Source organism: Pteropus medius, unplaced genomic scaffold, assembly GCF_902729225.1.
Source record: "Pteropus medius unplaced genomic scaffold, Ma_sr-lr_union100, whole genome shotgun sequence".
In the NCBI taxonomy this organism is placed as follows: domain Eukaryota; kingdom Metazoa; phylum Chordata; class Mammalia; order Chiroptera; family Pteropodidae; genus Pteropus; species Pteropus medius.
Window position 1 is genome coordinate 15,863,549 of NW_024346062.1, and position 144,179 is coordinate 16,007,727.

Genomic DNA, 144,179 nt, shown 5'->3' on the forward strand with positions numbered 1-144,179 from the left:
GCTGTGAATAGTTTCTTGAATTATTGAAAATTATGGGAAATCTGGGTTAATTAGCTGGGTAAACTTGAATGAATTCTTTTCTCCCAATGCACAGCGCTTCTCTCCTGGGGTTATATTACGTCCTTGATTTTGACTGGACAATTCAAAGGCCGAATTGTTGGCTCAGACAAGACTAATCTCACTATCAGGTACAAAATAGCAAAGAAAATACTTTTTGACTCCTTAATTACTTTTAAATCAGCTCAAAAATGAGAACAGAAAAGAAAGTTGATTATTCAAAGTTCTAAAATAAATCCATAATCTTTAAACCCCATCTAAGTCAGACGTGAATAAGGGAAGAGCCATCAGAGTGAAGAAATGTCCAATGCAAGTAAAGATGAAGGGAGACACGCTGGGAAGCATGTCCATTTGGCCTGCGGCACTTGTGAGAGTCTCAGAAGTGAGGGGAGTTTGGTGCCAAGAAAGGTCTGGGCGATTCTGGCAACTGAACATGGGGAAATTATGTATGAAGAAATAAGACTCCAGTTCTTCACTCAAAAACTTGCCCAGAGAAGCAACCTAAAGATACTGCCATTAGGGGAGACCCATAAAATATGACAACTGAACACCCTGCTGCCTGACAGCGAAGCTCACCCTCTGGGTCAATAAGACCAACTGTGCATACAAAGCTTTCAATGAGCCTCTGAGCGCAGGAGACCTAGGATCTCTAGCAAGTCAAGGGACACCACTGTAGATGAATGAGACCAAGCCCCATCTCTATCCCCATCCTAAGCTTTAGAGCGAGAGTGAAGAGCGTGCGCAAGAGCTAGCGCATGCGTGCAAATGGGGACAACGCATGAAGGATATCCTCAGACATACAGTGTGTCATATCCACAGTCAAAGAATTGGAATCTATTTTTTCAAATTGTAAGAGCAAATAAGGAGCTCTGGGAAATTAAAAATATGATAACAGAATTAAGAAATCACTTGGAGAACTGGAAAATAAGTGTAGGAAATACCTGAGAAGGTAGAATCATTTGGAGGAAGAGATTTGCCAAGCAAATAAAAACATGAAACAATTGTTTCCTGCAAGGGTGGGGGTGACGGTGAAGGTGGGAGGGGGTGGTTGCACAAGAAAAGTCATTATGTATTACTTGGTCCAGTAAGGAGAAAGATTTGAATATAGAAACAGAAACACCATATGAATTGAACTAAAACTTGTGATTGTACCATATTGGAAAAGAACAGTAGAGGAACGATGTAAGAGTGCAAAAATTGTTATCTGTTATTATAAACATTTAATTAAAAATGCTTAAAAAATGCTTAATTAAGAGAAAGCAATAAATATGTAGAAATATGGATGTAAATACCAGAGGAACAAAAGCTAAAATTTGTAAGTGGTTGCTTTTACAGAGTGGGATTTGGGTGTGAGAGGGTCATGGAAACTGTGGGGGGGTTGTTTTTTTGTTTTTTTAAGTTTCTTAGTACTTCTAGAAATTTTGAAACCAGAAGCATGATTACTCTGAAAATTTTAAAAAATGATTTAAACATTTACACAAACATCTCTGATTGCAAAAATGACTATCCTTTGATAAAGAGCTGTTGTTCAGTGAAAGCATATGGTTAGTATGGTGGCATCACAGGGATTTCCTGGGTGACAAAGTGAAATTTAAGGCAATACATGTCAAAATCTAGATCTGACTACATTTGAGGTTAGTATGGCTCTTCTGTCAACTTACATGTCTTCAGGCTGTTAAAGTTTTACTGCTCTGAAACACAGTAGAAAGCTTTTAAACTCTGAAGTAAATGCCTCAGGACAGTGATTTTTGAAGTGGTTACCTCAGACCCTGGGTGGCTGGCTCCTTGTGGTTTAGGAAGGACTCTGGGTCTCTTTGGCAATTAAAACATTTTTTAAAACTTATAACTGTTCACATATATTTCATGAATTTGAAATGTAAGATTAATAATAAATTTTGCTAAAACTTTATTAGTGTCTAATAATTTCTAAGCTTTTAGAGGTTGTACATTTAGACTATTGATCAGAAATTTGTTTAGCATTCAACTCAATCGAAATATTGTCTCTTTGCTCATGGTGTTTTCAAGTCAAGTGAGCATCATCATTTAAATTTGTTAAATTTGCATTTATTATTATTATCATCCTAATTCAAAGAAAATCTATCCATAGCTAAAAAATAGCTCATCAGAGATTTAAAGGAGTAATAAAAATAATAATGTAAATACTGTGACTCGGAATAAAAGTGGAACTATAAATAGGGAGCAGAACTCCTGTGTGAATATAGAATGTGAATCTCCAGGAGCTGGAGCAAGGAGAGCTAAACCTGTAATGACTTTGCACAAGAAGCCAATAAAAAAAAGTGTGGTTAAGTACAGTGGCGAATATAAGGTAAGTGAACTTTATTGCAAAATTGATCCATTGCCACCAGTTCCTGTGCATTATCTGTTAAAACACTTGTCTATGTTGGCATATAGCCCTAGAGGATTTCATGCATAATGACTGTTCTTGTAAAATCAATCGCTGTTTTATAAAACTATGCAAAATAATGCTATTTGCTTAAATTATTTTTGAGCAAATAAATGACCAAACTACAGACTGATATTTATTCATATTTATATACCTCCTACCCTTTATTGTTGTGAGGCCTTTAAAACCTAAAAAAGATCAGTGTCATATATTACACTGGAGAGAAAGCTGAATAATTTTGAAGAAAAACACGTTCAAATATGTCTTACCAGATATCAATGACTTATAGAATACCATAACAAAACAATGTGATACTGCCTCAGAATGAGAAAAATAAGCTAGTGAAAAGATGGCAAGAAGTTGACCAAAGCATACATAGGAACTTGATATATGATGGGAAAAGAAGTATTTAATTAAATGTGCCTGAACTGCTGCTTCTTCACATGCAAAAATAACATTGTATCCTTAATTCAGTCTACATGAAAATAAATTTCAAATGGTTTAAAGACATAAATGTCAAAACAAAAACCTCTTTATATGTTAGGAGAAAATATAGATTTATTTATGATCTTAAATTAAAAATTTCTTAAATAATATACTAAAAGCAAAAGGCAAACTACATGAAGAAAAAGGTTGATGTATCTGAACTATTTACCTTTGATATGAAATTTTAGGATAAATATTTAAAAATATTTAAAACTGAATTATTAAGGCAAGAAGGGAAATAAATTCAAAGAAGGTATCAGATTTCAATTTATATCTATATTTTCTCTCTCAAAAATATGTATAACTTCAACATATATGGCAAAATGCTGTTTTTTGACAAAGTTGACTTACTGATGTGAATTATATTGTTTTCTATAATTTCTGTTTTACCCTTAAAATAGTTTATAGTACGAAAAAAATGAAAAATGTTTAAGAGACATGGCTGATGAATGTGAGGTCCATCATCTATAAAATAGGAGTTTCGAGAAGAAATGCTAGAGAATGGATGAGTGGTATATTCAAAGAGATAATGACTGAATATTTGCTAAATTTGATGAAAGACATGAATCAAGATTTATACACAGGCACACTCTCTGGTGAATTCTCATGAATACATCCTTTCCTCAAAGAGCAATTGAGCTTGTGCTGGGATCTTTTTGGCTATAATTTGAATCAAAAGAATAAAAGTGTCTGGTCTAGGATGGAACAAATTTCTCACAAAACTTGAACATCAATAATTAAATATTCTTATCTGCCTGCCAATAAACAAATAAAAATTAAGCCACTGGTAAAATTCCTTTTCAAAGGACACTGTTAGATGTTATATAATGTAAATGGCATTATATTACAATATAGTATGTGGAAGGGTGATCATTTTTTGTGTGAGCTAACAGATAACTTATTTCATTGTTAATCACTGATGGTCAAGGTCTGGTTCAGATTTTGGCACCTGTGCAGTACATATAAGGTAGAAGGATTTGATGATTTATTGTCATTGAAAACCCAGATTACATGAGAGTAGGCTTTTCATTTTGATAATTGGCTTTCTTTTTTGAGCCATGACAGGCCAGGAGTTAACAAACCATGGCTCACAGGCCAAATCTGACCCCTCACCTGTTAGCTCACCAATTAACAACAGGTTTTTTATTTTCAGATGGTTAAAATAATGTTTTAAAGAGTGAATTTCCTGATATGGGAAAATTATATGAAATTAAAAATTCAGAGTCCATACATAAAATTTTTTTTTTAACACAGACACATTCACTTATATATTTTTTATTGCTACTTCGATGCTACAGAGTAGTTGCAATAGAGAATGCAGGGCCTGCAAAGCCTAAAATATTAACTCCAGCCATTTATAGAAGAGTTTGCTGACCCCCTGACATGTACTATAAATGTGTATCTCAAAACGTTTCGGCTGATGTGCAGAAAGGAAGAGATGTACATTGCCAATAATTTATATGTTACTGTCAATGTACATACTGCATTATTCACAGAGAAAAGTTATGTGGGAAATATGACATTCAACCATGATTCAGCACTGAATGAAACTGTGAAAATTATTAATAATAATTAAATTGTGGTGATGATTATAATTCCCTTCTTCATGATATGCAAAGAAGTAATGAGTAAGTAAATGACTCTGCTGTCACATCTCACAGTAGACTGGCTTTTGAAAAGAAAGTTGCTTGTGTGAGTTTTTGAAAGGAGAGATGAAATTAAAACACTTTACCATGACACTAAAAGTGCCACTAAAGACAGCATTTTAGCCAGGCTCTAACAGTTTAAGACCAAAATCCCACAGGTTTTTATGTTTACAATAAGGTGTAAATTTTCCTAAGACAAAATTGTGGTTTAAATTATTGCATTGCTGAGTTTGACTCTTTGCAAGCACTTGATTTTTTCTTTATTCTTCAGAGAATGAAATCAATGATACGATATTGGGCAAACTTTGGCTTCACCTAAATGCTAAAACAGAACATGAAGAAAATGTTCCAGAACTAAATGAAACCTACAGGTTTAATTGCATATGTCAAAGCAATCAACCTTTTAGATTTTTATTGTTGCTATGGTTTTTAGTGTGATAACTCACCTATACATGTTCAACAAAATGATGAAAGTCATCTTCGCAGAGCAATCTCTCTTTACCTTTGAGGTTCTTGTTCAGTACAAACATGGAACACTGATTGTGATCAAACAGTTGCTTGCATTCTTAATGATACATAAATGTGATTTTCTAATTCAGTTGACACAGAACTCAAGATAAAAAATTTATCAGATATGAAACTTTACTGTGCTACCTTCATAAAGACTGCGCGTACTGTTATTCTTCTCCATGGTTTGAAATAAAGATCATTAATGTCTTAAGGATTGTTCTCTTTTTAAAATTGTGATGAATTCTTTGTTTTTGATCTGCCTAAAAATTGTTGGCTAAACGTTGCATATCAAGTGGCATATAAAGAAGTAAATGATGAAAATGTCATGAAGAAAATAGGAACTCAAGCGGGAATTGAAGGACAAGTAAGCATTTGCTAATAGATATATTTAAGGCCCCAAAATTGTAGAGGCCAAAGCACAGAAGTATGAAAAGAGGTATGTTTGGGGCTGGTGAGTAGACCAGTTCCTGGGAGTGAAAAATTAGTAGATGGGAGACAGAAAATGACTGCGAGGGTAATTCGAAGAACAATTCTTTATTTCTTCCAGTGATGAAATCTAAATTCTATTTACTTATTTTTTGAAGCTTTGAGCTTTTTAAAAATTTCCAAAATTCTTCCAAAGGTGGAAGTATATATGATCTTAAACAATTTCCAGATCATCCTTTAATTTTAAATGCATAAATAAAGCCTCAAAACTGTAATTCTCCAGAGCATCTGAGATCTTGCTCCCCTGCATATGTCATCAGTTTGGCCCAAACTCTTATAAAAATTCTCTCTTAAAAAACAAAAGAATTTCCAGATCAGATTGTGGCAAAATGGATTAAAGGAGGAGAAAATGCCATAAATATGGACAAGGATTGGAAAGTATTACTTTTTACTAAACACATTGATTAGAAAAAAGGGAAAATGACTGCCATCTTAGAATTATAAAGCCTCCCTATTATCAATTAAGGTTTGGAAAAAAACATTTTAAGAAATTCTCTCTCAAAAACTTAATTCCTATTCATCCTTCCTCAGAATGCTGTTGTAGAATACGCTCCACCAAGATAGGGGGATAAACCAAGGAGGAACATGTAGGATGCAGGAACCAGAGGATCTAACAGAGGAGGGCGGCCACCAGAATCCCTAACTTGGGTGAAGGAAGATCCCTAGGCCACAGCCATTCAGCCGGTCAGAGGCGCATCCTCCCAAATGGGAACGAAGACTTTGGAAGATAAAATTGGTAGAGTGCTTAATGTGTCTGAACATAAAATTGAGGGAGAGTTTGGAACTGAATTGAGCATGTAGAAAACTATGTAAATGAGAAACAAGACACTCAGCAAATTCCAAGGAAAACAAAATGTTGTGGGGGCAGGACACAGTAATCACGGTGTGCTGTGTGGCTTGGCAGCCAATAGTTTTCATAGTTGTCGTTATGAGAAAAGTCAACACTGTTCCTATCAAAGTTACATCTACATAGGAAAGACTGGGGCATGGGAGCTCTGTGTGGGGTGCAGCTAGAAGTAAAATGGAAGTAAGTCCTCATCTTTCATAATGGAGAGTTAACAGTTAATGCCTAAAACTGTAAGAGTGAGGAAGTAGGGACACATTTATTATGTCAGTTACAACCAGGCAAGAGGGTTAAAAAGGAAGGTAAACAAAGCTAGGGGTGAAGAGGATAAGACACAGAACTGTTCTTTTCATAAAAGCTTTGTGGAGTTATCTGTCTTTATGTGTATTTTAAATTTTAATAAAAATTAAAATGTTTCAAACAGTTAAAATGCCAAATACAAAATCATATGTATGCTCACATGAACAATAATTACAAGGTACAGACAAATAAACACACTGATTTAGAGAAATTTCTTTCCTGAGCCTTAAAATGATGTTTACTTACAGAAAAATAAAATTTTGTGCTTGCATACTTCTCAGTTTTCATCATATTCTCAACTCAATTGATATCAATGATCCCTAAGTGCAAAAAGTCCTGTGTTTTCATTTGCTTTTAAGTTGGTCAGGACGATTTTCCAATTAGCTCATGTGAAGACTTAATAAGGGGAATCTGCACGTGATCTCCAGATCCTCATTTCATATGTAGTATTTCTTAAAATTGTTCTGCCTGAAGCCATCCCTGGGGTTGAAGATTATGCTTGTTTTCCTTCTCCACTCTCTTTATAATTGCTCTTCTCCCAATTTTCAAACGAAATGCATCTCCTTCACCCATCCCTAGTCTTAGCATGGATCAGTGTCGATTTGTAAAACCTCCGGAGCCTCAAGCCAAGAGACAATTCAAATATTACTTAAGCAAGTGAATGACTCCAATAATGGGTAACAATCATTTTACAAATCAAGCAGCTTTAAAGTTTTTCTTACCACAAAATAGGAAGATCTAATTCAGTCATCAACTAACCGTTAAAACATTTCTAATAATCAATCACTGTGTGACTTTTGGCGTAATGTAACATGGGAGGAGTTCAAATTTTTCCAAACGATAGAAGTAAAATTGATGCTGAATTCTCTCTCATTCTAAAATAAATACGTCCTTATCCACTTCATTAATATCTACATTTCAAATACAATTTTATTTTTTGGTTTAATAATTATCAATGTTTATAATATACTTATGCTATTGTGATTATGTATTAGTAATGACTAACTATTAAGGTCACTTGAGATTTTTTTAAACTATTTTTTAATTTACATACATATATGTGTTTGTTTTGTTTCAGGGAAGTATAAGAGGGTGATCCAAAAACTCTACAGGTATATATGTTGTGATGGAAGTGGAATTTATATACGAGTTAAGAAGAAAGTCAGAAAATACAAATTTTCAGTTGCAAAAGAAAGCTTTACCATATTTCTTTAGGGATTAAAAAAGTGTTTTATTAATTAAATACAAAGAGAGACCAGGCAGGGTAGGGGTAGAGGGGCACCACTCACAAAGCACAAGTCCCTTGGAGCCCTCTCTCTCTGCACCGATCATGTCATTTTTAAATGGATAGTGATGGGTATCGATTTGCCATTGTATTTAGATTTCTTTAGCTATATGGAAAAGGTGATATAAATTTCATTTTTAAATGTTAATATTTAAAACATACTAGAAATCATATCTTTTGTTTCAACATACAAAAACTATATACTTATCTTGAAAGTTTTTAAATATCAACTTAAACTGCTGAGTTTTGAAATTAGAAGTCTTAGAGCAAAAATTTTGTAGAACACCTGTCAAAAGTAAGGGAGTTCAGTTTAAATGGGTGAATTCATACTGCCCTCTGGTGGTTATAATGATTAGAACACATGAAGTACAAACCTGGAGCTAGAGAATTTTGGAAACAGGAATTCCATCTTTTGTTGCATTATAAATAGCAACTTGTTGTAGAGATGACTACATCTCACATGTTTTATGAAATGTAGATATAGTAAAAGTATTTTAAAAATTAGGATTGGCTTTTACAGTGGATGAAAAATCAGCTTGTTCACCTTTAATTATAACATGGCATTGACCAAGGAAAAAAGATTTAATAAGTGCTTACTATATGAATCTGCAATTCTTTTCCAAGGTATTTACCCAAGAAATGAAAACATGCAAAAACAACTTATAAAGGAATGCTCATAGAAGTTTTATTCATATTATCTAATAACTGGAAACCCAGTGAGCATTATATCCACAATCAAATATTACAAAGCAATAAAAAAAAGGAATGAATTATGGATGCAAGCAATAACATGAACTAATCTCAAAAACACTATGTTGAGCAAAAGAAGTCAGACAAAAAAAATGCAGAACGTATGATTTCATTTACTTATTAAACTCTAGTTAGACAAATCTAATCTATAGTAATTTAAAACAGATAATAATTGTTTTCCTAGGCCACAGTTTAAATATGGGGATTGATTGAGAAGGGGTATAACAAAAACCTCTAGGGTGATGGAAATATTCTATATCATAATTATATTAGTGTATACATTTCTCAAATCTCACCAAACTGTATACTTACAGTGAATGCAATTTATTATAAGTATATTATACCTCAATAAAGTTGACTTAAAATTAACACACCCACTAGAGTTTCCCTCTTAGGATGTAAATAACTGTAAGAGAACATTCCTTCTAGACTAATAACAATCATAGTTTTTCTTGAAACTATTAGAGAGCAGAGGTCACCAGGCAACCAAATAAACTGAATTCTACAGCACAAAACTCTCCAAGAGAAGCTGATATGCACAAACCATATATTCGACATAGTATGACAGAAAGAGAGTGGATAAAGCAGGTAAGAATGAATCAGTTAAATTTTCATCAATTCTTAAAGGCTGAGTGTGGGCTGGTGCTGTAATTTACAAATGCGGCAAAAACATAGGGGTACTGCAGAAAATTTTAAATTTTCAAGAGAAACACAGTAATAATGCCCACTGGTACAAAATAATTTAACTAACAGCCTGGGATAGTTCGGTTTCACCGTTAGATCTCACTATAGTACAAAGCTGTTTTCTGATGGTTTCTTTGATAAAAATCAAGTACTGTGATTTTTCTCAGGTTATGAGGGTGGCAGTCTCCAATCTGAGTATGATTAAAGAAGTTATACAACAGGTACACATACGCCATGAATGGGTTCTTATAATGTTATTTTAAGAATAAAAAATATATTTTTTCTTTTCTCAGAAAACTAAGGTTAACAGGGAACTTCCTTAACAAGATAAAGGTCATCTACAAAAAAACCTACAGCTAATAGCATACTCAATGGTGAAAAACTGAGTTTTCCCCCCAACTCAAGACAAGGATAAAGCCTCTGACCATTCTTACCAACATTATATTACATTAAGACAAGAAGAAAAAGCATAAAGATTGTGAGGATATAAATAAAACCTTTTCATAGAAGATATGATAATCTATGTAGAAAATCTCAAAGAATCTGGAACAAGCAATTGGAACTCAGTGAGTATAACAAGGTCACAGAATAAAGGTCAAATCTAAATATCAGTGAACACTTAAAAATTGATATCAAAAATCCATTTATAATAGAAAAATATGAACTACTAACTGGTATATCTAACAACGTATGTGCATGAGTCATATACTGAAAACCACTGATAAGAGAATTTAAAGACCTAAATAATAGATATATATTGTGTCAATAAGTCAGAAGTCTCAATATTATTACAGTGTCAATATTCTCTCGATCATAGATTCAATATAATCTCAATCAAAATCTCAGTAGGCTTTCTGATAGAAATGGACAAGTTGACCCTAAAATATATGTGGAAAATCAAAGGAATTTAGAAGGCCCAAACAATTTTCAAAAAGAACAAAATTGAGAAGTGATACTATCTGATTTCATGATTTATCATAAAATACAGTAATTAACATGGTGCAGTGTTGGCATAAGGTCAGAAATATAATTTAATAGGACAGCATAGGGAGCCCAGGAACAGACCCATACACATATGATTTACAACAAGGTGAAATAAAAACTCAGTGGAAGGGGTGGCTCCATAGTGTAGTGGTTAGCATGTCTGCTTTACACACAGAAGGTCCTGCGCCCCAGGTGGAGCCACGGATCATACCCTAGGAGTGCCAGGCCCCGGGTGCACACGGCAAGCATGTGGGAGGAGACACCCCGCCTTCAGAGAACCAGTTCTTAAGGGGAAACAGTAACATCCATAGGTCAGGGGTGGAAGTGGGACAGGGGGAGCAGGGCGGGGTAGGGGGGGAGAATTAAAGAGGGGAAAAAAACTCAGTGGGAAAGAATAGCCTTTTCAACAAAAGGTGCTGGAAAAATTGGATACACATATCCTAAAAACAAAACACACCCCACCCCCACAACTTTGATCCATACTTCACACTATATACAAAAATCATAGACTTAAATGCAATTCGTAAAGGTATAATCCTTCTAGAAGAAAACATAGAAGAAAAATCTTTGTGATCTCAAGTGAGGCAATTCCTATACACAGGAAATTAACTATAAGAGGAAAAAATGGACAAACTGTACTTTATGAAAAAAATTTAAATTCTGCATTTCAAAAGACACTGTTAAGAAAATGAAAAGACAAGCCATAGCCTCAGAGAAAATATTTGCAGTTAATCTGATGGATGATTTGTATGAACGATTCTATTTTATGAAATTGGAAAAAAATTTGAACAGATACTTTACCAAAGAGATAAAGATGACATTTTAATAATATTAAAAGATTTTTAAAATCATTAGTCATTAGGGAAATGCAAGTTAAGTTACCACTACATCCCTATCAGAATGGCTAAAAAACCTCTAATACAAAATGCTCACATGGATACAGAGTAATAAAACCCCCATCTGTATCTGGTAGGAATGTAAAATGGTATATCCACTTTGGAAAAGAGTTTGGTAGTTTTATAAAGTGAAAGATACACTTTATCATACAATCTAGAAATCTAACTCTAGATGACAGCGTGGATAATCCAATTGCAAGGCAAAGGCTGCAGGTATTTACCAAAGTATTTACCAAAGAAAAATTAAAATACGTCTACCCAGAGACTTGTACATGAATGTTTATAGCATTTTTATTCATAATAGCCAAAAGACTGGAAACTCACTTGGTAAATGGATAAACAAATTGTAGTACATCCAATACAAAAATATTAGTCATGAATAAAAAGGAATGAACTAATAATAAATGCAAAAACATAGATGAACCTCAAAAACATGCTAAGTGAAAGGCAGGTTCAAAATCTTAAATTCTGTATGATTCCATTTACATGACATTATGGAAAAGGTAAAACACTAGAGATAAATCAGTGGTTGCACGGACTAGGTTGGAAATATTTTATATCTTAAATACATTGGTGGTTGCACAATTGACTTGAAAACACTATGAACAAAGGGAAAATATTTTGGTTGAATTGAATATTAAGCAAATTTCTGATCAATAGTCTAAATGTACAACCTCTAAAAGCTTAGAAATTTTTAGAAACTAATAAAATTTTACCTAAAAAGGATGAATTCACCTTATGTAAACATGACCTAAGTTTTTTATTTTTTACTTTTATTTTTTTTAGATGAAATCAGTATTTTTATTTAAGGAATCCACCACATTGAGAGTCAGCCTGGCTCTAAATTTTTAAAATCAGAGGAAAATAGCAAGTACCTAGCAAGTAAGAGAGGGGATTTTTTTGCTATTTCACTTTGAAAACATTGGAAATGCAACATATTTCTCTTGCATTATAGTGTCTTTACAAGTCGTATTCTTTCATTTTCTTATTAAGTAAAAAAAGATAGTGTACCATGCTATCTAAAAACAAATATTCTTTCAAAAAGTAAAAAAACACAAATCAAAACATTTTATAATTTCCTATTACATACCACATTGCTGAATATCTCTTCATGTAGTATCATTATACTTCCTAAATAGCCAAATAGCCATAAATTACAGAAACCAATTTTCCATTTATATGTAAGCATAAGCCTAAGTGTATTATCTATAACAGTGGAATTAATCTCTGTACTATTCAAGTCAATAAGTTAAATATTAAAATCCCTAAAATCACATTACTTGAGGCCTTTCTCTGCCAATTTAATTCCCCAAAATGAGGCCTAGGTATTTCTATATTTCTCAAGTACCTCAGGTGATTCTTGCTGGTCAAGTTTAAAAACTAGAAGATAGTAAACACACCCTAGTACTAGAGAAACTGATAAGGCATACAAAAGTTTCCAATAATACTAAAGATGGCAAGACAAAAAATTTGGTAATGCAGGCCATTTATGAGACCTAGCATTTCTGGGAAAGACATCAAAATAATGGGGAAAAAAAAATACAGTTGGTATAAGGCAGTTTGAGGGGCTGGGGACACAGTATGAACAAAAAAAGTCCTTGCCCTAATGGAGCTTACATTCTAGCAAGGAGGGAGTCGATGACAAATGAAAACAAACTAAGACAAGTATTAGTAAGTTCCAGAAGAAAAAGCAAGATAATATAAAAATGGTAGGAGCATGAGCACTCGTAACCACTTCTGGTTTGTTGCTGACCAATTGGAATAAATTTTTGCTCAAATAAATTCTTAAAGTTTTTAATATGCCTGTTTCTTTTGACAGTCCTGGTGTCAGAAAAGGAAACCAAAGGAGACTCTCCCTCTCCACTCCCCTCTCCCCCCGCTCCCACCTCCCCACCGCCCGCCATGGCCCCAGGAACAATGAGCAACCAGGCAAGGGTACCTGCTGAGCCTCTTGAGCTTGGTGCTTTCTCACCATCTCTGCAGGTAGTTGTGGGTAAATCCCTCTTGAATCCAGAATCCTCACTTTTACGTTATAAGCCTTCAGACTTTATTTGAGCATTTCTTTTTCCAGACCGGGACCGGAAACTGGCTTGAGTCATACTGGATCCGGAGTCAGACCTTGGTCCTACTTAAGCTGAACTGGGTCCTATGTGAGAGTGAGACCTCAGGTAAATTGTTTTAAGGCTGAACAAGCAAGTTAACTTTATTAAACATAATCCTGAATTACAGTGGCCATGGTGGAGAACTTTTAACACAGAATTGTTAAATAAGACCATTAGACTGAAGTGGTTCTCATATTGTGGTCACCCTCTACCTCCCCAAACCAAAATCTGAGCCTGTAAATGCCTTAACGTTACATGTATACACTAAGGACAAGCAATCACAAACTACCAACTATGCTTTAAGCTATAGCCAATCAAGAATTTCCTTGCGTTTCTTTGGCCTTTTCTCAGTAAAAGTCTATCCCTGAGATTCTGTTGGTTGAGCATTCTTAACCACTTCTGGTTTGGCACTGCCTAATTCTAACTGATTTTTGCCCAAATATACTCTTAAAATTAGAAGAAAAATGATAGAGGAAAGACACTAATTTGGAGACCTGGGATGACATTTGAGCTGAGATTTGAATTAAGTGAGGAAACAAAATTTGTACAAATCAGGGATGAAAGCATTCTTAATACAGGGAACAATAACACACTTATTATTTTCTACTTCTAGGTCTTTAAAAAGAATCAAAAGATTTTCTGTAATAAAATAAACCTATTAGGTTCTAAAAATAAATTAGCATAAAGCATTCTACAAAATCACTAGTCATTCCAAGAGAAAATATAATTTCAATTGTTTTCTTTTAAAAACTTAAAATCACATACCTTAAGAATTTTAACCCACGAGTTTTGACATTTTGTCTCAAGACTTTTGTTGTTGCACTATTGCCTAGACTCCCCTTAAACATGTTCTACCCATCACAAATCGTGCATAAAGTGCAATAATATGCAAGTTTTGTTTGTATTTTGAAATTGAATCTTGAATTTGAGTAATGTTTGATAGAGGTATCTATATTAATATGCTTAAATGTCAATCCAGAAATATCAAAATTTTTTTTGTATTATTTGCTAAGTAATAAAGTACTTAAATTTTAACAATTAAGTCACATTTACCAGTTCACATTTAAGTTTCAGATGAAGCTGGGATAACCTAAAAAAAAAAATCCCATATTTAAAAATTAGTTGCTTTTTCATCCCTCTACCTCCCCAAAAAACTGTCATAAAGCTATGGCAATTATTATTTATGGTTCAAAAACCATTTTTCTAGTCAGCATAGAGATCAGAATTATGCCATTTACCCCTACTATATATTCTTGATAAATCCCAAGAAAATGGAATATGTGTAAATCAGTATAATATACACAACTTTCACTGCTTAACTACAAAAACATTACAAAAGAAAAATCATATATGCAATCTACTACATTGCACAAAACTGTAAAGGTTTAACTTTAAGCCACTCACTCTGAAATAAACAAATCATTCACGCTTCACTTTTCCACAGCTTTCCAGTCTGAAAATTATTTTCTAATACATCCTAAACAAAAATATTTTCTTTGTAAGCAAACAGGCCATTGCTTTTAGTAAGAATCATTTATTGTATATTATTAAAGTGGAGGATTAATTGGTACAGTACTATGCATAATCTCTCATCCTTGAAATATTAAACACAAATGGATAAAAAGGCAAAGCAGAATGAGCATGTAAAGGACAAAAATTAAGCACATTTTATAATGTTCCCTGTTATATCTATGCACTAATGTTCTTCTCCATTGTCATAATAAATTTATGGCTTGTTCCTTTTCTGTATAATTGCTGACTTCTTCCAAATAATGAAAATGTTTTCCATCAATTAAAAAGTTACATACAGTTTTAGATTTTTCATTCAGCTCAGCTAATTAGTTGACTGAAATATTCAACTAAATGTAGCATTAAGAGCCCATTCCATTGTCTCAAAAAAACGCAATACTGTTCTTTTATGAAATCTGCAGAACAGGACATAATGTAAATGTCCCAGCTACAAAGTAATTAATTAAAAACGCCAACCCTGATCTGTTTTCTGTTAATGACTTCAGTAAGTATTACAATTTTTTTTGTTAAATGCTATCTTGTGGAATAATCACTTATATTAAATGTGGAAAAAAGTGAAAAAGCTTTAAAAATGTGTACCGGCACTAAATTGTTTTATCACTTTCGTACTTAACGATAAATTAGATATTTTTAAATTGAGTTATTCCTTATATGTTATCTATTCTACCAGGAAAAACAGATCATCATTCTTCAGGGTAACTATCTAAGGAGGAGTCACTGCTTAAAACAAACAAAATGAAAACAAAACTTCATTTTGTACCCAAAGTGTAAAAAATTAGACCTAATTGGATAAAAGCAAAATATTAAAAACACATCTATAAACAAATTTCTGTACAGTGCTCCCACAGCTAATCAATTAGGGACACACTTAATATTATTGAAACATATCAATATATTTGTAAAAGTTAAGATTCAAATTTGTTACATTACAGCACACATACAAGAGTGTATGCTACAAGTCAAAAATTCCCACTGAATATAACAAAATAAAAATCTGTGAATAAATATAAGCCATTCTAAAATAATCTCTGCAGAAAACCAGAGTCCAACAAAAATTTCAATGATCTAAACTTTACTTCATAGAGTCATATAGCCTTCAAAATAGGTTTAGCTGTAGTGCTACACATTAATTATATTCAACTGCTTACCAAAATATCCTTTTGCTTTGGCAGCTAAATGTTACTATTAAAAAAAAGAGTTAAGTGCTTGAGGGAATAAGAATGCAGCAGAAAATTACAGGAGCCCACAAATCCTTTTTCTTAAATTTAATTTGTCATATATAAGGTTTTTATATACAATCAGTGTGCATTGTAACAGTTTATATTAAAAGTCAATCAAGTTTATCTAAAATGTTACCTGGCTGCATAGCACATTTGACATTATTGCCCACATGAAAAGGGAAAACAAATGGATTTACAATAACTTTTGGCCATTTTGGATTCTGAAGTGTTCATACACCTACCCTTTTAAACCAAATGCGTCTGAAAATGTTTCCAGAGCATGCAGTTTAGAGCTGACATGTTATCTTACCATTTTGTTATTACAAACACAATACTGACTAAAAAAGGAAAAAGAAAATGAAAACACATGTATCTAATAAAATAGTCAATATAAAAAGAGGACTAATGGAATTAAGTGGCCCCTTTCCCCATTTTTTACATTCTAAACAATGATTCCATCAAGACAAATCATTAAAAAGTGTTATTACACTGATTTTTTTTTTTTAAATAAGAAGGCCTGAGTTGGTAGGGAAAGGAACAGTCAAAAAAAGCCTGAGAAGGGGAAGGAAGTAAGGAAAGCTCATTTAATCCATTTACAATAATTTACATTATTTTGTGTGTGTGTATGTAAAAAGGCATAATAATAGATCACAAACAGGAAATTCCTGGCTATTTTACAGATATAAGTACAGAATTTAAATATTCAAGCTTGTGATGAAAAGCGGCAAGGTGGTCGCAGTGTACAATGTAAACAAGTAGCTTTGGAAAGTGAACAAAGTCCTTGAGTGTTTTTTCTTTATTAAGAAAAGAACTCTCTTTCATTCCTTCCTGAAACATGATCACAGGTCAGAGTAAAGTTCATATACAAACATAATTTAAATGGAGGTCAGTCTAAAATCACTGACCTAAAAACAGTTTTATCCAGCCTACATGGAAGGGCAGTGTTGAGGTCCCTGTAATAGTAAACATTTTCCATTTCTTTAAAAAAGAAAAAAAAAAAAGTACTACAATATTTGTAGTACAGTGCAGCATAATCCTTAAATATAAAAATATTTTCTCTTCTGTTGGGATAATAGACCTTGCATCCTGGAAAGAAGTAACAATACTGCTACTGATAGAAGATCTGTTTATGTCTTTCAAGTCATGTAAGGCAATTACTGTGTTGGTTTATGATATATGGCTAAAAGAAAAGTCCAGAAAGACAAAATATCAGTTTTTGTTATGTTTTCCGACTACTCCAGGTATGCTCAGGTGTACTTTTGTGTTCAGTTGAGTGTTCAAATGGAGATCTGGAGCCATAAGGAGACCTCTGCTCTAGTGGTGACCGAGGCCCACTACTGGAAGCTCTGTGGTCCATTTGCCAATCTGAGTGATACCTATAATCCCTGGAAGATTTATGATGTGTATATTCCGAACTTGACCGATGATCTGAATGAGAACGATGATCTGAATGAGAACGATGATCAGAATGAGATCTATCTTTTAAACTTCCTTCCAAATTTGACCTGTGATCTCTACTTCTATGATCATCCAGTTTTCTGTGTTTCTCTCTATCGCTGTAATATCTAATAAAAGAAAAATTAGAAATTTTAAATAATGCAAATGAAATGTTTCCAAATAAAATCTTATTAAAAAACACAAAAATACTTTAAAGCATACTTTTAATGGTATACAAGCTCAGTGTTTCATTACAAAACTACGTAAGTGAGCTTAAAAATCACTAGAAATATCCCTGTATGCCTTTGGAAAAAAATATTCGATTCATAAAACTAAAGTGATTCACACAGAAAACATCCTGATTTCAGGACTATCCCAGATTGTGTTTTCACATAAATTAGTTTTCCCCCATGAGTTTTATTTTTAATGGAACAGAATACAGAATCCCCTCCACCAAAATTCAGCCATATTCCATCAAGCTTTTATTTTACCCTATTATTACATTTGAAGAGTTTTTGAGCCAATATTCTCCAAAAACCAACAATGAATCTGTGTCTTATAATTACAGAACTTCCTACACTTTCCTCTTATTGTATTTTGATTCTAAATTTATAATTTGAAAAAAAAAAAGATTTTATAGACCAGTTCTTAATATTAAAAAAAAAGTACTATATACTGGGTTTTTCTTATTTATAAACAAACACCTTTATTTCACATAAGGCTTGATTACTTGAAGACTGAATTGGCTAATAAGGTCAAACACAGAATATAAAATAGAGAAGACATGAATAAGCAAAATTTCAAAACTGATTGTCAAAGTTACCTGCTGTCCTGCTTGTAGTGATCCCAATCACGATGATCTTTACCATTACTAAAAGAAGAATAAGGTCTTTTCCTAGAGTCACTCTTTTTGTAAGAATCTCCCTGATGTCGGTCTTTATGATGATCATGATACTGAGATAAGTGTCTCTCAGATGAATAACTGTCCCTGCTGCTATCATCGTGATTTGTATTCTCCTTTATTCTTTCTACCTCTGTTAGATAAAAGAATCCAACTTTTGTTAATCACTTAAAATAAAAATACACGTAAACACAAGTAACTTTGCTGCTAGATTATAAGTACTCCTATTTCAACTCCAATTAGATAAAATCAGGTCCCAAATACAGGCATTTAAAGCCTTTAGAAATGATCTATAAAAGCAGTATTAAGCTTACGAAAGGATCGCTTTATTGTGAAATGTGAAAAGTCACAATAGAAAAATATATGGCTCATTTCCTTCTCAGATAGATTATACTTTTATGATTTTTGTACAGAAAGAATGCATTATTGTATTCTAAATTGTTTTTATCATCATTTTAACAATTCTACAATTTCTAGAAACTGGTAAAAGGTTGATTTTTGGAAAGGTTAATAATGAGCAAAAAAGAATTATTGTTTAAGATAATAGATTCAATATAATAATGTAAGTATTACCTAAAACAAACTTAAAAAGGAAAAATGATTTTTAAATTTACTTCCTAAAACAATCAGTTAAGACTTACCTGGATTTCGAATCACTTGAGCATTCAAGTTGCTGTTCTGGTCATTATTTTGCTAGAATAAATACACATATATAAGAATCTTTGAAGTGGCTTCAAATACCCTTACAAAACAGGAGGGGGGGGGGTGTGGGGGAAAGCCTAAAAGGAAAAACTTGAGGCTGAAAGAAGTCCTTACATAAGATATTAGAATATATAAATGTATGATTTGCAGATATATTTTTTAAAGCATAAACTATTTGTCCAATGACTTTTTAAAAACATTTGACTGTGAAATAAGTTTACACTTAACAGAAAAGCTGCAAAAATAGTACCGGAAGTTCTCATATGCCTTTCACCCAGCTTCTCCTAATGTTAATAATATCTTATGTAACCATGGTATAATGATCAAAATTAAGTAATTAACATTGGTACAACACTATTAACTGAACTACAGACTTTATTCAGATTTCATATTTTTCCACTAAGGTGCTTTTTCTGCTCCAGGATCTAATCTGGAATTCCAAATTACGCTTAGTTTTCATATCTAACTTAGTTTCTTCCAATGAGGGACAGCTCCTCAGTTTTTTCTCCCATAATTTTGACACTTTTGAAGAGTACTAGACAGTTATCATGTAGAATCTTTCAGTTGGGGGTTTGTCTCATATTTTCTCATGATCAAATTGAGGTTATGCATTTTTGCCAAGAATTCCACAGAAATGATGTACCTTTCAAAGTGCATCATACCGGGGGGTTCACGATGTCAATATCTTATTACTGGTGATGTTAATCTTTATCGCTTCTTTACAGTGTTGTCAGGCAGGTTTCTAAAAGTTATTATTTCTCTTTGTAATTAGTAAACATCTTGGAGGAGATATTTTTAAACTATGCCAGTATCTTATTTTCTTGTCCATTAATTTTAGCTTCCTTCAGAGGATCTTACCTGCAACAATTTTTACTGTGGTGCTCTAATGGTAATTTTCTATTCCCTTCATTTCTTCTACATAACTTGAATTCTTAAGGAAGAATGTCTCGGTTTAATTACATAAATTAAAAGAAAAAGTTATGCATTAATTTACCTGAGATTCCTGCCGTTTTTTAATAGCATGCTTATATAATTTATGTAATTTTCTTGCATCAAACTCGGTAAACTTAGATACAAAAATCCACAGGTTTCTAGAAAAAGAAAGGGCAAATTAGTCTGGTGGAAAATATTTAGCTTTTTCATGGAATCCCTTCTCTCTAGATAGAAATATTCAGACACACATACTTAGCCCTCTATGAAATAAACTCTAAGGAGATTATTTCTAGTGTTTTTAAAAACTTCGCATATAGATAAAACTCCAAATGAAACTAAACATTAAGTTTTATTTTTCTTTCAAATCCCTTCTTTTATAATTTTTGGAGTGATAAAGTAGTAATCAATCCTAATTTGAAACCAAAGAGATATAAATTTATAAATCGGGAAGGGACTCATGATGTGATGTGGACAGGTATAAAAGGAACAAGCTATATTAGTAGTTTGAGTAAAGATAACATCAGATAATATGGATTCAGTTTGTGAAAGAAGAGTCTTAAACAATACATTAAAAGCCAAAAAGATACCAGGTACAACATGGTATCTTTAGGCCTCTCTTCCCATCTCAAGATAACTGATCATAGTACTCTTTCATGATAAATTCATATATAGCCTGTGAATACTTCTCAACACAGCTTCCTCAGCACTCATAATCAATGATGCCTGAGTTGAAGTCTATCTGCCATCACAGAAATAATAATGGTTTCACATGGCTGCAATTTTTTCTTAAATGATTAGTTTTTCAGTAGGCATGTTAAAGTATGAGTTTGAATCTTGCTTATATAAACAGGATAGAGAAATTACTCTTTAGTCAATGATGGAGTTCAGCAAACTACCCAATATCAACATCTTTAATAAGTTAAGCAATAGATTTTAAGGGATTAGAAAATAAACCTCCGTGTATGAATAATGGCTTCCCAAAAGAAAGCCATCTTCCAGTGACACTGATGGAAGGAAGAAGGTCTAAGAGCAAAAATTCTTAGTAGAAAATAACTTCATTCTATTTTATGGGAGAAATAATATTACACAGAAGCATTTAATTTCGACGTTTCTAAACAGGCTGAGACATATTTCTCTCAAATATCAAGCTTCTATTGTTTATCATTACAAAGCACACATTAAATTATAAAGCCTTGGGGGTGGCTCCATAGTGTAGTGGTTAGCTCGTCTGCTTTACATGCAGAAGGTCCTTGGTTTGGGTCCCAGGTGGAGCCACCGACCATACCCCGGGTGTGCCAGGCCCCCTGAGTGCGCTGAAGGCAGCAGGCCCCGGGTGCATGCCGTGAGTGTGTGGGAGGAGACGCCCCGCCTTCAGAGATCCAGTTCTTAAGGGGAAATGGCAACATACATAGGTCAGAGGTGGAAGTGGGGAGGGGAGAATTAATGCATGGGGGGGGAGGGGGATTATAAAGCCTTGATTGAATGTGATACTACTGATCTCAGGTACTTTATACAAGTTTTATATTTTCAAAACTCTTTTCTATTATTTAATTCCACAAATAACCAACCTTTAGGAAGGCAATAAATATAGAAGTTAATTTTCAAAATAAGCACATAAGGTACAAAGGCTAAGTGATTTGCCTAAACTCATACAGCTAAGTAAGGCTTGAAGACAGGCTCCTAATTCTCTTTCCACTAAGATCAGTAATTTATAGCCTTTTGATTTTGGACATCGACATGTGTGAATAGCTGCTGGTTCGTAAACTACTAAAACCTTGCTAAGTGTTAGTAAATTTTGGAATGCGTAAGTCTGAGTTATCCACTAACTGCAAAATTAAGAGAGCACATGTGCAATACAGAGATGGACATCTGGTGATTTTCCACAAGAATTCTTATCAGTGTTAAGTCTGTTGTGGCTTTGTTTTACTAATTATATAATACCATTAGTATTATCAATTTAGTTTGTGAAGGTTGTTTGCTTAACTGTAGCATATAATGACACCTCATCAATATTTTGGCCTACAATTTTACAAAAAACCGCAAGTGTTAAGAATGCACTGCAACTTAAAGAGCAGCCAGCCATATCCTTATATTTAATGCACGTATATATACATAATACTCTCAAAATTTGCTTCCATAGTGATACTTTATAGCCTGTAAAATTAGGCTAGTTAAATAAATTGCAACATATTAAGGTTCGAGACTGATATTACCAGGCTACTTTAAACTAATGGAACACTTTCACAATACATATACATAGATCATTTTAATTTTTTTCAACATCATGAAAATTTTCAAACATACATCAAAGATGTAGGAATTTTACAATGATCACCCACCCATATACCTACTACCTAGATCCTAATAATATTTTCTATGCTTGCCTTCTTATTTATGTTGCACATATTATTTCACACATCTATCCCTGTCAATCCATCTAAATTTTGATGCATTTCAAAGAAAAATGCAAGTATTAATATATCTCCTCCTAAATAATTAAACATTGAAATAAATTCTGAATTCATATCATTAACTAGTCAATACCTGTTTAGTTTTTTTTTTTAAATAAAATTTATATACAGTAAAATTCACAACTTTTTAAAGTTTACACTTGCTGAGTTTTGCAAACTAACATACACCGTATAACTCAAAACCATATCAAGAAAGTTTGGTTTTGCTTCTTCCCAATGTCTAAGTTATTTTACGAATGGAGAGTTTTAAAAGACAATGGGATTAGAAATAGTCCAAGAAACTGAGAAGCACTCTCTAGACTACATCACTCCATGTAATCATCAAAGGTGTGAAAGGATAAAGAAATAGCTAATGCCAAGTCATGAAAGATAATTCTTTACACAAATTCTAGAAAAGTCTGTCATCAGGTAGCAGTTGGGAAAATTAAATCATTAGCTTCAACACTAAGAATATTAAATAAAATCTTTGTAACTGATATCTAATTATCCAAATCCTGTTATTACCCAATGTTTGACATTATATCAAAACAGCAATTATAAAATTAAAATGACTGCAGTGTTCACAGAGTTCACCGGATTCTTTTAGCACACAAAATAGCTAAACATTTGTTAAAGATTTTTTTTTTAAACTACAACAAAAGGCAAAAAAGAATCAGTGGATCTTTAAATCGTTAAGAATACTATATAATTAAAAAAAGAAAAAATGAAAAATAAATAAATAAAATGAAAATTAATGAAAGTGGGAGGGAGAATAATACTATGTAAGGGTGGTGGTCACCAGAAGACATAAATATGTATAATATACATGATATTAACCTGGAAATAAAATTTAAAAGCAAACTTAGTTGAGAAAACTGATATATGATAGAAATGAAATCAACAGCTGAGAAAATTCATCTAGCCCTTAAATGAACTTAACAGACTAATTCATCTACATTCTACAGTTAACTCATAAGAGTAAAGGGTACAGAATTAATAAACTTCGCATCCTTAGTTCATAATAAATTTCTTTTTAAAATATTTTTCCTCTAGAAAAATCTAGTCAGGAATTAGATTCTGTTCCTAATTATATCACCTGCTGAACTCTGTAATCTTGGCCAAAACCAGAGTTAGGACTAGCATTAGCACTTACACAAACCTAAGAGTGAGTCCCTCTTTAAAGTTCAGCCCTGGATGCCTTCTTAGCCATACCCCACTCCCAACCCAACAAAGCCGTTCACTTGAGTCCATTTTTTCTTTTATAAAATAGAAGTAAATTGTTTGGATTTCCTAAACATGACATTGTTAAAAAGATCAGTTAGAATAAAGAATACGTAAGTGCTCTGAAAGACAAATGAAATAAAAACATACATTATATTACTAAGATTATCACTTGATTGAAAGTGATTTTTAAATAAAAACTAATATTCCATTTCCATACCAAATATTCATTTGGTCAACAGATGTATAAAAAATCTGAGTAAGAAATAAAGCAGTTTATTTTAGTTACTGTAAAAACTGCTTAACATCAATTGCTCTGTAATTATGAGTCAAGTCTCTATCTTTATAATTACAGGTAAGGTCTGTGTCTTCTTTCATTTTGTAAAATCAATAACTATAGCTGTGTTCTTAGGGTGGGGTGGGGTGAGGTGGGGTAAGATGAGTTAGCAGTTCAATGACAGCTTTTAATATATGGAACTCTTTTCCTTGCTCCCAAGATTTTTTTCACAATCTTACTCTGAGACAGCACTCAGAGTAAACGCTAATTTACTTTCTGATATATTTCTCAACTGGAGTCTTTCTGTTCTCTCTTCCCCTTTAAAGAAATCTGGTATAACCAGAGACAGTGGCAGGCAGCAGGAATAAGCACCAAGGAATATGAAGTCAAAGTAGAAGGAAACTAAATGGGGGAAAAACAAAAAGGTAATATGCCAACTGGGTAAAAAGAGGGATCAAACCTTTGGAGGTAAAGACAAACATGAAGAAAAGCCTCCTGGCTATTGGTCTCTTTTCTTTCATATATCCCCACCCCTTTTCTAATAACAAACTAAATCTGAAATAGCATTTATTTGTTTTAGGCACTATGTAATTTCAATAAGATGTTGTTTATTTCTAACCTAGAAAGCAAATAAAATAGATTCCTCCCTCTTCGCCACCTCAAAAATCTAAATTCTGTAAGGTCTTAAAAACTAGTATGTAGTACACAATGACATACTTTTGGATAGAAATCATGCTCTTTTAGTGTGGTGCCTGGTGGATACTAGACTTATGAGGAGGGAGTACTTCGTAAACTATGTAATAGTCTAAGCACTATACTATAATACCTGAAACTAATATAATACTGAATGTCAAAAAAAAAAAGAAAGAAAGAAAAAGAAAAAAAAGAAACGGAAAAGAAACCAGGTTCCTTTACACTAAAAAGTAGGGGAGAACTTTTAACATACTCCTTTAACTAAATTTAACTTTAAGAATAATTCACTGCATTGCCTTTATTTTCCTAACTTTATCACAAACAATCAAGAACACGTTTGGGAGCTACTAACAGAAAATTTAACTTTGGCTCTTGAATACAGAAAGACAGAGAACTGGCTATATTCTCATTAAACCTTAATATATATAATTGAACTTTATTGTATTCTTGTTCTATGGTTCTGTGTTTTGGGAACCGTCGTGAGTTGAAAGAGCTTGAGAAGAATAAAATAATTGTTTTATGGTATTTAAGAAAAGCATTAAAGCTCCAGTACATATATTCAAACCAAAGTAAGAGATTAAGCCAAATGGTATAAATATAGTACTTTAGGATTATTATCTCTCATTCCTCATAATATATCATTCAATAATTGGAAAACATGTAGTGCCCCACAGTTTATAACGGGCTTCAAGTACAGATGTTACCATTTCACAGATGAAAATACTGGGGGCAACTGTTCAAGGCCACAAAGTCAAAAATTAGGCAAGATGGAGACTAAGCACATCTTCTGATATCAACTCTAATGATCATTCCATGGCATTACAGGTACATGATTTCAGGCTATTATTATTGTTCCATGCATGGCTTTAATTTCTTTAACCTTGATAGCTCAGTTTCACTTGTTTTCAAAAGCCTAGTGACCATAATTAACTTTTTATCTCCTCTCTCTAGAATGGGTCCTGGTTGAGTTTAAGGAAAAAGGAGAAAAGTATAGAATTCCCCCCCCCCTTTTTACTTTAATCATTGTCAATCCTCCAGAAATACGGTATTAGTTTTTGTTTTGATGTGTAGCTGGCACTGCATATAGCAGAGAAATCAGCAGACTAATAAACTGATATCAGTGACTGGTTTGTGCTCATTTTATTTTTTTCCTAACTTGTCTAGTAGTTTGGTTTAATACTGATCTGGATTTGGTAATCATTAAGTGATCTGTATAGTAAAGCAGTGCAGATTTAGAATTTAAGATCAACTGTACTGCTGCTGCTTCTAAAATAAAGGGGAAAATAGAATTCTGCATTTTACATTGCTTGAGGATATTATTTTTTACAAGGCTTTATACTCATACCCAGAAGATGAACTGCTAAGTTTACATAACAATACATTTATTTGTCTGGCATACCAATTTCTAAAGATATTATGTAAGATTTTTAAAAATAAAATGTAATCTGAATTTTAATGAAACAGCTTTCACTATTTCTTATTTAAAGGTAGAGATTCCAACTGTGATTTATTATGATGCATAATTAAGCAATCACTTATGAATAAAAAGCTTTAAAGTTAAAGGAAAAAAAATGAAAACAATCATCCTCAGGTTACCTCTCTAAACATTATATAAGTTATCTAAACTTCAGAAGTAGAAAAATACATTGAAATATGAGACAAATAGATGGTTACATAATCACAAATTTAACACTTACTTTCTCCACTGCTTGATTTGTTCAGGATTCGTATACTCTTTCAGACATTCTGTGATATGGTCTCCAATTTTTATTAAACACTGTCTAGTATGCTCCAGTTGTTCTCTTTCTGAAAGGCCTTTCTCAGGCCTATCAAGTTGTTTCAAAGCTGCTTTGACAGGCCTCATTCTTTCTTTACACTTTAAAATGGAAAAATAAAAACATAAATACAAGTATTAAAAACACGAATTCAACAAAGATCTTCTTTCAATGATATTTACATGAGTAAAAATAACATTGTTTGATGCTAAAATAAGAATTAAATCTCACCTCACAGCTCTTAAATATCTGGAGTTTCCCCCACAGATTCTCTAGAAAGCAAAGCTTTCCATTATTATTTAAAATCAGTCTTTGTGTAAGTAAAAGCTTTGGATTTTTACAGTCTGTAAAAATGGTACTTTTTACACTGTACCACTCTATTATAAGCACTCTTAAACAGAATGTTAAAAGATAAAATATTTCAGAGTTTAATATTCTATACTCACTATAATATAGAATAAAATATAAAAAATGAGGGTTTTTACTGGTAAGTTATTAAAATCAAAATGACTGCAAGTATAAATTGTCTACTCCTCTAAACCTTTGAGACAAAACAGCTAATAATGAATTTTGCTACTATCATATTTTAGTGGTCAGGGAGTTGGTGGTTGATAGAAACCAACCTTTTTCCCTGGCCTATATTATCACTGGGATGCTAACAAAAGAATGACATACTCAAATTATATGATTCAGCTGAAGTTCAATTTTTGTAATAAAAACTAACCTATACCAAAGCCAGAATAAAGATATTACTAAAAAAAGCAAATTATAGATAAAATTTATAGATAAAAATGCAAAACAAATTTATAATTAACAATAATTATATCTACATTATCTAATTATATGAGAGGGAATTCCAGGAATGCAAGAATGGATCAACTACAGACAATATATTTAGTTGAGTCAACAACATTTATTTTAAAAAAGAAATCCTCACACATCACTACTGTGAAGGGTCATTCTTATTATAAATTAAGTGTATATATATATTTGCAGATTTGTATCTAAGTACTCTAATCAGTTTTACTCCAAAAAACTTGAAAAGTTGTCCACCTTTTGTCAGGAATACCTTAAAAAGCTTTGGAATTTTGTATTCTTTATTTAAATAAATTAGAACTCAGCCAGGCCTGATGTCTTTTTCTAAAAAGGGAAAATCTTTAATATCCTTTCTAATTTTTAGCATTATTCATAGTTGTTCTCTATATTTCCTGTTTCTTGTTCAATTTTGGTAGTTTATAATCTACTAGAAAAAATATTTATTCAAAATATGTAAATTGAGTACAAACTATTTTCTAGGTATTGTTCTAGAACCAATAAAAAGAGCAGTAAATAAACAGAGACCCTGCCTTATACCTGTACTCTAGCAGAAGAGAGCCAATAAACAAGACACAGTGTGTTAGAGGATGACAACTATTATATAGAAAAATAAAGCAAGAAGAAGTATGGAACTTTCTACTTTATATAAGATTTCAGAGAAGGATGATGTTTGAGTAGACATCTAAAGAAAATGAAGGAGTAAGCCATTTTGAGCAAAGAGAAGAGCAAGAACAAATGTCCTAAACTTGGTCAAAGGAACAGTATGAATCCAGTGTGGCTGAAACCAAGTGAGTGAGAAAACTAGCAGGAGGTGATGGGGACTAAACCAGATGCTATATCTTTTAGGCTACTGTTATCAATCTTTTATCCTATATGAGAGGGAAAGCCATTTGAGAATTTTAGGCAGAAAAGTAACATGTGGTGACTTTATTCTCCCTATAACAGTCATTATCACTCTCGTTGCTATGTGAAGAATGAACTGAGGTATAAAAGGGCATACAGGCAAGATGAGAAGGGTGGAAGCAGTGAGAACAACTATAAAGCGATTGAAATAATCCAGAAAAGAGATAGCTGGGGCTTGAACCAGTGGTAGAGCTAATATGATTTGCTCATTGACTGTAGGTGGATAAAAAGGAGAGGAATTGATGACTAAAATCTATGCTGAAGTCAAGGTCTGGAGATGGGAATTGGAAAAATGACAAATACTTGTAAAGTACTTGTAAAGTTATCAGAGGTTATGCATTACTTAGAAAATGCGCCTCATCTGATTCTGACAACAGACCTTCACAATACCACTTGATTTTATAGAGGAAATTAAAGCTTGAAATGACATCTGTCAAACCAAGTATGACCTCAAACTCTACTCTCTTAAGTGCTAAATTATACTGATATTTCGAAAAACAAATCTGTAAGACATAAGGAAAATCAAGAGGTGTCAAATAAGGCAAAGATATCACAGTAAATATTGAGAAAAGGCCCCTTAACTTAATAATCAGAGCTATTCCCAAGTAAAATTTACAGCTGACCGTTGAATGATGCAGGGGTTAGGGGCACCCACTGGCCCTCTATATGCACAGATTCCCAACCACCAATTGACCTTGAGTAACTTGGGTTTGAACTGCATGGGTCAACTGAAAAATATCCGAGTATAAGTAGACCCGCACAATTCAAACCTGTGTGTTCAAGAGTCAACTGTATATAGCAGTAAAGTCCTAACCATGTAAGCTGAGAAGTCTGGCTCCAAAGTCTATGTTTAAGACTATTCAATTCTTTCTCTCCATAATTCAAGAGATTTGAAGATTATTTATGAAAGTTAATGGAAAAAAATTCATTGGGTACATCAGGCAATTTTCCTTTTCAGCATTATATTAACAAGTCAACAGGCTAAGGAGAGGTCCCTCTCAGTGCCTTTACTCTTGTCTCTCACTGTTTCTCACTGTCCCACTCACTCTCTGCCTCTGAGAAGAGACCACACTCTGTCTATGGAGTGTTATCCCTTTTCTAATAAACTTTCCTTTTTGACTCTTTAAAAAAAAAGGCTAAGGAGGAAATGTGGGCAAAGAAAAGAGGCAAGAGGTGCAATTTCACCTAACTCAGTAATGAGGCAGGCAGAGTAGGGGAAGTAGTTCAAAAGCGTTCAATGTTTTCACCTCAGAAAAGTAAAGGCACACCACTACCACTCTCCACTCCAACCCACCCCAGTGAGGGTGTAAAAAATCAAAAGAAAACGGATAGAAGATAGATGAAGATCTAGATCAGAAATGGAAAGGTTAGCCTTAAAAAGGTGCTAAGGAATCCCAGCATGTGAACATAAAGAGAGAAAAATGAAAATCCAGAGATAAGGTATACATTCAAGTAAATAAAATGGAAGACAGGAGCAAGAACAGCTTATTGTGAATGTTCCCAATATTCTCAGGATTGGATGGATGTCAACAGCCAAAAGTGAGAAAGAAAACTGGCAGGAACTATTATATTTAAAGAGCATAAAAAATATTTAAAGCTAAATTAAGGCATGTCACAGGATTAGTAGGAAAATAAATGGTTTCATTAATCAACACTCTCTAGTCAGGATACAAAATAGAAGAAAATGGGACAAGGTGAGCTGGGATCAAGAATGGCATAGTAGAGGTCAAACACAAACATAATTTTAAAATGTGAAAATTTCTCTTTCGAGTACAGCATTTGATTATACCAGTGATAAAACCGGTTTAAGATTACACCTAAGTCTAACAAGTGATGGGGTTATGTTAATAGCTCCATACAGTATAAGATTCAGATTCTAGAAATCCCTGAAGATTCTTATATGACCATGTATATACATATATCTGTGCATACATATAAATGAGATATTTATAGACTATAAATTTTCCCTTCAATTGCTACCTGTAATTATATATTTTCTATTCAAGTCCTAATAATTTATACCTGTCTCATAATCAGTCTTTTTTTCTCTAACATTATTACTCTTTCTTGATTTTGTTCTGTATCTAGACTTTTTCAATCATCTATCAATCTACTAGCATCTCTGAATTCAATAACAACATCCAACACAACCACTAACAATTTTCTGAGCAGAGCACTGTTTTGAAAACTTTTACATGTATCAACTCATTTAATCCTCATACTTTCCTAACAGCAGCACTCTGGCTTCAGAGTCAGTATATTTAACCAGCATACACGCTGCTTTCCCAACACTGCAACCTCACTATAAAGTTTTCCTCAAAATTCATATTGGAATCAATTTCCAGTTGAGACAACTATGGGTTCCTGATTATATCCAGTAACTAAACCATATGGGAAAAGGACAAGATAGACTCTCCTTTACTTGATAAAAAGCATGAAAGCATGTAAAACCACTTTATTGTAGACCAGTGTTACTCAAAGTGTGGTGTATGAACCCTGTGATAGTCCACAAGGGGATAGGTACAGAAATTTTAGAAACTATTTTATCAATTTGACAGTGCAATTTTCTGTCTACTTAATCTAGGAATAAAACATATATTTTCTATATATTCTTTAAATTTTCACTTCTTGTTTTCATTGTATATTCTAAAAATACTAGACTGCAAAAGACTAGAAAAGAACCTAGTCCTTCACTGTAGATAAGTACTACTTTTATATAGATGATAGGTTCAGGAATTGAAAGGTTTAAAAGTCGCTCTAAGTAGTCCCTACACACCTCCTCTTAAAGTCTTTATTTTATTAAAAAGTTTTTCTAAGTTGATTCTAAATTTAAGATACCTTTCAAAATTTAAATATATCATTTTTATTAATCTGAACTGCAGTACTATCAAATTCAAATACATTTCTAAATTAAAAGCTCCAAAAGATGAAATTGCAATTTAAATGTTATAAGAATTACTACTAATAACCAGAAAGCCTACTACTTACAATGCTGAATGTCTTTTGATCCAGCTCTTCAGATTCTTCTGATATGGGAACTGGTTCACCACTTGCAGTGATATGAACTGGAGCATCTGACACTGCAGACTTCTTGGATCTTTCTTTGCTATCAGACTTGGATTCACTCAACTGAAGAAAAAGAGAAAATAAAAATGAAACCTAACAACAAAAACAAAATGATTAACACCTGCAGAAAATAATTACTCTCTTATTATATTTCATAGTTGCTATTTACATTTATTATTCTTATCTATTTTATCTTTTCCCATTTTATTTGGGGAAACTAAAAATAAAACTACTCAGTAATATTTCCTTAAGGAACTTAAAAAAAGGATTCGAACCTATTTTTCTCCTCTACTAGACACCCACATGTATTTTAAAAGAACTGTTACATTACTAAGGCTAATTTGGGCTGATAGGCAATTTATTTTCCTAAAATGTAAGTTGATTGTGTAACTATCTAAATTTTACATTATGATTTGCGTACCTTTTCTTCCTTTATGTCTTTTTCTTTCTGCATAGCTTCTTTTACTTTTTCTCTTTTTTCTTTAAAATCTTTTTCCTTTATATCTTTCTTATCCTCTTTTTCTTTTATCTCCCTTTTAAGTTCTCTTTTATTCTCCTTTTCTTTTGCTTCCCTCTTTTCTTCTGGTTCCTTCTTTATACAAACATCTGAATCAGGTTTTTCTTCACTGTCTCTTTCTGTTTTAATTTTTTTATTTGGATGTTTCACAGAAGTGATCTCATCCTGGAAAGTGCAAGTATGGCCAATGTATTACTAACCAAATCTTGACAAAGATTAATTTTTCTTTGCATGGCTATGGTTTGCATGTATGTGGATTCTGAAAGAAATAACCCAGAATCTCATTAATAATGATACATGCAATGTTTACCTTCCTATAAAAACTAAGGTAAGCCAGTTCTATTCAAAATTCATAATAAAATTAAAGGAGACAGAACCTTTCTCAAATGGCAAATGTTTGAAAAGGAAGGACCTTTGCTCTATTCCCTAGTGATATATAATATTCTACTGGATGGGTAGAATACTGGTCTGTAAATGAGACTACATACTGAACTATAAAAGAAAACTTCAGTACATAAAAATAAAATTTCAGACCTTAGTTCATATTTCAAATTTAAAGAATACCAAAACAAGCCATGTTCCCTTTCTATATAAAGAGGTTGCTTTTCTAAAACACATTCTTACCTTATCATCTTCATCAGACTTTTCTGAAGGCAGGGGAGAAGAATCACTCTTCATTTCCTCTTTCACTTTTATAGACTTCATTGCTTTATTCTTCTTAGCTCTTGCTTTTCTCCTCTTTGAACCTCCCTAAAAATAATTATATTTATTCTAACCAACTCCACAGATTCCATTTAAAAAAAAAATACTTCTTAAATACTAAATCTAAAAAGCTAAAAAAAATATTCCTAGCCAATTCTTAGCCTGTTAATAATAAGCTACATCAGTTTTAGAAAGTCAATGAAAGTCATAAAACTTAATGAATTAAATATATATTAATGTGAATAATAAATATATATTAATGTGAATAACATACATTTTTTTCATTAAAAAAAATGAGAAGTAAAGAGAAATAGAAGGAGGGTTTTTCACTATCCTAAGTTATTCAACTAAATTCAGTGCTACCAGATATAGCATTAGAAATCATTTTTAACGGTATGTAGGTAGTTATAACATTGTGATCACAAGTAAATTTTTAAAGGTCACTGTAGTTTCTAATTACCTCTTTTAGCGTCTTTTTCTTACTTTTTTAGAGACCCCAAAACAGTAAAGGAGGCTTGACCGCTCGAAAAGTACTCCATTCTAAGTACGTTGCCCCACTCCCTCTCCAAATACCAGGGGGAAAAAAAACTAACCCCACTTCTGACTCATCGGTATTAACATGAATGTTGAGATAATTTAAGGCAAAATATTACCATATTCAAATAATGTTACTAAAGTACAGAAAAATACACTTATAGGCTCATATTAACTGGATGTCTACAGTAATCAATGAAATAGATTTATCTTACTGAAAAGTAAAGTACTCTTAAGTATTTGAATTTTAACTTACTGCACCAGAGAGTCTCTGAGCTTCTTTTCTTGCAATATCTTTACTAAGTAATTTGATGAGGTAGTCTGCACGTGTCTGCAACTGTTTCGCTTGTGGTTTTTTATCAGGATCATCTGGAAGAATCTGAAAAGCAATTAATTTTTTCAGGTTGTCTTTAATAAACATGAGAAATTTATAAGCTAAAAACTGCTTATCCATTTTTAAAAATATGTATAATTAAGTTACCATTCTTTAAGTTTGTAGGAATAAACAACCTAGCATGCAAAACACATATTTTTATACCTATGCCACAGCCAAAGATTTAGCTTCCCTGGAAATGAATTCTAAATACACAAGAAAAAAAATCCCTCCATTCAAAATGAGAACATACAGTATGAGGCTGGAAATTTCTTTTGAATATACAATAGTGTATTTAGCATCCAATGTTATACACTTTTACCTCAATAACAAAAATATGATTTCAGAGATAAAGCAAAATCTCAAGAGATCATTTAAATTCAACCCCATCATGAACACCAGATGCTAAAGAAGCCAAGGTCACACAGCTAGCTAGAGTCTTGATTTTCTGACTCCTGGTTGAGTTTATTTCTAACGTAATTTAAAAGCAAAAATTAAATTCAACATTAATGATCAACAGAATCAAATATTTAAGTACCTTGTGTGTTAGACTGAGGTCAGGATCCATTTTAATCATTTCCCAGCTTCCATATCCATATTCGTAGATACCAATTAACAAATTGGAATCATCTTCTTTGCCCCAATCTATATCAAAATGAGCTGCCTTTGTATGGCATGGGATAGTATACCTAGCATTAAAGTTAATAACCAATGTCAACTTTATAATTGGCTTATTAAAAATTTTGAATAACATATAACTTAAAATACTGTATTTTATGTTTAAAAACATGAGTCAAACTCACCAATGACACAATGACATAAAAAACACTTTAACCTACATTTATATCCAAATTATTGAATAACAATGAATATTTTACAATGGAAAAAGTAAATAACTCACTGCTTTCTTTCTTCTGGATCTGAAGGAATGGATTTGTGCAATGGTATTAATTCTTCTTCATGGGAGATGACTAGCTTGGCATTCACCTGTACTCCTGATATTCGGAATGTTGGACCCTTTACTTTTCCAAGTCTACCACCTTAATTTTTTTAAAAGAATATAAAAAAGTATAAACTATATAATTCTACAACATAAAAAAGCTACATATGGTATTACTTATATGAATACATATTATTTACCTATATTAAACATTACTTATTTATATTAAGGGGAAGATTTGCTGGCAAAAATTTTATTACTATGCGCTGAGTTAATAATGTTCAAGATTTTTAAATACAAATTAGTGACTATAATATAGCAGTAAGAATTCATAAAAAGCATTTCACATATTTAAGTGTTTTACCAATTGTACAAGATATATCATATCAATCTATTAAAATATGGCCAGCTTCTAAATAAAAGTTCTAGTGTTCTCTTTTCCCCCAGTATGTCTGATTACTAAATCGCATCTAAATATTTTTTAATTAATTAATTTTTTTACAGTGACATTGGTTAACGAAATCCAGTAAGTTTCAGCTGTACACTTTAAAAGTAAGGCATATATATGTTTTACACTGTGTGTTTACCTCCAATAGTTAGATTTCTTTCTGTCACCACATATTTGACCGTCTTTATCTCTTCTAAATATTATTTAGGTAGATGAATTACAAAATAAGCAAAGTGAAGTAACTATACCCAAAACGAATATCACATTGTGTATTCTTATAATCTTTTCCCAGTCACCTATGCTAATAATATAGTACAACTAATTCCCGATGTTACCTCCCAGCCAGAATTATACCAGGCAGATAGATTCTATCGCCTTCAATAATATAATTCTGTTCCTCATTTCCTATTACCCAGGAATGACACTGATCTGTTTTGTAAAGCATCTTTTAAGACTGATGAATAGATAAGGTATAATAATATCTACCTAACTTAATAAAATCATATTTTGAAACTTCCATTTACTTCTTTAAATCACTCTCATTTTAGTATTACCTGTCCGTTCTGTTCCTGAAGAATTATCCTTTAAAGCTTTAATGCAACCATTATGTACTAATTCTCCTAGTCGTCTGAGGTCTGTCTCTGACTTATCAACCAATTCAGCATCTCGAGCAATTGCGTCTAATCTGTAATAAAATAATACAATTTTCAGGTAAATAGGCAAAATAAAGTGGTGCCATTTAAGACAGAAAAAGTTTCACTTAATCTCAAGTTCTACAAAACACATTTGCATGTCCTACAAATTCTAATTTACATAACTGGCACAGGGTACACAAAACTAGTAAGATCTGGTGGGTAAACGATCCATTTATATACTGAAGGATAATAATAAAGTTAACCAATTAAATACAGAGCAAATGGTATGCTCCAGATTTAAAGATTATATTAATAATCCTATAAAAGCTTTTCATAATTGATCAGATCTTAAGTTCAAAAGAAGTGGCTAAGCATGATGATAATTATAAATGAAAAAGATTATAAAACTTGTTTTTTATTACTATGCGCTGAGTTAATATTCATGTTCAAAATGTTTTTTCATCATATAAAACAATTATGCAAGTCTTTCATTGCACTGCATGAAAGTCACCTTAAATTAAAACAGAAAATATCTTTAAGAGGGAGTTTTGGAGAGAAAAAAAGAAAAACAGAGTTAACAAATTTGAGTCTTTACAACTCTATATCCAGAGGGTTTGCTACAAAAAAGGACAAAGAATATCCAAATCATCAATAATTAGATTAACCAATAACTTAAAATAAAACCAGTCTTTAAGCCAGAAGGCTGTTAGCAACTCAGCTTCTCTAAGAATGAATCTGCTAGTTTATAACTTAAAAAAAAAAAAAAAAACCGAGATAAAACATTTCGAAAATATCTTACACTACAAAAATGAAAAGTAATTTACAAACATGTCTTTCATAGAATCCTTAATTTGCAGATAAAATGTGAGACTAGAATGAATTAAGGATAGTACAAGAACATTTTTAAAAAATATACGTGAACTTTATTTTCTATAGATTAACTTTGTAAATGCCTGTTTTAATGCAAATTTAACAAAGTAGCTAAACTGAATATTAGTATAAACAAATAAAGCTGACAAGCACATGACTCATGCTATAATTCTATGAGAATAATAAATTTATTTACCTTTCCAGAGGGCCACCAAATTTCTTGTAACTCTTGATAAACCTAATAGAAAATAATTATTTGGTTTAAATGGTGCCTTCACAATCTATTAAAAAATACATTTATAAATACATAGAAATAAGAAAATATTTGTTAGTGGAAAAATTAATTCAAAGCACCATTACTAAAAAAAAATGAATAATTTATGCTAGAAATCAAAATGTTAAAACATTAAAATATATCAAGACAAGACATATTTTAACAACCAGGATGATGTTTATAAACCAATATAAATAAAACAATAGAAGCTAAATTTTATTTTAGAAATTACTTTATTATTTTCACAAGACAAAAAAGGTTCAAGACTACCATGGGAAGTGGCTCCAGAATTGTCAATCATATTACACCTCCCCACATTCCAAGTGTTGATAAAATTTTACTGAATATAGGTTTAATTCAGATGTATGGTATTGTACCAGCGATGGAAAAATAAAAATTTTATTTAAGAACAAAGCTACCCAAGTGGTTGATGGATGAGAGAAAATATCCAGGAAAAGTAGAAGTTGAAATGCCTCTTCAACTAAAGACAAAGTCCAGCAAATCAGGTGGTCATAAAAGTACCCTTAATAAAATCTAACAATATATTTAGTTTTCTGGTAGAAAGAATGAGGAAGAACTTTATCGGTCAGGTCTATGATGTAAAAGAAAAGAGTTACAATGGCTTGAAAGAAACAACAAACTCTCAAAATACAACAATAAACAACCTTTTTACAAATTTCACAAGCAAAAATATTACATAAACAAAATTAAACTATTATTATATTCCCCTTAAATAAATCTGTATATAGACATAAACATATTTTGAAAGAAAATTACTACAACTTATCTTGCATGGCCAACCTTACCTCAATTCCTACTTGGACATATCAGAAGTGATTGTAACATAGTTACTTTCAAAAAGCCAATCACCTCAGAGTTAAAAAGCTAGAAAACTACAGAACTAAATTCTTCCCACATAAAAATAGTAATGTCAGGAGTCATAAGTTCAGTGAGTATATTTACTAAATAAACCTAATGCATTGAAATATATGTTCATATTCAAAAGGACTACTATTCTGAACACATTAATAAAACTAAAAGAAATTTAGCAGTCTGAATAGACTAATAAATAAATAAATAATATGCAAAGATCAGATGCCAAACTTGGTTTTTCTCTTACAGTTATAATGAACACTCAAAAGCAGAAACACCCAATCTGTACAGTTATATTTGCCTCCTCTAAAACTTTCATCTTAATCTTTGAAGCCCATGGGATTTCTCTATTTTAGTTGCACCCTCTAATAAAAAGCAGGTTGAAGTAAAATGGTCTTAAGTCATCTTACCGCCGAATTTCTGCATCACTAAATCCTTTAATATTCTCTCGAGGGATAGTCCGTGGTCTTCCACGTTTCTTTGGCCTTTTCCTTTCTGAGATTGAATCACTATCAGATCCAGAGTATCTCCTACTTCTACTGCGCCTCCCTTCACTTCCATTGAAACTAATCTGGAATTTGATAACAAAAATTTACCCAAGCTTAAAACAGGTTTCCATTATAAGAGCAAAGAAAACACTATAAGATTGACAGAATTAACAAATTCAAATATTTTTCTATATATCAAAAATATTCTATAAACAAAATTAAAAAGTAAACAAAATAGAGAAAAATATAGCATGTTAATGACAATAAGTTATTAATAGCCCAAATACTTAAAGCATTGTTATGAATCAGCAGGAAAATGCCTACTGTCCTTTTGTAAAAATATGAAAAAGGTTATTAACAAGCAGTTAATCAAATAACATAAGTGTAAAATTATACAACCTCACTGATACATTTTTTAAGATGAGAATTTAACAATAAAATGCAATTCTTTTATTAATCAATCAACCTGACCAATACCAACTAAGCGATAATAGCTAATTAGTTATGGTACAGAAAAATGAATAGTAATTCACCTCTGGTGGATATTTAAGCTGAGAGAGAAGGCAATTTGATAATACTATATTTATATGATGAAAAGTTGAGAAGTCATTACAAATTGTGTTGTAGAATAATTAACATTCATTATATACTGTCAAAGGAAAGGAATTAAGTTTCAAATTAATGACTTCAATTAAATTGGGCCAATGACACATATAAAAAATACCGGAATTATGCATACCATAATATTGCTGGTGGTATCTCTGGATGGACAGATTAAGATTGTGTGTCTCTTTTTCCTGTTCTCCTAAATATCCACTTATTGATTATTGATATTCTAATTAGGCTGATCAGATATATATATAAACATAATATGTATTTCATATATAATTTTAGATATAAAAGGCCAGTTGAACCCACATAAAAGCCTACTTGTAACATCCATTAGTTGTTCAACAGATAAATCGAAACATATTTTCTGCAAGTCTTTGGAGGTCTTCCAAAGTCTCGGTACATACTGTGAATGCCTAATGTGCTGAAAGTTTATTGAAAGTCATGGATAGACATTCAGTTCTTGCTTGTTCTAACCTCCTCTCTTCCTTTCATAAGATCTAATATAATGCTGTGCTTCCCATGCACTATAAAAGGAAACCATTATGGAGTCTGAAGAAATAAACACAAATAAGAAACTACATACATGGTCACTTTCAAGCCAAACACACATTATTTGGCTCCATTTTTGCCCAGAGTTGTAGTTAAGTTAGTAGGTTGCTCCCATCATAACATCAAAATCAGAATTTACAAAATCTAATCTACAAAATCGTAACTTTTCTTAAACCATCAAAATCACAAGGTAATCTGGTAGTCTCAAATATATGGAAATATAGCAGCTTGTAAGAAGAGACAGAACCAGACACTGAATCCTTGTGAAGAGCATGAATGGCAGACATTAAGTACCATACAAATAGGTAAGAGGAAGTTAGGTAAAATTTGCTGAAGGCTGACTGTGGGCTACCGTGAGCGCTACAGAATACCCAGGAACCAAAGACACAGCGAGAACCTGCACCCACTCTCGGGTGATTCTCCATGAACCTCCATCAAGTGCTCATGAGAAAGACTAGAAGCAGGGCAGAAAATTAGAGAAAACCTTCCTTCGTGATGCAGCCCTGGAAAAAGGAAGCAGTCACTTTTGAGAAGATAGGCATGAAACCTTGCCAGACCTATCTCACCTAAGCCTTATGAGGGCACAGGAAACCTAATGTATTTCTATGAAAAGAAAAAAACAAAAACCTCTATCACTGTGTAAGAGGGGTAGCAGGACAAGGACTAGTGTAAGGCAAGTCCCTCCCTCATTTGCCTCAATCAAAATTTAAGGAGACACCAAAAAATCTCAGTAATCGAGACAACTAATCTTATAATGCAATATTGTAAAAAACAAAAGTTAATGCAAAAAACATCTAGTATTAAGGTTTTTTTTCCTTTTGTGGAAGGATCCAATATAGCCTGGCATGGCACTGTTACCATTATTTTTAAGTCTAATATTTTGTTGGTTTGGGTTGTAAAATAAAAACCAACAAATCTTTAAAAAATCAAATCACACAAGGTATGCTATCTGACCATGACAGAATCAAACTAGAAATCTGTTAGCAAAGATACTTGGACAATCTCCCAAATATTTGGAAACTAAATAACATACTTTAAAAGAAGATAAAACAAACAAACAAACAGCACCTATGGATTAAAGAGGAAGTCACAAGGGAAATAAGAAAATATTTTGAAATAAACGAAAATAAAAACACAACTTAGAGATTCAGAAAATGCAGTGCTTAGAGAAAAAGTTGTAGCATTAAATGCTAATATTAGGAAACGAAGTTCTTAATTCAGTAGTCTAAGCTTATGTCTTAAGACACTAAAAAAATTAAAGCAAAAGAAAAATAATAAAGAGCAGAAATCAATGAAATTTAAAACAGAAAATCAATGAAACCAAAAGGTGGTTCTTTGAAAAGATAAATAAAATTAACCTCTAACTAGAATGATCCAGAAAAAATTACCAATATTAGGAATAGAAGAAGGGGAATCATCAAATATCCTACAGACACTAAAAGGATACTGGGATATTATGAACAATTTTATGTAAGTTCAACAACTTAGATAAAATGGACAAATTCCTTGAAACAAACTACCAAACTCATTCAAGAGATATTCTGAATAGTTTATATTTCCAAAAGACACTGAAATTATAGTTAAATCTTCTAACAAAGAAAACTTCAGGCCTAGATGGTTTCCCTGACGAATGCCTTTCAACATTTAATAAAGAAATAATATCAATTAATAACACAACTCTTCCCTAAAATAAAAGAGGAACACTCTCAAACTCATTTTATGAGGCAAGGATTATCAAATCAGATAAAAACATTACAAGAAAACTACAGATCCATATGTCTCATAAACAAAAAAAGATCAGTCCAGATGTGAATACTCTTACATTATAAAAATATCTTTTAAATTAAAAAGTCACCTGTTTAGCACAGTTTCTCATTCTTGGGAGCATATAAATTTCTTCGAGTTCCTTTTGTCTTTCTTCCTCTTCTAATCGCCTTCTCTGATCTTCTGGAATGATTTCTTCCCAATTCTTTGAATTTCTTTCAGGTTCCAATTCAATGTCATCCTCATCCATGTTTGAAAAGTTGGCAACCTGATATATTCCAAAATTTTAACAGAATAAGCATTAAAGAAGATCTCATTCTTAAATTTTATTTTTCTTTTTTAGGGGGAGAAGAAGTGGCATACCAGAACACCACAGAAAAGTTAAATATCCTCAGGATAATGAATATATAACTATGGATTAAACCAAATATGAATGTTACACTAAGTTTGTTTAGGTCAAAGTAGATCAAACCAAATGATTTCTAAGAATTTTCTTCCAGGAATGATTCTTCGTCCTGCTATTCAACAAAATCATTCCTACAAAAGAACTAGAGAAAGTTAACAGAACAACAAAGTAATTTGCAGTAGTAACATGCTAATTCACCTTCTGCAGGAATTACACCAGTCTATTAACTACCAAGTTCTGTAGAACAATCCAAAATTCTTATTCTTATAATCATAAAAATAGTACCTAAAGAGCTACCAACAAGACACAGTTCTGAGACCCTAGATAAATTTATTAAGGTTCCTTAAGCCCTAGTTTCTTCATTTCTAAAAAAAGGGATAGTAACAGCTCATTAACTTTTGTGAAGATTAAATATTTAAGGAATTATGCAGCTTGATATACATAAAGTACTCATTAAAACTAATTTCCAATATTAGTATATAAAAACTCAGAGATAACTGGATAAAGACAAGAAAACTATGCTTATCCTACATAAGTAATGGAGCTCAAAATATAGTGTTTATTCTCTTATGTCTGCTATTTCAACATGATGATACCTGTAAAGCCAGCTATGTATCAACTCCTTGGTACAAAAATAATCAACAGACAGTAAATATATACTCTAGTTAACTTACCAGTGAATTTTTTTCAAATTTTCGATTGGTCAAATTTAAAAAGCAAGTAGCTTAACTTCATGTATAAAGTTAATTAGATCATACATATAGTCAGTACAAGTTCCAGACAGACACCTGCACCTCTCACCAAGGATTACCAAAATAGTCTTACAACTTATCTCTCTGCTTCAGTTCCTTCCCCAATATAGTATATCCTTTACATTGTAGCCAGAGTGATCCATTAAAATTACAAGTTTTTATTCACTGCTGTATCCCTGTGCATGGCACACTGCAGGTGCTCAATAAACATTCACTGAATGAACAAATGACAAATTGAACTGATCTTTAAAATCTTTGATTCATGGAAAATGGTTAGGATATAAAGAAATCTGCTTCTTTACTAAACAACTGACCCACAACTTATTTTCTGAGGTCAGTTGACTTGTGTTGCTTTAAGACTCCTTACAACCTTTTAACCCTCACCAAACCAGGGGTATTTTAAGTATTAATAAAAGCTTATTGCTTTCTTTACCTGAATGATTTACTTGAGTTTTCTTACTTGTGATAATGCTTAAATGGATCTAATGTCAAAAACTTCTCCAATAAATATCAGCTAAAAGCCTTTGCTCATGGAAATCTACGTAAGAGATCATATTCATTCATATTACCCAATATCTGAGGACACGCTCTGTGCCAAGCACTATTCTAGGTGCTAATTTAAGAAAATAACATCCCATCCCATTTACCAAATGTAATTATTCATAAATGATTTCATCCCTTTCAAATCGGGTTGCTACTGGTTGGTCGGAATAAGGAAAAAAGAATTTTATACACCACAGCAAATTTGAAGAGAAAAAAATATTAAGAAACACTTTCATTTAAAAATTATTTTGCTGATTATGCTTAAAGAAATTGAAATCAGTCCCTCTCAATTTATATAAAGAAAATCGAACAGAAAATTTACCTTGAACTGGGAAAGCAATTCGTCTCCTACAGTTAAAGGGCCTGGTTCATTTTCATGAGTTTCAGCCCTCTTTAAGATTTCATCTATATCCATCTCCTATAATTATAAAGAAATCTTTTAAAAATATACTTTAATATATTTTGAAGTAAATATAATTTACGACTTAAATGTGGTTTAAAACAACACATTTTAAGCAAGTTGTTTTGTTTTGTTTTTTTACCTGGGGCTCTTGTTCTTCTCCTTCAGGTTCCTTAAAAAGTTCTTCAGCACCAAACTTTAAAATGGCTGATAACTCCTCTTTATTGAAAGGAGTAGAACTAAAATCAGAAAAAAAAAAAAAACCAAATAAAAATACTTAATACCCACAATTAAAAATTTAACACTTATGTAGCACTTTTATTAATTATTGGCATAGTCACCAGTTACAACAGGTACATGACTACTATAACTTAGATAGGCAATGTATTAGCAATACACTTATTTTAAAACTAAAGAATGTTAAGCCTAGATAGTGAATGGCTTCCCCTGCCCAAAGGTTACAAAACTAGAGTGGTGAAACCAGGTACTAAATGTATGCCTTCGACTAGAAAAATTAGTTTAGTGCTTTAATAAATAAAAAATTATTATAATGCTAAATACAGTACTTCAATGATCTGCTCACAGTATGTAACACTTCAAAAATAATGTGTAGTAGGATCCTAAAATGACATTTTTTACAGTAAATACCTTGAGGGGGCAGAACCTGTGTGTAGTACTGTCTTCCCAGTTGTGTCCATCCTTTGAATCACAAGATGATCTAAAACCATCTTCTTTTTGGCCCTTTCAAGAATATCCTCTTCAACTGATCCCTTTGTAACTAGACGATAAATATTCACCTGTAGAGATAAACATGATGAAACATAAACTGAAATAAAAAAGATTTATTTGCTATTCTGAAGGGCCCAAATATTGGTATATAGATGGAAGCTCATCCCACATGAAGTTTTCACCAGTTAAAACCAAAATGAAAACTAAAAAAATAAATAGCGATGTGTTCAATCTTCAAATTAAAGATTATTTTGAAGGTATGTCCCTTCTTCTTACATTTTGGTTAGAGACTGTATTTGCTTTTTCTTTTTTAAAGAATGGCACTAATTTTTAAGTTATCTTTCAACTGGAAAAAAAATGGTAAAGTTATAACAGCCTTACACCAGTTTCTTCAATTCTGATTAACGTTTCATCATTCCACATAATCTAAAATTCTATGATTCACTCCCCCAAGTTATGATAAAGCCCTGCCATAAAACAAAGCTTTCCAAAATACACAAAAATTAATATATAGTAATTTTGCCCTATTTCTTAAAGTTAGTGGTTCTGTAACAAACATTACCACCATACAGAGATAATTTGAAAATGCTTAAGAACACTTTTAGTTTTCACAATGAGTGCGTGAACTTACCAGTATTTAGAGTACAGGAACCTGGGATGCTAGACATTCTGCATTAAACTGGACATTCTGACACAGTAAAAAATTATCCTGTGTCACTCAAATCTTTCAAATGATTTTTAAAAACCTTTTAAAATTATCTTAAGTCTAAATTCTCTCTATCTTAATATAAACACAAAGCATTTTTACAAAGTTACAATACACACTGATTTTCTCAGGATTGCAACTATTGCGTAAATCAGAAGATAACTAGATATTGTTTCATTTGGATCTTTATCAAAAAATTATCATTTCCAACAGCTGACATTATTGGTGTCACTAATATAACACATCTGTATTCATCACCTATACCTACTCATTTTGCAGTTGTTGCATACAAATACCTAAGGAGATCTGAGGCTCTTTTTGTCAGATTTAGAACCAAATACTAACTTAAATAGCAGGCACATGAAGCATAAGAATCTTACTATATTTCATCAACAATAATAAAGACTATCTCACTAATAATTATTAATAAAAGTGCATTCCATATTCGTAATATGTCTAAAAAATTTTTTTAGACAAAACTTTTTATGTCTAAAAAATTTTAACATAATGGTAAGAAATCTGTATTGCCATTATTTTATGATCTTATTCAGATACTGTTTCCAGAGGTCTACCATGCAACTTTCTACAGTATCTCTCTTACTTGTTCTTTTCCTAATATATCCTCTATTTTGTATCACCTATTAGAAAATGTGGTGACCAAGGTCTTTAAATTGTATAAGTGGAACTAAGTATGGTATGTGTTGAGGATTTCAATATAGGAGGGAGATCTGTTCAGTGGAATTAATCACTATTGCCCATCTCATTCATAATACAGGGATATTTTGACTCTTCACATATACATTAGGCCAAGCTCACCTGTGAGAATATCTTATTTTCTTTCTCCTCTTTTAACAGCCTATAATTTTTCTTGGTATATTGTTATCCTACTTCAAGTACCCCTCTTTACAATGTACAAATCAGTCTATTATCTAATTTTTATCCTCTTTTGTACCAATAAACCCCCGCTCTTTCCTTCCTTTATACTTCTTATGGAGAATGAATCCTGCTCTCAACTCAAAACTTACTGTTTACATCCTAGTCATATATATTGAAATATATATTATTTGAGAACAACTCTTTTTTGCCTAAATTACTGTTAGAACATTAGACTGACTTTTCAAATTACATATATCCATTTCAAGATAGAAAAGGGTACTAAAAACACTTGTTATAAAAGAGGTCACTTTGACGAAGTTGAGAACCACTATTCTAACCAAGCTTTCTTTTAAGGTTATAAAAACTTATAGAAAGAAGCATGATACATTCTTGATGAGAAAATTTTATGAAAATTATTCGACTTTTTTAGTTTTAAATTATGCATATGTTTCTTCGGTAGAGAATATGTTTTAAAAAGCGTTATAAATGTGTTAAGCCTTTTTGTGCTACTTGTTCATATCTCCTGCTTCGGAGAAGTCTGAGAAGCGCTACTCTAGACAGGTAAAGAATTAAAACTCAAGGACCAAGGCATCAAAAGGATGACAGATGGTTTTTCAAGGCCTTTTACAACTGCCAGTTGTATAAAAACTATAAAATGAGAATGGCTTTTTTGCACAGAGAGTCTTATAGGCACATGTATAAAATACAGGCTAACAAAAAGGTAGCAATGTATTAAGCAAAATCTCTTCAATAGTTAAAAAAAAGTAAATGAAGACATTATAAAGTTTATAGTCAAATGAAAAACACTACTCTACAGCTGAAAACAGAATGCATGATTCAAAGAGAGTGCATTGATCCTCTTTAGACATAGTTATCTTATTTCTGTCAGACCTTCCAGATGATTTTGGTAAATCTGAATTCCTCAGTACCCTATCTGTTAAATAGCAATATGGCTGTGTTCCAACAATCTTAAGAGGATAAACCAATATCACAGTGATCATAAAAAGATTCTAAAAGAGTAATATAGAGGAAATGAAAATACCTGTTTCTTTTGCCCAATTCGATGTGCTCTAGCCTGTGCCTGAAGATCATTTTGTGGATTCCAATCAGAATCAAATATAACAACAGTGTCAGCAGAGGCTAAATTAATTCCTAGCCCCCCAGCTCTTGTGGAAAGCAAAAAGCAGAAATCCTATAAAAAATTATTAAAAAGTATTATTTTAAAATTATTTTAAACTATGACTATAATCAATATGAGAATTATACAATTGGTTTTTTACATTTTAACCAATAAAACCAAAGGGTAGTTTTTGAAAATATTAATAAAATATATAAACCTCTAACGAAACCAAACGAGACTCCAAAATACAGCTATACACGGAAATAATAAATACCAAATTCAAAAAAAATTCTAAATAAAAGTGGGCTAATTTACTGTGAAGCAAATTAACTATTATGCTGAAATAGTATTGATAAGAAAAGGTAAAATTCTTCAAATTTAACATGGAATTCTGATTTTAAAAAACCTCAATTGCAAATCAAAGCTGGCTAGCACCAATAAGGCTCTTTTAAAAAATTACAAGAAAGACTAAAATAATGACGAACACAATTATAATTTTAAAAGCATTCTTACCTCTGATCCTTCAGCATTAAAATGATCTAGAGCTTGTTTCCTCAGCTCCCCTTTTATTGATCCATCTAATCTCTAGAATAAAACACATTAAAATAATATATATAACAGAATTAAAAATTTTTTTAAAGAATTAAAATCAATTATAAAATCAAGTAAGTATGGAAATGCACCATTGCTTTTGCTAAGGCTCTAAGAGTAGAAGATACTTATTAGGCAGTAAAACAATGCACAGGCACTGTCTCTAGAGTCTGTGCTCTTAGCCACTAGGACTGCTTTCCTGAATAGTAAATAGCACAAGTTGTCATTCTGCCTGAGACCCACTATAAGAAATATATTTTATGTGTGAATGATTACATAGCTGTACACTCAAATAAAGTTTCATGACACAATGTACTGTGATATACTCTCATATTTTAAAACCTACTTCACTTTTTTTAAATGTTATTGATTTCCAGATCCATTAATAAGGTTATAACCCACAGTTTAAAAACACTGATTAAGTCCAGTGTGGTTACTGGACCAATAGCATCAGTGTCACCTGAGAACTCACAAACAAAAATTACTGAGCTCTATCCCAGACTGACTGAAATCAGAAACTTAGAGGGAGGTCCTGGAAAAGCCCTCCAGCTAAAGTTTGAGAATCACTGATTTGGGGCACCATGGGCTATAGTGCCCCCACACCTGAGTATTCCTGGGTGCCTTGGGGAAGTGATTTGATTTTTCTCCTCGTCAGTTTCCTCTTCAGTAAATGGATATAATGGTAATACTTACTTCATAGAGTACAGAGGATTCAGTGAGAGAATGTAGTAAAACACTTACACTGAGTGCTTACTAAACGTTCGCTAAACAACAGATATCCAAAATTAAAAAAAAAAAAGTCTATGGCCATGCTACCCTGAACAAACCCAATCCCGGCTGATCTCGGAAGCTAAGCAGGGCGAGGCCTAGTTATTACTTGGATGTGAGACCACCTAAAAAGACCAGGTGCTATAGGCATAAAAAATAAAAATAAGGGATTGTAAACTGACAAGGTCCTTGCAATCTCTGAGGTCAACCAAGAGTGCCTAAAACAAAAACAAAAACAAACAAAAAAACAGTGCAAAATAAAAAAAAATTAAAATGTTATTTCTTTTTCACTAAAAATTACAACTAGAAAAAAAATACTTAAAAAAAAAAAAAAATAGTGGCATATCGTATATTGAGGCATGACCTAAACCCAAGAGTTAAAAATGATTTTCTCTGGAAAGAGATCTGGAAATAAAAAAGGATTACGGGCAGAGAACAGTTGCTTACAAGTACTTCTGTACTATTTTTTTGCTTAACCATGTACACATAACAATTTGTCTAAAAAGAAATCAACACAGGGCTGTGATGGGGATAGGGCGGGGCAGGGATGGGGGCATGACAGCTAAAGGGTAGCTTCTTTCTGAGGTGGTAAAAACATTCCAGAACTGACTATGGTGAGTTGTACATATCTGTGAATGTATTCTAAAAATCCACTGAATTGTATACTTTAAATGGATGAATTGTATGAAAATCACATTTCAATAAAGCTGTTTAAAAAAAAATGCTACTCTTTACCCTTCTCCCTTAAATGACTACATATTTCATGTTCATATCACCAAATACTTGTCCTTCGCAGGATTTTCCAGAATATAATGTTCTATTTGTTTGTAATTACCTGTTTAATGTCTATCTCCCACACCAAATTGTAAACTCCAACAGAGCAGGAATTATGTATGCTGAGGTTGATCATTATAATTCTACTTCTACTCTACTGCCTACACTAAATATACCCAGTGTTCACTATGTTACAGGCACTGTTCGTAAAATTGCTATAAGGATTAAAATTAGATATAAAGTACTGAGATAGCACCTGACTCTAACATTAAACACTCGTCTGTATTAGCTTTACTTATGTTGAATGAATTTCAAAATAAACAGATGGACTAAAGCCCATTTTGGTCTTTGATATCTTCCCTAAAGTTATCTAGTTTTATTCAGCAAACTATACATTAGAATAATTTTGAGCACATAAATTTTCAGAATCTCCAATAATCCTGGTAACGTACAAGAATTGCTCTTTTTCTTCCTCAGACTAAAGCCTAATACATAAGGCTGTTCCTTTAAACTTGAGCACAGAAGAGAAATATAGAATTAACAGAAAATAAAAATTAGAGAAAAGAAAAATTGCTTTGCTGCTAAATTTAAGGTCAAGAAGAAAAAGGGAATAATTACAAACAATTTTTTTAAACAGATTTTTAAAAAGAAAAGTAGTTTATACAAAAATCTCCATTTACGAAAGAATTTCATAGTTCTGAAGAACATGCTTAGGAATTAGATAAAATTTACATTGACAAAAATGACAAAATGAAATGCTTACCTGAAAAGGGAATTGACGATATTTCAAATATTCTGCAAGAATATCTAACATCCGCACCATTTGAGAAAAAATAAGAACTCTATTGCCTCTTTCTCTCAGGCGAATTAACAGTTTGTCAAGAAGGATCAATTTTCCGCTACTACGGATTAAGTGCTAAGGAAACAATAAATTACAACTGTTACAATATGTTAAAAGAATGAATCAAATGAAACAAATGTCCCCTTAACCCTTCAGTTTATTTTAAATTGAGATTTTAAATTTTCAGAATGTTAGAAATCAGTTTATTAGTTTTCAAAATCTTCTAGGACTGTTATCATTTTGCTCTACGATTTAGGCTAAAAATTTCCTTGCCATTTTAGCAGCTAGGTTTTTGTTGTATTTTCAAGAGGAAAAAAAATGGCATGGTTTCACTCTATTTGCTAGTTATTACATTATTTCTCCAAAAATCTAAGCTGAAAAATATACTGGAAGCAGTAGCAACAAAGCAACCAAAGGTTTTAAGAGTAAGAAAATGTGTTCTCATTTATACATACAGAACTTCATGACCCCAGCACTTCAAAGCACTACTGTGGCTAGATGGCAACTATGCTTTTTTTATACTTCTCATTTGGTCTTCTAGACATGAGAGGAAGAGGAAGATCTGAAGCCATGATGTCCTTCTTAAGACTACCATTTGCCATGTCACAAATTCAGCATAATCACTGTTAGTGAATTGTTTTCACAATTAAGAATACACTAAGAGATTTTTGCTGAATAAACTATGACAGCCCATAATCACATCCATTTTTAAAAAAATGATCAAAATAATCAACTGGATAAATTATAATATCAAAGGCATTTTACAAAGACTACAAAATAATAAACACCATTATTTAGTTATACCATTAACCAAAAAGAACTTCTAATCAAACTATGTCATTATGCCATTTTCAGTTATAACTAAAATAAACATTTCTAGAATTTATCAAAATTATAATATTTTAATATTCTTACTTGTAAGGCCTCCTGTTTATTATAGAATTCATTATTATCCGGTGGTTTAATGAGGTAGCAGTGATTACAACATTTCTTTAGCTCCATCATAATATTCAAAAAGCCTGAGGTACTGCCCTTGGAACCTTTGCTGAGGGCTTTGTAATTCCTAGTTAATATCCATCTGTTTAAAAAATAATAATAATGTTTAACAGAGAACAATTACCAGGATGAATTCTAAAACCATAAAAAGCAATCAAGCACCAAAGCCAAGCTGCACCATTATGAAGTTCACAGCTGGATATATAATGGACAAAATCTTGTTCACAAGACTGATGAACCCTGCTCAAATGACCAAGGAGAACACATAACTTGTTATCTGAACCATTAACTATAGATGGTAGAGACTTAATGTAACATAGTGAGTATAGTGTATTAACTCTTTCCCCCAAAAGTTTACTTTAAAAATGGTGAACTGTATTATCTATCATAATTTTCCTATAAATTTTACTACATTAGGCAGTTAATGCACAGACGTAAAAGAAACCTCATGAAGATACCTGGTTTAGCCACATTGCCTTCTCTAAATCAGCGTTCCTCAACCTTTTTGGCACCAGGGACTGGTGCTCCTATGAGAATCTAAAGCCTGATGATCTGAGGTGGAGCTGAGGCGATGATGCTAGCGCTGGGGAGCGGCTGCAAATATACAGGAAGCTTCGCTTGCTCGCTGCCGCTTACCTTCTGCTATGTGGCCCGGTTCCTAACAGGCCACAGACCAGTACAAGTCTATGGCCCAGGGGTTGGGAACCCCTGCTCTAAATTACAATTACACTAACTGCAAGCTTTAGAAAAATTATAGGTGGTTATTTTATTACTCCAAACTATACGTAACATTTTCTCTCACTATGACCTACTTTTCTACCTATCACCTTTTATTTTCTTCCTTTTTACAAGGTTAGTCTTCAAAGGGACTTGAAATAGTATTATCTCTGACATGCCTTAAATGATAGGGGGAAGAGGGAATGACTACAGATAAAATAGGATAGACTGTTAGTTAAAAATAACTAAGCTGAGCAATAGGAGTTCATTAACTTCTTTTTATATACATTTGAAATTTTCCATAACAAAAACTTAAAATTTATGCAATATTTTTAAAAGTATGGTACTTACAGATTTTACCATAAAATGTTTCTGAGAATTCAAATGCATGTAGAAATGCATTTTATGCAATTATATGTTTAAACAGATACTAGGAAAGGTTTTTTTTTTTTTTGACTCACTGAAGTGTTACTATATAGACATGACATGCTAATTTATATAAAATAATTAAAATTAATATCAAAAAGGCCTAAAAATTTTTTTAAAGTTTTTTCCTGGCCTCTACCTCTGTCAATTACATAATTGTCATAATTACATAATATCTTCGCATCATGGAAAGCTGAACACTTAAAAATAAACCCTCTATAAGGTAATGGTATATAGAGAAAATAAATGATGTGTTTAGAAGGTGAATTAGTTTTGTATAACCCCTGGTTTGGACATGCCATTAAATCTCTTTGCCCCAAAAGGCCATGGAATAAACCTATTCTAAAATTCAAGAGCTGTTACTGCTCTAAGATCCTATTTGGGGGAGGGAGATACCTCAATGAGACAAGTACAGGGAGGTTATTTAGAATTAAATGTTCTGAACTTGTGCTCAGTTTAAAACTCACTTGTAATATTGTTTCTGTAAAGCACTCATTTCCATTCTTAAAATCTGCTCAACCTTGGCAGGAAGAGATTTTTCCACATCTTTCTTAACTCTTCGTAACAGAAACGGTTCAAGCTCCTTGTGGAGGCTTGCATAACCATATTCTCTGCCTTTGCCGTGTTCTTCTTCAAAATCTTCCCAGGAAGAAAACCTTACAAATTTAAGAAAATGGAAGAATCACTAAAAAAGTTCAAAATGCACATGCAATTTTTCAGGGTAGTCATGTAAACAAAGTATAGATTCTTAGGAAAAAATTGGATAAAATTAAGTCACTTTTAATAACTAACCTTTCCAAGAAGTCCATTATATACTTATATAAAGATTAAATATATAAAGTTGTTTTACAAAAATTATGATTATCCTTGAGTTGAATAAAAATAAAATATTCTCAAGTATGGGAGTAATTATCACTAAAATGTTTCCCAAAGAATATAATCTTAAAGTTCTGAAACTATTGAAAGAGAATACGTATGTGGCCTTGAACAAGTTATGTAATCTTATCAGGTCTAGCTTTCCTCATTTAAAAAACGAGATTAACAGTACCTTGTTATTGTTACTGCTGTTAAATACTAAAAATGATGCTGTTTTCAGTTTTTTAAGCAAGGTTTATTTTGAACATGGGCAAAATCAACTGTTTTAATTTATTATATATGGGCTCGACCTATTTACAAAATAAAAAAATTAAAACAGTACTGCAAATATAAATATTCCATCACACTTCCTTTTTTTCCCTTACTAATAATCTATGGTCCAATGTTTTATGGCAAGAAAACTTCTTACTGACCTTATTATATACACTAATTGTTTTCCTCCTAAACTTGTCATACAAAACATTAAAACTGTATATCCCATATTATCTTACTTTTCTGGCATAATAAAATGAAGCAAAGACCAGAGCTCTTTGAGGGAATTTTGTAGAGGAGTTCCAGTGATAAGGAGACGGTGATTGGACTTAAAGTCTATTAAAGTTTTATATAGAAGAGAGTCATCATTCTTTAATCGATGTGCTTCATCTACACCTATAAATGCCCAATTAAGACCTCCAAGGAATGCCTTAAAAAGAACAGAACACAGTTAATATTTAGAGAGAAAACTGAACGCAAATTTAGTTTTTTCATTTGACCTAAATTCAAATTATTAGAATGAGGCAAATTAAAATTAAAAACAAACTTCTGTCTAATTTTCAAATAAAAATTACATTATTTCAAGACTTAGTGGAATACTCAAATCAAGTAATTCAACATGTAAAATAAAGTTCCTTCCATGACTAATTTAGCAATTAGAAAACAGGGCATAATACCAAGTGAAAGTTTTTACTAGCTTATACAGTGGAAATAAAGGAAGAAAAACAATAGTATTATTTAAAAATTTTACAAAATGTTTGGCCTAAGTCTAGTATAAGCCTCTATTAATGTCACTTTGGTTCCAAGAAACATGATATAAATTTAGAACAATGTCCTACTCCAAGTTTAGGTATAATTCATTGATGATTTCTATGAACTATAGATTTCTAATACATAAATATGGGACTCTGACTTAAAACAGAGACAAGCCTGATTCTGCCACTTAATGGTTATATGAACTCAGGCAAGTTCTTTAACCTGAGACTTAAATTTTTTCCAGTAGAGATAGCAATATCTTGCAAAGTAGATGGGAACTAACTTGAGATATTAACTTTAAAGAATTAAATAAGACAATATCTGTAACACATTTAGCAGTGCTTCACCCAGTAGTAGTTTAATACTATTAGCTATCTATCTTCCCCCTTTTATAAATCAACAGATGCTACGTCTAACTAGTTTCATGTTAAGTCAGAAGTTGGCAAACTTTTATGTAAAGAGCCAGACAATAAATATTTTAGGCTTTGTAGACAAATGTATGGTGGTCTCTCGCATATTCTTTGATTTGTTTTTACAACCTTTTAAAAACTGTAAATATCATTCTTAGTTCAATGGTAATTAAAAATAAGCCAGATTTGACTTACAAGCTGTAGTTTGCTGACCCATAATTTAACTTATCTTCTCATCCCACCTACACTTTTGTAAAGGAAAAACTGGTATCAATCAGAAAAATATAAGTAAAACATACCTTATCCTTCAATAAAATTTCATAAGTTGTTAACAGTATATTAAATTTTAACCGTTTGGTCTGGGGATGCATCCATTCATGAGTTCTTATCTATCAAGAAATTTTAAAGATAATTTTAAGATACAGATTAAGAAAAGTATACTTTTACTTGAATATCTAAAATTAAATCCATTCATAACACAGAAAACTTATGTTTATGTAATAAGTGTAAGTTATTCTTTATATAGTCCAGCAAGCTAAATTGACCATATCGTAAGATATAAATACCACATATCAAAATCTCCTATAAAAAGTAAAGCAGACATGTTTTTAATACTATACACTTTTCAATGAAAGACATTAACAAAACACTAGTGATTAACTCATTTAATAACATTTATGGATGAAAATGATATCTGAGGTTTGCTTCATAATAATTGGGAGGAAGGGACCATATAGAGGTACAGATGAAACAAAACTGACAATGAGTTCAAATTGTAAAGATGGAGATAGGCACACAAGGAGGTCTATTATACTCTTCTGTCTGATTTTGTGTATATTTGAAACTTTCCATAAGAAAATATATATACATACATACATACATACATACATATATATATATATATATGTAACACTAAACCAAAAATTATTTAGTACAGACAATTAAAAATGTATCGTGCACTTACTTTGTGGCAAGTTCTATGCTACAAACTAAGACTATAAAGACAAATAAAATCCTTGTCCTCAAAGACAAGTAAGCCCAGATTTCTAAATTTGTGAAGAAACAACTTACCATGTTTCTGCTGTTAATGTCACCTAAATAAACCACAGCATTCATTTGAGAAGCCCATGTCTGAATTTCCCTTTGCCAGGAAGTAAGAGTAGAGAGTGGTACTACTAATAGAAAAGGTCCATATAATTGATGTTCATGAAACAAATAGTTCAGAAATGAGATCGTCTGTATTGTTTTTCCAAGGCCCATTTCATCAGCAAGTATACAACTATTTCCTCTAAAAAATTAAAAACAAAAATCATGTATGGAATAAAGATTCAAATTTACAAAGAAAACTTTTTACATAGTCTATGTACAAGTTTTTACAGTTAAATAAAATCAATCTGATAGCTATTAATATACAATATACCACTTTTATTTGCTATAAATAATAAGTGTAAAGGCCTTTGTAATAGTGTAAGAAAAGTGGAGTTTACCATTTTATACCAGAAGCTTAAAGATTGACAGTATTATCTTTAATCAATTATGTAGCCAATTCATCTATAAGTAGTAGAGTCCAGATATATTAAGTAAAAAGTAAGCAGGAAGAACATATAGCAGAAAAAACTATAGCTATAATAAAGTTAAAAAATAAATTGCACCCTAAGGTCATCTTATATTGCCAATAATGGATCAAGGGACGCAGAAAGAAGGAAAAACATGGAGGGCTAAATGGGTATTAGAAATAATACAGGACTAGTATGTGATAGGAATGTATTTATATTCTGATTTTAAGTTCAATAATAACTTTAAGTGCTGAGACAATCAGATTAAACTCACAATTCCACTGGATTTTCTTAGTATGTAATAAATATTATTTATATACAAGGAAATTCAAAGACTCACATATAAATACAAAAGGGTCTTATCCTTTATGTTGATAAAAATCTTTTCCAAATCCTATATTTGTAAAATTCTTAGCCTCTCAAATTAAACAGATGACTTAAAATATACTTACTTGCACCAAGAGTGAGCAAGCCAATTTAAACCATTCAGTTGATAATCTCTTAATTCTAAACCCTCATGTCCTCCAATATAGGATGGCTGCTTCTTTAGGGCTACAAATCTTGGCCTTTGTTTTAATACCTTCGATAGAAATAAATGTTAACATGAAAAATTATTAAATGCAAGAAATTACATTAAAAGATGAAAATCTCGGCCTTTACCATAAATTCTGAAATTTCATCTCAAATCAAGCTCAGAAATTCTATGACTCAAAATATATCTGAGGATTCAAAGACTATTTTCTATTACAAGAATGTACAGTAAAATATTTTGCCCTCTTTTTTTAATAAAAAAAATTAAAGAGATAAGTTAAGTTCCTGCTGAAATATTTGGGTCTCATGTATTCCACAAGCAGCAGCTATGTTAAATTCATTCATTTTAACCAGTGCTCCACCCTGACCTAGAAATAAAACATAAAACTGGCTTTAACTTCTCATTTCATTTCTGATTTCTACATTACCATTATGAGCTTAGTTTGATCTTGTAATAAGAAAACCAATTCCAGTGGCATTTATACCCTAAAAATTATTAATAATAAGTTAAAGTACAAAGATATATCAAGCAAGATAGTCCTGGATACTTTCTTATGGATACCTCCCTATTTTCCTCTCTTGCCTTCAAAGAAAATAGTTGCTACCTTTTAAATCAATAACATATATCAAGTTTCCAAGGAATTTTCCCTATTTGGTATCCCTAACTTATTCACCACAACACCACCCATTCAGTATATCTTTCTGACATGGTTTTGCTCACCAAGGCTATAAGTACCACATCTAAGATCACATAGTAATTACAGGAACATCATTTCCTGTTAAGACCTACCAACCGAGCAGTTCTCTTCCTTAGCCTATCTGAAATCAGAATCTAACTTTCTATCTGGGCTTGTAATATTTATGATGCATAAATACATTTTCAATAATTAAAAATGTCAAATACTACTCACTTTGCAATCTTTAAAAGGAGTGGTTTTTGATTGATTCCTGCTAAAATACTCATCTATACATGCTTGAAACTTTTTGGAAATGAGAGCACCATCCTCCCAGCTGCACTCTGAGTATGGAAGGCCCTGCCATTTGCAATAATAATCAGGATAACCAGCTGCTGACTTTTGATTGGAATGAGCTGTGAGAAAAATCAGATATTTTGTTATTTTTTTTACACTGAATCTTATCTAAGGAATAATAAGTAGTAAAAATAACAAGTAAAAATTAGTCATCTGATTTACAATACTCTATTACAGTAAGAGCAAGCTACTGTATTTGATATGTGTTAAATTTAAGATTTTTTTCAGATCCTTTCAAGCATGAAAAGATAAAAGTTTAATTAGAATCATTTCTTACTAACCAATTATTCGCTCCACTATTTGATACTGTTTATGTAGATCATCTGTAAGTTCTTGCTGGCAATTATAATATTCCACATCTTCTGGAGAAGCATTTTTCAACCTGAAAGATTATTAAATCCAGGAATAGACTTCAGAATCTTCCCTAAATAACCCATTCCCCCAAACACTATCAGCAGCCAAAAATCTCCCATTTTGCCACTTATCATGTGAGCCAGTTTAAATAAAGAAATTGAAACAGAAATAAAGCATCATTAATTTTTAACTTTAAAAATTAATAATATATGAGACACATTCTATGTGACTGTTATCAAGGAGAGATTTAGGTATGGCTATTCTGAAGAGCTTTTACCTTGAGATAAAATACAAATAAGGATATAAATAGTTATTTTAAGTTTGATTCCTACAAGGTATTCCTTAACAATGAAAAAGCTTTGATCTATAAAAAAATAAGTATAAAACATTTACCATCTTTTTGTTTCCTGATCTTTCTTCTTATAATTATCCAATTTTTTCATTCCTCTAACGTTCTGCTGCTTAAGGGTTTCTTCTGTCTCCCAAGTATTGTGAATATGGGACCATCCTTTCCATTTAATTAAATACTGGATTTCTCCTGGTTCCTTATTTTTTTCAAATCCTGCATTTGGGTCACCATCTGCTTCAACTGCATAGATGGTTGTAGTAGCACCAGTAGCTGAAAAAGAAAGCACAATACATTCTCTGTAATTTCTGTTATAGAATTACTTCCTTTCAACTCAAAAATTCAAGAACATGAACAGAAAAATATATGCTCCTTTAAATAAGGAAAGTGTCAGGGCTCAAGAATTTATGTGAAGCTATATTACACATTCAGAATTTTAGAACAGAAAGATTTAATATCATTTAATCCCTTCAGTTTTAAAATTAGAAAAAACAAGGTCAACACAGTGGCATACCTAAGAGCATACAGCAATTTACAATAATTGATAATTGGGAGACTGATAATTAGAAACTAAAATAATTTAAAATTATGTAAAAAAATTAAAATTTTCTGATAAAATATAAAAATAGCCAAATAAACTGAAAAATGCATGAAATCACTATGTCAAAGGGACATCTAGATTCCCATGTTCACTGCAACATTATTTACAATAGCCGACACATGGAAACAACCAAGTGTTCACCAACATATAAATGAATAAAGAAATTGTGGTGTGTGTGCGTATATATACATATACATATACACACATGCATATATACACACACACATATATACACAACGGAATATTATTCAGCTATAAAAGAGAAGGAAATCCTACTATTTGTGACAACATGGATGGCCTTTGATGGCTTTGTGCTAAATGAAATAGGTAAGATGGAGAAAGACAAATACTGTATAACCTCATATAAGAAATCTTTAAAAAACTCACAGAAAAAGGGATTAGATTTATAGTTACCAGAGGTGGAAGGAATATGATTAAAGCTATCAAAAGGTTCAAAATTCCAATTATAAGAGAAATAAGTACTGGGGATGTGATGTACAACATGGCTACAGTTAACATTGCTGTATGGTATATTTGAAAAATTACCAAGACAGTAGATTCTAAAAGTTCTCAACACAAGAGATAAATTCCTTTTTCTAAAACTGTATCTATATGAGATGAATGTTGCCTAAACTTATTGTGGTAATTATTTCACAATACATGTGAGTCATTATGTTGTCCCCACTTCAAATGTATACAAAGCTGTATTGTCAATTATATCTCAAAACAGAAAGGGAGAAAAACGCACTGCAAGGTAACTAAAAATAACCTATATATTTGAGATAAAATTTTAAAATATTTTTAAAAACCAAACCATTTGTGAAATTCAAAGTACCCAAATAACTACTATATAAGAATAGAATCAGAAAAACTGAAAATACACAGGCTAAAAATTTTCTAATTACATGCAATATATGAAATGAGGTCAGATGGGTATTTTCTGGAAAAAAAAATACTCAAGGTAAGCAAAGTATATTTTACAGTAAATAAGTAAAACAGAAGAAAATCTAATCTACCCTCTTGGCTTTCAATATTCAAACATCTTTAAGAAGTACTTTATTCATTCTACTAGTATTATTATTGAAACCACCAATGAATTGAAAAAAAAAAAAAAATACCTCCTTTTCTCCCAATCCGACAATCCATAAATCGTTCTATAGTTTCAAATTCTTCTTCCTCAGGTTGAGGAACATCCTCTCCACAGACTTCAAGTAGGTCATCAGAATCTGTTTTCATTTCTTCGTCTTCCTTATAGCTAACATTGACAGTTGCCTGGCGACGAGAACTTCTTTTATCATTATCATAATCTTCTTCATCATCCTCTTCCTCAGATGAATCAATCTGTCTCTTTTTTTGTCCAAGAATCTTCTTCCCATTTTTTGACTTAGACCTAGGGAAGACCAGGGGGAGAGGTGTTTTATAGAAACAGTGGCATAAGACCAGATTTGAGAAATTATATGCAAAAAGAATGAATAGCTTCTATTGCCAACAATTTTCCTCATCAAACTGAGAACATACTATACTTACCTATTTTGAGGTTTTCTGCTTTTAACTTTGTTTTTTGGTTCATAATCAGACTCTGTTTCATCACAACTGCTTTTATCTCTTTCTTCTTCAGATTCTGAATCTGAACCAGACTGAGATGGAGTTCCCGACCCAGACATTTGCCAATCTTCACTGTATATAAAATACATAAAGTATGTTTATTTCTACTTACATCATATAGCAATTTTTGTCTGATAAAACACAAAAATAACCAAATAAACTAAATTACATTATAGTGTATATTAAAAATATTGTTGCTTTCACCCATACTAAAAATATTTAAATGTCTGTAGAAAAAGAGAAATGCTGGAAGATATTTTTCCTAGATTTCTCCCATAACTCCAGAGTTTTGTTAATTATTTAGTTTATACCTCAATGAATGGCAAAAAAGCAAAAGTTATTTTGATTATCACTATAGATGAAAACATAGTATATTAATTTAAAGAGTCATAGGGTTTAATTTTGAAAATCTTGTATAATTATACTTGACCTCTCAAAAAAAAAAGATTCAAATACCTTTTGTTTTAATTTTTGGAGATCGTGATTTAAAAAATTATTCCCTTCAAACTGATTATTTAAAAATAGCACATGTTCATTAAGAAACTTAAAATACAGTACAGAAAAATGTTTTTAAAAAAATCAGTCCATCTTAATATTCAATGACTATCTTTATTACCATTTTTAGTCTATTCAGTCTAATTCCAATCAACGTGTACAGAAAAAATACTGAATGCACATGTTAATATTGTGCTATAATATAAACTTCAAGTGAAAAATACACATTGTCTTTACATAGGCACTATTATCCTGTTCACAGCTACCGCTTCTACACCATTGCTCTCTACCTCTTACATCGATGACTATGTTAACAGTTACATAAGCAAGTACATATGATAAAATCTGGTTTATGATAAAAACAGAGAAACAAATCTTTTTTAGTATCTTGAGATCTTTTCAGAGTTTACTCATCAGAAGTAGCAATAGGCAGGACACATAAAAAGGTCTCCATTTTATATTTTTAATAATATAAATTATAATGATTTTTAGATCCAAGCAAGTCTGTCCATCATCCGAAATTACTCGTTTTTAAAAATATTCTTTGTTTGTACTCATGCTGAGTTTAGAAATTACTAACTTGGAGGAAGAGTTAAATAGCTGATGAGACATAGTATTTGAAAATGTACTTAGTAAACAAGAAGACTCATCTGAGGAAATTAGCCACACTGTAGCACAGCAATAAAGAAACAAAAAACATGATACAATAAGATTCATGGAGGATATGATGGATGATACAACAGATAAATACAACATACATGATCCAAGACAGATACAATATAAATGTTACCAAATGTACAGAGAGAAAATGTCCAGAGATACGAATTTTCAGAAACCAGTAAAAGATATGAGTCTTCACATTAAAGATGCATTAAATTAAGATTACATAAAGTGAAATATATAAACAACAAATTCAAAGCTAGACACACTAAAGTGAAAGAGACAAATATCAAAGACAATCGAAATATAAGAGATAATAAAACTGAACAATGATTTTGATAAATGAGAGAAAAAAACTCAAACCATCTAAGTATGTGAATTGAGAACCTTTTACTCAAAGTACTCTTAAAACTTTCTAGGTCAAGAGCTTTAGGAAATTATACTGAGTTCCTAAATGAGTTCTACAAAGGAAGTAAATTTCTTTGCAGATGAATAGTAAGGATAACTATTAACTGGATATATATTAACTGAATCGCCCCAAATCCATCATCACCTGGTCCCTTACACTCCTATATAAGTTCCCGAAGTTTAGATTTCCTGACATGAATAAGCAGATCTTTAAAGTTTTAAAAATATATAGGAGAGATGTAGCGGTGACATATTATAGGAGATAAATGAGTGGCACAAAAACTTCAAGTCAACATAGAAATATAAATGTTAAGAATTAATGGTTTAAATTAACCTAATAAAATGCCATGAACCAAGAATTTACAAAAGTCCACTTATGGCAACAATTTCTCATAAAGAATGAAATACAAAATCATTAGAATTTTCCTGATATGAAAGTAAATTATCAGTTGAATAAAGTGACATACTCTTTATGCTTTTTCCTTTTGGCCTCACTCGATGAGTCATCAGAATCTTCACTGCTAGAGGAATCCTGTAGAAAAAATAATAATAAAATTAATATTATTAATGATTACAATTTAACCACGACATCAAATTTCTGTTGCCATACTCACGTTCACTTTGCTAATAACAGTAACTGTAAAAACTTTTTTCTCCCATGTTTTTTGTTATAATTATACCATCAGCACACAAAGTTATTAATATCGCTTTTATTGGAAATTTATAACACAGCCAGTGAAATTAGGTAAATATTACAATGTCAGCATTTTGTTTAAAACTTTAAAATCATACAAGAACTTCTCATAAGATAGTCAGCTGATTTCTCAACAGAAACTTTGCAGTCCAGAAAAGATTGGCATGAACTATTCAAAGTGATAAAAAGAAAGGACCTACAACCAAGTTTACTCTACCCAGCAAAGCTATCATTTTGAATTGAAGGACAGATAAAGAGCTTCCCAGACAAGAAAAAGCTAAAAGAGTTCATCACCACCAAACCATTATTACAAGAAAAGTTAAAGGAACTTCTTTAAGAAGGGAAAAAAAGGTAAAAAATATAATAAAATGCCAATAACTATATACCTATCAACAGTTACTTTAAATGCAAATGAGGTAAATGCTCCCATCAAAAGCTGAATGGAGAAGAAAACAAGACTCACACAAAATGCTGCCTACAAAAGAACTGAACTTGAGATTGAAAGACACACACAGACAGAAAGGAGATGAAAAAGATATATCATGCAAATGGAAATGAAATACCTTGCAAATAAAAAAAAGCAGGAGTAGCAATACTTATATAAAGTCTATAAAGTTATAGACTTTAAAACAAAGACTATAACAAGAGACAAAGAAGAACATTTCACAAATAGCCAAAATATGGAAGCAACCTAAAAGTCCATCTATAGACAACTGGATAAAGAAGATGTGGGTACATATGTACAATGAAATACTGCTCAGCCATAAAAAAGAATGAAGTTTTACCATTTGCAACAACATGGATGGAACTATGCTAAGTGAAAAAAGTCAGACAGAAAAAGACAAGTACCAAATGATTTCTTTCACTTATATGTGAAATCTAAAAAACAAACGAACAATCAAAACAGAAACAAACTCACAGATATAGAGAACATTTTGATGGTTTTCGGATTGGGGAGGGGGGAGCTGAGTAAAAAAGATGAAAGGATTCAGAAGTACAGATTAGCAGTTACAAAATAGTCACAGGGATGTAAAGCATTGGGAATATAGGCAATTATAACTATGTATGATGCCAAGTGGGTACTAGATTTATCCAGATCATCACCTCATAAGTTACGTCAACATCTAATTGCTATGGTGTACACCTGAAACTAATAAAATATTGAATGTCAACTGCAATTTTAAAAAAATGTCAATCATCTCTGGAGATCATTATTGTTGCCTAGTATGGCCTTGAAAAGAAACCCTAATTATTGGTACATCGAATTTTAATGTTTTTCTTTCCTACTGGATATGTTTTAATACAGTTCTTCAATGTTTTTGTGCAAACACATGTGTATATGTACTCATACGCACACAGGAACTACACTGTTTACAGCTGTAGCCTATTCTTTTAAAAGTACGTTGAGAATTCTGTTAACCTGTACAAATATGACTTAAATACAATATTTCTTCATATATGTGTGCATACATGTGTTTGTCTATGTCTATTTTCCTAGTATTCACATCTAGTTTACTTCTAGTTTTGCTCTGATGAGCCAATGCACACAAATTTCTACCTCCTGTTTTGGATCAATCTCTAAAAGTGGAATTACTGGTTAAAGTATGTCTATACTTCAAGACTCTTGATAAATATATTTAAATATCATTATTTCCTATTTTTTAAAAATGTAACGCTTCTAATTAATTTCATAAGTACCCACCTACTTTAATGATTGAGCATGTCTACTTTTAAAATAATAGTGTTCATAATGAAAACTCACCTCTTCTGATCCACTATTAGATGAAGCTTGATGTTGTTGTTGTTGCTGCTGCTGCTGCTGCTGCTGCTGCTGCTTCTTGAGCATTGCAGATCTCTGAACAGCCAGAATACTAGGGCTAGATTTCCAAAACTATAATAGAAATATGAACCAGTGAAGGATAAAGTTTTGAAAAAGCTGAAAAGAGGTTAATTTATTGAAAAGCAGTGCCTCCAAATAATAAATTAACACTATCTTCTTTACATTATATGCAATACAACATTAATGCAATATAATTAATATAAAATGTTGAGCTTTAGTTGCATATAAAAAATTTGTGAGCTTCGTAGATAACATTAATCAACATGCCCTTTGGTGTTACAAATATTATTTTCAAAAACAAAGTGATAATATGAGACACCAGTTTTACTCAAAGTGTGGCTACCTATTTTTTTTTAATTGGTGTGAGATGAAGATGAAGAGCTTGAGTCAGAATGTAAATTAACCATGTCACTAAGCACAATTTTAGTTCTGCTGACTTTCATTTTTTATTTTTTGGTAGTAATATTTTCTCCATGATGGAAACTATGTGTTGATTTCTATTCTGGCCCAAGAATCTTATCATGACTGGTAGCCTAAGTAACACTACTGTATACTATTATGAGGTGCAGACAAGTTTTAGTAAATCTTGTAGTAGCTTTTTACAAACAGAATGTCCCTTAGCCTATTCTACCACCTTTAGGAAAGCAGAGTTTTCCTGCTATAGCAATAAAGTATTTCCTTTGATGATCTTGAAAGCAGAGATTAGACACTGTAAGATTAAATAAAGACCTCACGAAGCCTTTAATTTTACCTGTGAGACATCAAATATTTATGAAACACGTTTCTGCCTCAGAAAGTCGAAGAAAAGGGTTTAATTGTATGTGTTTATTTGGTACTTGCTGTTTTATAGTTACAGACTGCTTCTCTTCCAAGTCAATTATTCTCAACTATTTAACCAGAAGTTTAAGAATCACTGAAAGTAAATTTTAACATTTAAAATTAATGTTTTCTAAAAGCTAGATTAAGAATGCTATGAATTAATGTTATAAATTTTCCCAAAGCAATACAAGAAATCTACCTTTCATTAGATTTTTTTATTTATTACCTCAGCTCCATCAACTTTCGGTGGTTTTGCTTGAACTTTGTTCTCTCGTGAAGTGTCTGACTCAGACTCTGACTGAGTGCCCGATTCAGATCCAGAGTCAGAGTCACTGCTACCTGACTGGCTACTGCTTCCATCACTACTGCTTCCAGAACTCGAACCAGATCCCGAGCCTGAGGCTGACCCAGAATCATCATCCGACTGGCTACAATTTGAAAATAAACAGATTTCAAACAAAATTCATTAGGAACTGAATTTTTCTTAAAAGTCAGCAGAGAGTCCCAAATCATTAAACATTATTTCATATTTCAATCTTCTATAGCTAAACAAATAGAAAAAGGAATTAGTGTTTACTATAGTAATAACTGGCATGGTTAATAGATTTTGAATAGTTTGGGCTAAAACATAAGCAATCGGATCACAATCTTCCTCCAAGACAATGAGCATAGTATACCAAGTACAAAATCCTGGGCTAGAAACTTGGGAAGTTTAAGCCACAGGAATATCCTTAAAAGGCTTTTAGCTGTGGTAAATCTAAAGTAGAAATTATATGAAGGAAAGGTTAAAAAACATGCTGAAAATTCTCATACAGGTAGAAAATAAATTTATATTTAGTTTCTACTTCAAGTTTATGTTCTATCATTCCAGGGAAATATAATTTGTTATAATTAGGCTATGATAAAATACAATGTATTAAAAAATCAAATCAGTAATTACTTCTCTGAGAATATCATTGATTCTGTCATGGTTCTACAGTAATAAATCTGAAATAACAGCAAATTCTCATGATCTTCTTGACTTCTATACACGTTCACATACTTGAAAGCAATGAATAGTTGAGAAAGTATCATTTTCTCTATTACTAATTTTCAGTACAGGGAAGTCTAGATATGGTCTGAACTAAACAGTAGATTGTTTAAAGTATTATTATCCTCAAAGCAATGTGGTCACGTGGTATTCGCATTTGACTTGTTGAAAACTTGGGCATTAAATTTTTGATACACATGGTAGACAGCTTTTGATGTTATTTTATCTGGCTTTATGAGGAACAAGAGGTAGTTTAAGTATATGTAGAAAACTCAAGCTTCACGTCCTCTGCTGTAATTTTCAGAAAAACCACCAGATGGAGGTATTACTCTATAAAAATAGACGCAATATTAAAAATAATTCCTTTCTAAAAATAATTTCTCCTTTTCTAAAGCAAGGAGTTAATAGTTTCTACATGAAAATACAGACCTAAAAATATGCAAGAAGACCTTTGATTCCAAAAGTTAGGTATAAATCAAAATGCTTAAAGGGTAAACAAATATATGCATATTTTTAAAATCTGGAAATCTAGTGGACTATTTTTCTTCATAGAAATGGTAAAAATATGTCTCTTAAAGGCTCTGATTATCAAAATCATTTTTGCCACGTCTACCCTCTGATCACATGGTCCTGAGATCCAAAAATGACAAAGTGCCTTTTAATTTAAAAACAAAAAGCTTTCCATATTTTACTTGGGTCCCTTGAGAGAAATTTCGGCAAGAATTAAATTAGATATTTTTCCTGACACACTATTTCATTTCTCCTTCAACCCACTATGTAAGAGACATCTTTCACTTATTCAATAAACTTTACTGAGAACTATCATGTTAGGCACTGGGAAGACTAAGATGAGATAGTCTTTAACATTAAAAAAACTTCTAGCCTGGTATGGAGAGACCATCGTGTCAATCAATAAATACCATTCTGTGTTATGTTTAAGATAATTGATCCAGGTGTATGGCGAGCACTGAAGATATAACCAAGTTGGTACAATAACAGGGGAACATTTAGAAGAAAGTGCAGTTGAACTAATCTTTAGGAAAGAAGAACTAGGCCAAAGCGGTATCACTTTATTTGCCTATCAGCTTCTTGAGGGTACTGTTTATTTTTTCCAGAGTATCTACCATAGCACCTTTCATAAGTGGGTGCTCAATAAATACTTAAAAAGTAGTTAAATGACTGAATTTGGAGACCTATTATGAGCCTATATTCTTAATTATATCTTGATTAGCCTTTCAGAATGAACAGCTTGTCAAAATTCCTTGTTAATAAATCAAAATTCTTAAGTGAATGTAGGAATCTTTCATTTTCTTTAGTCACAAGTAGTTCTGCCTGGAGATAAAAGCAAATAGCCTGAATCTAGGCTACTCTAATGGCATAAGTTTATTATTAGAATGTCTTTATCTTAGACATTAAAAGTATGAAGCATTTATCTTAGTAGGATTAAGAATAAAGAATCAGTAAAAAAACACCTTATATACTGCAATAGAGTGGTCTCCAGGATATAGTGAAGAAAAAAACAAGATACAAAACAATGTTTACAGTATGCTTCCTTTGTATAAGGGGAAAACATTTATACATATTTGCTTATACTTAAAAAAAAAAAAGCAATAATGGTAGCATGAAACAACAATTAAGTTAAAAATGGCTACCTACAGAGAAGGGAAGGGAGGGAACACGGATTGAAATAAGTCATCAGTTTTTGAACCACGTAAATGTTTTACATTGTTTATTTAAAAAGAAAATCCTAAAAATTGAAAGAAAATTGTATACAGGTTGGGGGGGCGGATCTATATTCAAACATAAAATTTTGAGCTAAATAGATAAAAAGCTTCTTCCTAACAAAATAATTCTATTTCTAGATTAAAAGCCTGAGAGTGGTGTAAATTTCTTTTTTAAGTCTTCAGTGTTTCTATAACAAAGTTCAAAGATCTATGAGGCCTTTCAGTAATTTGTGTCTGCCAGTTTCCCATTTAAATGTTTAGTTCTAGTGATAGCAAACTACTTATAATTCTCTAAGAGCCAGTTTCTCTTTCCACTTTCCACTTCTGCATAATACTTCCCTCTCCCCCCACTATATAATTCCTACTTGAGCTCACCTCACAGGTACTTCTCTAACAAGTATCTCCTGACTCCATTCTCAAATGAACATGAAATTAGGTATCCTTTCTCAGCACTCCACAAACATCCTATTCATACTATCATCTTGGCTATGAGAACACATCGTAGTAATCGCTGTAATTTTGGTTTTTTTTGTATCCTACACCTTTGGTATTCTACCATATGTTTCTAGAGTTTTCACTTGTTGCTCTTTGTATGTTGAGGGCTAAATGAAGAGCTTAATACATGACTCATGGTTGGATGGATGCATATACAATTCAACGGTCCCCAACCTTTTTGGCACCAGGGACCAGTGCTCCTATGAGAATCTAATGCCTGATGATCTCAGGTGGAGCTGAGGCGGTGATGCTAGCACTGAAGAGCATCTACAAATACAGATGAAACTTCACTCACTGCTCACCTCCTTCTGTGAGGCCCAGTTCCTAATAGGCCACGGACCAGTATCAGTCCGCAGCCCAGGGACTAGGGACACATTTTATACAAAATAAGTATCTGTATGTAATTAAGAGTTATCCTTATTAATTATATTAAATGTCTATAGTACAATAGTAATAAATTATAGATTAAAAATACTGAATTTTTTTCACCTTTCTCACGAAAGAAAATCTACTATCATGAGTACTTAGATAAAATTATGTTGTTTTCAAGTCTTATTATGAACTCAAGGATGTAAAATTATTTGATGAGTTTTAGTTTAATCCACTATCAGTATCACTGTGGATGCCCAAATTGTCCCATCTTTAGTCAACAGGAAACCTTTTATTAGTTCCTGAATCCTTTTGAAAAGACTTCAAAGTAGCTTTTGACAGCTTCCTCACTTTCTGGTTTGACAAGATGAACTAGGCTCATCTTGTGTATTTCTTGCCTCAGACTGTAACTCTGCCATTTCATCAAAAAAGCCCTAAAAACCTTGCTTTATTTAAATAGGAAATTAAATTACAAGCTGAGTACTAGCTGAGCCTGTTACTACTGGATTAGTCATTATTTTTAAGATTTTTTTCCAATGGAATGAGCTAGGATATTAGTATTTTTAGAGACAATGCATTAAGAATTTATACTAGTATTTTCAATTCATATTTCTAGGATTTTTACTTCTCTGATTTTATAGTTAAGCATCACTCAGGTTGAAGTTGTTTGGTTCCAAATGACACTAGTAAAACTATTTGCTTTATCTTAAAGATGTATAATAGTTTCAAAATAACAATATCATTATTACTAACAATATGATTACTAAATATTAAAATTACCATTCTTTTTGTCCTTCAGGAATACTGCCATAATCAAATCACTGCTATAAATTCAACTGAAATAATTTATTTCTGTCTGGCTATCAATTTGGTATAATTGGGGTCATTTGCTTTCATTTTTAGAAACTGCTTTTTATTCAGTGATTTAATGTTGATTATTTACTTGGATCCAACTTGAGAGCTACACAAGTTAAAGTCAAAGTCCAGCTTCTATCTTTGTCTCCTCTACATTACGTCCTCTCTCCCTTTTAGTAATTATTTTTAAAAGTTTTATTTCCCCTTTTTTCAATACAAGCAAATTATGAATAAGACTGCTTATATCCCCTTTCATAATCATATTTACTTATATAAATGATATGCAATAGATGGTCTCACACTTACAATGGTTTGACCTACAATTTTTCAACTTCACAATGGTACAAAAATGTTAAGTATTTGGAAGAAACTGTACTTCAAATTCTGGATTTTGATCTTTTCTCGGGCTAGCAATATGTGGTATGACACCCGGCAGTGGCAGTGAGATAACTGCCCAATTAAATGCTAATATAAGTATTCTAAGCATTTTTAAGGTAGACTAAGCTAAGCTATGATGCTCGACTGGTTGGGCATATTACATGCATTTTCAGCTTATGCTAATTTCCACTTACGATAGGTTTACTGAGATTAAATCATATCATAAGTTGAGGAGCATCTGTCACACATTGTATCCTGGAGATCATTTCACAGAAGTAGATACAGCCCCCATTTCTTTATGCAACTATATACACTATTTTGCAGACACAAAATAGTTTCAACTTGACCCTCAATGATGATGATGTTTGCTCCCAGTTTTTTTATTGCAAATAGTGATACTAAAAAATGGCCCCTTGCATAAATTTTTTTGCATTTATGGCAGTGTATCTCTTGATTTGTTGTTTATCAACAAATGTAAGCATATCCTCTTTGAAGCTTTAAATTTACAATTATTTAGCACCCAGATCTTGATTTCTAAATATTATTCCACACTTACATAAACTAGGAGTCCTTTGAGAAACGGTAGATTCTAAGGCTGGGGCAGGGAAGGCACAGAAGGAACCTAATCAATCTTGCTGTGCCAAAAGCAAAATATTAAAAGAAAAGAAAAAAGAAAAAGATGGGAGCATATCAAAAGGACGGTGGGGAGGAACAGGGCATAGGAGACAATTTGAAAGGGCTTCCATTGGCCAAATCTGATTTCAAAAAAGAGCAAAAATTATTAACTAGTAAATAAAACAGGATTCCTCAAGTCCATGCTGATGACAGGTAGGTAGGTAAATAGACAGACAGACAGATGAGGACTCTGATAGAACTCTAAATGCCAACTGGTAAATATGAACGGGGTAGTGGTTTTAGAAAACTTCCATTTTGCAAACATCACAGAAAATACTGGTTTGGGCAAGAATCATCAAGAAATGCTAAACCTAGGAAGAGAGTTTGATGAGTAAGACATTTGCATGGTCTCAAAGTATCTTCTCAAAAATTGCTTACTAGCTATAATAGGTAAAAAATTAGAAACTACAGTGGAAAAATCAGAAACCAACTTGTTCTGTTGATCAAAACTAGTATCACCACTATTGGGGATGAACAAACAATACAGACATGATACCTTTGAGAAAGACATATCATCACTTATACATATTCTAGCCAGAGTGCATAGGGTAGGAGGACGCATAACTTGGATGTAATCATAAACAAACACAAGACAAACCCAAACTGAGAAATACAGTGTATAAAATGACTAGCCTATAATCTTCAAAATGCTAATGTCATGAAAGACAAAGACAGAGGAACTGTTCCAGATTAAAGGGATTTTTAATCAAAGATTAAAAAGACATGATAGCCAAACGCAGTATGTGCTCTTAGACCGGACCCTATACTGAAAGATGACTGGGATGACTGCCCAAACTGGAATACAGACTGAAGTTAAAGTATTATTTCAGTGTAAATTTTTCTGAATTTAATAATTATACAGGGCTTATGTAAGAGAATACCTTTATCCTTAAAAAAGATATACTGAAGTATTAATGTGTAAAGGGGCATGATTTTTGCAACCTACTCTAAAATAATTCAGGAAAAAATATGTATTACATATATATTGTGTATATTAAATATATATAGATATAGAGATGTGGCAAAAATTTTAAAGTTAAATCTGGCAAAAGGTATATAAACAAGTTCTTAGTACTATTCTTGTAACTCTTCTGTAATTGGAAATTAGTTCAAAGTAAAAATGTTAATAAGAAAAAAATATTATTCCAATACCACAAGCTTTTGTTGTTAATATTCAATATTGTGAAATCTTGTTTGCAGGCAGTAAAAAGGTACAAAGACCAGGAAATTTAAAAGCCACGGAAGCTAAATGAATATAAAACAGGCAAGTAAGTAAACATTCAGTAGCTTGAAAAATAAAAGTATCTATTATACAATCGGCCAATAAAATGGACAGACTAGACAGATGGAAATACAAAAACTGCATAGAGCTTTTCCGAAGAGACCTGGAAAGGTAAAATATTAAGGGAAATTAAAAACCAATTGTATGTAACAGCTGCCTCAGAAACTGCTAGCTGCCTAACTCAGCATGTCATCTTCTCTTTAACAAGATAAATTCTAATGTCATGGTCACCTGGTACAAGAGTATATACAGCATAAACTCCCTGAAACTAAGTGTGACTATCAGCTTAAGTTCTGACAAATGAGACATAAGCAGAAATGTTGGGTTGTACTTCCCAGAAGGCTGTTCAGGGGGGCTCATCAAGCTAGGAGGTACCCCCCTTTTATGGCCCTTCTGATTTACCTTCAAAGTTTGCAGCTGACAAAAGAAAAAGATCAAAAAAGTTCTCAAAATTTACATCTGCACAGGTTCTTTTAGTATAGAGGTCATTATTTTTTCCCAGTATCCTCAAGGTTATTATAAGCAAATGTCTTTAATAACTTGAGTGACCAGAAAAAATTAATATTCTGTTCAATAATAAAGACATGTAATCCATTTTTAAATTGTTTTTTCAAGTTACATTTTTAGGTGCTTTAGTGCAGCTGTCATCAATGGTACTTTCTCATGAGTTCCATGTAACTAAAATGTTACGTATGACTCTATATATCTACCCATTTGCTTCTCAAACTCTAACATCAAGAGCCCTCTCCAGTTTTTTAAATTGAATATGCCTGGGCCCCATTCCATATCCTGTGGTGAAGCCAGCCTAAAGCTTACCTTGAGAGTTTTAATGACTTATCTTTGTTCCTGGGATAAAATGACTAAAATCTGATCTCTGCCTACCTCTTCAACTTCATCTTAAAACCACTCTATATTCTGTATCCTAGCCTCACTGATTTCCTTTAGCCCTTGAATCAACCATGCTTTCTTACCTTATAACCTTAGTATAAAGCAATTCTGCCTACCTGGAAAGTTTGTTAAGCCTCACCCCACCTTCTTCCCTCGTACTCCTAACTCTACTCATCCTTCACTTCTCAAACTGGCCTTTTCCTAGACCTCCTCCCCCTAGACTACATAAGACACCTAGAACAATGCCTAGCATTTAGTAGTATGTGCTTAACATAAGCTAGTATAAGCATAGGAGTATTTTACTCAACAACTGTATCTCTACTTTCTAGCGTTTTACTAGACAGACTTTGAAAATACACATAATTGTGAATTAATGAATGATTAATGCTACCTCTTCTTTACTTTTTATTCAAAAACACCATAAACCTAAGTTTTTCATACAAAATTTTCTTTCCTACTGGTTTTGGTTTCTCTTCTTCTACTTTTCTTCTTTTCTATTTTTCCTTTCTCCAAGTCATTTAATTTAAAATTAGGAGGAAATGATTTTAAAAAGCTTCTTTTGAAGAATCAGAAAAATCTGAAAACATGGGGTTCACTTCCCACCATGGTCACAATTATCTGTACCTAAGTAGCACTGGTTCCTTTCCATGATGCATATGATCTCCAAGCCACCTGTTGTGCCCCAACCCCAACAAATTTCTCATACCTGGAGAGTTTCATTTATTTGTTATCTGCTTGACCCTTATTATTGCCTCTCACTTACACTCCAATTAAGACAAAATTTAAAATACTTCTTTATAGCCTCCAAAATATTTTCATAATGTATTCCATTTTATCCTCACAACAACAACAAAACTGTCTTTGAAGGCACGTATAGGCAGTTTTTCTATACCCTTCCAAAGTCTCAGCTTTAAAGAGATCTAACTCTAGTCAAATTAGTTCCAATCCCAACCCCAACCTCCTGTCCTGAAGGCCTATATCCCTCAAAATATCCCGTGCTACCATGTTTGCTCAGAGCTTACTGCTTCTTACTGCTGTGTTCCCTTTTGTTGTTGGCATGTGAAAGTTTTCTTTAAAGTTCAGCCATGCACCTACTTGTTTTCCCTATGCTCTATTTTATTTAGCATTTTCATCTGTTCGTGGGTAGAAAGTGCTTGAGTGAGTCTATATTAGTCTAAACCAGCATATGACAGAATAGCAACCTCCTTTCTCTGTACACAACTCTCCACTCAAATTGGTCCCTTGAACTAAAGAAAACCTATACTAGATACATGAGAATGAAGTATTCTCAAATGAATAAACAAAGATTCTTCTATATTACAAAAGAAAAAAAGCTTTCAAGTATTCTTTGCTTTTTAACCATAGGAAGTGAAAACCAATCTGCAATAGAACATAAAGGAAGACTAAATTAAATAAGTGACCTTCTAAAAAAATGGTGGCAATGAAAGTATAAAAACTGTATAGAGCTCTCCTGACTATCGGATCATCGGATCACTAATAAAAGAAACTGACACTGATAAATTTTGGAATAGATCAAAAGGGTCAAGAAACTGATATTGGAGTGGGTGTAGGAGTACTGAGAATGAAAGAAGATCTCAAAACAGTAGCACTAAAGAAAAAAAAAGTAATCATGTCATGTAAATTAGACTACCTGTATCAAAGTCTTAGATCAATGATTTATCATTTTAATTCTATTAAATAATGTATCCATTTATTTACTTCTTTTGTCCCTAGTACATAAAGACTTTCTTTCTAGTTTATGCCATTTCTGGAATACTTTTTTTTTAATGGGTAATAGTATATAGATGGATTAAGACTCTGGGGAGGAGTAGGAATGCTGTATCATACATTAACAGAAGGTAAACTGATTTTCCACAGAAATAACAGAGAACTGTGTGACTGATAAATACAGTAAACACGTATATAAGGAATTGTATTGATTATGCTAAGGAACAAGCATACTGCACTAAATTCTCACTTTATGCTTTGCTTTCTTCTCCCTTAACTACTGCTTAAATGTCAACACCACTCAAAAGAACTTCTTGGGAGAGTTTTTGAAAAAAATTTTTTGACAGACACTTGTGGGAAAATTCAGGGCTAATTTGATGGTGTTCTGAAGTTCAAACCTGATTTATTTTCTCCTAGCTTTTGAGCCCTTTCATCTCGTAATTATATTTAAATCTGTATGCTCATTAGATGAGGCTCAGGTTTCTGCCACATGGAAATAATAAACATATTTAAGGATTATTGCGAAGATTAAAAGATGTAAAGCATACTGCCTGACATATAGTAAGAGCTGACATTGAAATTCCACGTTAGTCATCTCTCATTGGCCAAAACCTGCTCACATGGCCATATCTAGCTGAAAGAGATTCTAAGAAATGTAATCTATAGCTGGGTAGGCATGTGCCATTGAAAAGCAGAGGGACAGTTACGTAATACAAAAGAACAAACAGAAAATGGATACAGGGTGAATGCGGAGGGGCAATGAGACAACATATATATGATACAAACATAAAAGAATATTATTTTAAAATAAAACACTCCTATCATCCTAAAAATGAGGCACTTTCATGTTTTTGAATTTTATTTCGATTCTTCATCTGTATTCATAATTTGTACACTTAACATAGTATTGGTATGTTTTCTTCACTTAGCCTTCTCTGAACCATGACTTATATAACAAATATATTTTATATCATGATGCAGTACACAGGTAAGCACACATGTAAAAACATAACAAAAGTTTGATGAAATAATACTCTATAAGAAAAACACTGTATTTTTATTCTAGTTTACATTATTTACTTTCACTTAAAAAATATACCTGACCATGATACTCTAATGTGTTGCAACTCACTACTTAAAATATATTAGCCTAGAGCAAGTCACTTAGGAAATGAGAAGGGTTCAGTTAGATAACTAAGATCAGACAGACCACCTTTATATACTATAAAATTACATTATGTTAACATTTGTTATCCATTTTATCTTTTGCTACAAACCAAAAATAACTATTAAAGATTTCAGAAAAATCTAGAAAGCATATATCTACTTGTATGGTTCTGAAAAACAGTATCACTGCTTTATTAGGAACTGAACAAACACAACAATTCCGTTTAGCATTCTAGATCACCAATCCAAGGCAATATTCTCTTATAAACTTTCTTAAAGTACCATATGATTCTCTCATCTTAAAGTCTCTAACTGAATAAATGAGAATAAAACTGCTAGAAATAGGTGCTAAGAAGGGTAACATTCAGCATCAAAGATGACTGGGTTTAGTCATGTTGAATATGAGGTAAAGATAATAAATTCAAAGTTTAGTACGCATTCAGGAATCATATGAGAAATAGGGGCATATATACACTTGAAAGTCACTAATAGTTCGATAAAACAAATGCAATTTATTATATTAATGACATGATAAACTTCTAATTATATAACTTATAACAAGTAGGTAAAGATTAATAACACTTTTTTTCTCATTGGTATTACCTATCATGTGGAAGTCTAACTCATGTAGAAATATATGATGTTTCAAGTAATCGTTTAAATAATTGAGTGGGAGGGACTGGTAGTAGGTAGAATTTAGAAATTAGATTGGCCAGGAGATAAAATATTTTGAAGCTAGATGATGTGTACATGAGGGTTCATTTTTACTGTTGTCACTACTTTTGCATATGCTTAAAATTAACCACACTATTTAAGTTAGCACAAACAAAATAAATGTCTAAATTTAATAGATCAATTTTAAAGATTATCCATTTGTTTTTTTAAAAGATTTTTAAAATATTTATATGCTTTTAAATTACTTTAATGAACGCTGTCACAAAAATACAAAGTTCCCAGCACTATATGCTTTACTTTCTAACAAAATTATATGTAATTTCGCATCTCATAAGTCTGCATATACCCATGGGAGTGTGCTGCACATAAGAACAACCTCCATGTCCTGAGTCATTTAGTAAAAAAAGTGAAATGACCAATGTAGTGCAGTGTGACATATAAGCTACTGCACACTAGGCCAATCCTCTGGTATAAAATACATACTAAAAAAGGAATAAAGAGATTTATATTTTGAGTACTCATGAACAATTGTAACTCTTCTTTCCTCATAAAATCTTCTTTCAGATCAAACTTCTTCCTTTTATTAATGTAACCCAGAATTCAGTCATACTATAGTACTTGCATCAAATGGCAATCATCAAATAATAATCTACTTCAAGCACAAAAACAAGAATAGTCTTAGCTGAGGGAATTTAGACTATAATGCCACTCTTTTCCAATGTCCTTATTCTTTTACATAAAAACTTTTCAGCATAGTATTTATTACCTTTTAACATCATTTTTCCTGGGTATAAAAATTACTCTTTGCTTTTTGCCTAAGCCTATCGAAATGCCTTACCTTATAAAAGTCACATTGCCAAGACTTTTAACGCACATACAATTACTGGGGTTTTAAATGATCTCTCAAAAAAACAATTTTTTTAAACGTCATTCTGATATTGGGCTTGACACAGAAATTAACCATTTGTTTTATGATCAAACTTCTGTTTCCTACCTTTGAAATGCTGCAGACTGTATCTCTCTGTATTTACCATATCTATCTGATACCATAAATATTTAAGGTCTCTTTCTTAATTAAAGACTTTAGAGGAGAATCTAAAATTTTAGTACTTTAGGGTACTAGCACATAGCAGTTACTCTATCATGATAAAATAACTATCTGAGAACAGAGAACTGTATTTCTGAAAGCAGCAACAGGAGAAATGTAAAATAGCTAATAAGAATGGTTTTCATTAAGAAAAGAGTTCCCCACAATTTTTGTGCTTTATGCCTCAACTCTGAGAGATACTGTAGATATTAGATCCCAGAAGCCAGTACTGTTAGGTCGAAAAACTTTGAGTGTCTCTATATTTTAATCTCAATGATAACTTAGATCTCACTTAATCCATTCACACTAAAGAAATTTTTGGATGCAATTTAACAGTTACTTAAAGTTGACTTTTCGAATAAGCTGTCACTTCATATCAGTAACAGATAATATACTCACAAATATACACAGCAATATTCTCAGTCATTCATATATAAGAACTTGATTCTGGAACAATATAGATTTCTAGAGTCTCTACCTAAAACTGGTCATTCTTAACAGTCCAATCACATGGGTGGGTATACACTCCTCTCATGGGTATCTCTCAAAACATGCAGCATTTATTCAGCTATGTTTTCTTTTTTCTCATTTCTCCAACTGGGACTAAACCATAAAAAAACTTCACCATAATAATGAATAAACCTCAGGGTAAAAAACTGTAAAGCTAGAATGTCAAATACATTCTCTTTATTAGGGAACTTGCACTTCTTTACTGGGAGATTATGACTTCTGTAAAAACCTTTCTCTCTATCACACTGCTAAATATATAACATTTGTTCTAACTTTCTTTCCAAACTACATCATTTCTTATCATTAAGATTACAAAGTTAAGAGCTCCATAAGTATACTTCCCATATAGCCCATTACATTACTCTAATAATTTGCCTAATTCCATTTCCTTCCATTTCACTTGCATACCTATATGGCCCCATCAATTTGAATATATTTATTCCTGACTATTTAATTTAAACCTGGCTATTATCACCTTTAGATCATAATCTTTCTTCAAGTAAATTTATAATTTTAAAACATGGCAAGATACTAATAGCTTAAATAATAAGCTATTATTAGGTAAATAGCTTCATACAGATGCATATGAATTTGACATGCATACAAATTTCCTGGGAATTCTGTTAAAATGAAAATTCTGATTCAGTGGATCTGTATCTTGACTAGAACTGTAAGGCTAAATATAATAGGAACTGTATACTAAATATGAACATTGTATTCTAGCTGGTAATTTATTTCTTCTTTACTTGTATACTGAGGTTAAAGTACATGGGTGGTGGACTGTGGGAGCCAGGTTTCTCTCTGTTGGAGATGGAAGTTATAAAAGAGCAAGAAAGGAAAGTTGGGATGAATTCTGTAGTACATGATTAGAGTTGGAGACATCAGTAGAAACTTGTGTTTACCTTACACAGATGGACAGATACAGAAACAATTACAGATACGTAGATATATGTGATTTAGTATATATATCTGTATTACCTAGCTCTGTCCACTTCGTCTGCTGAAAGGGCCTAGAAACAGTGACACCTGGGTGGCAACAAACATATCTAGCACCCAAATCTTGTTTTCTAATACTCTTTTCTCCAACAAAAGCAATCAGGGTTCTTTGGAGAAATGGCTGATTCTAGAGCAAAAATGGATGGAGTTTATAAAAAGACACAGAAGCCATCTTGAAAGAGAGCTCCCAATGGGCAAGCCTAGAACAATTTGAGCAACAAAATAAATAACTTATCGGGTTATAACCCGAAGTACAAAATACATATATGTAAGTCCATGCTTATAGAAATGAATGACTGAATGGAAGACAAATGACTTCTTCACAGAAGAATTCTATTTAATATATGTAGATACTCCATCTCAACAGAAGATGGAACTTAATTCCCAGCCCCAACGCCTACCCACTTAAGCATTGGCTAGACATAGTGACTTGCTTCCAAAGAATACAATATGAAAGAGAAAAAAACAGTAATTTTACAGTGGAAAAACCTGGCAAATACTACCATGGCCAAGTGATCAGTAATACCATGTGGAAGTTATGTTCCCCATACAATGCGACTAGAAGAGGACTTCTCTGTGATATTCTTTCTAAAAACTGATAATCCTAGTTTATCCTAATAAAACCATCAGACAAATCCAAATTGGGGAACATACTACAGGATACTTGACCTATACTTCTCAAGACTGTTAAGGAAATCAAGGAAAGACTTAGAAACTCTGACAGACCAGAGGACACTGGGCAGAGTTAACAACTAAATGCAACATGGTAGCTTGGACTGAATCCTATAATAAAAAGAGCACATGAATGGAAAAACCAATGAAATCCAAGTAAAATCTAGAATTTAGTTAAGTTTTTTCAAAAAGGTATTAAAGAGTGGCTATAAATCTGGTTTCCCCTTCTGGCAAGTGGGAATCATTAATACTGTGTACACCACAGGAGTTTTATGATGAACTACGATAAATTCATGTAATGCATTGTGCGCTGTGTGTATCATGCCTGGTTCAGAATAAGGGCTCGATAATTATTATTTGCCATTATTATTGTTTTTAGAAAAATGAAATGTACCTGTCCTCTTGCTGGAATGGCCTATGACACCATTTTGGGGGTGGGGGATTCCCAAAAAATAAAAAGTGTATGTAATAATAGCATCAATAACAAAAAAGAGTGACAAGGTACTACTTAATGACTTCAGGCAAACAGCTTCACATATATGCATATAAATTTAATATGAAAACAAATCACTTGGGAATCCAGTTAAAATGAAGATTCTGATTCAGTAAGTACGGGGTGGGACCCAAGGTTGTACATTTTGAACAAATTCCTAGATAAAGCCAATGCTGCTAGTCCAAGGACCACAACTGGAGCTCGAACTTTTCTATTTCTGTATATTTTTAAATTATCCATAAAAGAAATGTTTTCTTCATGTATTCTTCATCTCTTTGCCACAAAAAAGTACTTTTATTTTTAAACACAGAACTGTACCAAATGTAAGCCACCAGCCATCAAGATCTTAAATAAGCAATACTTAGGCAGTATTAAAAAAGGGGCAACTACACATTAATGTTTGCCCCCACATTATCTCATGCCTGTGTAGATAAAAGTAGTATGTTTGAAAGTCAAGTCGTACACAATTATCTTATCCTTACCAGTTAAAGGTCTAAATACAGTAATTGAGCTTAACCACAATCCTAAGAAATTCTGTGAAAACTTTAACTTTGTAAATTCTATTTGGAGAGAGAGTAATCTATTACTAAAGCTCCTGCTTAACAGTTTGAGTTTTCAGCGCATAAGAAATGATCTTAGATTCAGTAGCATGCACAGGATTTTTGAAGAAAGAGAAAACTAATAGGAAAAGATGAAGAAAGCACATACTGAACTGAGAAATAGGAATTAACAAAAAATGAGATGGAAAAGTCATACTTTACTGCAAATAATGACATCACAGAAAATTTCTAAAATGGGTTTCCTTAGCTGAGTGATTTCTAGCCATTCTTTGTAATTTCACATTTTCCCATCTTCCTTAAAATGCTTCTTAGTATAAACTTTTGACTTTTAAGAATGAATTGACTTTTTTTGAAAACTGAGGCAACTGCAAAGCAGGCTCAGGAAACATTACTTTAACTGACATTGCCTTTAAAAACTGTTCAAATTTAGTGAAAGAAATGAACTGGTTCTGATGGCAAGAAATCTTGCTGGTATGTGTCCACGTCAATGCAATGTTTTCCAAAATGGTATACCATAGTAGCATTCATCTGTACACTAAGAAATAGATGGTGAAAAATGGGGCCTGTGTTCAATTTAACTTTGACTTGGTGTTTCCTAAAGTTAACAGATCACTTGGACTATAGGGCTTCTCAAAGCCTTTAAAAAGCCTTTTAAAGACTGAATTTCTAAAAAGGAGATTTTCATTAGAACATTCCATTGATCCTAATTCCTACTTACTGCCTGCACAAAGAAAACCTTAAAAGTTGAGATCCAAAGGTTCTTGTATAAAACAATGAAAATATTTTCTATAAGCCAAGGAAATTTAAGTGCAACAGAGTCCCTCTAAATAAATATAAAACTTGCATACATATATATATTTAAAACATATGTAAATATACTAAATCAAGCATTATTAATGCTATAAAAAACTATAGTAAAAAAAAGAATTCTAAGAATCAGGTTGACAAAGATCAGTTGCCAACTATAGATTAATTCTAAGTGGTTAAGGGCATTACTGCACATCACCAAGTTTCTTTGCTGTGAAAGAATTTTTCAAAAGCATAATATATACTTACAGTGATTCAAATAAATTCTCAAATTTACATGGACTAAATTACATTATTGAAAATTTAATCTATAGGCAAGAGAGATTCAAATGAGTATTAAGCATATCATCAATCATTCAAAAATTAGCAAAATGTGACTATATATTTCTGGTCTTTACCTATACATCTATTCCTGAAGTAAGATAAATTTAAAATAAAAAATATCTAAGTAGAATTTGAAAAACTTAGTTGCAAATAACAACACAAATCTTTACAGCTGGGAATGATGTTTTGAAATTTTCCAGTAGTATCTTTATAAAGTTTAACTTCAGTTAAATAATAAAGTTTGTGCTGAGTTGAAACTGACGTACAGGTGCATCCTGACCCACATTCTTAGTAAATAAGTTTCAAAACTGACAGTTACAACATAGACTAAGAAACATTTTCCTGTATATTCTTCTTCCTTTCAGTCAATGGTTATAAGCTTTTCACATGAAAAGAATCAAAAAAGCATTTTTTAGTGGAAAGCTAATTATACCAACCAAAAATACCAAATTACTTCTTTATTTCATTTCATAAACTTAACCAAGGAAAAATACCTTTAAAAATTCTAGCCAATAAAAATCAAATTTTCAATGTTTATCAATTTTAAAAGCAGAGCATATTTCTCCTCTCCTCACATAGCTATGGTAACTTTTGTTTTTTTAAAAAAAAATCCCTATATCTATAAAGTTCACCTTCTCACTTTTTCAACTAGGCACAATCTCCCTTCTCTGTACTGTCTTGTTATGAAAGCTTGAGGATGTTGGGTGAGAACCTGAGGGTTAGTGACTATGACAGGAGAGAAAAGAAAAAGGATAGCATAACAGCAGTAAGGAAGAAAATGAAAGCAAAATAGAAGAAGGTCCTCCTCCTGATAAACACCAAAGCAGTTGGAAGAACTAGATAACTCGACAACCACACTTCTCAAAAGTACATAAAACCCATATATGAGATAATGACTCAGAATTATTAGAGAATATGCTTTGGAACTATTTAAAATAAGTGTGTGCTGTGAAAGAGTCCTTTAAGTAAATCTGATTTCAGAGTTTTTTTCATCTATACTATCAAATTTCACTTACTACTTACTGTACTCCTATTTGCTCTAGATGTGGCAGAAAAATAAACAGATTACTGTAATAGGTAAGGGGTCAGAATATAACAGCATGTGATTTCTTTGTATACTCACCTAGAGGATTTGCTCTTATTTCCTATTTTGTGGGTAGTTTGGTTCCTATGTTTCCTCTAGATATTTCTACCTATTAACCATTTCATTGTTCACTAAAGAATAAAAGAATGTGGACAAAGTGATTCTACTATTTACTTACTACAGGTCAATCTACCTGCAGAGATATGAATCAAAAGTGAGATTCAAGTTTTCTAATTTAGCCTCTCAGCTCTGATTCTACGTAAACTCTCATCTGAAACCTTATATTTTGTAAATTACGTCATAGGATGAAACTTCATCCTACATTTACTTCCACTCTCCTTATTTTACAGTTAAGAAATCATTCAGGGAACTAGTGCAGAGATAGTGTCAACTCAGGTTTTCAAGCTCCTAGACCTATACTTGTTCAACTAAATTATGCTGTTTTCCATAACTGCTCCTTTTCTTCTATGATGGTTGTTATCCAAATACTGTGCCTGTGAAAGGTACTATTTTAAGCCCTTTACGTGTAGCATCTCACTTTAAGATAAATAATACTGTAACTCCTATTTTAGAAGTACAAAAATCAAAGCCTCAGAGGTTAAATAATTTGCCCTAATTCACACAGCTAAGAAATAGAACTGGAGTAATCAGGGAGTCTGACTCCAACATTCGTATTCTTGATCTCTACATGTAAGTGTACGTAACTACAGGGATTGTGTTATTAATGTGCAGATAACTCAAACTATGGGGTCTATAGAAGAATGTAGTGCCTCTGTATTTAAAGAGGTTTCTTATTCATTAAAATAATATGGTTTATTCCCATAAACTATATCTTCTTTGCAAACACATGGCCTAAGGACTCTTAACCCATTCGTATATAATTAAAACTCAAATTTGAGAGAAAATAGGGGGAAAGAGCATCGCAGCAATACTTTAACAATACATCGGCACTATCCAAAATAACTTGTGCAGTAATAGAAATGTTTTCTATCAGCACTGTCCATCGTGGTAGCCACTAGCCACAACTGATTATTCAGCACTTGAAATGTGTCTAGTCTGACTTATGAATTTTCGATATTTTGTCACTTTAATTTAAATAGCCACATGTGGCTAGTTGTTACTAGATATTAGACAGAACAGATATAGAAAACAAACTGCCAGGAAAAGATGAGCATAGAAATTTGTACTGCCTTTATTTAGAAAGTATACTACCAGTCAAATCAATTTCAATGTCTTTTTTTACTTGCTCTAGCTTCAATTATTAACCCACACTATACAAGGCTCCAAAGAAATTTAAGACAAACTTTTTATATTTAAATTGTTCTTTGTGTATTGCAATGGAAAAAAAATAATTAAAATCTGTATTATCAACAAAGCTTCATGTATATGAAACTTTTTACCATTTGGATAGCTAAGAGAAAAAGTATCTGAATCTGCAAACTCTGCTGCCTATTAGGAAAACTAAAAAGAATCAGACGAGTTTTCAATTCTCTTCATAATAAGTACTTGATAATAAAAGTGCTTACCTTGATTCTCCACTACTGTTTCTAACACTTTCTTCATCACTGTGTCCATTCATTGTAAATATTAACAAGTTCTAAAATAAAATATAAATCTTCCCACTTTAAAAGATGAATATAAATACTGACTCCTCCTTGAATATCAAAAATTCACAGATGAATTTTCTTCAACATTCACAGGCTTCCTGGGACCCTTTTTGATTCACCTAAAAAAAAAAAAAATATTAAGAAAGTAAGACAATTTCCCATAGAGAAAAAGATAGTCTATTTAGAACTTACACAAATCTATCCAAGCCACTTAGATTAGAGGTGGTAAGGAAGAGGTAGAGGTCTTTTACTCAAAATACCTAGGCTTCTATTAATTACATTCCTGACTACTAAAATTTAACACACCACTGCTTATTTCTGACAGAAAAATTAAAATATTTCTGGAGTGATAAAACTTTTAGACTAACTGCTTATTTTTGACAGAAAAAATTAAAATATTTGTGGAGTGATAAAACTTTTAGACAAATTATACCAAATATGTAAATATATGTAATTGATAACTAAAGAAAAGTGGTAGTATATAACACCCAATAATAGAAAAAGGAATCTTGTTAAATATTTTATCAAACAAATGAAAGGAGGAAAAAGGTTAGCTTTAATCAAGCACTAATTCCTATCACCAAGAACTTCATATACTCAAATGAAAGTTTTGAAACGATCACATGAGAAAAGAATAAAAGGGTATTATAATCTTAACCGGAAAAAAAAAATGTATAGGTCAAAATAAATGTTCTTTTATAGGTAAACCGACAGTGGACTGAAAAAATATATATCCAGCTTGGACTTGCAGAGATTCCATTTTAAAAAAGTAACAGAATATACACTAATATTTTTTAAGTCAGGGGTTTGAGGCAAAAATCATGGACCAAGACACAGCATTTCCACCTTTCAAGATTTCAGCACAACACTGGAAAGTCACCTACAAGCCATCAACGAATAAACAAAGGAGATCTCTGGCAGGGGAGGGAGAGGAAGAAGCGGGGGAAGGAGACGTCAGATCCTTCCCCAGCCAGAAAGTACCGAGAGCCAACTGAGAGCAGAGCTGTCCTCCGACCTCAAGAAAAGAGAATTCACTCTTACGATTATTTCCATTCCACAAAAGAGAGAGGAAAATAGGACGTTGACAACTCAATCATGGCAAACTCTGCAGCTAGATTGGGATTTTAATTCTCCAGAGACGACTACTAAGTACTCTCCAAGAACTGGTTATCCAAAAAGTAACCATTCCACGCAACATTTATTCCTAAGGTTAAATATTCATTCCAAGTAGTCAAAAAGCTTTACTGTTAAACAAGTCTTGAAAATCTAAGTATTCTAACAAACTGCCTCTTTCCTGAAAAGTCTCTTCTTCCTTTTGAGCAGTGGTTATTACTTTGAGCTCTCACATTTTCTTGCCTTCAAATGGAGCTTTTTTCTTTTAGAAGAGACACTGTAACTTCTCTTTTTTCCTTCTCTCAGATTTTCCTTGCCTGAACAGCCCTTCCTGAGGATTCTTTCTCAGAGTAATTATGGTGTTCTGAGTTCCAGTGTGTATCAGTAGCTCTTCTTCCAGTCGTCCTTTTCAAGTGTCTAATGATCTCCTCCCAGAACTGTCAACCTTTTTTTCTTTTCAGAGAGGTCCCATCCAGTAGGTTGTTGAGCTTCTCCTATGTGCTTTCTTTGAGCAAGCACAACCTTCTCCTCCTCTTCTCTTCATCTTCTCTTCCATCGTAGTTACATTCGATTAGTTTGATTCCTCATATCACCCAGACCATTCTCTCTCTCTTCATTCCCTTGCCTGTTTGCTCCTCTAGGCTCCCCATCCTGGTCGCGTATCCTCCCTTCTTCCTGCTCCTCAGACCTCCTGCAACCTGCCCTCATGCGCGCCCCTCCTCCCAGGAGCTTTAGCTGCTTCCCCCCTCCCCCTCCCCACCGTTCCCCACGTGCAGGGAGCCCGGGTCGCAGTGGGACCCACGCACCAGCCAAATGCTCGCCACCGGAGCCTCGTAGCTCTCCCTTCGCTGCCCCGCCAGCCCCACGCCAAGGCGGCCGGGGATCGACCGCTTAGCTGCCGGCCAGTCCGGAGGAGGGATGCACTCGGCAACGCCGGCCTGCGCTCGCCACTCACACGCCCCCTACACGCCGAGCCCGTCCGCCGCCGCCGGCCTCGCTGAGCCGCCCCGGCCTTCGCCCGGCGCCTGGCCTCTGGGCCGCCGCCCGGGCACCGCGCCGCCTCCGCCCTCCTCCTGGCCGGTTCCCGTCCTCCTCGCCACATCCTGACCTGCCCGCCGCCCCCTTTCTTACCGGCTAGCGTGCAGGCTTCGTGGGGCGGAGGGAGCCGACTCGGATCGGCGGCCTCCCCCGCGGCCGGGCCCGCGGTCTCCGCCGCCGAGTGAGTCCTCGGGCTCCGGGAGTCTCGGGGTAAGCAGAAGTCCGTGAAAGGGAGGGAGAACAAGAAGGACGCGGAGGGGAAGGGGAAGGGGAAGCCCCAGCCCGCGGCACCAACGCGCGATCCCCTGCGGAGCGGATCCAACAATCAATTCATTATTGAAGCACCAACGGCGAGGGCAGCAAGAGCAAGAAGTAACCAGCCGTCGTCGTCGCCGCGGCCACGCGCGCGCTCCCGCTCCCGCCGCTTATCGGCTCCCGGCAGCCGCCATGACGCGAAAGACCGAGCGTAACCGTCTCCGTCGTAGCCGCCGCCGCTACCGAGGTCGCCGTCGCCTCCACCTCCCGCGCGACGTAAGCTCCTCTGCTCACTCCCCTTCCCCACTCAGCGCGAGGAAAGCGGGCGAGTGAGCGGGCGCGAGCACGCCGAACCCCTCGGACTGGCGCGCGCGGGCGGTGGGAGGGGCTATGTTGTGGAGTCGTGGGACGTAGGAAGAAAGCGATTGGTGTTGATGCCGGGCGGCGAGCGAGTGCGCGCACGCGCACTGATGGGAGCGCGCACGCCGATCGCGCGAAGTCCGCCGGACTCTGGTCACGGTTGTGGGCCGCTGATCCTTGCTTGGGCGCCCTCCCTTAGCCGCCCTGAGTTTAGTTCCGGGAAGTGGGAGCTGCAGGCTCGCTCCGTGCCGGTATGGACGCTACTGTAACTCGGGACGGTTGCGCAAGGATGTCGCAGTGGAGAGACTGAGAAGGAACTGGAGAAGCAGGGGGGTAGGGAGATGCTGAAGACTACGATGGGGTTTGGGGAGCGTTAGAAGGAACGCAGTACTAAACCGGGAGCTGGATCGTGCCTGAGGCCGGTCGTCCAGGCCTCGGCCGGGTCTGAGCGTCTGTCCTGAGGGGCGGGGAGGGGACTGCTGCGTCACACCGGACGGCCTGGGAACCCAACTGTTGGGCAACTGTGGTCACTTCCCGCAGCCTTCTACGCTTAGGCGGCCTACAACAGAGGCTCCGTCGGGGCCTAATGCTCCGCGTGGGCGGGGCACTTGAGAAGACAGAGAGAAAATAGAGACCGAATTGTTGACTTCTTGTGCAGTTCCCCGATTCGTTTGTGGGTAGCCCAAACCTGGTTCAGAAAAAAAAAACCTATTACAACCTTTCTAGGAACCCCTCTCTGGAGGACGGAGTAGAGGGTACGGTGCAGAATGGCTACAAAAAAAGCAATTCGAGGGACGTTAGTAACTGTATATTAGTTTAACGTTCTGCAATTTAGTTGACCGTTTCTATCATAACTGTAACTGCGGGCCTCCGATACAACCCTTGAGACGTGTCGAAGGAAACACTACGTTTCAAGCATGGTGGTGTCCTGTTCACTCTTTGAAAGCATTTTTTTTTTAATCAGAAATCTTTTACACATCATTATTTTTCTGGTCCACAAGTCAATCTTGAATCACTCGAAGTTAATAATTTTTGAAACTTTCTAATCCCATTCTTAAATTATTGGATTTGGCGTAAAGGCCCACTTTCCAAGTCAGATGAATTTGAATGTGGTAACTACATTGCCAAAATAATTCTTTTCAACGTGTGGGAAATACTCAGGTTTTAGTACTTGCTTTTTAAACAGTTTGGTTTAAAACCGTCAAAAAGATGTCACAACATAACTCCAAGAATGTATTCATTATATGGAAAGGTGTCTTCACCCTTGGGGAGTAGGGGAAGGCAAACAGATAGACATGGTCTATTCAAAAAAATGTATGTCCCTGAGCAATGAATAGTGAAAATTGAAACAGTACCATAGTTTCCAAAGTTACCTGTGCTCAGTCTCTTTATTTCTTTTTTCCCCAGTTATAGCGGGTAGTGAGGAATAACAGAGTCTTGCAAATCTCTATCTCTGAAGTCCATAAAAGTAGGAACTGATTTCTAATTTTTAATATTATGCTTTAAAAGTATAATAAAATTACCTTAATGATATGAACTTCCTATACCTCCTACTGATTTCTTTCTTGGATTACTAGAGTGGTAAGTAAAAAATGAAAGCCCCAGAAAAGCAGTAACCGTGGGAGATAAAGAATTTTGTAATCAGAAGTATTCAGATAAGTTTTCAAATATAATTATACTACATTTTTATCATTACTGTTTGGATATAATCTATTTTACATATTTTCTGAAGGCACATCTCAAACCCCTTTAAAGTACTGATTTGCCATTTAGATGTGGTATGCTACATATATACATATATGGTTTGCTGGAGATTTATATATTTGGTAAAATCCTAGTATACTTTATGACTCCACAGACCTTTAGAATGACTGTTGAGAATGTAGAGAAATACAAGGTAAGAGAAAAATTGGAACAATCTTTTTACCATTTGTTATCTGCACAGTTAAATTCTTAGTTTCATTTTGTTTGAATAAACTTTATCTCAACCTACTGGTACTGAAAACAATAGAAAAAGTTGATAATCTCAACACATGACTTGCAAAAATTCCTGAGAATTAACATCAATCAGGTGGTCTTTATTACTCTCTGATTTCCTATTTGGGAAATATCATATTCTCTGAAAAGACTTTCTTTTACAAAATCTGGGACAGCACTTTCTGGGTCCTGAATTCTGATATGCTTTACTAGGGCAAGTTACCAGTGGGTACCTTTAGGTGGAGATAGATTGAAAACCACTTATCTGTAATTGTGAGATTGTAACATGAAAACAGTGATTACTCTGCTTTTCCGTTAATGTTTGGATGCCAAGATAGGATTTTAATTTTATAATTATGTTCTTGTTCCCTAGAAGATTTGCCTATGAGAAACTGCTAAAACAATCAGGACAATATGAAAATACCCTAGAATCTGAACCTTCAACATCAACCCCCAGGTCCTTGCCAAACAGAGGAAGAGCTTTCCAAATATGATACTTAAATTTATCAAGTCTTCTATAAATAGAACCTGTAGAGAAATCCAAGTCACTTTATAGTGAAAATTTACTGTAGATTTTCTGTTTTCTTAATCATAAATTTTATAGGAGAAACTGAGACACTATGGTTCTCACTATTGGGTAGAGAGTAAGAGTCAGTCACCTAGGAAATTTTTTCCTGGCTACACATGCCTGACACTTTTATTCTTCCCTCTTCTGATAAGCAGAATTTCTAGGTTCTAGGTAGTGTTTGGGAAAATTTCCTAGTTTATTCTGATATCCACCAACAGCTCATCTACCTTGTTAATGGCCAGTGCGTTTAGGGATTTTTACTAAAGATTCTTGCAGATGATACTAAGAGGCAACTTTGGATAAAATCTAATAGGCGTTAAGTAGATACAAAGATTCTGCTTTCCCTACTTACAAAATTAAGTGTACTTATAGAGTAAAAAAAAAAAAGTAGCTAACCTCAGAATATCAAATTGGTGCATTGATGGTATATCATTCCTCCTCTCCCAAATCCTTTATTTACTGTCCATTTTACCATTTATTGTCTTCAGCTTTTATTCTTAATCCCCACCACTTTGTTCATTAGGGCTTGTTTCCAGCTGACTCTGTAGGTTTCCTTCAAACTTGAGATCTTCTGAAATCACTTACTTGATTTAAATAAATATATTTAAATATACCACATATATTTACATATGTAATATTTTAGTCTTTTCACAATTTGACCCCAACATGTCTTCCCTCCATTCTTAGCAGACACTTTACACTCTAGCCACACACATCCTTCAGGTCACTAGAAAGGTATCCTCATTGTAAATGTATATAGTCTATCTATCTTATGAATCAGTTTCTTGTAGTGTGATTTGGTTAAGTAAATTATCAAGAACTGCTTGAATTCCCTGTTACAGTCGTACTGACACCCTATGAGACATGTCAGCTCTCTCACCTTCCTTTTAGGATATCGAATTGTTTATTCTGTAAATGCAACATGTCATTGTATTATAATAAAGCATTTTTTTTAATACTACATCGTGAGCTCCTTGAGCACAGACTCTGTGTGTCCCCAGTGCATTGACATTCATTCAATAAGTTGCATACTAAACACTGCTGGGGAAGGTGACCAGGAATTATAATAGTGCAAAAACAGATACTTTCAATAGCTAAAGTCTAATGCAGGAAACAATCACACTGCAAAGTTATAACAAAAATAGTATGGAGAAGCATGTGCTGTGGGAATTCATGGAGAACCCTAGTTGGAAAAGTCTACCCAAAGGAAGTGATGTGATTTGAGAAATGAAGAATTAGTATGAGTTAGGCAAAAAGGAAGTAACGAGCTTTCCAGGTAAAAGCATGGGCAAAAATTCTGGGGCCAGAGAGATGATGATGTCAATTTACATCCCAGTTTGCCAAGGATAGGCTTTTTTTTTACTTTTGGAAGTGTCCTTGTTTGGATGATAAGTTACATTGTCACCATACCTATAAGGGACTACAAGAAGCATAATACTATTGGAGAAGACAGAACTGAGGACAATGAAGCTGCATGGAGGCCAGGCCATTAAGGAACCAGAGGCTAGGGACAAAAGTAGGTTATTTCCTTGGAACAAGTGGAAACAAACCTTTGAAAGATTTTAAACTGGATAGTAATGATGGAATTTACTACCTGAAGTTTTTACTCTAGGTGTAAATTCCAAAAATGGATTAGGAGGTCAAAATAGATACAATATTCTTCAATGCAGTAGGAGGTAGTCAAAAGATTAGAAATAATTTGATGGACCAAGGTAGTGTTATGAAAGTGGAGAGAGTGAATAAAAAAATATTCATTGCATTTGTTGGTTCCTCTGAATCAGATTCAGGGTTAGGACAAGGAGGGAAGCTGTAAATACAATGAAATGAAATGGAACTTAATGACATCCACTTAAAGGGTAATAGGTTTGAAGATGGGTAAGTATGGAAACAAATTTAGGACTTACTGAGTTTTTGATGCCTTTGAGTCATCCACAAGACTTTCAGATAGAAGTCTAGAACTGAGAAGGGAGATCTTGACTGATATTTAAAACCACTAAGTGTGTAGGGCGAAATTATGAAGTATTGTGTATACGTGAAGTAGATGTGAAGACAGCCTTGGTGTGTGCGGTGAAAAACTTTCAATTAATTTTTGGCTAGGTACAGGAAGATAACCTGGATCAGGAGTTGCAGATGTCAGAATGGTGGTGTGCAGTGGAGGACAAAGGCATAAGTGCTTCAAAGAAGAAGTGATGAATAGTATTCTGTGGTGTTGAAAAGTCACATAAAATAAGGCCTGAATAATATCTACTGGATTTAGTAATATAATGGTCATTGGTTACCTTAGCAAGAATTATTTTGTTGGAGTAATAGTTACAGAAGCCAGATCAGAGTGGAATGTAATAAATGAAGAAATTGAATCAATGAGTCTAAATTTCTCAGATGATTTGACTTTGACTTGAAAGAGAATATGAATTGGGGGGAGGGGCAGATTTTTATTTGTTTAGGTAATGGACTTAATGTGTTTAAAAAATTATAAATGCCCTTTTGGATATATTAGAGTTAGCAATAAGAATTAGCTGAAAGAATTAACACCATTAATCATTCAAAAAGGGAAATAAATATTTAAAAAATACTAGTTCGGGAATGAGATGCCACTGTTTATAGTTATGGGCTCTAAGTGGTCACTTAATTGGTATGATTGAGAGTGTCTGTAAGCTTTCTACTTCTCAAATATATGCCTTATGCTCTACTAATGTCTGAAAAGTAATTTATAGAAATCTATTTGAAAGCATATATTCCTTGGAAGAGTAGTATGTTAAGGTAGTTCTCAACTGCCAAAATTTAGAGTTACCTGAGAAGTTTTACACTAAAAATGCTCAAGTCCTACTTCGATTCCATTCCTTTGCTCTGAGGTGGGGCCTTGATATATGCATTCTTTAAAAGCTTCCCTTTTTAAAAGATAATTCTAGTGTGCCGTTAGTATTGAAAGGCTATGGACATCATTGTAGTAACACTGCATTGACTCGTAACAATTAGTTTAGATGAAATACAGAGAGAAGCAAAGAGACGTATTTTGAAAAAAGTGGTTATTAATAGGGCAGGGGAAGATTTTGCCACGTGGGGGACATTTGACAAAATGTGAAATCATTTTTAGTTGTCACAGTGAAGTAGGAATGATGCTGACATATAGTGGTTAGAGGCCAGGGATAGCGCTAAAGATCCCACAATGCACTGGGCAGTCTGCCACAACAAAGAATTATCTGGCCCAAAATGACAATAGTGCCATTGTTGAGAGAAACTGTACTATCAAGGATGGCAAGCTCTAGGTAGTATTTTTTAGTGAAATCTTAATGGGTGGGGGTTGTGGTTTGGTAAGGGTGCTAATGAATGAGGATCTACTCTACCTAACAACTTAGCCTAAACTCAGCCTTGCTTAAAACCAGTAAAAAAAGAGCCAGTACATTTGCAGAACTAAGATGTGGTTGTTGAAATAGACTACATTATTTTCTTTGTTTAAAAAAAATTAGAATGTAACTGAAACTCATTGCTGGTGGGGTACAAATTGGTTATAGATACTTTAGAAAATTGATAGGCAGTATCCATTATAGCTGATTTTGTACCTATTCGATAATTCAGCAATTTCTCGAGTCTATTCAAGACAAATGCAAATGTCTACTAAAAGTCTTGTATAGGAATGTTCATAGCACTTTAATTCATTATGGCCTCAAACTGGAACAAACTGAAGTTTATTCATACAATGGAGTACTACCCAGCAATAGAAAAGAATAAACTGCTACACACTGTAACGGGTTGATCTTTGTGTTGAGTGAAATAGACACAAAAGAATTCATCTTGTATAATTCCATTTATATGAAATTCAAGAACAAACAAAACTAATGATGATATAAGTCAGGATTGTAGTATCCTTTCTGGGCATGGGTATTGATTTAGAAGGGGCATAAGGAAGCCTTATAAAATACTGGAAATGTACTATATCTTGATCTGGGTGATGGTTATATAAGTGTATTCATACGAAAAACTCCATCGAGCTGAACATTAAATTTTTGAACTTTACTGTGTATATGTGCTGTGCCCCAATTTTTTTTAATTAAAAATTAGGGGAAAAAACAGGAAACCTAATTTTAGACTGCTTGAAGTCATATCTCAAGTCCTACTCAATATATTCTCAATAAATATAAACAAATCTAATGCATTATTTAGAAAGTTAACTTCAGATTTTGAGTCAGACCTAATTTTAAACCACAACTTGATCCATTATTAGCTATATGACATTGGGCAAGTTACTTATATTGGGATTTTTTTATGACTGGAAGAACAGGAGGATCAGTGAGTTGAGAGAAGTATAGAAAAACCTTTAAAAATTTTTTAGCCTTTATTCATGATCTCCCACTACTGAGAAATATTTACAGATATTTAAGAGTGGGCCACAGCAGCTATATATGTATGAGGTGATTTAACAATTCTGGCTTTGGCTAGGATGAACAACTGAATCCTATCTGGACCAATCAGATGGTCCTGAGAATTTACAATTGGGATTGAGAAAGTTTATCAGACCGCCGATCTGATCTGAGAAACATGTTAAGTTAGATCAGGGCTACTTTGTTTGGGAGCAGCACATGGAGAATGAGAGTTATGTTGCAGAACAGGAATAATCTCAGATTACTTACTATGTCACTCAGTGTTCTAAGTGTTATAACTCTCTGAGGTTGGTACTATTATCCCTAATTTACAGATAAGGAAACTGAGAAGCTTGACTAAAATAAGTGCTAAAGCTAAAATAAAACTTAGGCAGTTTGACTTCATAGTCAGTGCTTTCATGAAGCAGTGCTGACATCAAACACAGATATAATTGTCTTGGTTCCTGATAGCTTTCCAGTTCCTGAACTCAGTTCCCTTAGAAGATTGAGTCTACTCCCTATCTTTGAATTATTTATCATAATTTACCCTTATAATAAAATTTAATGTCTTTGCTTAAGCTGACTGAATTGGATTTCATCCATTTGCGATTGGAAGAGTCTTGCTTCAGTTTGACTATGAATGGGGCTGTGAATAACAAACCTCAAAGAAACAAACTGGCTGGGTTAAGGTCCAGTAGCAGGTAATGAAGAATTTGTCGCCCTAAAATGAGAACTTGTTACCCATTGTTATGCAATAGTAAATCTTTTATTCAGATTTTCTCCAATGATGTCTTAGAACTCAGACTATACAGGCACTGAGGTGGGGCATGAGAGAACTTGGTAGCCAAATATAAAAAATGCCAAGTACATTGGTTTACTATATGTGGAGTTTTGAAAAATACATTAGGAATGAGGAATTTGAAACAAAATTTTCAGATGAAAGTAGATTGGAGCAAATTTGGCAATTATTAGAAGCCAATTTGCCTTTGATCTGGGAATATATAACGAGATCCAGAAATTATTCAAGGAGCTAATGAATTGCAACAATTTTTTTTTTTTTTTTGCCATCTTGTTTCTAATGACTTTTTACATTGAAAACCAGAAAGTGAAATTTCAGCAATAGGAATAAGACTTTCACAAGGAGGAGCAAATGATATAAAAGAACTCTAATTCCTTAGCTTCTTCCAAAACATTTTCCACTGCCCATCCCCTTCCATACCTCACAAAAGTGTGTTTATCCGTCACATTGTCTATTACTGGCCACTAGGATTGGAATGCACTATGTCTGAGAATATTACTAAATGGCAAACTGCAAGCTGCCATGCCCATTTTTTCTCTTTGCTTTGAGGCTAAAGCAGAGAACAATGAGGATGGGCAGAGTCCCAGCTGTTGCTAAGAAACAGAAGTTCAGAAGAATTGACAACTTAAGGAGAAACCTGACCCACCAAGGTTTTAAGCGTTAGCTAAATACAAAAGGAATCTCCCTAAAAGAAAATTGGCAGGCCATTCTCCACAGTAGAGCAGTCGCATGCCATAAAATTCTGAAGTAGACTCAGACCACAGGCTATCTCAACCCCTCAAGCGCTTCCTGTTCTTGAGTACAAAAGAATCTGCACCATCCAAAAGTGGGTACCCTTGCCCCAAATGAGGAACCTTAGTGTCCTTTGTCAGGACTGGCCTTCAAGGAGTCTGTAAAAGAGGATCCAAATTGGGTGCAGCCAGATTTTCTAAAACTGTCTAGAAGTGAGTCAATTAACTCATGCTCTATAAGACTTCCGTGGGCCTGTTATTTACTATCCCACTCCAGCTGTATACAACATATACTCTAGTTGAGCTAGTTAAATTTATACTTAATCCACAGATTGCAGAATTAATTCAGATATTTCTTAGATGTACTTTATATGCCTATCCTCAGGCTAGGTACATGAAAACAGTATTAAGATGGATAAGAGTTTTCCTCACTTAGAGTTGAGAAAAACTATTTAGCGGGAGGGAGAAAAGAGAAGAATAAGGAAATAAGGTTACAAAGTGGGATGGATTCTGTAAAGAAAAGATAGGATATTATCAGAGTAAAGAACAATAAATGGGAAGAGCAGTAGAGTGGTCAGAGAAAGCTTCTTTGAGCTGTAACTGGAAAAATGAGGTGAAGTCTATTGTCGGAAGAATAATGGGGAGGACAGGAAGGAGAACAAGAGCAAAGACCGTAAGTTAAGAAAGAGTTTGTTACATATGATGAGCTGCAAGTATAGTTAAAATTTAGGAAAAGCATAGAGAACTTGAGTTGATATTAGATTGAAGAAACAGTCAAGAAACCTCCTTTGATCCAGAGTCTTGTGGAATATTTGGGGTTTAACTGCAAACACAAGAGGATACCATTGGAAGTTTTTACACCAAAGATAACATAATCTGATTTACTTTCTATATGATTGTCCTAGCTGCTATGTAGAAAATGAATAATATTAGCAAGAGTGAAAGTGGTTCTCTACTCTCTAGGTCTCCACTTAAGAAGTTATTCTACTATATAAATGGCCGTTAGGATTACAGGAGTAGCTTTGGAGTAGATGTAGAGAAGATGGAATCCAAAATAAATTTGGGAAGTAAAAGTTACACTTGAGTTAAGGTCCTTCTATTACTATACAATATTTAAATATATTAATAAATAATATGAGCATATTATTTGGAAATGAGGACATAAAAATTAAAAAAACTAGAAATATTGAAGGTAGTTGAGAGTGAAAAGGGGACTACTGTTTTTAATTATAAACATTCAATATTATTTTCTTATAAAAATTATGTGTATATGTAAGTGTGTGTGTGTGTGTGTGTGTGTGAGTGTGTGTGTGCAAGCTTTGCTGTGAAAGGCTAGAGAGATGTGTGATGATAGGTGGAGGAAGTCAAAGAAGGACTTTTGTTTTAAGTAGAAAATACTATATTGGTGGACTGGCATGAATAATAAGCGGAGAATGAAATTTGATGATGTGTAGTAGACAAATGAAATAACTGAAGAAGCAAAATATTGAGAAGAGGAGAAAATATAGCTGTCAAGAGTTTCCCATGATAGGAAAAATGACACTCTTTCAATTTTAAGAGAAAAGAAGGGCGAGAAGATGAGTGCATACAGATGCAGAGAGATTTGAATACTTGTTAGAATGAAAATGAAATAAATCCTTTCTGATGGTTTCTGTATTCACTTATGGAGTAGGATCATCCATTGAAAAGCTGTAGAGTGAAGGAGTTTGCAATAACAGGAAAAAAATATGACATTTTCACCTCAGAGAATGTAACGATGAACTTCCTAGGAAAGTAAGTAGGAATTCCAGGTTGGCTTCTAAGCTAAAGTGAGCTGGGCAGACAGGAGAGAGTGGACTAAATAGTAGTTCAAAATCGATATTTCACAGATACTGCAATTATCAGTCTTTACATGGTCCAGAGTCAGTCCGGGGTATGAATGAAGTTAAGTAATAGTTTTTGGAGGTGGTGAAGTTAAAGAATTAAGCTTTTTCCAATTTTTCATGTTAAAGAGCTTGGAAGTTGCCACTCTGTCCTAACAGACTGAAAAATCAACAAATCTTCTTGGATGAATAAGAGAGGGGAGGACACAGGACAAACCTCTGCCCACGGGATTGGATATACAGGCAAGTATAGGTAGTCATAGTTTACCTGAGCAGAAACAAGCAGAAATCACTGTAGGAACCAGTCCAGGATAGGAAAATCTGAACTGTATAACTGATGAATTGCTGGAGGCTCAGTGCAGACAAATCAGAGCTAAAAACTTCAGGAGACTCAATCAAACAGAGGGGCCCACACAATATGGTGATATTTACCTCTAGGAGCTCAACTCGATTCCCATAGTAAATATCTGACAAAATCCCCTGTGCTTCAGGGGGATTATAAAAGGAATTATTTTGAAATATATCTAAACAAGGCCTGAATTCAGTGGAAACTAGTTGACCAAAACCTAACTTGCTACATACAGTATTATCAGTCTGACTGACCTAGGGGAAGGGAAATACCCAACTCCAGCTGACTCTAGCTACCCTGTCCTAAAGGAGAAAAACAAAACCAAACCAAACCTGAGAAACACTTGTGAGAGTCACAGTCCAGAGACATAGGCACACTAAAAGACTGAGACTAATCATAGGACTAGTGAATGCTTCCCCTCCCCTCACATCTCACCACCACATCACTAAAGGCCTGTTTACAACAGTTCCTTTTACCCAGTACAACAAATCCAGCTATCTGGAAAAAATTACCAGGCATACCAAAAGGCAAAACAAACAAACGAACAAACAAAAACCCAAAACACCACAATTGGAAGAGACAGAGGAAGCATCAGAACTAGACATGGCAGGAATGTTGGAATGGCCACATCAGGAATTTAAAACAATATTTAATATGCTAAGAGCTCTAATAGATAAAGCAGATGGCATGTAAAAGAACAGGTGGATAGTGTAAGCAGAGAGATGGGAATTCTAAGAAAGAACCAAAAAGAAATGCCAGAAAAAAATAAAAACCACTGTAATGGAAAAAAAATTGGGAGACTGTCGTTAGATAGGTCATCTATATATATTTTGTAAGTCACTGAGAATGATTATGTATAGTCTTGGAAAGGGAAAATATGATAGTAAACCAGGAACTAAAATTGGCTATAAGCAAGGGAGTGACTAGAAATAGACAGCTATAGAGGACTGACAAGTGGTAGAACCAATGACATTAGCTTTGAAGGCCCTTATATTCTTGAAGGCAAGGAAGACACAGGCCCCAGATCCTGATCCTGGGATTCATAATGTAGGAGGAAAGAAAGTCTTCACTTGAAAAAGATATAGTCGAATCATTATTAAACAACCTAGAATCAGTTAATTCTACGAATATAGGTCTTAATTCAATAAAGATATTTTATTCAACTATATGTTGAATATTTGTGTATTGTGCCATTTGTTTTAGGTGTCTGAGATAGAGCAATCAATAGCAACAAAAAAGATCTCTGCGTTTTTTTGGAACTTATATTCCTTTGAGGGCAGCCAGAAAATAAATATGTTAAATCTGGTAGTGGTAGGTGCTATGAAGAAAAATATGTATACATTGGGAGGGATAGAAGGTCATGGGGATGGTATTTTAAACAAGGTCACGGAGAGTTTCTCTGATAAGGTAATAGATGTGTGAGCCTACAACAGAATAAAGTGATAAGAGATTTGCAGATATTTGGCAGGGGCAGGGGCAGGGGCAGGGGCATTCCACATAGAATGAAGAGAAAGGACAAAAGCCTCAAGGCTGGAGTATGCTTATTATGTTTGTGGAACAGCACAGAATCTAATGATACTTCAGTAGAGTGAGCATTCTCATATTAAATTTTTAAAATTATACTAATTTTTGAATTAATTTCAGGAAGTAAGAATGTTCATTTAGCTAGAAACTTCTCTGAGTCTTTCATATTTAAATTCTCCATAGATTGTAATTTTTCAACTTGAAATTTGAAGTATTTGGAGACTTGGTATAACACTTATAATAAGGCATAAATGCTTTATTTTTTAAAACATTTTAAAATCAATTTGACTTTATGGTTTCTTAATATTATTTGTTATTGCGGATCACCTATTTTTTTTCTCTGACTAGTTAATATCACTTTAATTAGAAAAATGTAAGTAAAAATTACATGAAGCTATTGTCTCATATATATCATTAACAAAACTTCTAGGTGAAATGATAGATGAGCCTGTATGATTCATTTGAAATAATTAGCCAAGACAAATAGATATATTTAAAGGAAGGGAAAATAAGTACAAGTACTTTGTCTAAGTTTGACATCCTATGGGTCTTCATAGTTAAACTAACATCTAATTTTAAATGATGATAAGTAAAACTCATTAGATATTTTCAAAACTGTTCAAACAAACTTCTTTTTAAAAAACTATCTTTATAAGACAAAAAGTACAGTCCAGTAAAACTGCTACAAGGAAGAGAGTGGCAATAGTTTCCTGCCTGTTTTTCATACTTTCATTTCTGCCCTATTCCCCTGACCCCCAAATCTATTCTCAACATAGAAACCAGAGGGGCCTTTAAAAACATAAAACAAATCATATTGCTCCACTGTTTAACACCCTTTCATGGAAAATTCAACCTTCTTTCCATGGTCTTCCAAGAGCCTGCATAATCTCACTTCAGTTTAACTCTCCAAAGTCTTACTCCCATCATCCTCCCCCCTCTACTCATTATGTTCCAGCCACTTGGCCTCCTTTCTTTTCTGAAACCTGCCAAATTCTTTTGCACTAACAGGCTTTTGCTCTGGTGGTTTCTAGGCCTGGAATGCTTTTCTCAGCTCCTCTCATGCAGGCTATTTGTTAACCTTCGGTCTAGATGTCACTTCCTCAGAGAGGCCTTCTAAACAACATTCTCTAAAGAGGCCTTCCTCAGTTACTTTTTCTAGTTACTGTGTTTATTTTCTTCAGAGTAATGATCATAATTTACAATTACCTCATTTTACTTGTCTTACTTTTCTTCTGTCTTTTCTCCCACTGGAAGGTAAGCTCCTTCATAAGCTGACATGATGAAAGATTTGGAAAAGTTAAGAATTTTGTTAAAAGTAAATTTTGTAGGATTTTTAAAAAGCAATTAAAAATTATAAGTAAAGTGTCTGTGGCCATGCCACCCTAAACACACCCGATCCCATCTGATCTCGGAAGCTAAGCAGGGTTGGGCCTGGTTAGTACTTGGATGAGAGACCACCTAGGAAGACTAGGTGCTGTAGGTGTAAAAAAAAAAAAAAAAAAAATTACTAGTAAAGCATATAAGTTCTACAGAAAGGAAATAAAATCATAGTATCCTATTGCCACATTATTATCGATTTCAATATATATAGTGACATAATTTTATTGGAGTGGTAGGGGTGAAAGCAGTATGTGAATGCTAAATGCCCCTGTGGAAGTGGGCATTATTGATCCGACGTCCACCACCTTTCCCCCTTTGCATATGGCTACATAGTCCAGGTGTAGCGGTTGGGCTCATTAATCTAAATTCATTAGTGTAATCCAATCCCTTTGTCACTCTAATAAATTGATAGATGGGCAGGCCTAAGCCAAAAAATTTATGGTATTCCCTAGACCATAGGGGATGGTTCAGGAATGAACATATTACTCAGTCTATAGTATAGAGATCTAAGAGGTTGTCAAGGAATTCAGAAAAGGGATGTCCTTATTGTAATGTGAAAGATCAGAGAATGAACCTCTTTCTTCCTCTGGATGTTGGGTGTGTCAGTGTGAAACCAGGAACTGTTATAGATTGTTAGCCCCACAAGAGAAGCAGTCTAAGGTTGGAACCATCACACAAGGGCGAAGGGAACTAAGAGAACCACAGAGAAATGGAGCTAGAGCCGCTGAACAAAGCTGACTCGCGTTCATCAGAAACTGTGGAAATCAATGCATTTCTTATGTCTTAAACTGGCTGAGATTAGGATTAATAGAAGTTGAAGCATCCTAACTGACAAAATCCTACTCTCTCTTAACAAAAATTGGATATTATCTAAGCTGTTAATATATATTATTTAGAAAAATGGAACTTGCTAGCATAAGAAACAGCTTTAAACACTCCAAACACTTTTTTAGAAAAAGTCTTTGCCTCTGGAAAACAAGGACTAGGGATAAAGAGAAGAAAGATGAGGCACAATCTATTCTTTTTGATTGTTAGCCTTTCAAACAAATAAAACTCCTGAACTGATGATAGTTTTGGTGTCAGGCAAATGATAAGATCAGATTTGTTTAGTGTTGAAAAGAGCAAACACTACCTTCCATGTTTTGCCCTGCCCCGACCCACACATATGGGGCTAGGAAAAAAGAGAAGAGAATCATGTCCTTTTTGAGTATAAACATACTCATAACTGAGCTCCACTTAATCTTAAGGCCACTGTAACTCTTTGGAATGAATAACCAACTCTCTCCATTCCATCTGTAAAACACACTGACTGATGTCATTGGCATGTTGAATCTCTAAATGCTTACAGGTGGTAAGCTACTCTAGTACAACCTACATTTCTGCTCCTATAAGTTGAAATGTGTATTTAAAGAAATTATATGTTTGTTCTTAAATCTGTTAATGCTGATTGTACTTGTTATTGCAATTATATAATTGAAAAATTATGTAAACTAATGAAGAAGGCAAACAATTTCTATGAAAATTTCATGAAATGCTTTTGAAAAACGGGTTGAGTCTGGCACCTACAATCAGGGCTACTACTTGGTTAGGCTTGTACTAGTCTATGGTCATTCTTCAGGATTCATCCAGGTTTTGCAGGGGCAGACAGGTAAATTAAATGAAGATATGCTAGGGATCATATATTAGTCAGGGTTCTCCAGAGAATTGAACCAATAGGATATATATAAAAGGAAATTTATAATAAGGAATTAGCTCACACATTGTAGAGACTGAGAAGTTTCAAGATCTGCAGTCAGCGAGTTGGAGATCTAGCAGAGCTAATGGTAGAGTTCTAGTCGTTGTCCAAAACCTGAGAACCTGGAGAACCTGATGGTATAGGTTTCATTCGAATCTGAGTCTGAAGACAGGAGAAGACATGTCCCAGCTCAAAGACAGTCAGGCAGAGAAGGAAAATTCTCCCTTACTCAGCCCTTTTGTTCTGTTCAGGCCTTCAACAGATTGGATGAGGCCCACCCATCTCATCTAGAAACACCTTCACAGACACACCTAGAATGTTTAATCAAATATCTGGGTAGCCCGTGGCTCAGTCAAGTTGACATATAAAATTAACCATCACAGACCACCACCCAGGCATCCTTATGATTCTTATAAGTGGCACTAATCTCTGTCATTACCACTTAAAATTTGAGAAAAATTTTGGGGAAAGACTAGGAGAGCCATTATAATGTATACTTGTCATAATGTTGTGCTGTCCTTTCTTACATTACCTGGCTATCTCTATAGTCGACAGGTTCTGGGTCTAAAATTGGCTCAGATCTCTGAATTGGGCAAGGGATCATGACACTTTTTATTGTAGTGACCACCCTCAGTCTCCTCATCCATTCTTGCTTTCTTTGATTACAAGTGTTAGGCAATACCCTCGCCCATCTATTTTACCACTAGGACACTAGGTTCTATAAACCGTCTCCACAACTCTTTCCAGGTTGAGTTCCCATGGCTGTCATTCTGATTTGCCAATCATTGTGATAACAGTGATTCCCCCTGACTCTGGCATTAAGTTTTGCCTACTGGATCTAATGTGCTTCTGGTCTCAGTATTCCTACTGCAATTAATAAGCCAGGTTCTATGACAGCATCTTCTACTGTGAGCCCTGGCCTTCAGAGGTGGGTTGTCACTGAACTTCTTACTTCTAGTGAGTCTTTTGTCTCACCAGGGCATTTCTGGTGGCCTTGGTGAATGGTGTATCCTCTGGCCCCTTGCATAGAACATAATCCTCCTCCCTTTGGGCTTCTGATGTTATATATCTATTCTAGCCAGCAAAGCTACTTACCTGAGCTTTTTAATTTCATCCCTCACTATCTGCCATGGCAATTCAGGCATTTCAAAATCTCTCGGCAGGGACCATTACTTTTTTTTAAGGAACCATCCTAACAGGGAGTTTGTACCATCCTCTGGGACCCTGCCAGGATAGGGTGTTAAATCCCATATCCCAAGAATGCCCCCAAATCAATAAGCTCACCCTCATTCAGTCTTTCATTCTAGCTCTTTTGATCAAGTACCCTCAAAATCCAGTCTCAAATACTCCCTTGTTTCCGGCCAGTATATGCTGACTAATTCTTGCAGCAGCTTCTTTGGGGTACAGGTCAGGCGTAGCACCTTCTCATGTGACTTAACCCTAGTTATTGGCGTGGCAGCCATGAGAGGATGTGGGGTAAGTTTCGGAGAGGGCCCTCTGTTGCCTTGCTCAGAAGTGCTTTCTGCAATGGCTCTCTGCTGTGCTATAGCTGTTAATAAGAAAGGTGGGCAACCTCTGTAGACTCTGAGTGTTCAGAGGAATCTCAGGAGCCAGAATTTTGGGGGACATACACCCAAGCTGTCCCCATCCCATGTGTCAGGGTCCCAAGTTTTCCAACAAGTTACCTATCCTTGACTTAAATTGTTTTTGAAGCTTCTTGATGGTTAAGTTCTGAGTCCAGTGTCCAAGTTTTTTCTATTTTCCCAGAGTAGGAGATAAGAGCTTCTTTGGAAACTACTAAAGAAGCCAAGGGGGGAAAAAAAAATGTAAAAGGAAAAAAAAGAAGCCATCTGGCCTACAAAGCGAGTTTTCACTCATTTGTTAATTGCTCTCAGGTTTTTGTTAACCTTCTGTAGGCCTCAGTGCAATGTAATGATAGCTTGTATCCATTGTTCATACACATATATACACTTTTGAACTGCCAGGGCATTCCTCTGCATCAGAATAAGCTCCCAAGTCAAAACTGGTGAAAGTTTTAGTAACAGAGTCAACACATTCTACCAAATATCACCTATGATGAGAAGTTCATTGACAGTTCTGATGAAGTGGGACAGTTCTGATCTAGCTCCCCAAACCCCCATTTACTGTCTATATTTTCAGACTACTCCTTTTACTGATCGTGTCACTTTGGGTATTCTAAGAAACAGAAGATGACATGAAATTAGGAATACATGAAGTCTACTGGGGAAAAAAAAGATGAAGAGGGAGGAAGCAAGATTGGGAAAGGAAAGCTTCAGATGTGGTACAGAACTGATGAAATCTCAGCCAACAGAATGTGGAGCTCTGAAGCAAATATTACCTGTTAGTGAAATCCTACATTGGGCAGAAATGGCTAGGCCCTAGTACCGCTATCATGCTTAGTCGCTGGCTCAGGGATACCAGGGAAGAGGTCGCCTCAACTGGAAAACAAGAGCAGATCTTGAAAATGCTACAGATGGAGGCAGTTAGCTTAGTAGCACTCATTGCAACCTAATGGCAAGTTCTATCTTAAAGGGACATCTAAATAGTGCACTTCCCTACTGATCTAGCCTGAGAAAGCTCAGGGGTTGCCACCAACTAATAACTAGAACTTGATCAAGGTGGTGGAGAGGAAGGCTGAAACATGGAGGGCTGTTTGAAAGCTGCTGAAGAAGCAATTGGAACACTAGATCACCCCAACTCATTATCACTAGGCAAAGGACAACTGCAAACTGCAGTTTTATTGGAACACAGCCATGCCCATCTGTTTACACATATCTGTGGCTGCTTTCATGCTACAATAGAGTTGAGCAAATCAGAAGTATTTACTACCTGCCCCTATATGGAAAAGTTTGCTGACTCTTGATCTGTGCTCTTAAGTTTATTTATATCTTTGTATTTCTGTGGTACAAATACTATAAAATGGTGTGCTGCTACATATCTCTTCTCAACTCTGAATTCAGAGGAATCATGTTGGCAACTTGAAACTGGCTGTGAAGGAGAATTTTTACTACAGACATAAGCAAATGCTACAATTCACGTCTTTTTCTTTTTGAAGAGCTGCTGCTTGTTAAACATTTACCAGCAGTATTTATTGCTACACGGTAAGTGTTGTGATCTGAACTGTGTCCACCCAAAAGTCCTATGCTGAAGTACTAACCCCCAGTACCTCAGAATGTGACTACATTTGGAGATAGGGTCTTTAAAGAGATAATTAAGTTCAAATGAGGTCATTAGGGTGAACCCTAATGAAATATGACTCATGTCCTTATAAGAAATTTGGAAAGAGACAGATACAGAAGGAAGACCATGTGAAGACTCAGGAAGAAGATGGCCATGGACAAGCCAAGAAGAGAGGCTTCAGAAGAAATCAACCCTGCTGACACATTGATCTCAGGCTCCTAACATCACAGAACTCTGAAAAAAAAAAAAATTTCTTGCTGTCTGAGCCCCCAGTCTGTGGTATGTTGTTATGGCCGTGCTAGAAAACTAATATAGTAAGTGATCCAAGAAAGTATCAAAGTTCTTACAGAAGTAAATGTATTGAAAAGACTTTCAACGAGCTTTGACATAGTGTCTGCACCCCACTGTCTTGACCCAACTGCATTTTGGTGACACTTAATAACCGGTTGGGCAATCCAGATGCCAAGTCAGACTTTTGTACTCCTTAAAGACCAGTTCCTCCCAAGAAATAAATATTATGCTACTAGGAGGACTATGCTAGTACTAGAATATATATTTGCGTAGACTATTGGAAAAGCATTTTTATTACTCCTTTAGGTATAATTTGACTTTAAACTGTTTATAAATACTGTATTTTTAAAAACAAAGTATTTTAGGGCATATGCTACTCTTTTCCATTCAGTTTAATATTATAGAAACTATGCTCAGAAACACGTTTTTGAAATGTGGATAGACAAGATTTGAATTCAGTTTATAAATACAATCATCTGCTCACATGTACTTTTTTTTCTGTAGTTTTGATACCTAAATGTGAGGTCAGTAAATGAAAAATGCTTTTTTTTCTGGTCCTTCAAACATGTACAATATGTATCTTTAAATTCTGCTAACATGAAAAAGGAACAATTCCTAAAACATGTACCATTTACTAAGAAATTTGTTAAGTATGTAGGTGGTGTTGAGCACTTTTCAAGATAGAATATTTAAACTGTGTGTAGTAACAGGCACCTATCTCCTCTGGACAATATGGGTTAGTTTAGCAATTCTAAATTTTTTCATGTATTTATCCTTTAGCAGTGAAGCGCTCTTTAAACAAAAGTTTGTTTAGAGTCTTATGAAGTGAAAGAAGTAAAAGTAGAGATGCTAGACTTGAAGTTAGAGTGGGATACAGAGGTTCTTTCAGTCAGCACCCCTCCATCATCCTAGAAGTCCTGTAGGCAGTTCTAAGAATCCTGGGTGCCTGAGAAACACAGCTGGGAAATTGTGGAACAAGTACTAGCTAAGAATCTGAAAGCTTCGCTCTGACTTTGTGACTTTGAGGGGGTCATTAACTCTCTCTGGTCTTTGGTTTCGTGATCTGTACAGTAGAGATATAAGATATAGATCTCTAAGGCACCTCCCAGCTCTAAAATTCTGTGATCTCCAGTTCTACCTGTGACAAACCATTCAACATCTGTCCGGCAAATACCAGAGATTTAATCTAAGTTCATGAACAAGCCAGGCTATGCCAAAGGGGAAACAATTCTTGCCTCTGCACTCTGCATTGTCTTTAACTCTAGAAGCACATTCCATTTTCCACATTGGCTAAATTCATCTCTGGTCAGGAATTATCCCAACATTTCCTGATTTATCTGGCACAGGTAAGGAATGTTTATGTTGTAAATTGAATACTCTGATTTCTGGTACATAAATATCAAATGGAACATAAACCTGGCACATAGAAGGCATTCAATAAACAGTTGTCATCTCTTGTGACTATGCTAAAAAACACTGAATTGTACACTTTGAAAGGGTGAATTTTACTGTATGTGAGTTATATCTCAATTTTAAAAGAAGTATATGAATGAATGAAATAGTTATATTTTGAATGTAGAAGTAAGAGAATTCATGTTGCAATTTTAAAATGCTGATTTCTGATGCTTGGAATAAAACCACCACAACAACCAAAAAAATTAAAAATAAAAACAAAATACATTTAAATCAAATACCTAATAGCACTATTAGTTGTCAGGACACATTAAAGATATTTGGGATACATCCTTGAACTTGGAGATTTTGCCAAGCAATAATAGACATTTTCTTGCTGCTTTTTCAGAGGCAGAATAGTGACTAAACCAGCTCTGCTCCTTTATGGCATTTAAAAATATTTTTATGTTTTGTAAGTATTACACTTACCTTTAAATACATGGATTCATGATGTCTAATATGTTTTATATTATTTCCTTGGGTCAATTTCTTAATGCAATGATAGCCATGTGCTTTCTTTCTCAATAACTGTAAAAATTTACAATGTTTGCTCAAACTCACCTGAATGTAGTATTTTAATATATGTCTTCCTTTCTGAGTAAATGAATATTTATTGAGAGGAGAGGTAGGAATCTTATGTTAGCTTAAAATAAAAATGTTTTGTATCTGGTTTATTTCTTATCTTCACCATATAATTAACAGGAGAGGGCAGTCATAGACTATTTTCAAGAATCCTATAGTTTATATATATTTCAGAGGCAAAATCCTATAATTCTGCTTTAAAAGCACTTCCTTCATCAACGTGCTACATGCTACTTGAACTCATTGCTAATGAATAATTTAGATCTCCAATGTATTCCTTAGAGTATGAAGGGTCCTTAATAATTATCTAGCCCCCTCATTTTATAGGTAAGAAAATGAAAGCCTGAAGAGCTTACATGATGTTTCCAAGTTTACCTAACCACTTGATGGCAGAGTTGGTTTAATTTTGTCCTTACTATCATTCCCATTTCCACAACAAACCATTTCTTTAATGTGTCCATGAAATGGAAACTATTTATGAACTTGGTAGTGGATTTAGAAGACATCTGAAGAAATTTAGGCTTGAGTAAGGTCAGGTTTACCCCCTCAGAATTACTTAATAAAAATTACTAATAGAAAAATTATTAATTTACATTATCTGGATTCACAAATCGGATGCCTTTTCCCGGTCCTATTACCTAGCTTTCATTAACTATTTTTCTATTAATATATTAATAGTTATATACATGTGAATTCTTTACAAAGAAGACTTGAGACAACCCAGAAAGATATTTTTAAAAAACATAAAATTCTTAGGTTTGTTTTGCACTATATAGTATTGTTAAGATGATCTATAGAAATCATTACTTCCAGTACACTATGGTGACCTCTATATGTCTATTAAAATTATCCTTAGCAAGAACTTTGATAGGCTTTGAAATTTTCTGGCAAAAAATTATATTTGTTATTATTTAAATCATTCTGAGTAATATAACATAGTTCCCAGCATAATGCTGCAATATGAGGAAACTGTAAAGATCAGAAGCATAGGAAAGACTTTGTATTGACATGTTTCTTTTAGGGAAGAGATGAATACCCTCAATTTTGCTTCTTCCATCCAGATCTATGCTGTCTCTGTGTCTGGGATAGAGTTGGAAAATTGTTCTTACTAGGAGATTCAGCAACAACAGCAGGTTTAGTCAGTTTACTCAACATATTTGTTACATCACCAGAATACTTCTGTTATCAGTAATCGTTTTCATCATACACACACACACACACAAAATCTCACACAAACACACACAGAGACACACCACACACACACACACACCCTATAAAAATGTAAATGTGAATCTAAAGTGGATATTGTGCTATGACACCCAGATTCCAACTCCTAAAGTACTGAGACACTCATGCCACACCTGCCTAGAGTATTGGCTGCTGACTGCTAATAGCTACATTCTTTTCTGGAAATTGATTTTGACTAAAGAAGCTATTGCATCCAAGTTTAAACGCTCTCTGTCCATGTGGGATACGAGGACGAGGCACCCTTGCTATAATTCATAACTTCTCCAAAGGGCTTCAGAGCTCCCAGAGGTCAACTGAGTCCTCTGTTACAACTGCATCACAGTTTAGCTTCTTCCTCTGTCCAATCCTACTTCTCATACCTCTCACAGATCTTGTTCCCAAGAGTAACCCACACCTCCCAACAGACCTCCTACCTGCAGATCTTAGAATCTTAGGGTCTGTTTCCTGGGATTCCAATGTGCAACAGTAAAAAGATATGTATATATGGAAATAAAGGAAGAGAACAAAAGAAATTTGAGCGAGCTGATTAATTTGGGCTATCACATGTGGCATAATCATGGGGGAAACAATAAGAAAACAAGAGTTCGATGTGAAATTCATTTTCTTAAATACCACTGGGTACTATTTTATCTATATTCCTTTTACTGGATTATCTTCCATTTATCCCTAAATTTTAGACAACCTCATCCTTCCATCCTCCACTCTCTTTTCCCTATATGATTCCATGAGCAATCTTTGCATTCAAATTAGTCCTATAAAATTAAATAATACTTACACACAAATGGATTCCTAAATCTTTAACTCTAACCTCTTTTCTGAGATCTAGACGAAAATTTCCAAAGATTTTTTTGAACTCTCAACTTGAATTTTCTACAGACACTTCAAATTCATTGTGTTCAAAACTAATCCTAAAGATAATGCGTCCATGAGGGTAACAAAGCTGCTCCCCCACAGAGCCTCCATCTCTTTTTAATGTAATCACTATTTTCCCAGTTCCCCAAAGTATATTACCTTAATTATTGTTATTCTTCCTCTATATCGTGCTAACAATTTGTCACCAAGTCTTGAAAATTCTTATCAGAAATGTGTCTAAAATCTATTTTTTCCTCTGCTTTATTCAGGCCCTCACTTTTTTTTTCTATTTTTACCCCAAAGCCTACCTACCTACATGTCTAATTTTATTCCTTTAACCATTCTCCTATTTTCTCTTTCAACTCTTTACCTCTTAAGTAGTCCAACTCACTGTGTACCACTTATTTGTAGGCTTTTAAAAGAAAGCACCCAATGGTATTTGCGGAAACCATTTTGGGCCCCCATTCCTTATTTCTGGTTCATTTATTATATGTATCCCGAGTCTTCATTTCACCTCTTTTACTTCCTAAACTTAGCATTTATTTCTAAGTTCTGGTTCTTAAATCTTGAGTATTGAGATCCTGACTTGGATTTCTGTGTTCTGACATCTTTAGGTAATGCAGTCACCATTGTCATTCTCATGCCCAGTGGCCTGCATCCCAGACAACCTAACACTCAATCCCTGTGGGGACAATGGAAATTTTGCTCCTAACTGTTGATTCTAGGAACATACTTTTCTTGAAGATACATGCAAAAATATACTTTGTAGCAGCAACCTTTTCAAGAAATACTTTTTGAGCGCACATTATATGCTAGATGCTGTTCTGGCTACTAATGGTATAGCTGTCAACGAAAATCCTTACACTCTAGTGGAATAAGTACATCTGTTGAAACCCAGAGATGGGGGTGGCGGGGAATGCTGACCACAGTATTTATACATAAACACCTGGCTGAACTAGTTTGTTAAAAAGAGAAACAGCGTGTTCTGTAGGTACCAGCATTTCCTCCCACAGCTGTCCAAGGGATCTGCAAGCCATCACTGCTTCATCTTCTCAAACATGTCTTGGGGTCAATAAGAAAAACTGCCTTTCTTGCTTAAGCAACTGCAAATCCATATGGAAGCCCAAGACTTATAACTGGTATGTTTAATAGGGCAATATTTTACAATATTATACTGATACAACCTGGTGCTTCTTTGCAGCCTTCCTCTCCCTAGATTTGAGGCTTATACACAAAAGGAGCCAAAGGCTATTATTACACAAAAGAAAATACACCAAAAAGGACATTGATGAGCTTTAGGCTCTAAAGCTGACTTTCCTGACCTCTTTAAGAAGATAATTGTCTTGCAAAAACCTAGAGAGCGAAAGGTTTTCCCAAAGTCCTTTTACTTGCATTTAACATATCAAAAGCTAAGCCTAGGCTTTCAAAGCACCAGTAACCCCAATAGGAAATATTGTGTTATGACCCAGTTCATGTGTATGTATAATATTCAGTATATGTATGTTTTTGCTGAAATAAAAACTTTCATATAAAAAAACTTATAATTTGTAATGTATTTTGATATACTCTATCCGCTACAATTTCATTTCTTTTTAATACACTATTTACAACACACTGAACTATGATCAGAGCTAAAAAGAAAAAAGAAAAAGAAAAAAACTAGCCTAGGAATTTTTCAAAAGAGATTCAATGAGGCAAAAAGGAGGTTAAGTCAGTTTCTGGAGGAGATGGACAGGAGTTGGGAGCAGTGCTTAGGGAGAGACTCATCTCTGAAGGATCAGTGTTCAACTTGGTGTGTAGAATTGATTGGGAGGAAAATATCTTATGTTGGAGAATGAAATTGTATTAATGTAAGTTATAAAAAGCAAAATGTATCAAGTCATTCAATCCAGGTCACCAAGACATTGTGAAAAATAGATAAGGATGAGGAAACTGCAGAATGTTTACATTCTTATAATGATAAGCACAGAATGAGCTAAAACCACAATTGGAATATGACCAAAGAAAGACAAGCTATAACTGATGGTACACTGTATAGGCCCCACTCCAGATGGCCTAGGTAATAGAATCGCTCTTCATGATAATGATATTTCAATAAGAAAATGAACTAATTGTTAAACAGTGCAACCTGTGGTCTAGTTAGAGTCACTTTGAGGAAAATCCAGAGAGCAGTTATAGGGGTGAGGAGAAGGGAAATTGTGCAAGAAAGATGAGAACATAAAAATGATAAACTTGGGCTAGGCATAAAAATGTAAAGATTTGCACACTTATAGAAAATACTTGAGTGCCTTAGGCCTGCTATAATCAACTGACAAGGTGGTGTTTACTATAGATAATAGTTTGTGTCTCCACATTGCCTCATGACTGTGTCTCATCCTACGTTTTTGAGGCAACAAGTAGATTAGGCTGAAGTTTTCCTAGGTTGGAGTAAATTTATATTTTTTTCTTACTTGCCTTACAAAAGGTTAGGGGCTCACAAAGAAGATCAGATAGATTATAGAAAATAAAAAGACCTCATTGTCATATACATCTGAATGTAATGAGTAAATGTTTGACTCATTTCATATGATCTTTGTTCAAATGTCCCCTTTCAGCAGGCCTTCCCTGACTACTCTGTTTATAATTGTACCCCACCTAATTTTTATTCTCCTGTTCTGCTTTACTTTTCTATATAGCATTTATCACAAATGAACAATTGTGTCTGTGTGTGTGTATGAGTGGCATAATGAGCACCATGTTTCATGACTAAGCTTCAATAATTATTAATATTTTATCTTATTTAACCTATACCCCCACTACTTTTATTTCTGGTACATTTTAAAGCAAGTCTCAGACATTGTGGCATTTCCATCTATACTGTTTTTTTATTTTGTTTAATGTCTGCTTTACCTCACTAGAAGAATGTGAGCTGTGTGAGGGCAACAATTTCTATTTGCTGTATTCACAAAAGTATTCTCAGCACCTTAAAAAGTTTTCCTGGCACATAAATACTCAATAAATATTTTTTAGTGAGTGAATATAGAATCTAAAAAGTGACATTTTAAACTCTCTTGCTAATTAAGCATACATATATGAATAATTTTATTTAGATAACCTGGCATTTCCCATTGGAGAATTATGTAGGGGTTTCTGGCCATATTCTAGACTATGTTTGAAGAGTCTAACTACCCTAACAGAACAATTTAGCATGTCTGTCTTGGAGGGTATGGTAAAATTTAGGTTCTTCTAGCAGCAACTAGTCCACACTTATGCCTTAAATCAGGAGGACCTAAAGAGAGCACTGACTGGATAGCTGGCCCAGACTGTGAGTCCACTGTTTGTTCAGTGTTTGCAATAACAGAGACAGTTAGGCAGAAATAGCAAGTGGAGATTATGCCTTTTAGTATCTTGCAGTGTGATCCAGACACAACCCCAATCAGGTCTTAAACTAGTCAAAAAATATCTTGCCCCATGATTCAAACAAGGCAATACAAACATGGGTTTTAATGGTACCCTCATGCTCATGTTGCTCTTAGAAATTTCATGTGCTCCGTTTTCTGACACAATGCTCTATGCTATAGCACCACCCAGTTGTCTACTTCTTTGAGATTAGGAAATTCTGGAAGATCTTCTTCATCTACTCTAACCCCTTAGCCCCTCTGTAAAACCATCACCCTAGATTTCTTAAAATACTTGCATCTCTTCAAAGATTACATCACAGTCTTGGTAGATGCACTCACAAAATGGCAGGCTTCATTCTCTTTACCGAACCTCCAATTCCCCTAGTCATTGTCATATGATTTATTATGAAAAACTGCCTAACACTGATAACATACCCATTTGAGACCTTTCTCTTCATGCTTCCAGCAGTCAGTGCTCGAAGTTTTCCATTTCTGTATCCAATTGTCCACCAGCTACCATTTTAGACTAATTACTGTACTAACTATATTCTAGAATATCATTTCCACTGTTACATACTATAAAGACCCAAGGCATGATATACTACAGTGGAAATTTTCAAAGAGTGTATTGCTCTACCCATTCAGCTAATCACAACATTCATTGCTATCATAGCTTCCATCCCTACTTCCCTGTCTCCTGCCCCTCTAAGAGCAATCTCTGATTGAAACATGGATGAGCTGCTCAAGAAAACCTACAGTATCTCCTCTGCTCTTGGACATTTGCTGTTTTAGCTTAGCCAGCCCATTCTCCTTTATTATAATAAAGGCATCAGCTTTTTTAAGGGCATTGCCTCTCTTCCATTGTCGATCCACATTGTTAGTTTGGGACTGATCCCACCAGCTTTGATCCAGGAGTGATAACATGATTCAGTCAGAGAATCATATTAGCCTAGCCACAGAGCTTGGGTCATAGGTAAACTATGCAATAGAAATGAGGAAGATCATTTCTGAGCTATATGTAGGAATTGTTGGGGTCAGAAGAATTCTCCTTACACCAAATTTAAACCTAATAATAAAAATCTTGAGCTCCTAGTGGCAATTTTGCTACTATCTGTGGAGAGTCTGTCTAAAGAGAGCCTATCTGAGATTGAAGTTAATGCAGAGGAAAGCAGAATCTAGATATGGCTAGATAATATTAGTTGAGTCAATTGCTATATGTTAATTAATTACACAATCATTTAGTCTCACAAGAACACCATAGAGGCAAGGCTGACATTTATTATCCCCAATCTAGAGATGAGGTAAACAAGGCTAAATATCTCACCCAAAGTTGCACAGCTAATGTTAAAGCCAAGATTTGAACCTAGGCAATCTGGATCTAGAACCTGTGTTTATTACCACTAGGTTACACTCCCTCAATATATGCTTTTGCTAATAAATATATAGACTTGAACATATACACACTCAGTGAACAGCAATTTCAGTCTTAGGTACACACCCAACAGAAATACACACATCAAAACTATACTAGAAATTCATAACAGCATTATTTATTATGACTATAAACTGGAAGCAACTCAAATAGAATTAGAATGGATTAACGAAAAGAAAATGTGATATATATACATGCACGCACACAGTGGAATATTATTCAACCTTTAAAAGGAAGGAAATCCTGCAATATATAACAATATAGATGGACATTGAGGACATTATGCTAAGCAAAATAAACCAAATACAGAAAAACAAATACTACATGATTATACTTACATGAAGTATCTAAAATAGTCAAATTTATAAAGTCAAAGATTGGAATGGTGGTTATCAGAGGCTGGGTAGATGGAGAAATGAGAGTAATTAATCAACAGGTGTTAAGTTTCAGTTAAGTAAGATGAATAAGTTCTACAGTTATGTTGTACCATATTACACCTATAGTCGGCAATACTGTATTGTACAGTATTAAAATGTTAAGAAGATAAAGCTCATGTTAACTGTTCTTAACGCAATAAAAGACATCAAATAATATAATTTCATGATTCCGTTAATATAAACTTCAGAAACTAAACATTAGAAGTTAGAATAGTAGTTCCATCTTGCTTTAGAACACATCAGGTAACACAGGTTAACTATCATGGTTAACTGCTTAATGAGTGATTCTACCCTCTGCCCCAAGTCCTGCTCCAGACCACCTGGTAGACAGGTTTCTCGATCTGTCTACCAGATCCACCAAAGGAAGTGATGATAGAACTATGTTCCAAAAATAGTTGACAACTCAAATTTTATCAAATGCCCCATGTACATGTACCTATTTCTTCATACTGTTTTCTGTAACAGAATTCGTTCTTCTCTATCAGCTGAGAAACCAATACTCATGATTCAAAATAGATGACCAAAAAAAAAAAAGAAGTAAAAAGATTTTATATTGAGACCTGCTATTGACTCTTGGCTTGCCACTTTTAAGCTGTATGCACTTGGTCATCACTTTACTTTTTAGCCTATGAAATTAGAATAATGATATCTATCGCATAGGCTGTTTAGAAGAATATATAATATGGTAAGAGCTCATTATATATTATTTTTCTTTGCTTTCCTTTTTCCTTGCAGTATTGCTTTCTGCTTTATACTCCTCTAGCACCTACTTGGAATAATTTTGAAGCCATTAATTAAAAAAAAATTTAGCATGGGTGTACTTGGTCCTAGGTGCAAAGGTTACAAAAATGAATGAGATATAATTGACAGATAAAGAAATTACTACTTTGACCAGCAAGAGCAAATTATTATATTTTTCCTTTTTTTAAAAAATGTATTTATTTAAATGAGTTTCAAGTATACAGTACATTGGTTAGACATCTATACAGTTCGTAAAACAATCACCCCAATTGCTCCCTCCCTCCCCTGACCTAGCCAACGTATTAATATTAACTGTATTCCCTATGCCATGCTCCCCAGCTCCTTGATCATCCATCAGCTACTAATTTTTACTTCTTTAACCCTTCACCCCATTCTCCCAGCCCCTCAAACACCCCTCCCCTCTGTCTGACACCAAATTGTCCACTATATTTGTGAGTCTGGTTTTGATTAGTTTCTTTTTTCTATTCCTTAGATTCTGCATATAAGTGAAATCATATAGTGTTTATCTTTCTCTGTCTGATTTAAATCCCTTCTAGGTCCATCAAAGCAATATCTTTCTCCATCACCTTCCTTCTCATATGTAGGGGTCTTGTTTTCTTATCCTTTCAGACACTCTATCTTTTGGTTGGAGCACTTAATTCTTTTCCATTTAACGTATTTATTGATAGAAGTGCAGCTGTTACCATTCTTTATTCCTGTTTTTGATACACGATTTTTCTTCTTAAAGAAGTCCCTCCAACATTTCCTGTAATACTGGCTTGGTGGTGATATATTCCTTTAGCTTATTTTTGTCTAGGAAGCTCTTTATCTGTCCTTCAACTCTAAATGATAGCTTTGCTGGATAAATTATTCTTGGTTGTAGATCCTAGGTCTTCATCCTGTTGAATTTTTTTGTCAAGCCCTTCTGTCCTACATAGTTTCTTCTGAGAAATCTACTGCCAGTCTTATGGGTTTTCCCTTATAAGTAACTATCTACGTTTCTCTTGCTGCTTTTAATATTCTTTCTTTGTATTTAACCTTTGGCATTTTAATTATGATGTGTCTCGGTGTGGATTCCTTGATTTTTGGAATTCTCTGAGCTTCCTGGCGTTTTATGTCCATTTCCTTCACTAGATTAGGGAAGCTTTCTATCATTATTTCTTCAAACGGCTGTTCAACATCTTGATTTTCTTCAGTTACTCCGATCAGATGGATATTTGGACCCTTAATAGTATCCCATATTCTCCTTAAATTATTTTTAAAGTCTTGGCATCTTATCTCTTGCTGTTCTGATTGCATGTCCTTAGCTTTCCCATCCTCTAGATAAAGCATTTGATCCTCTTTTTTATTCACTTTGTTTATTCTTTTGTTTATTCCATTTAATGTACTTCTCATCTCAGATACTGTGTTTTTCATTTCAGACTGGTTGCCTTTTATAATTTCTATTTCCATTTTTATGTTTTTTATTTCCTTGTTGAAGTTCTCTACACTTCCCAAAAGTTCATTGAGCGTTTTTATAACCAGTGTTTAGAACTCTGCATTTGTTAGATTATTTGACTTCATTATATCTGGATCTCTGTTCTGTTCTCTCATATGGATTCTGCTTCTTCGTCTTCACATTTTGGCTGTCTTTCCATGTCTGTTTCTACATACTAAGTAAAGCTCCTAAATCTTCCAGTCTTATTAGTGTGGATTTGTGAAGTAGGTGTCCAATGGCACAGTCCTGAGAGGGGTTCAGCTGCAGGCCAAACTTAACCCAAGCCTCTACCCATCTGGGGCCACCTGTTAAGATTCAGCAAGCAATACACAGATGCTGTGCTTGTAGTTGCCTCAAAAGGCCATACCAGAAACCAAGGCCAGCTGCCTCCAGTGTGAGTCCAGGCGCGCTCAGCAAGGAGCACCTGACTTGCTGAGGATAAACCTGGATGTGGCTTGGGCGGGACCACGAGTTGGGGCAGGCGGGGTTTCAGGGACTCTTCTGGGCGGAGCGACCTCTGTTATCCAGTCTGATGACCTCACGGCAATGGTGGTGCTGTGTCCTTGAACTGGGAGGGGGAGGGCGCAACAGGGAACAATGGATTCCACTGGCACTTCTGTACAGAGCGAGTCTCGTCTAGACTCTCACTCCGACAATGTCTCCTTGTAAGTCCATGGTGTCGAATAGACACACTGGTGCTCATAGAGAGCAGGTCCAATACTGCGAAAATCTGCTCACAGATGTGGCCCCTTTGAGAGGCTTCTGCCACTGCTGCAGCCACTGCCGCAGCCTCCATCTCACTCAGGCACTCGATACCGGGCAGCCCCGTGTCCTCGCCCCATTCTACCTTCTGCTGTTGCAAGGTGATTTCTTGAATTTCTCCCTAGTTGTATGGCTTGTTCATCCCAGGCAATTTTTCTTTGCTGCTGCTTCTTGTTACCGTCACAACTTTGATTTGGTTGCCAAAGGGATGAACAGAGCCTCTATCATCTACGCCATTTTTTTCTCTCTCAAGAGCAAATTATTAAATAAGAAAATGGTTTAATGGAATAATTTTAGGAAAAGTAATAAGGCAATTATGTACGGGAGAGACTGGAATTTTGTGTGTGAGAGAAAAAGAGAGAGAGAGTAATTAGGAATCTGTGGTAATCATTCTGATCTAAAGCCCACTAGGATGTTTCAATAGAAGAGGAAAAGAGTAATAATACATGAGACATTAAAATAAAAAAGCATTAGAAACTTTTTATTTTCTAACAGATATTGTACATAAAGAATAATATATAGGGAAACTGTTTTGAAGTCACACAGTTAGGAAGAGTATTTGTTAATTCTGAAAACAAAAACCTACCAATATTTTAACAAGCTAACTATATGTGTTTCCAATTGAGTTAGATGAAAAGAGATTCAAACACTCAAACAAAAAAAAACAAACAGTGCACTGTAATAAAATAAATTCATTTATGAATTCAAGAATTCAAATGATTTCTAGATAATAATAAACATAAGTTTTATAAAACATTCTGATTATAATTTTTATTTTCTTTTCAATTAAAATACTGAGGTGACATTGGTTAATAAAATTCTATAGGTTTCAAGTGTACAATTCAATAATACATCATTGTATATGTATCTAAATATATCATCTCTAGATAGATAGATAGATAGATAGATAGATAGATAGATAGATAGATAGATGGATGATATCTGTTTTTATGCCGTTACCGTACTATTTTGATGATCATAGTTTTGTCGTGTAGTTTGAAATTTGGGAGTTGTGATACCTCATTCTTTGTTTCTTGAGATGTCCTTGGCTTTTTTGGTTCCATATAAATTTTAGGATTAGTTGTTCTAGTTCTGAGAAGACTTTTGGTTCCATATAAATTTTAGGATTAGTTGTTCTAGTTCTGAGAAGAAGGCTATTGCTATTTTGTAGGAACTGCACTGAATCCGTATATTGCTTTGGGTGGTAAGGACATCTTAACAATATTAATCCTTCCTATCGAAGAGCATGGTATATCCTTCCATTTATTTGTATCCTCTTCAATGTCTTCAGTGTCTTACAGTTTTCAGGGTTCAGGTCTTTCACCAGTTTAAATTTAATCCTAGGTATTTTATGCTTTTTGATGCAACTGTAAATGGGATTGTTTTAATTTCTCCTTCTGATACTTTCTTATTGGTGTAGAGAAATGCAAGAGACCTGTGTCTATCGATTTTGTATCCTGCAAATTAGTGAACTCATTGATCAGTTCTGATAGTTTTCCCAGTGGAGTCTTTAGGGTTTCCTATACGTAGTGTCACATCATCTGCAAAGAGTAGCTGTACTTCTTCTTTTCTGATTTCGATGCCTTCTATTACTTATTTTCTGCTGTGCCTAGGGCTCCCAGTATGATGTGAAAGAGAAGCGGTGATTGTAGACATACTTGTCTGTTCGTGATCTTAGAGGAAAGTCAGCTTTTCACGATCGAAGACGTTAGTTGTGGATTTGTCATATACAGCCTTTATGACGTGAAGATATGTCCTCTATGCCCACTTTGTTGAGAGTTTCTATCATGAAAGGATGGTTTTTGTCAAAGATGTTGAGCTTTTCCTGAGATACAATTTTCATCCTTCATTCTTTGATGTATCACATTGATTGGTTTATGGATGTTGAAGCACCCTTGTATTCCTGCTATAGATCTCACTTGGTCATAGAGTATAATCCTGTAATGTATTGTTGAATCCAGTGTGCCACTATTTTGTTGAGAAATGTTGCATGCATGTTCATCAAGAATATTGGCCTGTAGGTTTCTTGTTTTCTAAGATGTTTGTTTGGTGTCGGTATCAGGACAATGCTCGTTTTATAAAATGAGTTTGGAAGAGCTCCTCTTTCTTCAATTTTTCAAAATAGTTTAAGAAGGATAGGTATTAATTCTTTAAATGTTTGGCAGAATTCACCTGTGAAACCATTTGATTCTGGACTTTCATTTGTAGGGAGTTTTTTGATGACTGTCTCAATTTCATTGGTAGTATTTGGTCTGTTTAGATTTTCTGTGTCTTCTTGTTTTAGTCTTAGAAGTTTATATGCTTCTAGAAATGGATCCATTTCTTATAGATTGTTGAATTTGTTGGCCTGTAATTGTTCTAAGTATTCATTAATGATTCACTGTATTTCTGTTCTTCTTTGTTTGTTCATCTTTTTCTATGCCTTTAAGTATGAGGTTAGATTGTTTTTGAGACATTTCTTGTTTCCTGAGGTAAGCCTGTATTGCTATGAATTTGCCTCTTAGGACTGTTTTCAGTGTGTCCCATAGATTTGGAGTCATTGTGTTTTCATTTGTCTCAAGGTATCTTTTGATTTCTTCCTTGATCTTGTTGGCAACCTATTGGTTGTTTAGTAGCATCTTATTTGGCATCCATTTGTTTGGGTGTGTTTGTTTTTTTTTTTCTTGTATTGATTTCTAATCGCATACCATTGTAATTGGAGAAGACTCTTAACGTGATTTCAGTCTTCTTAAATTTATTGAGACTTTTTTTGTGGCCTAATGTGTAGTCTTTTCTGGAAAATGTTCCATATGTGCTTGATAAGACTGTATATTCTGCTGCTTTGGGGTGAAATGCTCTAAAAATATCAATTAAGTCCATCTGGTCTCATTTGTCATTGAATACTGCCATTTTCTAGTTGTTTTTCTGTCTGGAAGATCAGTCCATTGATGTGAATAAAGTGTTAAAGTCCCCCAGTGTGAGTGTATTATGGTCTCTCTCTCCCTGTAAGTCGATCAATAGTTGCTGTGTTTAAATCCTCCTATGTTGAGTGCATCAATGTTTACAAGGGTTATATCTTCTTGGAGTGATCCCTTTATCATTATGAAATGTCCTTTTTTGTCTCTTATTGCCTTTGCTTGAATGTCTATTTTGTCTGATGTAAATATTGCTACCCCTGCTGTTTTGTTTCCATTTTCATGAAATATTTTTCCCATCCCTTTGCTTGCAGTCTGTGCATGTATTTCAATCTGACGTGAGTCTCTGGTAGGTGGCGTGTCTTGTTTTCTTTTGCCAAGAATTACAATCCCCTTTTTGTCTTTTTCCTCCCAAATGTAATTATTTTTAAAAATGACAGTTGAAATTCAGTGTTCTTTTATATTAGTTTTAGATGTACAACATAGTAGTTAGACATTTATAAAATTTATGCAATAATCCCCATGATTAGTCTGGTACCCAGCTGGCACTATATATAGTTGTTACGGTATTATTGACTGTATTCTCTAAGGTAGACTTTATGTCTCCATGATTACTTTGGAATTACTGCTTCATATTTCTTAATCTCTTCACCTTTTTTACCTAGACCCCCAACCACTCCTCTTCTCTGGCAATCATCAGTTGGTTCTCTGTCATCTATGAGCCTGTTTCTGTTTTGTTCATTTATTTTGTTCTTTAGATCCAACATAGAATAAGTGAGTTCATATGTAGTATTTGTCTTTCTCAATCTGACTTATTTCATTTAGTATAATACTCTCTAGATCCACTCATGTTGTCGCAAATGGTGAGTTTTTGTTCTTTTTTTTTTATGGCCAAATGATATTCCATTGTAGATATGTTCCACGTCATCTTTATCCAGTTGTTTATCCATTTCCACTGAGGTTGCCTTTATGTCTTGGCTATTATAGATAGTGCTGCAGTGAACATAAGGGTGCATCTATCTTTTGGCATTAGTGTTTTGGATGTCTTTGGATAAATACCTAGAAGTAGAATTGCCAGGTCATAAGATAGTTCTCTTTTCAGTTGTTTAAGGAACCTCTGAACTATTTTCCATAGTGGCTGCAGCATCCTAGCCAACACTTGTTGTTTGTTGATTTATAGATGATAGCCAGTCTGACAGGTGTGAGATGATATCTCATTGTGGTTGTAATTTGCATTTGTCTCATTGGTGACCTTGAGCATCTTTTCATATGTCTGTTGGCCATCTGTATGTCCTCTTTGGAGAAATACATGTTCAGGTCCTCTGCCCCTTTTTAAACTTGTTTGTTTCTCTGCTGTTAAATGGTATGTGTTCTTTCTATATTTTGGGTATGAGCCCCTTATTAGATGTGTAATTTGTGACTATCTTCTCCCAGTTGGCAGGTTGTCTTTCATTTTGTTGATGGTTTCTTCACTGTGTAGAGCTTTGTAGTTCGATGGAGTGCCATTTGTTTCTTTTGCTTCGTTTGTTGCCTTTGCTCATAGAGATATTTCTTTTGTTGCTAAGACTAACGCTAAAGCGTTTACAGCCTGTATTTTATTCTAGGAGTTTTGTGGTTTCAGGTCTTAAATTTAAGTCTTTAATTCACTTGGAATTTATTTTTGTATATACTGTAAGAAGTTGGTTTATTTATTTATTTATTTTTTGCATGTGTCTGTCCTGTTTTCCCAGCGTCTCTTATCTAAGAGGCTGTCTACCATCTCTTTACAATATGCATTGTATATTCTGGTCTCCTTTGTCAGATTGATGGACCGTATAGGTGTGGGTTTATTTCTGGGCTATTGTATTACATTGAAATATATATATATATTTCTGGGCTATTTTTTTACATTGTGAGATTCTGGTGTTTTTTTATTACATTGAGATATATATATATATCTCAATGTAATAAAAATATATATATTTCATTGTGTGATCACAACCCAAAGTCAAATCTTCTAGTTCAGCAGTTCCTTCGAGCCAAGCTCTACCTGATAATTTTTAAAAGATGGTGAGACTCTGTCACTGTTTTGTCAGAATAAAGCTCTCTCTTGGAAGAAAAAAATAAAATTTTCTGGAAAACATCAAATTGCAATTGTTACTACAAAGCATAAAGGGTATAAATGTTTCAATTACTATAGAACCAATTTGGTGCTCCATGGCTTTTCAATGGATTACTCACTCTGTAGTGTGACACAAATCTTGAAAATACACACAACTTGAAATTTGGTGCTATTGTTATGAGCTGTTTAAAAGATCGAGTTTTACTTTGACATTTGAATAAAATATCTAATATAAAATTTGCTTAAGATATACTTTGTTGCTTATTAACTGCTGTAATATAAGCTCTTACTATGGCAATATAATTTAAGATATAAGGGCTTTGCACAATAGAAGTGAACTAGGCAGACCTTCAATGTTAAATGCAAACTCCTTTGGGAGAAAAAGAAAAAGAATAGAACGTTTTGGCAGAATGCCAAGGTAGTGAGAAGATTTATCCCAAAATAATATTTAATTAAGCAGATCACATATTGATGTTGCTAATGTTAATGAACTAAGATTCCTAAAGAGTGTTTGTGATATAAAAATTAAATTACATATATATAATCATGGATATATAAAAAGCCAATATTGAAAAAACATTCTTCTGGAAGAATCATAGCTTGCCAAAGATCAAAACTGATTCTACAGTTTTCATCAGTGACAGATACATAGGAGTTTGTTTTGAAGTAACAGCGGAATCATAATGGGGAAGATGCATTCAGAAGAAAGAAAGAAAAAAAACCTCCTAAGATAAGAGCATGGAACATCACAATAACTATTGAATAGAAACAAATATTAGAAATAATAAATTCCTAGATTTGCTCATGCAGAAGGAGAGTATTAAACCCTATTTTTTATGCTTACACAAATGTTTGGAGTGTAACTTTGTCCGGAACAATATTAGCACCTTAAACATTTGTTTTTTATAATCTAATGTAATTTGCTTATGAGTTTCCATTGCCACTTGGGAGTAACCAAAAAAGAAGCATCATTCTTAAGCAGTTAAAATATCATAGTTGGGGAACATATATCCAAACCCAGGCAAGGAATGGAGGAAGGATGTGAGAAATGAAGCAAGTTTATTATCCTACTTAGAAGCGAGTTTATGAAGAATTATTAACAAATTTGGGATTCAATAAATGCAGAATAGAGATTGAACTAGAAGATTTTTTACTTCATTATTAACTCCAGAATTCTATAGTTTTAAGTGGCATAGAAGAGATATTAATCTTTTTTTTTTCTTGTAGTGAAAACTGTGATTCTTTGTATTAAGTTGTAATGCTAGCTCCTCTAGCAGATAAATGCCAAATTTTAGTGGCTTAACATATTGAGGTCATTTCTGACTCTTTCTATAGTCTCATATAGGTGGCCCTGGTTGGGAGGCCTTCTAAATTTTTTTTTTCAGGGACCTAGACTCTGCTCTATTTTAGGTCCTCCAAGACCTTTCCAGTCAAATAGCAGATTGAAAACCTTACATGGGAAGTTTTTATGGGTCAGGCTGAAAGTGACTCATGTCATTTATGCCCATATCCCATTGGCTAGAACTCAGTCTTATCAAACAACAGAGGCTGGGCAATATTGTCTTATCTGTGTGCTCAGGAATAGATATGGGTTTGTGGACATCTAGACAGTCAGTGTCTGCCAAACTTTTTGAGATGGTCAATAATTTTAGAGAATATTGAGCCTCAGTCAAGTAAGAAAATTTCACGCATACACACACAAAAATGCTCTAGTGAATTTCTCTTGGTTGCTACTGTTGACTTCTCTCTTAAAAATGCTTTGTATTTCTCCTTTAAAAACAAGTTTCGTACAATTCGTCTCTTGGACAGTGATGAGGAGAACCAACATATGGGGGTCTTAAGATGTAATATCAAAGATACCAAAAGAAATGCCTTTTCCTTTTCCCTGCCGTACCACTGTATGCTTACTTTGCTTTACTCTTGTCTCATTCAAGATGCAGAACTCAGATCTTTTACGTCAAAATCGACTTGCACTAACATATTAGTGAGAAATTTAGACTTCATTTGACCTCTTTACATTGTGAGATTCTGGCGTTTTTTATTACATTGATATATATATATATATATATTTCATTGTGTGATCACAACCCAAAGTCAAATCTTCTAGCTCTGCAGTTCCTTTGAGACAAGGAGGAGTAGTTTGCATATTACAGTTCAAATCCTTTTTTAATGTAATAAAATCAGGTATATTTATTCTATTTAATTGCAAAATTGGGAGATAAATAAGAGGAACATAAGTAATTTGTAATCCTTCCCCTGTAACTAATCCCAAGCGATCATTGCATTGAATTTCCTTTATGTTTTTGTGTTTTCTTTGAATTTTACATACATGCAAAAGAATGTATAAAACATTGGCTTGAGAAACACCCATTAGGTAACTCAGGCTCTACGCAGGCCTCCACAAAGGCAAGGAGACCTCAGGGCTTAGGTAAATATCAGTCAGGCTGGGATCTTGCAGTGTCCCATACTTGATGCCAAGGCCTACTAAGCTCCCACAAGGATGCAAAACTGGGCCAGTTCACAGTTTGTAGTTTTGTAAGACATCACTGATTTCCTAAGTTCTTTCTCAGATTTCATGCCATCAGGGTTTTATCTCTCCGGCTCTTCTCTCACATATCCATCAAGTTGGCTCACTTTTCCCCCTTCTCTCAAATATTTCCCAGAAGCTCAAATTTCTGTGCTTCTGTTATAAAGAGTTACTTTCTCCTTCCTCTTAAGTTTTCACACCAGCTAATACCCAGACCTTCAGGATTCCAGCTTCTACCCTTGGCTTTAAGAAAAGTATTTTCCAAATGCAAAATAGCTTTCTCTCTCACATTCACTCCTAAGATAATAAAAATTTCTATCTTTACAATGAGTCTATATTTTTAAAAAACTGAACTTGAACTGAGTATGTTTGGTATACCATGGAGGACCAAAGAATTGTAATGTCTAGGGCTGAGCATGGCCTTGAATAAAAGATAAATTGTTGATCAGAATCAGCCTCTTCACCATCACTTAATTATGCAGCATGGCTCTGGAACAATTAACATAGAGGGATGCCCTTCAAAGATGTTAGGGCATCAGAAGTGGTTTTAACAATCTCTTGGACTTCTAGGTTTGTATTTGGAATAAACATTTGTGTTTTGGTCCAAATGAGTGATCTGAGGGAAATGAGAGGCAACATTACAGAGACACTGGGCCTAAATTCAGCCTTTGGTACTGGTGGCATATGGTGCCATGTTGGGAGTCCTGGATTTCTTTCAGTCCTACTAGGTATAAAAGTATTTTAGAACTGCTTATTGATAGGGAGTAACATTCATGAAGTTGGAAGATGCTTTAGGGTAGCGCTATCTCCTAGGCACCTTGGTAATTAATTTTTTTCAGACACAGCATCAGCTTTCCAAGACATGAAATTCGATATTCAAACATTGGAAGAATAGTATCTATGAATGTTTATGTCTAAGCATGGACACTGCTGAGAGCTGTGGCTTGTTTATATGGGCATGTCTTTAGTTGGTACCATAATTCCATCCCCAGGGTATGCTATGACCCACAGATAAAGATGGAAACTGGTAGACATAATCCCTGTTCCCTTATTGCATGTACATATCTGGGAGTAGTTGGATTTTCCCAGAGCATTTGGTCATGGAAGATTTCCAAGCATTAGAAATCACATTTATTAGGGTCTAGGACAATGAGCCCAGATGGGACATACTTAAGGGCCACTCCAATCAGAGTAGAAACCATTGAGAACATATCACTGGAAATCTTTATTTGTGTGCCATAATACACATAGCCTGTCATGTAGAAAATGCTATATAATGTTAGCTAATGTAGTAGATAAAGTTAGCTTTTAGTAGTATACATTCTTCTCCCCCTCCTGACACATGGAGTACTTTTCCTCAGTTCCCTTGCTGTTGAGTAGAGCTATGCTGCTAGATTTGATGAATGAAATGTGAGCAGAAGTGAAGCAAATCACTTTTATGCAGAGGTAGTGAATAGCCCATTCACAATTCTTCATCTTTCTTTACTGGTCACCTCAGATTGAGATGAAAGAGCCAACATCTCAAAGCAATCTGGGTCACTGGAAAGTCTAGGATACAGCTGCCCTACAAGTCCAGAACCTGCAGTGAATTTTGCATAAAGGAAGAAATTAACTTTTATCTGAGATTTTTCTTTTTCTTTTTCTTTTTTTTTTCTTATAGGAGCATAACCTAGGCTCTCATTAATACAGGTATTTATTATTATTATTTCTAAAGATGCTCTTATTAAAAACAGCTGAATTTAATTTTCTGAAATGTTTTACAATAGGGAATTTGTAATTTGAAGCGATCATTGATTTTTCTTTTTTTATACCCACATTTAATCTATTACTAATTCTTTCAGAACTACCTTCAAAAGATATCCCAATTCCAGAAATTTTTCACTATTTTTAAACCATCTTAATTTTTATCTGGATTACTACAATAGCCTCTTAAATCATTCTCTGCATTCTTCTCCCCCCGACCCCAACACACCTACCCTCCAGTCTGTACTCAACACAGCAGCTGGGGATACTTTTAAAGAGTAAGTCAGATCGTGCCACTCCTCTTTTCCAAACTTCCCAAAACTTCCCATTTCACTTAATATAAAAGTCATAGTTTTTCCAAACGTCCACAAGCCCTGCCAATATTTTTTTAGTAAGGCCTTTCTTTACCATCCTATTTAAAATATCAAACTGCCTTCTGTGTTCCCGTGTATATCTCACACTATCTCCTTTCCCTGCTTTTAGTCCTTGTCATCAGTTAAAATACTTAATTACTTGTTAATTTTATTATTGTTTATGTCCTTCTGCTACAATATAAATTCCATAAGAGTTATATTGTTTACTGCTGTATCTCTAGCATCTAGACTAGGTACATTTAGCACTCGATAAATATTTTTTAAATGAAGAAAGTTAGGGCAAAGTGAGTTTATTTCTATATTTGTTATAAATTAAGAGGGACATGTACTTATTGAAAAATTATATGTCCTCAGTTATTTTTTAAAAAGAGGGTAACTTAAAAACGTGCTGTAATGAGTGCTGATTAAGTTTTATAATTAATTATCATTGTAGAACCTCATAATATGTTTTATATTCTTTTATAGCCTCCAAGTAGAGACAGGAGTTTTATTTATAATTTCTGAGGCATAATTGTCTATAACTGCTCTAATGAGAAAAGTTATAGAATTTTATTTAAAACTTCATTTTGCTGAAATGTTAAATATATCACTGTTCTTGGCAATATAAATTAAAAAGATAAGGACGATACTTTCTAATGGGACATAGGTGAGTTATTACAGAAGTTTACTTGGACTTTTTTTCTGTTCGTATTTAATTAAATATAAGCAGAATTTGAAATGTCTCTTAGGCATAAAATTTTTTCCCTAGTCACTTGTTATTGTGATTAAAAAGTTGTCCTGTTATGCCTAATATAAGAAAGTCAATCTATGACAAAAATCAAACTTTATAAATATTAAATGAATAAAAGTTATGTGACATTAATGTAAAAATTCTTAATTTTGAATACTGAATTTAATATTACTACTTCTCATCTTTTGGTTTCTAAAATGTATTAGAGCAATAAAAGGTAATGAATGGTAATGACATTTTTAGGTAAACAGTTTTCCTAGTAAAATTAGAGTCTGTTGAAAGTCACCTTCAAATTAGCATATTCATTATGTGTTGTATAAGAATTTACAATTAAATAATATAATTTGGAGTAGAAATAAGGAAAATAACTGTGAGTACTGACTGCATCCTTGATAAAACCTTGATGAACTCCAATAACAATGTGAATTTGTACTAGAAATCATGTTGTAAGTTCCAGTTTATATTAAATAACTTTATTTTCACTAATTTCTACAAAATATCACTAAAATTTGGGTTCAATATAAAAATCAATGTGTAATGTTATTGAGATATTTTAATTACATGAAAATATTATTAAATTAAAAAAGTTAAATGCTGTAAAAAAAGACCTTTTGAAAAATTGTATTTAGTTATTTATAACTATTTTGAAAGTTATGATTTATTGGTGTTCCAAAGGCTATTTCATCACTTACCTATTTGCTACACTCTCACCATCTATGCATTGTTTCCTAGGTACCACAAAATATCCTCTAGTGTTATGGTGCCACTCCTCCTTCTTCCCCCACTCCCAAAACAAAATGCAACCACATGAAACAACTACATAAATGCATTCAGTTACAAATTTCGAAAAACTCAATAGTAGCAATCTTATTCCATGGGATTGGGACCCAAAGATGGCCTAGAATTGTTTGATTCACACCTCCAAAAAAGTCAATTTAGATTAGGAAATCATTAAAAAAAAAAAAAGGTAAAAACTATCCTAAACATTTGTCCTGATTTAAAATGTACATATCCATTCATTCATGAATTTTCCTTGAGTACAAGTCTGTGGGCGTCTTCTTTCTGTCATGAAAAGATATCTAAAATAGCATGATGGAATACACACAAATTACACCATTTCTGATTAACAGTTTCTGTTTCTTTAAAGTAAAATAGGACTTAATGACACTTATAAAGCAATTTGAGTGTAGTCTCTTTCAACTTTTAAAACTTATCCCCAATTTTTACAGTTGTCTTGAACACTGTTAATTTGACAGCAACATTTTCAAAATGACTCACTTTTACTGAGCCTTTACAAGGTATTAAATTTAGTTTTTATATATATAACACTTTTTACATTTATATTTCTTTAGTTTTAAATTTTACTCCTATGTTTTGGCATTTATTTATCATATAAGAAAATGGAAACTGTTGCATTAAATTTAAGACTATTTTATTAAAATAGTATTTTTTATAATATAGCAAAAATAAATATTTTATTACAGTCAATATTATACTGATAAGCACAGTTGGTTAAATAGACTGGGGCGTGCATAACAGTTAGAAAGCTTATAACTCTTCTGGGATGGTAGAATATTAGAAGGCACTAGAAAGGAGCCTCAGTGCAAGATACATCAAACCATGAGCATCAGTCAGTGGGAGTGAAGAGTTAAGTAAATGTCAGTTAAGGGAGCCACCTGTGACTGAATTTATGGAATACTATTTTATGGAATACTGCTGAGGTTTTATATACCACCTGCATTCCCATACTTAAAACCTCTGACAATCTGAAACCCAGGGTAAATAATCTTCCCAGAGTTATGTTAATATTTATTAATATTAAATAAAACTATTCTAGTTCTTTGTAGAAGAAGGTCAATACTATGATTCCCAATTTTGTATTTTATTTAGGTAACTTTGCTTTCCTTTTGCTCTATGTCTGTACCATTGCACACTTCCCTAATGTCCATCTGTCACCCATGGTCACTTTATCAGTAAACCCACATTCTAATCTGGGCTCTCAATGGCTTCTAGATGAGATGGTAAGAGGGATTAGGAAGAACTACTCCAAGCAAAAGTATATCACAAGCAAAAAAAAAATGTTTTTTCCTGAAATCAAGAACAGCAAGCTCAAATAATCTCTTTGATCTCTTTCCTCATGAGATCTTTTAAAAAGGCAAGTTTTAGAAATGCAAGAGAAGAAAGAAAAGGAGAAACCACCTTGCCAATTAGGAGGAGCCCCGGGGCTACTTGTCACTTATCTGTAAAGAAATCAAGTTTCTTAGAGAAAAACTGAGTGAGGAAAAGCCAGATGTAATACCACATGTATTCATTCATGGGACTATCTATCTATCTATCTATCTATCTATCTATCTATCTATCTATCTATCTATCTATCATCTCTCTTTTTCTCTCTCTAATCAATCTCTACTGCTGAGACATTTATTTGTTTGTTTGTTTTTCATCCATTGCCACACCCCTGTCCCCTTTGGCAACCATCACCTTGTTCTCCACATCTATGTTTCTGTTGTGTTTTGTTTATTCATTTGTTTTACTTACTTTTTAGATTCTGCATATAAGTAAAATCATACGGTATTTGTCTTTGTCTAACGTATTATGCTTAATATAATATCATCTAGGTTCATCCATGTCATCATAAATGGTAGGTTCATTCTTTTTTATTGCTGAGTAACATTTCATTGTATATGTATACTGCATCTTCTTTATGCATTTATCTATTGATAGGCATCTAGGTTGTTTCTATATCTTGGCTATTGTAAGTAATGTTGCATCATGGAAATTTAAATAGTGCTTCTCAAAGAAAGGGTGAGACGTGCGTTTTCGGGCCAGGTAGGAGGATGGAAGCCAGAGAGCTAGGACCCTGTGTCAGTTGTCTCAGGCCGTGACATAAACTGAAAAATGTTGAGATGATAGTGTATAATGCTTTCTACTTGTCACATTAGAAACTCCAGCCCCAAGCATTATTGCCTACTTTTGTTTTTATCACTTGTCCTCTTTTGAGGTGAAGTGAAGCAAGAACACCTTGAGTTCCCTAAGTATGCAGCCAATAGTATCCTGTATTTTGTCCTCCTCCTTTTGTCCCAGATGGACTTAACACTCAAGCCTTGGAATGTTGCTGTTCTATTCCAGGGAGATTGCAGGGTACTGAAAATGCCTCAACTGTACATAATCCTTACCATGGCTCCCTTGCATCACCTAGAGATTGGCCATTTGGCCTCCTTGAGGACTAAAGTTTTCTCCCAGAAACTTTTGAAATAGGAAGGGACAGTACCTTAACTGAGACGACATATGACAACTCTGAAAACTACATGTAGTTGAATGAGAGCTTAGAGTAATCTGACTCAAAGACATTTTTTATATTTGGCCAGCTCTTTTATTAAATAAATACTGAATTCGAAGGTCTTTAGGCTAGACATGCGTACTCTAATTTGCAAAAAGCAACTTCTTCCCCCAGATTCTATCATTCCTTATTTTATTTCCTTTTCTCCTCATCCCCCAGTGTACCTTATATACATATATTTGTACAACTTCTCTCTTCTTTACAAGCATTTGGGCTTGCTACTTCCTATTGCCGTCTGCAATAGGCAAATCAGTCTCCTTCTGTTCCTTGCCTTATTTTAAATTGTGTTCAGCTATACAGAGCCCAACAAATTTTACCACACTGTAATAAAATAATATCACCTAGCATTCATATAGCACTTATGTGCCAGACACAATTCCATGTTTTCTGCATACATCAGATCGCTTAATCCTCACAACAAATTTATGGGTAGATACAATTATTTTTCCTATTTTAAAGAAAAAGAAAGAGGTTAAGAGACTTGCTCAAGGTGGAGATGGTATTAGAACTTAGATAATCTAGCTTCAAAATCCATCTCTTAACCACTATGGTATGCAATGAGCCCTTGATGCCTGCAGTCATTTTCTGTGTGTACCATATACATTTTAGTAATACAAATCTCTTCCCAGCCCAGTATCAAGCCAATTCCTTACTCCTACAGAGAAGTCAGAGGTCTAAGATAGGATCCAGTGTCTCAGGTCCCTTGCATGCCTCCCTCCTGCTTGCCTGCACCCATGCACATTTTCTTTTTTTTTCTCCTTTTTTTCAGGTTTTAAAACTTTTAATTTGCATATTAAAAAATTGTGCATTCTAATAATTAAAATCACTTCAACAACAACAACAACAAAAATGGCACTCTGATTAAACTGCATTTTACAGCCTTCAGGACACCTTGCACCAGCTTGGTTTTCACTCTAGATTTCACTGTCGTCCCACCCAGCATCTGCCTTCACCAACATGCAAGTCCTTTTCCTTCCCTGCCAGCCACAGGCAGGTAGGAGAGGCAGGTGTGGACTTCATTGTCAGTTCTTGGATCTGAAAAGAGGGCAGCACAATCATTTACACTCGATCCAACCTCTTTGCATCTTATACGGTTAAACAGCTAAAAGAAGTAAAATAAGACAATGCTTGTGGAATGTACAGTGCATATTGGCGGTGCGTGCCTCATTATGGTTCGCCTACTTGCTTCTCTTGTTGAATTATTTCTTTTGATGGCAGTGAATTTTTTTCTTGTGTTTCTGTCTTCAATTCTGACTTATCAAATTTCTCAATCATAGCTATTGGGTTTGTCAGACATGGTTACAGAGCAAGCGGAGTGAGACGGCGAGAAGGAGTGAGTTCGATCTGCTCAGTGGTAGTTACAGAGTCGCACATTTTCTTTTTAATACATGCATTCTCATACAGGGGACTGATTCAGGGGCCTCATTGTAGCCAGAGGCTTCTCCTCTGAAGCTGTATCCTGGGACATCTTCCACTAAATCTGAGGTAAAGGTTTTAGCATTTCCAAAATTCAGTTAATCCAGTCCAAAAACCCTCATCAAACATACTTAGCCTAAGTTCCAGAGGGTTAACAGGCACATGAGCTATCATAGCAGCTGCTCTCACCCACAAAATTTAGAGAAACAGAATATCCTAGAATCAAACATAATCAATGCAGCACTGTACACGCTACATCAGTATTTCTAAGTATGGTCAGAAGACCTCTTGTATCACAATCTTCTAGGGAACTGTTTGAAAATACAAATTTATTGTTTGCCTCCCAAATACAGTAGTTTGAATCTTGCTGGGAAGGTAGGAGCAAGAATGGCATTTCCTTATGATCCCCAGATGATTTCCAAACATTCTAAATTTAGAACCATTGGTTAAGTACTAATTCCTTTATATTTAGCACATATATAAAAGGAATAATGGCCCCAGAACCAATATACTCTATGTTCTAGATCAGCATTATCTAGTGGAAAAATAATGCAAGCCATATATGTAATTTTGAATTTTCTAGTAGTTACATTAAAGAAGAATAAAGAGAAAAAAATGGCATAGATGAGAGAGGCTCTGTTCATCCCTCTGACAACCAAATCAAAGTTGTGATGAAAACAAGAAGCAGCAGCAAGGAAAAATCGCCTGGGATGAACAAGCCATACAACTAGGGAGAAATCAAAGAAATCACCCTGCAATGGCAGAAGGTAGAACGGGGCAAAGATGTGGGGCTGCCGGGTCTCAAGCGGCTGGTCGAGAGGGAGGTGGTGTCAGGGGCAGGGGCAGAGGCCGAAGCCTCTTAACAGGGCTGCCTCCGTGATCGGATTTTCATGGTGATGGACCTGCTCGCTCTGAGCACCAGGGCCGATTCAGCTGCCCACAGGGGGCACCAGGGACTTACAAGGAGACATTGTTGGAGTGAGGGCCTTGGCGAGATTCACTCTGTACAGAAGTGCCAGCGGTATCCACCGTTCCCTGTTGAGCCCTCCCCTCCCAGTGAGCAGACACAGCACTGCCATAGCCCTGACATCATCAAACTGGATAATAGATGTCACTCTGTCCAGAGGATTCACTGAAATCTCACTGCCCCCAAATCACGGCTCCACCAAGCTACATCCAGGTATATCCTCAGCGAGTCACGGGCTCCTTGTTGTGATACTGGAGGAGGCAACTTGCCTTGGTTTCTTGTGTAAGCTTTTGAGGCAACTATAAGCACAGCATCTGTGGATTGCTTGCTGAATCTTAACAGGTGGCTCCAGAGGGGTAGAGGCTTGGGCTAATTTGGCCTGCAGCTGAACCCCTTTCAGGACTGTGCCACTGGACACCGACTTCACAAATCCACACTAATAAGACTGGGAAACTTAAGAGCTTTGCTTAGTACATAAAAACACATAGAAAGGCAGCCAAAATGGGAAGACAAAGAAACAGAAACCACATGAGAGAACAGAACAGAGATCCAGATATAATGGAATCAAGTAATCTAACAGATGCAGAGTTTAAAAAGCTGGTTATAAAGATGTTCCATGAAATTTGGGAAGTGTAGATAAGTTCAGTGAGAACTTCAACAAAGAGATAAAAAACATAAAAATGGAAATAGAAATTATAAAAGGGAACCAGTCTGAAATGAAAAACACAGTATCTGAGATGAGAAGTACATTAAATGGAATAAATAAAGGAAAAAACAAAGTGAATAAAAAAGAGGATCAAATGGCCTATCTAGAGGACAGGAAAGCTAAGGACACTCAAGCAGAATGGCAGGAAAAATATGCCAAGAATATAAAAATAATTTAAGAAGAATATGGAACACTATTAAGGCTCTAAATATTTGTCCGATTAGCATAGCTGAAGAAAATCAAGATGCTGAACAGCTGTTTGAAGAAATAATGATAGAAAGCTTCCCTAATCTGGTGAAGGAAATGGAACGCCAGGAAGCTCAGAGAATTCCAAAAATCAAGGAATCCACACCGAGACACATCATAATTAAAATGCCAAAGGTTAAATACAAAGAAAGAATATTAAAAGCAGCAAGAGAAAAGTAGATAGTTACTTATAGGGAAAACCCATAAGACTGGCAGTAGATTTCTCAGAAGAAACTATGTAGGACAGAAGGGCTTGACAAAAAAATTCAACAGGATGAAGACCTAAGATCTACAACCAAGAATAATTTATCCAGCAAAGCTATCATTTAGAGTTGAAGGACAGATAAAGAGCTTCCTAGACAAAAATAAGCTAAAGGAGTATATCACCACCAAGCCAGTATTACAGGAAATGTTGGAGGGACTTCTTTAAGAAGAAAAATCGTGTATCAAAAACAGGAATAAAGAATGGTAACAGCTACACTGCTATCAATAAATACGTTAAATGGAAAAGAATTAAGTGCTCCAACCAAAAGATAGAGTGGCTGAAAGGATAAGAAAACAAGACCCCTACATATGAGAAGGAAGGCGATGGAGAAAGATATTGCTTTGATGGACCTAGAAGGGATTTAAATCAGACAGAGAAAGATAAACACTATATGATTTCACTTATATGCAGAATCTAAGGAATAAAAAGAAGAAACTAATCAAAAACAGACTCACAAATATAGTGGACAATTTGGTGTCAGACAGAGGGGAGGGGTGTTTGAGGGGCTGGGAGAATGGGGTGAAGGGTTAAAGAAGTACAAATTAGTAGCTGATGGATGATCAAGGAGCTGGGGAGCATGGCCTAGGGAATACAGTTAATATTAATACGTTGGCTAGGTGGAAGGTCAGGCAGATTGAAGCAAGCAGGTCTAAATTCACATTGTTGTTACCAGCCACAGGTCAAAAGAGCATAGATATTTTCTGGAGTAAGGGAATAGACAGAAGAATGAAATGAATTGAAATGAAATGAAATGAAATGAAATGAAATGAAATGAAATGAAATGAAATGAAATGAAATGAAATGAAGTGAAATGATAAATACAAGCTATTTGTTTCCAAGCTCACCAAGAAACCATTTAATTTCTGTCAGTTATTCAGGGTTCACTTCCACTGACTGCAAGGTTTGTACCTCCATGATATAGGCTTTCCTGAGATTCTCCTCATTTTTTTTTCTGAATTATTTCTGCTGTTCCCTTATGTTCCTATTATTTTGGTCCCACGATCCTGAATTGAGGGTGGCACTGCTCAATAACATAGACCCCACTCTGTGAGCTGCTTCTCCCAGCAGAACTACAGCTTCGTTTGCTTATACTGCTGCTCTAAGTTCTTTCTACTACTGTATACACGGGGGCTCATTATGAAGTGTATTTTCTTTGCCATGTCTCATTCCCAAATCTTACCTTTTGTGAGCTTTGAAATCACATAGCCTTGGCTAAACTTTTCCTTCTAATAGTGGTGCAAACATTTTTCTGTCACCTGTTTTCCTGTTCCATCAGGAACTTGCTCTATTTTCTCTGGAGTTACATATTGCTCCTTCTGCCCTGGCTGAAGAATAGGATGAAGTGAAAATAGATGCTGGGGTGGAGAAGATGAAGCAGTCCTACAATGTGACTGGTGCTGCGAAGCCAGAAGTTTGCATACTAAGGCTCTGCCTTGTGGTCAGCTTGATATCCTAGAGCTAAATTTTGTTTTCATGAAGTCCGTGGTCCACTTACCTGATCCTGTCCTGGTTCAAAAACCTTGCTCTTCTTGTGGAGATTTACCCATAAATAGTGCAACAGCCCTTCAAGTTTAAGGTTCTGGAGTGATCTTACCTTCCAGATGTTAGCTATGTGCTCACTTTGGTCAGTTTAACTACACCAGATATTGGTTATTGGGGTCCCAAATTCTGAAATATAGGTTATTAGGTTGGGCTTCTGCACCCTACCCTAATGCAGTTTACTTGTGATTCAGTCAGGGTCCTGTGAACCCACAAGGATTTCTTGTGCCTAATTTAGAGGCAGACTGAGAGACCACTCTCCAAGATCTGCACCCTAAACTTGAACTTCAAAATTGTACTGCTTGAATGGAGTGAGGGGCAAGAAAACAAGAATAGAAAGAAATACGAAACAAAGAAACAAAAGGCATTTCTTTCAGAGGCCTAAACTTGAGCTGGTATAAACCCAATCTCCTAAGCCTTCTTAGGGCTATAGTCGTGTTGTTGCAATTTGGGAAATGACAAGTGTATCAGAAGCACTTTTCCAATCACTATGTCTACCTTACATCAACCACATTGGAGGTTGACACTCCAAAAATGCTGACTCAAAGAACATTAGGTCACTGATCATCACTCCAAAAGTGTCCCCTAACAAAGAAAAACAGTGAGAAATCGGGAGATATCTAGGATAATTTCTGGATATCCTGCTAGATGGTGGTGCCAACATCCAAGACAAAATATATAAAATAGAAAGCCATTCTGTGGAAGAATATGACGTGAGTTCGGTTTCAGTTTGTTGTGTTTGAATTGTCTGTGATATCCAAGGGTAAATGTCTAGTAGGCAGTTGGATATACTAATTTGAAACTCAAGTTACAGAGTTCTGGAGTAGAGATAAAGATTTGTGAGGCAGAAGAAAGAAGGTAGTTAGTAGTCGAAAGCTCAAGATGATCTTTAAATCTTCTGCAGCCCTATTACTCTATTACTACTGCTTTTCAAGTTGCAAATAACAATTTTAATTTTTGCCTACCAATTTAAAGTATAATGTTAAAATTGGGCAGAGAGAATGTCACTTACCTTTTATATCTTCTGTGATATAATGCACTGATTCCATAAATTAATTGTTTTATGTAAAGATTTTCTTTTGAAGGGTATTAATTGGTGCAGAAAAGGAAAGGGAAGTAGAGTGTTTTTATGATGATTCTAATGCACAGTTCCTCATCAGCTCCTTTCACTCTAAGGCTGATTTTATATTTTGACTTTTGGTGTCTTTGTTTAGGAATATTTCCCATAATGGAATTGAAAACATTTATCACAATATTTAAAATGCTTCTTAAAAAATTAAAATTTCTAGGCCCCTTCCACGCCTATCATAAACCTACCAATATGATATATTATAATATCTCACATGAATATTTAAGAATCTCCAGCCTGATAACTATGATTCCACTGAAGATAACTATAATCCTTGAAGCTATTCTCAAACTTTAGTGTGTACATCAGTCGCTTGGATGCTTGTTAAGAATACAGATTCAACAGGTCTAGGAAAAGACCAGGAGATTTGCATTTTTAAAAACACTCCATAACTGTGATCACCTGATCACACTTTAAGAAATAATATTAAGTGTTTGGCTCTCTGAGGGACCGGGATAGGTGTAGAACAGGGTTTCTTAACCTGAGATCTGAATACTCCCAAGGAGCCCATGGATAAAATCTAGAGAGTCTACAAACTTGGATAGGAACAAACAAATACATCTTCATTTTTAGTAGCTTCTAATTAAATCAGCATTTACAAAATTATAAATCTTGTCAACAAGCCACAGAAATAAGAGCAGTTTCTCTAACCATATCACCAATAAAAACAGATATTTTCATATTGCATTAGAGTTGTTAATATCTTGAAATGTTTACAACCATCACTACTTTGAAATGATGGTAGTTATTAGACTATAATTAGATCTATTTAATTTAATAAAGAAGCACCCATAATACTCTAAAATTAAGTTTTAAAAAACATTTTGATAACTGTTTCTTAAAAAAACCGGTTTCTTTCATAATCCTGTATATTTTTAATGCATTTAAAAATTATTATGAGAAGTGATCTGTGGCACCACTAAAATATTAAAAAAGTTTCATGGCACACACACAAAAAATTAAGAACATTAATGTAGAGAAGAATAGTCCCCTTACTGAGACATTGTAGAGGTGTATTACTTCATTCTATGAAGAAAAAAATATATACTAATACTTATGTATCAAAAGAGATTCTTGTCCCAGTTCCCATTTCTCATTCCTGACTAAATTTTCTCTCTTCAGTATTTCTTCTCATGGACTACACATCTCTGATTGTTTATTACCCCTCAATGGTTGAATGGCTCTATTTCCATCAGGATAACAGCTTTTAATCACAGATCTTAAGCCTATTATGAATATTAATTAATGCCTGACATCTCTTAATGCAGTAGATAAAAACTATTATTATTTTATAGATGGGAAAATCAGGTCTAGACAAGTTCAGCGATTTGTTCTTAGGCCACCCAAGGAATGGTGGCTTATTTCCAGAATTAATGCTTATTCCCTTCATATGCAAACAAATTTTTTGATTCACCATATACCAATCTATTGCAAAACAACCTATTTTGCACAACATCTCATTGATGTAGGTATGGAAATAATTTTTCTTAAGGTAGAAACATTTGATGGTATCAGTATTTATACTACTACAATACCAATAATTTATTTGCTGGATTGTTCTCTGAAAAGGTAATAAATGTCCTGGTTGAAGAGAAAAAGTACCAAACCAAAATAAACCATTAGAAACCACTATCCATTTTGAAATAAAGTTATTAGTTTCCTGTCTTATTTAGAAACTTTATCCAGTAAGAGAGTCAAAGAACAAAACTAACATTATTCATCAAAGTGTGTCAATCTAACTTTGCTCTTAAGATACCACACACACACACACACAGTCAGTAAGAGCTTTTGTTTTTTTTGTGGTCAATTTGTTTCTTATGGATTCATGTTGCTTTAATCAATAGTATTCATGTGTCTGACCTTAAGCTAGCTTTTTTTTTCGTTAATCCAGTTGACTTGAGAGGATAGTATGAACATTTTGAAAACCTTTCTGAGTTGTTTTTTAAAATGGTATTGACTTTTATATTGCTTTGCTAAATTTCTACTGGCCTGGTGAGGAAGGGAAACAGAAAGAACACATGAGCAAAAATAAAGGGCACAAATGAATAAATAAATAAATAATTGCAGGAGAAGGGATAGCTTCTCCTTATAGAAAAATTCCAATTATTATATGGAGGGGAAATTTCAATCTGAAATTATTTCAAAATTAAAATTTAAAGAATCAAGGGGGAATTTGTTGTGACTTTAAAAATATAACTCTCCATTTATGATGGGAAAGAAAGAATTTGATGGCCTGGAAATATCTAGATAATATATTTTTCCAACTCAGTCCAATAATTCTTTGCCTAGGCATATAGTTTTAGAACTTTACCTCTTTCAAATGCTTAGAAGATTATAGCCTTTTTCTATATGCAATACTCTATTTATTCCTCATATAACATAGATACTCAAAAAATATTTGTGTGAAATGAGAATAATGATTGCTGTCCTGCCCATCTTGCTTTTCCCTGCTGAATTTACAAGGTTGTCATAAAGCATAACATAAGATAAAGGAAGTGAAAAATATTTTGTAAGTTGTAAACATCATACAGGAGTAAGGTGTTATATTTTGATTATTGATAGGGGATTGTCTAAGGTATTTTTTAAAATTTACATATGCATCGAATCAGTTTCTCCTTTTACTTTCCACTTTTTTTTTTTAACCAGGCTTAAGATGTCAAAATTGCCCTTGAAAATGAGGACTAAAAGAGAAGAGATGGGTATCAGTTACCAAAACTCTAGGTAGTCATCTTAAACCATGCCCCTTCACCTTTGTCCCTCATTTTTCTTCTTCTCTATGCCATTTGAAATTATAGACAAATAAAGATGAGATTTTAAAGTAGGATAGGTCCATTTTCAAATAACACTATACCACTTCTTGGGTAATTTGAGTTACCTTATAATAACAAAATAATCTGAATTCTTTTCTCTTGTTCCTAGTATTATTGTTATCATTTATTTCAATTATGTATTAATCATACATAAGCATATGTATACATAAGACATATAGATAAGCATATATAATCAAATATATTGTTACTATTATTATCTTGAGCAAACTGTTAACTGTTTGATCAATTAAGAATAAGAAAAATAAGAGTTTTAATTTCACCTCCACTTATTCCATATTTATTCATCCTTTCTCGATGTTGGCCTGAGTTTCTGACCTATATTATTTTTATTTTCTCTAAAGAACTTCATTTAATATTTCTTGCAAAGTAGGTCTACTGGGATTGCATTTCTCCATTTTTTATTTGCCTGAGAAATATTTTACTTCTTCTTGACTTTTGAACGATAATTTCTCAGAGTATACAATTCTAGATTGGTGTTTTTTCTTTAAACACTTTAAATATTTCACTCCACTGTCTTCTTACTTGCTCAGTTTCTGAGAAGTTGAATGTAATTCTTATCTTTGTTCCTCTATAGGTAAGATCTTTTTCTGCTCTGGTTTCTTTCAGGATTTTTTCTTTATTTTTGATTTTCTATACTTTGAAGATGATATTTCTCAGTGTAGTTTGTTGTTGTTGCTGTTCTTGTTTCTTCTTCCATTTATCTTGCTTGGTATTCTCTTAGCTTCCTGGATCTATGGTTTGGATCTGACTTTAATTTGGGGACATTACCAGTCACTATTGTTTCAAATATTTCTTCTGTTTCTTTCTCTCTTCTCTTGGTATTCTCATTATACATATGTTACACGTTTCGTAGTTGTCCCATAGACCTTGAATATTCTGGTTCTTTTTTTTCCCCCCTCCAGTCTTTGTTCTCTTTGCTCTTCTGTTTTTAGGGATTCTGTTGATATTTCCTCTGGCTGGGAGATTTTTTTCCTCAGCCATGTCCAGTCTACTAATAAGTTCATCAAAGGCATTCTTCATTTCTGTTACAGTGATTTTTTAGCTCTAGCATTTTTTTGATTCTTAGGATTTCCATCTCTGTTCATATTATCCATCTTTTCTTGCATGTTGTTTACTTTATCTATTAGAGCTTTTAGTATATTGACCAGAGTTGTTTTAAATTCTGATAGTTCTGATAATTCTCACATCCCTTCCATGTTCGCTCTGTCTCTTAAAATTGTTTTTTTGCCTTTTTACGTCAATAATTTTTTCTTGATAGCTGGACATGGTGTACTGGGTAAAAGGAATTGCTGTAAATAGGCCTTTAGTGATGTGATAAGGTGTGGAAGAGGGGAAGCATTTTAGTCCTCAGGTCTAGATCAGGGTTCAGTCACTTAGTGAGCCTGTGCCTCTGGACTTCAGGAGTGTTTCTCAGGTTTTTTATTTTTTTGCTCCTTGGGTGGGACAGGATGGCTAAAGTGGGCTAAAGTTGGGTATTTCTCTTCCCCTAGGTCATTTAGGTTCTGATAATACCCCAGCAGGTTGGGCTTCAGTTAACTAGTTTCCCTTGAGGGTAGGCCTTGATGAAAAAGAGCATTTTGGAGTATTTAAAAATGGTTTCTTCTCCCATCCCCCTTCCAGAAGCACAAGAGAATTTTTGTCAGATATTTACTCTGATAACTTGTAACCGGTTGAGTTCTTAGAGGTAAATCTCACAGTATAGTGGGGGACCCATCTAGAATTGGATCACTCTGGAGTTTTTAACTCTCAGAGTTGTCTACACTGAGCCTCCAGCAATTTGTCCATTACAGTTCAGGCTTTCCTACTCTGGCACTGGTTCCCAAGCTTTGGCTTTGGTAAGCTGCTGCACCATATATTCACCTGTCTATCCATCTATTCAGGGGGGCAGCAGTTTGCTCTGTGTCCTCCCTTCTCTTACAGTTCCAAGAAGACTTGTTGATTTTTCAGTCTGTTTAGGTTTGTACTTTTTAATAGAATTGTTAAAAAAAAAAAAAGAGGCCAACATGGAGTCACTTTTGCTAAACTGCATCAACAAACCAAAATTTAATAACTAACCTAATTTTAATTTCAGGCTCCCTCATGGAGTGGAATTTTAAATCAATCAGTCTAGAATTTCCTGATCAATGCTAGTGAGGTAACCTGGATGATAAAACCTCTGCCATTCCTTTTTCCCCAAAGAAGAGGACCTGTTCTAAAATAATCCTTTCTTTCCTTTTACTAATAACTTCCTTGCTACAGCCTTCTGCCTATAAAAGCCTTCCATTTTGTACAACTCCTCAGAGCAATCTTCTAGTTGCCGGATAGGATGCTGCCCTATTTTCTTAATAAATCCAATTAGATCTCTGAAATTACCCAGCTGAATTTTTATTTTTTAACATGATAGAGTGGCAAGTTATAAGCCCCCTTCACGTGGAACTAGAAACTGGAAGTCAAAACATGTAACATTTTTCAAAGCCGAGCAAGATAAAGATCGAGAAAAGAGTTGGGTTTCTTGATGTATGCCATTGGTTCCAATGGAGCAGTTTCAGTGAAGTGGAGCTCATTAAATCCAAACTGCCTTATGTTTAACAAGAAGTGAGGTGAGTAAATGTCAACACGTCGTATAGATAACTTTCTCAGAAGTTTATCTATAGAGAGGAAAAGGGGGTTAGCTGGATGAGAATGTGAGTCTATAAAATTTTAATTTTTTTACGTGCGACCAGTTAGAACTAAAACTAATAAAAATGTGCAAGACTTCTAATGAGAAAATTACAGAATTTAGTATAAGATATAAAATATCCAAATAAGGAGATATATCATCTTGATTGATGGGATAATTTAATGTTATAAAAATTCTAATAATCCCTGAACTATTTTATAAATCCAAACAATCTCAATAAAAATGCTAATAGATTTTTTTTTTGGTGGATTTTGACAAATGAATTCCAAGGTTCGTTAGGACAAGTAAATGTATAAGAATGCCAAAATAATCTTTGAAGATATTAGGAATTGCTTCATCAGCTTTCAGGACACATTATAAAGCTGTATTAATAGAAACAGTTTGGTACTGTTATAGAAATAGATATCCAAAATTGAAATATGAGTGATGTTCCTTTGAAGAAGAAAGCTACAACTCTGCCAATAGAGTGTACTATAAATCTTCCTCTGCCTTTCTGAAAGTGACCATTTACCAAGGTATCTGTGCACTGGAAAGAGGAAAACATTCAAATTTTTTTGGAATTACTAAAATAGGTTTGGAATTGATG

General features: G+C 34.0%; 1 protein-coding gene, 1 non-coding gene and 1 pseudogene across 3 annotated transcripts; 2 read left to right on the plus strand and 1 right to left on the minus strand.

The window, feature by feature from the left end:
* Positions 1-16,214: 16,214 nt before the first annotated feature.
* CHD1 (chromodomain helicase DNA binding protein 1) lies at positions 16,215-87,010 on the minus strand. Of its 2 annotated transcripts, XM_039875175.1 has the most exons (37): positions 86,467-87,010; positions 84,142-84,341; positions 65,043-65,244; positions 63,920-64,048; positions 61,931-61,995; positions 59,823-59,972; positions 59,414-59,685; positions 57,742-57,967; positions 57,276-57,376; positions 56,875-57,053; positions 55,885-56,012; positions 54,948-55,164; positions 54,176-54,265; positions 52,950-53,140; positions 52,050-52,238; positions 50,359-50,521; positions 49,366-49,518; positions 46,983-47,054; positions 46,392-46,541; positions 43,687-43,835; positions 43,181-43,277; positions 42,961-43,056; positions 41,029-41,205; positions 37,935-38,095; positions 36,574-36,615; positions 35,427-35,557; positions 34,386-34,524; positions 34,023-34,173; positions 33,368-33,490; positions 32,500-32,625; positions 31,780-32,040; positions 31,281-31,421; positions 26,496-26,674; positions 20,219-20,315; positions 19,164-19,215; positions 18,445-18,655; positions 16,215-17,749 (listed from the first exon to the last, which is right to left on the minus strand). In XM_039875175.1, the coding sequence occupies exons 2-37, from the start codon at positions 84,192-84,194 to the stop codon at positions 17,404-17,406; spliced, it is 5,409 nt and encodes a 1,802-aa protein (XP_039731109.1). In that variant the 5' UTR covers positions 84,195-84,341; positions 86,467-87,010; the 3' UTR covers positions 16,215-17,403. The 2 variants fall into 2 exon arrangements, with proteins under 2 accessions (XP_039731109.1, XP_039731108.1); XM_039875174.1 differs by lacking the exon at positions 31,780-32,040 and having other exon boundaries at positions 86,467-87,008.
* Positions 47,860-47,978, plus strand: LOC120612667 (uncharacterized; annotated as a pseudogene).
* A 13,510-nt stretch (positions 87,011-100,520) lies between the features above and the next one.
* Positions 100,521-100,639, plus strand: LOC120612619 (5S ribosomal RNA). The gene has a single exon (XR_005655503.1). It is a non-coding gene; the product is annotated as a 5S ribosomal RNA (ribosomal RNA).
* Positions 100,640-144,179: the final 43,540 nt, after the last annotated feature.

Coding starts and splice junctions, on each gene's coding strand:
- CHD1 (XM_039875175.1), bottom strand. CDS start 84,194: ATGAATGGACACAGTGATGAAGAAAGTGTTAGAAACAGTAGTGGAGAA. Junction 61,996..63,919: donor CTAATAGTGGATCAGAAGAG/GTGAGTTTTCAT, acceptor TTTTTTCTACAG/GATTCCTCTAGCAGTGAAGA. Junction 57,377..57,741: donor GATCAGGAAACAAAAAGATG/GTAAATGTTTTA, acceptor ATAATCTTTCAG/GTTGAAAAATGCTTCTCCAG.